The sequence below is a fragment of the Camelina sativa genome, chromosome 5, assembly GCF_030686135.1.
Source record: "Camelina sativa cultivar CO46 ecotype springtype chromosome 5, ASM3068613v1".
NCBI lineage: Eukaryota > Viridiplantae > Streptophyta > Magnoliopsida > Brassicales > Brassicaceae > Camelina > Camelina sativa.
This window is the reverse complement of record NC_141884.1, coordinates 25,718,080-25,831,298: the sequence shown is the minus strand read 5'-3', so window position 1 is coordinate 25,831,298 and position 113,219 is coordinate 25,718,080. Positions and strand designations below refer to the sequence as shown.

Genomic DNA, 113,219 nt, shown 5'->3' with positions numbered 1-113,219 from the left:
CTAACGAAAAATTGTTAGGGTATATTTTGGCCGTTTTCCCGTTTTCAAACTATTTAGTCTCCTATTTAACTCCCAATCAACTCAATTTCTTATATATGTTCTCTCCCTTTCCATCGTTTTGTGTTCTAAAATTTTCATCTTCCTCCCTTTTATAGTTACATCTCTATTATGTTGGTTGATCTCCCATGAAGATCCTTTAACAAAACAAAAAAAAATGTCAGTTGATCTCCCTCTACATCATTTTATTTGCATATTTGTCATATTCACATAAATGTATCAGAGAAGCTAAACCATGGCTACGCCTTACTCAATTTCATTTCTCATTATCTCATATTGTTTTTTTTTTTCTTCTGATTTTACATGGTTCTATTGTTTTTAGAAAGAAAGATTAAGAACAAAAGATGTTTAAGAATAACTCTCTTATTAGCTTAAAGAAAAATAACTCAAAACTTCAAGCTCTCACAATCTCTCAATATCTTTATCTCTAAAACTCTTAGCTCATAAGTTATGCTACATCTTAGCATCTCATTATATATATAACTTCCTAAGTATATTTTCTTAATCCTAAAAGGAAAACTTCTTATTATTTAGCTTCTTATTATATTTAGATATCTCCTAAATATAATCTCCAATTTCCATTTCTCTTTGCTTGACTTGATCTCCAAGTTTTACTTCAAGCTTACTCCAACATTCTCCCTTCTAAGCTTGAAGTCATGCTTACTCAAATCTCTCACACCAATGAGTTCTCTCATCTCCTTGAACTTGGTCCTCCCTAGAGCCTTAGTTAATATATCCGCCTTTTGTTCTTCACCGGGGACATGCTCAACTTCGACTTGCCCGTTCTCAACACACTCTCGAACAAAATGGTACCGTGTGTGTATATGTTTGCTCCGACCGTGAAACACTGGGTTCTTAGTAAGAGCAATAGCAGATTGGTTGTCTATCCGGACTAACACCTTCTTACATGGTAGCTCGGTGATTTCACTTAGAAGCTCTTGGAGCCAAATCGCCTGCCTAGCAGCCTCTGTTGCAGCCATGAATTCCGCTTCACAGGAGGATAACGCCACTGTGTCCTGTTTCTGCGAGCACCAGGTGATCAAACTCCCATTTAGATAAAACACATGTCCTGTTGTGCTTCTACCATCATCAGGGTCTACATTGTGACTACAGTCACTGTAACCAACAAGCTTCATGCTCAATGAGTCTGACTTCTTAAATACCAAACCAAGCGTAGTAGTTCCTTTCAGATACCTTAGGCATTGTTTCATAACTGCTCCGTGTGACTGTTTAGGAGATTGCATATAACGACTTAACACACCTACACAATATGATAGGTCAGGACGTGTGTGTAACAACTAACAGATAACGAAGTGATCCTATGATTCTCCTGTAACTCGTTCCATCAATATCCGGTTCTTCTGTCGCCTTTGACAGCTTTGTGCCTTCCTCCATTGGTGTATGTGTCGAGTTACAATCTTTCATTCCAGCCTCCTCCAAGATCTTCAAGGCATATCGTTCTTGATTCAGAGTTATTCCTTCTTGTGTTTGACACACTTCAATTCCTAGATAGTAAGTCAATTTCCCCAGATCACTAATTTCGAATTTTGACGCTATCTCCTTCTTGAAGTTCTCTATGACCTTCAGACTTGTTCCTGAGACAAATATATCATCAACAAACACGGCAACAAGAAGAACTTCACGATTCACCTTTCTTTGATAAACAGATGGTTCTTTCGAGCATTTCCTGAACTGCAGTTCCTTAAGAACTTGGTTAAGCTTTTCATTCCATGCTCTCGGGGCTTGTCGTAGGCCATATAATGCTTTGCGGAGTTTGTAAACTTTGTCTTCGCTCCCTTCTACTACAAAACCTTCTGGTTGTGAGACATACACCGTCTCCTTTAGCTCGCCATTAAGAAACGCTGTTTTAACATCAAGGTGATGTATTTCCCATCCTCTTGATGCAGCAAGACTAATGAGGAGACGAATTGTCTCAATTCGTGCAACAGGAGCAAACACATCCTCAAAATCAATTCCATACCTCTGCACATAACCCTTTGCGACCAGTCTTGCCTTATGCTTGTTTATGGTGCCATCCGAGTTTCTTTTCAGCTTGAAAACCCACTTCAATCCAATAGGCTTTGCTCCATACGGAAGTTCAACAAGATCCCAAGTCCGATTCTTAATGATTGATTGTATCTCGTCTTCACAAGCTTGCAGCCAGTTCTTGGAATCTTTTGCTTCAGTAAAGTCTCTAGGCTCATTGTTCAAACACAATAGTAACCTCTCTCCTTCTTCCTCAGCAAGCAATACATAATCATTGAGATATTTAGGCTTAGTAACCACTCTCTCAGATCTTCTCAATACATACTGTCCTTGTTCTCCACCATCCTCTACTTCCTCATTCTTCACTTCATCATCACTACTCGCTTCTGAATCCGATTCTGCAGGTTCTTGTTCTGCAACAACATTATCCTCTATTTCAGTTTCGACCTCTGCAGTTTCTGAATTTTCACCATTGGTTATGTGAGCGACACCAGTAGCATTCAAATCAAAACCTCTCAATCCATGATTTCCAAATTCACCTAGCAGGATTGTGAAGCTTCCAGCTCTACTTTTTTCTTGACTACCTTGGTTCCAGTTCCATCCTCTTGATTCATCGAAGACCACATCACGACTCACAACTACTTTATTTGTTTGAGGATCAAATAGTCGATAGGCTTTCGTTCCCGGCTCTGTTCCTAGGTATACCAGTCTTCGTGATCTATCATCTAGCTTTCTTAGGTGTGGTGTCTCCACTCTTGCGTATGCAATGCAACCAAATATGCGTAGATGATTGACATTTGGTTTCTTGGCTCGTAAAGCCTCATATGGAGTTCTTTCCTTAACTGCTCTTGTTGCTACTCTGTTTAGCAAGTATGTCGAGTGTCTGATTGCTTCTCCCCACAGTCTATTTGGAACGCCCATGTGCTTCATAATGCTTCTGGTCATCTCCAATAAGGTTCTGTTTCTTCTTTCCATAACACCATTCTGTTGTAGTGTATACGGAGCTGTGAGATGTCGCTTAATTCCTGAGAGAGCACAGTAAGAATCAAACTCATGCGACACAAATTCTCCTCCTCTGTCCGTCCTGAATGTCATTATTCTTCCCCCTGATTCTTGTTCTACCACAGCCTTGAACTTCTTGAATTTTTCGAATGCATCACTCTTCTCTTTCAAGAGTATCGTCCACATGTACCTCGAGTAATCATCTATAAGAACAAAGATGTACTTATTTCCAGCCGTAGTACATGGTGTGATGGGACCACATAAGTCACCATGAACGAGTTCAAGTGCCTTTGTTGCTCGATACAAGGAGGCTTTCGGGAACACTCTTCTCGTTTGTTTGCCTAAGAGGCAAGACCCGCAGATTTCTTTCTCAAACTTTATAAGAGGTGTTCCGACAACAAGCTCCCTTTCCACCATTGACCTCAATGTCTCATGATTTATGTGTCCTAGCCGTGCATGCCACTTACTAGAATCACTCATCGCTGTTAAGCTCAAGCATAACGTGTCATTTATCTTCATGCACACCTTGTATAAACGGTTTCTTGATCTAGAGGCCTTGACAAGTAGTCTTCCGTTGCGATCATACATTATCAGGTGGTCTCCTTTCATTCTAACATCACAACCTGCTTCAGTGGCTTGTCCTAGACTTATGATATCACTCTTCAAGCCAGGAATGTAGTATACCTCAATCATTGTTCTTGCTTCGCCATTCATATCAACAAGCTCGATGGATCCCTTTCCTTTGATGTCTATGCGAGAATCATCACCAAATCTCACTTTTCCGGTGATAGTACTGTCCAGAGAGGAGAAATACCTGCGATTTCCAGTCATGTGATTGCTAGCCCCATTATCAAGATACCAAGTATTGTCTTCTTCATTACTTGTTTCAAATTTGCTTGGCACCACCTTTTCTTCATTTAAGAATACTACCTCGTGTATCATGAGCTCATCTGCTTCTTCCATATCTTTGTTGTTGTTTTCTTGTGTTTCTTGCAACTTGAGCAAGAGATCAGGGCACTTTGAGGCATAGTGACCAAATTTGTCACATCGAAAACAAGAGATTTCGGACAGGTCTCTTGTTCCATTGAATCTTCCACGACCTCTTCCTCTGAACCTTCCTCCACGACCTCTACCTCGGTATCCTCCATAGTATCCTCCATTAAAGTCGCGGTTTTCTGGTGGTCCTTGAGACTCCGAATTTGAATACAATAGCTTGCTTTGATCTTCTTGTGTTTCTTCTTCTTCGGTGATCCGTTCTTCGTATGTCTTTAACCGTCCCACAATATCTTCAAAACTTGTTTTGTTGAGATCCAACACTTGTTCAAGCGATGCCACAATGTGGATATACTTTTTTCGAGGAAGACTTTTAAGAAATTTCTTAACAAGCTTGGATTCTTCAATGTCTTCTCCTAGAGCAGCTGATTTTGATGAGATCTCTGATAGCTTTCCAATGAAGTCATCGATGGTCTCTGTATCCTTCATCTTCAATCGGTCGAATTCTGCCATCAACATCTGTAGCCTAGCTTCTTTGACTCGATCTGCTCCGACATGTCTTGTCTTAAAAGCTTCCTAGACTTTCTTTGCATTATCTAACTCGCCAACTTGAAGGATGGGAGATTCGGGAATTGACTGGAACAACAAAGCCATAGCCATGTCGTTGAGATCAACATCATCGTCTTCTATTTCTATGACATCCCACGCCCTATTCACCCTGAGAAGGATCCTCATCCGCATAGCCCAAACGGTGTAATTGCTAGAGGTTAACATAGGGCACTTGATTGACGAAGGTCCACCCCCTTCTTTCTTCGAACTTGTGATAGCCTCAATATCTTCATTCTTTGCCATTGTTTCTTCTAGCTCTGATACCAAATATTGTTTTTAGAAAGAAAGATTAAGAACAAAAGATGTTTAAGAATAACTCTCTTATTAGCTTAAAGAAAAATAACTCAAAACTTCAAGCTCTCACAATCTCTCAATATCTTTCTCTCTAAAACTCTTAGCTCATAAGTTATGCTACATCTTAGCATCTCCTTATATATATAACTTCCTAAGTATATTTTCTTAATCCTAAAAGGAAAACTTCTTATTCTTTAGCTTCTTATTATATTTAGATATCTCCTAAATATAATCTCCAATTTCCATTTCTCTTTGCTTGACTTGATCTCCAAGTTTTACTTCAAGCTTACTCCAACAGGTTCAGGTTCAAGATCCAATGCAACTGGATTGTACTCCTTGAAAAAAAAAGCGTGAAAAAGAGTTCTATCTTCATAGACGTGGGGATTTTATTCCAAAGAAGTTACTCGACATCCGAGTTATTCTCATGGATGGATAAAAAAGGTACACTAACCTGATTTTAAAAGTGATGGGATGAGAAACCAATTAATTTTTAATCAATTGTTTAGTTTTGGTTTTGTTTCAGTTAGATTTATGTTCCCCATACGAGGATATGTACGACTATGGAGATAACATTGCCAATAGCCATCAAAATCCGAAAATACTTACATGGTTGTTCTCTACGAATTATAACTTCTAATTTGTAAAATTCTTAATTATGGTATTAGATGAAAACGATTTCTTTAGTTTAGATTTTGTTTAAAAAGACAAGACAAATCTAAGCATTGCTTGATTTATTTGTGACAGGGATTCAAGCTAACAAATAACCCAATATTTGCTTCCGCATAAATAGTTGAGGAAGGTAATGAGTAATACGTCCAATCTAAATATGTTGTGTCTCATTCAAATGCATACTTGAAATCTCTGGTCATGTAAGACATTTGACTAATTGAATGTGAGTATAGTTTTGAGTTTACTTGAGAAGGAAGTGGGATATGGAGCTTTTCGTAGTAACTAATTGATTAATGATCAATGCTTGCTATTACACAGTTTTTTCATTCAGTATTTATGTAATAATTAAAAACATTATAAATGAATTTTTTATATTTTCTCCCTATTTTAACAAAATAATGGTGTGAATGAGAAAGTACAAGGAAGATTAGAAGACGATTCTCCTGACGACGTGTAGCAAAACCGGGGGACAACAACATCAAAGAATGACGACTAAAACAAGAGAAATCAAAAATTCAGTAACTTAATTCAAGCAGGTTAAGCACTATAATGGATAACTGAGTCTCAATGAAAACGGTTTTATATATAACAAAGATGCTAAGACAACAAGTAACAAAGAAATTTAAAGAAATTGATTTATATGTTAGTTATATGGATAGAAGGAAGGACCGAGATAAATCATTTTTTTTTGTGAATATTCAGTCATTTTAATTTTTTGACACCTTAATCTTTAAAATTGTTTTCGTTTTCCCGTATGGAAAGTACGGGTCTGATGACACATGATGTTTCTGATTGCCCTTCTTGGAAACAACCCTCCTCCTCCTCCACCAGCAGATGAGGACAATGATGATACTGACTACAATCCAGAAAGCCCGGATGTTGAAATTCCTGAAGACCTGCAAGACCAACCACGCTCCACAGCCAACGCTACAAGGGAGAACGACATAAACCCTGCTGCATCTAAAAAGCAGAAGACAAAGACATCACCTACGCCGGACTACGCTGCTTTTTTTTCCTTTATTGTGCTGTGACATGCGTCACACCTTTGCAGTGGATGACACAGACCAATGCTATGCTAAACGCAATCGCAGACAATCCGAGGTACTTGAGACACGCAACTGGGTAATGGTCAAAACAGAACCAATGGAGCAAGTGCCAACATCGACAAAAGAAGAGTTTCCGATCAACCATGGTGACGGTACGGTGGGCCATAAGCCACCGGAAGCGCCATGAATACAGCCTTTTGGAACTGCCAGGGCTTGAAAGGGTCCCTGGTAGTTCGCCGCCTCAAAGGGATTAAGGCAACTTATTCCCCGGACGTACTCTTTCTGATCGAGACCAAGAATCCAGATGATGTCATTCACGATGTAGCAGTTCAGTTGGGTTATGATTGTGTTAAGTGTGTATCTCTTTTGGGTATTGGGGATGGTTTAGCTTTGTTATGGAAGAAGACTATTTCTGTTTGTTTCTATGATGTAGACAAAAGAATCATTGACTGCAAGATCAATAATGATGAAGTTTCTTTCTATTTCTCATGTGTATATGGACATCCTATTCGCAAACTGCGCCATAATCTCTGGGAATGTTTACAATGAATATCACTAAACAGAAATGGTCCATGTTTGACGTGCAGTGATTTAATGAGATTTTAAACAGCAATGAAAAACGGGGAGGACCGTTAAGAGAAAACTGGAGCGTCACAGATTTCAGGAATATGGTTAATATTTGCAAAGTCTTCGATCTCCCATTCAAGGGTAACAACATGACATGGGCTGGAAAACGAAGAACACATACGGTTGAATGTTGGTTAGATCGTGCAATGGCAAATGATCAATGGAAAGCCAGTTTTCCTGCTTCTGAGGTTGTCTATCTTGAAATGATAGATACAGATCATAGACCAGCCATTATTCAGATTAAGCGTACTACAAATAGAGGAATCAAACCATTTCAGTTTGATACACGTCTTTGTACTGTTCCAGAGTTTGAAGGAATTGTTGAGCAAAGCTGGAAAGAGGCAGAGTCTTTTGATTTGTCTTTTTACGAATGTATTCGTAAATGTAGGAAGGAAATATCTGCTTGGAAACGTATACACTCTACAAACTCCGCAGCCCGAATTAAAGAGCTCACCCAAGAGATTGATGCAGCACACACAAACCCGTCTATCTCACTAGCTCAGATTCATGACCTCCAAACAAGTCTGCTTAAGGCATACAAAGAGGAGGAACAGTACTGGCATCTGAAAAGCCGAAACTAGTGGCTCAACCACGAAGATCGCAATACCAGATATTTTCACGCTTCAACAAAGAACAGGATAGCAAGAAATAAGCTAACAACAATCCTTGATGAACATGGCACTCGGTTATACGGTACCAACGACATAGCAACAGAGGCGATCCATTATTTTTGGCAAGTTTTCTCAAGTGATGGTCAAGAAGACTTAGCAACTGTTCTCCAAAATGTACAACCTATGGTTTCTGATGAGATGAATGACCTCCTTGTTTCCGAAGTCACCAACATAGAAATCAGAGCAGCTCTATTTTCCATTGGTTCTACAAAATCCCCTGGCCCAGACGGGTTTAATGCTGCTTTCTACAAACATTACTGGGACTTGGTAGGTCCAGCCATTGAAGTTGCGGTTAAACAGTTCTTCCTCACTGGAGAAATGCAACAGGAATGGAACCACACTAACCTGTGTCTGATACCAAAGAATGGAAACCCCAAAACGATGAAAGACTTACGCCCCATCAGCCTGTGCAACATCACATACAAGATTATATCCAAAATCTTGAATAAGCGCCTGAAATCTGTGCTCCCAAAAGTTGTAGACATATTACGGATAACGTCCTCATTGCTCATGAAGTTCTTCATTCGCTCAAAGTTAGAAAACGATGTGCTAATTCGTATATGGCGGTGAAAACCGATATCAGTAAGACCTATGATCGAGTAGAATGGAGATTCTTGGAGGCGGTTCTGATGAAAAAGGGATTCCTTTCGAAATGGGTACAGTGGATAATGGAATGTGTGCGCTCAGTATCGTTCTCGGTTCTGATAAACGGCAGTCCATATGGTCATTTTCAGCCAAGTAGAGGCCTAAGACAAGGCGATCCCCTGTATCCATCTCTATTCATACTGTGTGCTGATGTACTAAGCTCTTTGCTATCACAAGCCACTCGAACAGGACACATACAAGCAATCTAAATAAGAAATGGTGGCCCAAGGATTTCACATCTTTTATTTGCTGATGATTCATTATTCTTTCTCAAAGCAAATCATCGTAACATCACCAATATCCTCCAGATATTCCAAGATTATGGCAAAGCGTCAGGTCAGATAATCAACTTTGAAATTTCTTCAATCACTTTTGGCAGCAGAGTCTACCAACATACAAGAGATCGAATCAAGAACACATTACAAATTCCAAACGTCGGTGGAGGAGGAAAATATCTAGGGCTCCCTGAACAGTTTGGCCGAAGGAAGAAGGAGATGCTCCAATATATTCATACTCAAGTTAAACAAAAGACCGATGGATGGCAAAACAGATTCTTATCTATTGCAGACAAGGAAATCCTAATCAAGTCTGTAGCGTACGCTATGCCGGTCTACTCAATGAATTGCTTTCAACTGCCAAAGGAACTCTGTTCTGAACTAGACAGTCTGGTTGCACGATTTTGGTGGAGATCAACACAAGACAAAAGAATGATGTCCTGGATTGCCTGTAAGAAGCTTGTAAAGTCAAAAAAAGAAGGAGGTCTCGGTTTCAGAGAATTCCATCTTTTCAACCAAGCATTATTAGCAAATAGTCTGGAAAATACTACAAAGACCCACTAGCCTTATCTACCGCCTGCTCAAAGCTCATTACTTTCGAGACACGACACTATTTGCTGCATCAAAGGGACACAAACCATCCTATGGTTGGAACTCTCTCCGCTTTGGGGCTGAGTTACTAAAGAGTGGAATACAATACACTATTGGTGATGGCAATACTACAAAAATGGGGGTTGATCCATGGCTACCAACAATTCCACCAAGACCACCTCGTGTGCTACAAGAATGTGACATCGAACTACCTGTTCGGCTCCTAATTGACCCGCAGACGCAACAATGGAATGAACTTCAGGTACAACGGTAGTCCTGGACATTCGGTTTAAACGGTTTGTTCGGATCGGGTTATCCGGTTTTGGGAAAATTTGGGTTTTCTAAAATCCCACCGAATAGACCCAAAATAGAATTTGGTTCGGGTCGGTTTGGAAGTCGGTTTGTTTGGGTCGGGTATAGGCTAAAATTTATGTTCCGAAATAAACCAAATTTTTTCCTACTTTGGTTAATTCTAGCCAAATTAGACGGAAAAAAATGGGACTCAAATCTAATTACAAACCCAATAACAATCCAATTTAACATATTTACAATTACAAAGCCCAAACCCATTAACAATTAGGGTTTTCAATATCCCGACAACAATGGGAGGCTGGGTGCGGTGTCATCGGCATCTGACAAAGTCGATCTCCCCTCCCCATCTCTGATGGTTCCAAATGGTTTGATCTTTCCCGTCTGATAACAAGAGTGGTGTGTTTCAAACACTAGGTCGTTCTGGATCAGTAGATCTGTAGACATTAGACATGACCACACGACATCAGACAAACCTCTCTAGATCTGTAGTGAGATCTCTAAGCCAAATAAATGCACAAATAAATAAAACTAACTAAGTAAAACATGAAGAAATTCAAAGAAATATAAGAGGTAAAACCAGAAGAAGAACAACGAAATCGATCTGAAAACAATTAGGTTTAGGCTTTGAATATTTGAAATCCTTAATTCCCGAGAAGGAAGAAGAGCTTAAAGCAAAATAACAAAATCTCATTATGTTAAAGAGAGTACAAAACAAAATAAGAGCTTACCATTCGGATTAGGTCGTCAGACAAAGGAGTTTCTTCTTCTAGGGGAAATTGAGAGCAATAGACGAGTTGTGGAAGACGATTATGGACAAGTGACGATGATGATTAGTGATTATGTGATTGAGTTATCTCAGATTCTAAGGGTTAGGCTTTCACGATTTGCGCAGAGAGAGAGCTAAAGAGAGGCAGCCTCATGAAGAAGCTAGAAAATGAAAGGGGATTAGGGTTAATGAAATTTTATCTCTCTATATACTTCGGTTTACGTGAACCCGATCGGTTATGCCTTGCCGAACCAAACCGAATTACTAACCGAATTCTAAAATTAATTTGGCCGATCATTTTGCTCTCTCTCACACATTCAGTGCCGATAACCGAATGTTTTGGTTTCCTTGGTTCAGGTTAACCTGGTTCTGCCGAATGCCCAAGACTATACAACGGTATATTGCTCCAGAGGATCACCACTTTATATACAAAATTTACCTCCCACAACACCAAACAGCAGACAGTTACATTTGGAGTGATACCAAAGACGGGAAGTATATTGTTAAATCAGGATACTGGAAAGCACTTAATATGGATAGAGAGGAAGATGCGCCAAAGGCACCATTAGCAACAAACCTTGACATTGCTAATCAAATTTGGCGCTTACATATCCCGCCAAAACTCAAACATTTTCTATGGAGGATTGCAGTGCCTTGGCTGTTGCAGAGAACCTACTGCGTCGAAACATTAATGTAAATCCTTACTGTTCACGCTGATCTATAGCCTTTGAAACGAGTGACCACACTCTGTTCTCATGCCCTTATGTGATACCAATACGGCGAATGCTTGGGATACCTATTCACATTCTTGGAGACCCACTAACAACCATTGAGAATAAACTACGTCACATCTTCACCATTCATAATGATCCCACCATCACTAATTTCCACAGGTATGCTCCTATCTCACTAATGTGACGACTCTGGAAAAGCAGGAATGACCTCGTTTTCAACCGGCGTTTGATCACTCCCAATGACATAGCAAATCAAGCTATTTCTGATACGGAAGAATGGCTGAACAATGTTACAACTCCAGAAGGACACCAAACTGCATAACAACAGAATGGCAACCGACAACCGCAACAAATACGAGATAACTGGCAAAGACCAACTCAAGACTGGGTCAAATGCAACTATGATACCTCCCACTATGCTGGTGACAGAGACTCGGGACTAGGATGGATAATCCGCAATTCTAATGGCCATTTCCTGGATGGTGGAATGGGTAAATATCAAGGTCGAGCCACAATAGAGGAAGCTGAATACACTGCTCTAATCTGGGCCATCCAATTGAGTTGGGCACTTGGATATCGTTCGATTATTTTTGAAGGGGATAATTCAACAGTGGTTAATCTCATAAATGGTCAAGCAACTTCTCCTAGATTACGACACTACATAGAGACCATAAGGCAATGGAGAACATGCTTCACTTCCATCCAGTTCACATGGCGTCCTCGAGAACAAAATGTCTATGCAGATTTACTTGCAAAACAAATAATAACTAGCTCTCAGATGTTTGCTTTGTATCAATATTGTCCACAATTTTTACTCCATGCTGTAAACAATGATTGTGATTCAGGTTTCTAATAAAGTTATTGGAAGGAAAAAAAAAAAAGGAAAGTACGGGTCTAATACTAGTATCATATAAAGCACAAGTCACATATCCAATAAGATTAAGCCACATCACAAATTTTTTATTTTTTTTTTAAATCAATTTTTTTTTACAAATGATCGTGTCACACTATCCGTGTAGAAAAAATAAAATAAAAATAAAATAAAAAAAATCTTATTGCCGTGTGAAATAGGTTTTATTGGTAAATTAAACTGTTCCATCCAAGATCTCCACTTCATTCTCATCATTTTTTCTTAATACACACATATATATCTATTGAAAAAAATATATATATACGATAGAAGAAAAAAACAATAGATAGTTTGAAACTGACCTTCTCCTTCCATGCAGTCGATAATTCTTCGCTTCCTAACAATGGAAATAATGAATTTCCAAAATTGAAGTGTATGTTGACATTCATGGACATGGGCTACAAAGGCCAAAGGTAAATATCACTCGGATCTCTCTTCTTCTATTTTACTTCTCTCGGCGTTTTGATTCTAAGTATTGCTGTCTAGATCGAGATTGATTGTTCTTTGTCTTTGTCTTTCTATTTACAATTTCTGTTTTCAGATGTCACAAGTTTGGCTCTCAGTTTGTTCATAGTGGTTTTATATACTCATCAAATTCTGAGTTTCACAATAGTACATGTGGATTTGTAGGTTCATATTAAAAAATCAAGTCTCAGATTATGCCACTTGAGATTTTACACAGATTTCTTTCTAGATAACTCTGGAAGCAGAACCATGTGAAATCAGCGTTGGATTGTCCTTACAATTCTCATTTTTTCCATCGGTATGTCTCTCTGTTTTCTTTGTATTTTATTTCATCCAAAACATTTCGTCAACTTCTCTTTGTCCTATAAGAACGAAGCATCGAACGTGAGACTGAAATTCTTCGCTACAGTTAGTATCAGATTGTGTGAAAATGATTTTTAAGTGAACTGACCATTTTCTTAATTCTGTATTAGTTTCGGAGATTCGTCGAATGAAGCAAACAATTTTATTTTACATGGGAACTTACATGGGAAAGTAACAATACAAAGATTGACAGGTTCCTAACGAACCACAACATCCCAACAAAACAACTAGGGTACAGAAAGCAAGTACAACTAAATAAGCTAATACAAAAATACAAAGGCATAAAAGCCAAAAAAATAATGTGAACCACAAGGAAGATAGTCCTTATGAGATGGCGAGGGGTTGTCCAAGAACGATTCGCCGGTCGCAATACGACAGATGACCACATTGGAATACAAAGATTCCTACGGGGTTTTATAAACCTAACTCGCACTAAACATGACAAATCATCCTTATCTCCCTGAAAAGGGAGGCAGCATGTAGGGTGGGAACAAGTTCCCAAGAGTCGAGTGCCCGAGAAAGGATCTAAGATAACCAAGTGGCACCAAAAAACCAGAGATCACAACGAGACCATGTAGACAAGAGAATGGAGATGGGGGAAGAACTTGAGCGCCAACACAACAAAACATAGTTTGTCGAACAGCTCCATAAGACCATCTCCAATGATTTTCCCTATTTTTTCCTCTAGTTTTGCTCCAATGGTTTTCTCTATTTTTTCCTCTAAAAATGATATTCCAAATAAATACTATTTTTATTTTACAATTAACACTTTTTATATATAAAAATTGCAAACTAACCCATTTTACTTTAATTTTAGTAACACTTTCATAAAATTATTATTTTTATTTAAATTAAGCATTTATTATTATAAAAAGCATCACATCATATAATCCTACCAATAATTCTCCTATGCAAGCATCTCCACGTTTATCTTCGTCTTCACCAAATGATGATGGTGAGACTGTTGGTGGATCTCCCTTGAAACGACCTGACCTGTTTTTTTTTTATAAATAATAGTAATAATCTAAACTAGTGTCTCATACCCACTAGTCACATAACCACCAACAAACCAAACAACGGAAATAACCAAACAATACCATTAAACCAATTATTCATAAATAATAAACCAATAATTCAATCCAACGGAGTCATAAAACATAAAACCAACAACCTAGCAATGTTCTAATAACCTAACTCTAACAACCTAACAGAAGTCAGACCACAATCAACGAACCACTAGAACATCCTCCTCTTCATTTCCTTGATTACACGATCACACTCTATCTTTACCTGCACCACAACACATATGAGATGCGTGAGTATTTTATAAACACTCAGTGAGGCAATACTTCCATCTACTGGCTATACACACAAGCAAATGAGATAACCCTAACCATCAAACAACAATCAACAATCAACAAACAAACAACAAACAAGGACATCTGCATTGACCGACACCAACCCATTCATCGACCGACACCAACAGGGGTTGCCTCGACCGACACTAACACTGCATTGACTGATGCATGCTCGACATTTCACAAAATCCCTAATTGCATCGACCGACGCCTCCACATGGCATCGACCGATGCTCCCAGGTCAAATTGCGCAGTCCTCGCATTGCATCGACCGATGCACAAAGTGCATCGATCGATGCAAATTCCGAACATCATCTTCCTCGAAGCTCTTCACCGGATCTCTGTCCCTAAACCACCAAAACACAAACCAATGCCACAAAGAAGCTCCCCAAAGCCTCTTGCAACTCAACAACATTCTAACAAGGCAAATAACACATAAAACAAGCAAATCAGAGAAATCTCAAGCTTAGATAGGCCATAATCATGCACTCACATTTACAAAGAAGATTCTGAACCTTAAACAAGCAGATCTAGACTCCTAACAAGCTCCTACAACGATCCCAACTACAGATCTCGCAAGTACAGCTACCAAACTCCCAAAAATCTCACCAAGAACGCTCAAAAACTCTTTCTCTCTTTTCTTTTTCCCCGAAACGGCCAAACTCGGCCAAACCCTCGAGTTCCACCTTTTATAACGATCTAAAGGTTTTCCCTAGACCCAAAACGCAACGTTTAACTTAAACTTGTTTGCGAAAACCGACCTTGCATCGACCGATGAGTATAATGATATAGTAATATATAATGAAGATTTAATATAATTAATTTGAGAAGCAAATGTCAAAAGGATTGTTGTCATGTATTAGCTTCTTAGAGCTTGCTTTTTAAAAAAAAATAAAGTAAATGATCATAAATTTATTTGGATGGTTACTGTAAATCTAGTGAAAAGAAAAGAAAGAAAAAATAAATAAAAATGATGATTATTATTATTATTATTTATTTTCTTTTAAATGATTAAAAAAAAATCAAATTGTCACACTCGCTTGTAAGAAAGACACATGTAAAAACACTGGACGTCACATGTCAGCTTCTTTTATTATAAGATAGAAAATACATAAAAACAAATATAAGTAATAAAATTAAATACGAAACAGAAAAAGTATAAAAATAAATAATAAATGAATGAAGTTAAATATATCTGTGGCAGTTATTTATGCATATCCTATACACATATACACATGTGTATATGAAAAGTGTATATATATACATATTTATAAGGAGAATAAAATAAAATAACAAAGATGTGAAAAATTCTAATATGTTCCCTCTTCATATTTTTAATCTCCATCAAGAAAATAAACTCTATTCTTATATTTATATATTTTAACATATCGTCTTACAGGTAAAAAAAAACTTATGGTCAATTGTAGAGAGAGCCGAGATAAAACGACCAAGTTAATTATCTTCCCTACAGTACCCAATGGATAATTAAATTCACTGTTTACCCAAATACTTTGATATGATGCAAATTATGGAAGGTAATTCATTTTAATGTCATTTTAATTTCACATTATTTTTTGTGTCTAATATTTCTACAATATTTTCTTGTTTTATATTTAAGTGGCTAATTTGAATTTTACATATCCTTTTTGTCATCATATTTTTCCAGGGACTTGCTTATGTCCAACATGCAAAATTTAACGTTTTTCTCGGAAAGGAAATTTGTATACATGATGTATGTGGGGGTAGGAAGCCTAACATATGTTTGTGGCAAGAGTAAGATGGAATATATGTAAGAAATAATACAGCGGGAACCTTTAAATTTATGTATAAATGGGATACAAAGAATTTGACAAATACACTACTTTGATTAAATCCTTGTTTATTAAGAAATGTAATAGTTTCCAATATCATATATATATATATATTATATAATAGATTTACATTGAAAAGATTAAATAAATTAAAATTCTTTTAAAGGAGATTTTTTTTTAAAAAAAACCAGGATAAAAATGGTAGTCTATCAATAATCATTTTGATTGGTAAATTGTGTCGTTGTTTGATATAGAATAAGTGTTTGCTCAGACGAGAGCTACTTTCTTAGCAGAAACTTTCACGATCTCTTAAGTCTTTACATAATTCAGCGTAAATGTCATTTATATAATTTTCTTTTATAATTTTTTTTTGCTAACTATTCCTTCCGGTTTTTTAGTAGTTGTTTTTGACTAAAAATGTTATTTTATAGTAGTTGTCGTTTTAGATTTTTAATGCATATGTTTGATAAAAATATCAATTTTATCCCAACTGTTTTAATGTTGACCAATTAAAAAAATTAGAAAATTTTGACCCAAAAAAATTAGAAAATATGTTAAAGAAGCTGTAAAATAGAAAATTTTAGTTGTTTTGTTAATCTGTATGATGACAAGTAATTTAGAACAGAAAGGAGTATGTAAATATCATTGAGAAATGTAGTTTATATAATTTCATTAATTAGATAAGATCATAAGAAACAAATCAAATAATTTTTTTTTTTTGTCAACATCAAATAATTTTTTTATATATTCGTATATATGAAACAAATTGATTGTGCTTGCTTATCGCTAGTGGCTCGTGGGTAGCATTCTGAGGTCTTAGCCTCGTAAGGTCGTAGTGCTTCACCTGTTTAGCTGTTTGCTGAGACAATGTGCTCTAAAACCAAATAAACGCTAATTGCTTGTCCATGTTTCAAGTGGAATTAAGATTGATGAAACATGTCAAAGATGTTTTGCATCACCTAAATCCTGGATCATGTCTCGCTGATGACAGGCCATAAGCGAATGTGAGCTACGTTAGGAAAGCCACTGAGAACGTTGATGAATGGTAGCAGAGTCGTCTGCGAAATCAGAATCCTGCAGCAACGATATAGTGAAGGAAAGAGCAAAGACTACAGAAGTAGGATAATATTGTGCGAAATTCACAAAATGCTTAGCCTTGAATAATCTAATACATAAGTTTTACAGAACCATATATCATCTTTCAGTCTATATAGTTGTACATATTATATAAACATTCAAGTCAATCCTCATCTTCATTCTCTTATCTACGGAGCTGTGAAACCCCTTTGCTTGTTAAGTCTCTCTTCCTTAGCCACTTTCCCTGCCGTCTCAACCATCTTTTTCTGCAGTTTCGCCATTTCACCAGAAACTTCTTGAAGACTCATTGCAAATTCAGAGGTCTCGGCCTCGCAAAACGTCACCTGTTTCTCTACATCTCGTAGCTCTTTCTTGAGACTATGTGCTCTATCACGAAGGGACTCTAATTGCTTGTACGAACCCGTAAAGGCAGTCAATGCATCAACATATTTCACAGAAACACTCTTGAAATGGAGCTTTTCTGAGTTATATTGCTCAATGAGGTCCATCAAGGAGAAGCTACCTGAAAACGAGGCTCCGGTTTCATAAGATATAGCAGATTGGTGCTCTGGTTGATGTTTATGGTTAGGATTGGTTTTGCCATTCGAAACTGAATCGCTAGTGTTCTGACATACACCAGTTATGTCCTCCGATGCATAACTCGATTTACCGTTAAATCCGAAAAGATCACTACACAAAGACTCTACGTGTGTAGGGGCAAGTGAAGGAAGTACTTGCTCGTCCGTCTCAAGGTGAACCGCATCTTCATATAATGTAATCAAATTAAATGAAGGGACAGTGCCTAGAAAAGAAAAGAAATACCATAAAAGACTATAAGCGCACAAATGAAAAGGCAATGCGTAACATCAAAGTTTCAATGTTGATCAGATATACGAACACCGAACTAACCAAAATATTGCGAAAGCTAACAACAATGCAAAAGAAGTAACAGGCAAAATGTACACACAAGTAAAGAAACAGAGAAAATACCTTGGTTTCTGCCATCTGCAGAGGCAAACACGCCATTGGAGACCGGTTTGCGATTGTTGAAACCTGCGAAAACCGGAATTGATTCTTTTCCCATAGTGACTGGAGGAGTATCTTTCACAGGCTGTGCAATTCTCTCAACAACTCTGTTTCCAAGAGTAGACTCATTAGATGAACTTGGATTCAAATCTGTTTCAACCACCACTCCAAGTCTACTCCTTTTTACATTACCATTAGAATCCAAACTAGTCTCGTGTAACAACAAACTAACATCATCCACAGAGTCAAAACCCGAATGTCCAATCAAATTAGGACAAGGAGAACCATCATTCCCTACTTGTTCAGGTCCAGGTTGAGTGTGAACATCATCCTCCCACTGAAAGAATCCACAAGCCCCAAAATTCTAAAAAAAACAAAACATCAGAAGAGACAACATCAAATCAGACTCCCAAATATGTAATGGATATGAGTTTCGTTGTTATTCTTTTTACCTTCTTAAGGCAGCAAACAAAGTAAGAACGTTGAGCGTTTGGTCCATCGATGAATGTTACTCTTCTACAAGGTCCAGCGCCACAAGGGCAAGTGGGGTGAACAGAGATTGACTCCGGTTTGATGATACTTACTTCATCACACCATTTGAAAAATCCACAGCTTGGGATCTACGTTGAGACAGAGATTAGAGAGAGAGATAGAGAGATAGAGAGATCAGACAGAGAGACTTACTGGGCATTTGTAGAATCTCCTGTTTGGGTTTTTCCCAGTTTTAGAAGTAAAAATGTTGCAAGGTCCGCCGTTGCAGGGGCAGTGGATGACCGGCGGGGAAGCGGAGGTGTCAGCGGAGGAGGCGGGCTCCGTAGTGGTTTTGAGAGGACAATTGTTGGCCCAGTGACCTGGCTGATGACAACGGAAGCAATCGCCAGTTGGCATGACTGATCGGAGGAAGCAATCGTCGTCGTGCTTCACCACTTGTCCTCCCTAAATTTCTTTTAGTCGCGTTTTTTTTTCTTTTGCCGAAAGCGTGTACACAAGACAGTGAATAGTGTTGGTCTCGATCTGTGGGCTATCCTTTTTTTTACTCACACAAGTCACAACGGTCATTAAAATAAATACGGGAAAAATGCCAAAAAAAAACCCCATCTTATTTTTATCCGGACGTTTAATATCCAATGGTTTTGGATTGGAATAAAAATATACCAAATAATAAAAACATGTCATTTAAAACCCAAAATAATAAGTTTTGTTATTCTCATACCCACGATTTTTCAATAAAACTAAAATTCCAATTTTACCCTGGTTATCTAATTAATTATTAATTATTTAATAAATTTTTTTGGTTTTCTGTTAACCATATCAAGCCTAACATATGTTTCTGGCAAGCACAAGAAAATGGAATATATATGTACGAAATAATGCAGCTGAAACTTTTAAGTTAATTTATAAATGGGATACAAAGAATTTGACAAATATTATTCTCTAATTAAATCTTAATAAATATTATTAATTTATAAATATCTCATATGTTATATCTAATAGTATTACAATACATTTAGAAAACCATAAATGAAGGAAATTTTTTTTAAAGGAGACAATTTTTGTATAAAACCAAGATAAAATAAATGGTAGTCCATCAATATTTACTTTGTCTGGTAAAATGTTTTGTTGTTTGATCTAGAATAATGCTTTCCATTTGAGCAGTATCCATGTTCAAAATTAACTGAATAATGTAGAAACAATTTTTTTTTTAAAATTTACCTTATCCCTTTCTTTCTTCTTTTATTTTTTTTGGCTGGCAAAGTAATTATTTATTTTTATTTTTGTGAATATCTACGACATATATTTAAGTTAGTTTTACTTTCTCACATTTGATGAGTGCCACGATGAGGGCTTCTAAACTAGTCATGGCCATGGGTCTTGTAACGGGCCGGTTCCTTGTGAAGGCTACACATCGGTCACTTGATTTGTGACCGGTCTTATAAAGTGGCTTGCGATCGATCACACGCATTATGACTGATATCAATAGTGCTTCCTTCAATCGGGTGTAGAAAATAATTGGCTGATCAAATTTTCTTATCTCCACTTCAATGTTAATCTTTACTCTTTTAGCTTTCTATAGAGTAAAATATATCTTATTGGTATACAAGAAGTTCTAAAAAGAAATCATACTTATCGTGTTTTAAAAATGTTCCGAAACATATTTTTCTCTTTTTTGATCTATTTTGTTTTAAAACCTGTAAAACTTTCTAAATCTTATAAGTACATATAAACCATAGCTAAAATAGATTTAAAAAAATATAGTGGTACAAATTTTATACATAAAAAATTCATGAGACGAATATGCTTTATCTGTTTTTTTTTTTTTCTTTTTGTCAACCACACATTAATTAAAAAATAAACTCCATGATTGATAATCCAAACTGGAGGAAAAGAGTTTACAAAGGAAGTTTCTACGAGTAAAATTCTAGATGACCAAGCGAGGTTATGTGCTTTTAGATTCGAAGAACGAGAGACCATCGACAGGGTAAAGAATGGAAAAGAGGACCGAAGCTGTTGCAAATCATCTAGTAGGTTAGAGAATGCCGGCCAGTCTTCTGGATCTTGGACCATCGCAAGTAATTATGCACAATCCATCTCGAAACTTTGGCAAGCAACCCCACTAACAAGAATACTCTGCATGGCCCAAATCAGTGCTTCTAAATCCGAGTGTAGGGGGATGGACTTCATCGGAGGCATTTTGCTCCCATCAATAAAGTTTGATCGTCATGTTACAACGCCGCCGACCCATTTTATATTTTTTTAACATTATTTTTTTGGTTCTAAATTGTTTATTGTCATTCAATAAAGCAATCCGTACATATAGGAGGATATAATAGTAAGGAAATGTGATTGTGTGGATAAATATATTACATATATTTATCTGCAATGCATGTGACGATAATACCATATTTAGGGGTTTGTGTTTGTGTCAATAGGACCTCAAATTTAGGCTTTAATTAGAAGCACCCTATGGGCGTATTTCAATACTCACAAAAAAAAGGGCTTGTCTAGCTTCAATCTTCTGCACATGTGCATCTCTGACATGTAAGAACGCTAGCTTGGTAGCCCTAACCCCTCTGCCCATTCCTCTGACTCTTCCACTCTTATCTTTCCCTAGAATTTGACTCACAACATCTTTCTTAAGACTAACATTGGAGTTTGAGCCTATCTCACTTTCAAGCGATTCAATTTGTTCCTGGTTTAAAATTTTGTTAACGCATCAATATACATTACCAAGTAAAACCAACATATGAGTTTAAGAACTTCTTACAATTGTTTGTTCAAACTCTGGTTTAACAGGTCTTCCATCTGCATGGGTATGCCCAGCTATCCAGATCTTGCTTCTAGTAATCTTACTCGGGTCAGATGCCTTTTTCTTCTACAAATATGAAATAAATTTAGATTTATTATCAAGCAGTAATCACAGTCACTATTTATAGGATATAACTCACGAATACAATTCATCATTACATAGACATACCATTTCATGAGCAAGGCGAACCCTTCCTTTGCGACTGGTTGTGTGTGGAATCTACTTTTTCCTTAAAGACCTGTACCGGTCACTTCGTTCCTATAAAAGTCATTCCAATATATTAGATATTACTAAACCGAACACAAATCAATCATGTATTTGAATGCAAACCTTGAAAGATTGGCTAGTCCTACTCTTCACCCACTTTAACCATGCTGATTCATTGGGAATGTTGCTTGGTTTCAAATTTCGTATAACTTCCTTGCTCTTTGTAGCATGCAGTTTTCGAACTAGCGTAGACTTATAAGCCCTCCATGAGCACCCCATTTGCATTAGATATTACTAAACCGAACACAAATCAATCATGTATTTGAATGCAAACCTTGAAAGATTGGCCAGTCCTACTCTTCACCCACTTTAACCATGCTGATTCATTGGGAATGTTGCTTGGTTTCAAATTTCGTATAACTTCCTTGCTCTTTGTAGCACGCAGTTTTCGAACTAGCGTAGACTTATAAGCCCTCCATGAGCACCCCATTTGCATTAGCACTGAATTCTTTTGTCATTCTTCTGTCAAACTGAACCTCCCCTACAACAATTTATCCAATGTTATCATAAAAACTTGTTAACAACATAAAGTAAAACACAAAATAAAAAAGAAATTGGTTATTTGTACCTGAATCTCCTCCCACATTGTATCCTTTATCTTTTCATCCAAGTGCCTCCAATCATCTATAAGTACTGGTACATGCTCCCTTAAAAGAGCTCCAAGAAAAGATGAAAGTGTAACTGATCCCTTCCCAACATGGTCACCGAGGCTGTTAAATTCAACATCTACTTTGTCCTCATGGCTTTTAACCACTTTACTCATCCTGGTGGGTCCTCTAGTTCTCCTCTTCTTCTTCTTTGATTGTTCTGTTAAACATTCTTCAGGTGAATTTCCTACAGTTTCATGTTGTTCAGCTTCTTGACCTTCTCCATTTTGTTCAGCGTCTTTCTCAGTCTCTTTCTCTACTCCTTCTACTTCAGGTTCTTCAGATGATGGTACAGCTTCTTGTTCTAATACTGGTTCAGTTTCTTCTTCTACTGGTGGTTCAGCTTCTGGTTCAGATCCTTGTTGTTGTTCGGATTGTTCATCTTCTACTGGTTTAGCTGCAGGTTTCCTTAATCTTTTGGCTGTTTTCACCTCAAGAGGTGTAACCTCAATGCCTTGCTGACGCTTGCTACGTCTTTTCTTCTTAGGAGTGGCTATTTTAGTCATGTTTTCTGTAAACAAAACAAAAAGGAAAATACTTAGCCACAATCTGTAGATCATTACTGATAAATACTAACTACTACGCCTATATCTACTACTATACTAACTACTAAGCCTATATCTACTAATCCTTCACTAATACTCCTTCGCAATCTTCCCTAACACAGTAACTCTCATCATCATCAGAAGACTGATTCAACAAATCTTATAACTGCTGACTGGATGATGGTGGTGCAAAAGTCTCTCCATCTGTCTCCAACTCATGATAACCCCTTGGTGGCGCTTTCATAACTACATACCAAGGGGATGAGTCATCTTCTCGGGAATAAAAACCTTGTTTTGCTTGAGATGGCATAATATATGGATCTTGTCGAAATGCAGATTGGTTTATATGCAAGTTGACAAGCGTAAAGCCGTCTTCTTCCTTCACACCATTCCCTTTGTTTGCCCATCTACACTTGAACAGTGGGATATGGAACATGTGGTAGTCCAGCAAGATGATATCTTCTATAACTCCATAGTACGTCACAATGTCCGCCTTATGATTTGTATCTATTGCACTAGATCGACACATGGTGCACGCTTCATAGGATAATCCGCTGTTCTAAGTTTTCCGTTTTAAATCATGGGTGTGAAATCGATGTCAATTCACTATGTATCCCTTAAATGTCTGAGCTTCTTGTCTTGGTCCAAAGGCTAACCACCTTAGCTGCTTAGAATGGTCTTTTGAGTTACTTGGGATCTAGTGCAGAAGAAAAACAAGTATTTAGAGATAATTTAGATAGTCAAAATTACAATAAGCTGTGTATCTTTATCTAACTGCATACCTTCTCTTTAATCCATTGCGTAAATTTTCCTCCATGCAATTTCCATAAGAGAGTTTCATTTCTTCGGCAGTGCACATTCTTAGCTTGTAATTCTTCCAAGTGCATCCTATATAAAAATGTCGAAATTGTTACATAGATATTTGTAAAAGTGAAACATGAAAACAATAATAGAAAATGATGGCAAACTTACTCAACATATGGAGTAAACATTGTTGTGTTCATCAGAACATATCTATGCGCTATCTCCTGCTCTTTCTCTGTAAGTACAATTGGTTTAGACTCGACCTAGTACAATTGGTTTAGACTCGACCTTCGAGGATGTGCTCATTTGGATCAAGATCTTCATTACAGACTGCAGCTCTCAGAACTGGTACAGAAGACTTTAGAAACTCCAAACAGAAGGCAATGCATTCTCCTGCCATGTATTCCTCAGCTATACAAGCTTCTGGCCTTGCATAATTATTAACATATGACTTGAGGGTTTTCATATACCTACACATCAAGCAAATAAGTATCAGTTTTCATAACATCAAATAATTGAAAGAGATTTTAAAAACATTAAACAGTACCTCTCGAAAGGATACATCCATCTAAAATGAACCGGCCCACCCAACCGTGTCTCCCTTGCTAGATGAACAGGAAGGTGGAACATGATATCAAACATGGAAGGAGGAAAGATTCTCTCCAGTTGGCACAATGACTTAATAACCTCAGCCTCCAATGTTATAAACTTCTCTGGGTCTATCACACGCTGACACAATCGATTGAAGAAGTTGCATATTCTAGTCACTGCAATCCTAGGTCCAGTTGGCAGCAGTCCTCTTAAAGCCACAGGTAACAAGTTTTGTAGTAACACATGGTGATCATGAGACTTCAAGCCACCAATTGTAGGAGGATCAACTGAAACACAGTTTGCGATATTCGCACAATACCCATCTGGTCCTCTGAACTCAGACAATCTCTTGCAGAACTTCTTTTTTTTCTGTCTTGGAAAGCCAATAAGCAGCAGGTGGTAAGCAGTTTTTCTTCCCACGTACTTATGCGTGTAATGGTTCATGAATATCCATATCTTCTAAATCTTGTCGTGCCTTTAAACCATCTTTAGATTTAGCCTTATGCATGAGAAGGGACAACAAGGCATCAGACACGTTTTTCTCAACGTGCATTACATCAATGTTGTGACGAATAGACATATCCTAAGACATGGAAACAAATATCTAAGTTAGACAATGGTGAAGAACTAAAGTTATATATAGTTTTATGTAAATTTTATAGAAAAATATGCTAACCTTCCAGTAAACAAGATCAAATCAGATAGACCGCTTCTTCCACCTCCATTGATGACTGTCTTCATCATATTCCTCTTCTGAAAGTTCATCATCTTCACACAAATCAAACCTCTTTCTTTTACTTTTCTTATCTAAAGCTCTACCAAAATCATTCCTAAAGTCTTTCAAATGCTTAAATATCTCAAACCCTGTTTGAATTCTACATGCAGTCCTTTCTTCTACCGTGTTGTCAAACCAACCCCGTTTGCGTCTGTAAGGATGCCCATGTCTGAGACTTATCCTATTGCTCAAGTATACATGTTTTCTACTAAACTTAAGCCACCTAAAAGGTGTATCCTTTCCACAAACATTACACACTTGTTTACCTTTAACTTTACAACCTGACAATGTCCCCAAACCAGGATAGTCGCTGATTGAAAATATCTCTAAGATTAAAAGTTTCCTTTGCGAAGGTGTCATAAACATCCACACCATCTTTCCAAAAATCTTGTAGATCTTCTATCAACGGTTGAAGATACACGTCGATGTTGTTGCTCGGTGCAGTTGGTCCAAGTATCAATAGAGTGAGCATTATATTCTCAGCCTTCATACACAATGTAGGTGCCATGTTATAGTTCACAATAAACACTGGCCATGTACTATACCTGGTGTTTTGAATCGCAAAAGGATTCATCCCATCAGTACACAAACCAAGTCGAAGATTTCTCGGGTCAGACGCAAACTGTGGCCATTTATCATTAACCTGAGCTCAGGTTATAGAATCCACCGGGAGCCGCATCATTCCATCTTCTGAAGCATTACTGAAATGCCAACGTAGATCCTTTGCCATCCTTCTTGATCTCTGCCATCCTTCTAAAATCTGTCCTTTATCGGGAAATATTTAAGAACCTTAGCTGGAATCCTGGTCTTTTCCTCGCTTGTGTGCTTATCCATCTCCCATCTTGAAGCACTACATCTAGGGCAGCTTGTCATATCCTTGTACTGCTTCCGGTAAAGAATGCAATCGTTCTTGCATGCGTGAATGTTCTCATAACCAAAACCAAATACCTTTGAGAACTTCTTCATCGCATTTGTTGATGTTGGAAGGACGTTATCTCCAGGTAGCATGTCGTGAAGCATCTTTAGAAGCTGATCGAAATTGTTTTCTGACATCTCACTCTTAACTTTAACATGGTACAACCCCATGATAGCAGACACTTTAGTGTACTTAGAACAGCTGGAGTAGAGTGGCGTCTCAGCATCTTTCAACTTTTGCATAAATTCTGAATCTTCTTCATGATGATCTGCATTGTCACTCTGATCTGCATTATCATTATGGGGCTGTCAATTGTCATCACCATCAAAGAAAGCAGCTCTAAACAACTCATAAGCTTCAAATTCCGAAGTTGGATCATCACCTCTTGTTAAATCCTTTGTCTCCCCATGATTAATCCAACATCTACTCCTCTTGTACATCATGTCCGTACCCCTAATCACCAGATGATCTACTACTGTGGCTATTGGTTGATGGCACAGATTCCGGCAATCAATACATGGACAAAACAAATTTTGAGGATCTCTCAATCTCCTAGCTGACGCATAAACAAAATCAGTTGCTCCTTTCTCATACTCGAGACTATTCCTATAAGGTAGAAAATACTTTCAAGTTCAATCAACAGTCATAAGAAACTCAGTTGTAAGTTAAGAAATTATTAGTAATAACAATATAAAACCATATCTTGGAAGCCAAACCCAAAACTTGTCCATTTTACACAGCTTCATAGTCAAACGAATACATACATTTGTGACAAGAGATTCTTATATCAGACAGATTCAAACTCAATAAACCAACAGAGATACAACTAAAACTGAAACAACATAGATACATATAAAACTGAAATTTCCTATAGATAACTAGGATTTTGTAAAGAAGAGACTGCAAAGGGAGAACCTGCAAAAGGAGAGTCTATTATAGTTAGACAAAACTAAATCTTGTAAAGAAGAATCGATTATAGTCAGAGAAAACAAATCGACACCTTAAAAACTGAAACCAATTGAAACCATAACATTCTTGTAAAGAAGAATTGATTATAGTCAGAGAAAAAAAATCGACACCTCAAAATTTGACATGAACTAAATCGATCGAATTCCAAACTGAAACGAAGAAAACCCTAAAAAATTGAAACAGAAACCCTAAAAAATTGTCTAAATTTGTCGAAAAGAAAACCGATATAAACATCTCGAAACCCAAAATCGATTACCCAAAATTGTACCAAATTCAAATATGTACCTTCGATTTCGATAAATTTGCAGACATAATATCTGAGAGAGATAAGAGAATTTTGGAGAGAGCTAAAGAATTTCTTAGAGATAGAGAATCGAAAAATCTAAGAATCAAAGGAAAGAAAATGAAAAACCCTAGCTCGTGAACAAAGAAGCAAAAGAAAAGAATGTGAGATATTTCGACAAAGGTAAGAAGAGGGAATAATGAAATATTGGGCGCTTGTTTTTTCAGCTAAGTACTTAGCCGGGAAATGAAAATAATTTTTCCGCCTTAACTAAAGACAGTGTTTTTAACTTTGTAAAGCTATGTAAGACACGCTTCAAAAAAACTGTAACTTCTAAAAACAAAATATAGCGTTTAAAATTACCCAAACACTATCTAAAATACACCAGTATGTTAACTATAGCATAAAGGAAAAAAAAACGCCTTATTTATGTGCTATCTTTACGACATTTTCTTGTAGTGCGTGCTAGAGCACGGGTTGAAATTACTTTTCTTTATATTGTATTTTTTATATAAAATATAATTTATGTGATTGTTTTTAAAAGTTATTGTGAATAAAACATTATGCAATAAAATCATATGCTAAATATGAAGACTTGATTTTTTTTTGAGATTTTGTTCCTAGTATAATCGAAAATCACTTTTAATGCGCAGAAGAGTGATTAATTTTTGAGATTTTGTTGCCTATATATGGTTAATTAAATATTATGTGGAGTTTTTATTTTATTTTTTTGGAATATCCTTTTTAACAAAATCTGAAATCGAGATTTAACTAATGGTTACAACCAATATAACCTATAACCTATCAAATAATCAAATAATTAATCTTATAACCCATATTATATAGTCTACCAAAAAAGATTGTATACTTCCGTTTTATTATATAGAGATTATTTAATGTTTATATTATAATGAAATCTATATGAAATTAAACTTTGTTAATTTTATGTTATTTAAACTTTTATTAAATTTAGTATAATTAAATTTCAATTATTGATTTATATTTACAATTAATTAGTAGAGAAATTTCATATGATATAGAAGCAATAATGAGGTAATGTATGGTTTAAAAAATTCTTACAAAAAAGAAATGAAATATTAAATGTCACAAGTTTGCCTGTCAACGCGGGGAGAGACCCCATTCATCTGTTATGTATAGGATTACTTAGATTAGGAAATCAGTTTCAATCTTTAAGTGGAAAGATATATATATATATATATATATATATATATATGTATATATATATATATGTGTCATTTTCTTATTCAGATTGCCAATTTTTACTTCTTTTACTACAAGTTATATATTGTATTTATATATGCTTCTATATATTACTTAATTTCTAATACTCAATTTAAATTATACATAATATCTGAAAATTTTCAATTATATGTTTTTGATATATTACTTAATTTGTAAAATAAATTTCTACATTTTTAATAACATACAGAATATAATATTTTTAAAAAATTACAGCATTTTTATTCTCTTACATTTGGGAGAATCTCATGCCGAAACCCGGACTAGTCTCTACGGATGACCCCAAGTTATGAAGTGCTTGAGTGATTTTTCATGAGACGCTTGAGTGGAGAAACAACCACAAGCACCACAACTTGTTAACCATTCACAACAGTTGAAAAATTATGTAAAACTCTATAGTAAGTTACTAATTAATTTTGATATTTGACAAAAAAAAAAGTTACTAATTAATTTTGATAATTTCACCTATCAATTGTGAAATTCAATAGAAATATAAAATAATGAAACGGCTATGATTTTGAATTGTAGCATGGATTGGTCAAATACATTCCCATTTCAAGATAAAATGTAAACATGCATTGATATGATATTTTTCTTTATAAAACATGTCCTTAAAAAACAAATTAATATATATTTCTCTTTTTCTGTTATTTTGCATTATTGTGAACCAAACTTTTATTACTGATTGGGATTTAACATAATCAAACCAACCATAAAAGAGAGAGACATATTGACTTTCCCACACCAACGTGCGTCCATGCAAATGAGCCATTGCAACACACATGAGTGTGCATATAAAGCTTTAAATCCTTGCAAATAAAAATGCGTGAACAAACTTATAGGTATAGGAGAGAGACGCAGGAGAATAATTATCAAAAAATGGGGACAAAAACCCATAATTCTAGAGGGAAAATATTCATGATCTATCTAATACTAATCTCATTGTCACTTTTTGGTTTGATCTTACCTTTTAAACCTCTTTTACGGATCACTTCATCATCTTCAACGTTACAGATTAATCTACCATCGCCTCAAGTCAATAAAAACCCGAAATGGCTCCGACTCATCCGTGATTATCTACCCGAGAAGAAGATCCGAGTTGGCTTCCTCAACATCGACGAGAAAGAGCGCGAGAGCTACGAGGCTCGTGGACCGTTAATACTAAAGAACGTGTACGTTTCACTTGATCCTATACCAGAGAATGTCACTTGGAAGAGTCTTTACCCCGAGTGGATCGATGAGAAAGTTTCTAACTGTCCCGAGATCCCTCTCCCTCAGCCACAAGGTTCTGATGCTGACGTGGACGTCATCGTTGCTAGAGTTCCTTGCGATGGGTGGTCGGAGAGTAAAGGGCTGAGAGATGTGTTTAGGCTTCAGGTTAACTTGGCCGTTGCGAATCTAGCCGTCCAGAGTGGTATGAGAAGGGTTGATTCGACGGTGTACGTTGTGTTCATCGGCTCATGTGGACCTATGCATGAGATCTTCAGGTGCGATGAGCGAGTTAGGCGTGTTGAGAATTATTGGGTGTATAAGCCTTATATCCCGAGTTTGAAGCAGAAGCTTCTCATGCCTGTTGGTTCATGTCGCGTTGCTCCTCCGTTTGCCCAACTTGGTAAATTATAATTTTTTCCCTCTTTAAATATTAGTTTTCATATTCGACCAAAAAAATATATATATTAGTTTTCATAAATCATAACCTTGTGTTCTGACATATTATCTCACAATTATTCTTTTATTTTATTTTAAGGTTGATAATAATCCTTCTAAGTAATTTCTAATAAACATTTTACTATTACTAAATCATTATGTGTTGTCAAAAAAAAAAAAATCATTATATGTAACTTATATGCATCTTTTTTTTCTTCTTGGTGAAGTTTCTATTGGAGAGGTGTTTTGGTAGAAACATTATTGCTAACACGTACTTGTTTTAAATGAAAAGTTGGTAATTAAAGTAATATGAGACTAATGGTTGGTGCGATTAGATCGTGCCTCACAGTATGCATATATAGTTTTGTTGACGTAATATTAAGTTTGATTGATTATTTTTTGCATATTTATATAGCATAAACATTGTGTCGTCCGACTCGTCCCACATACAACCATTAACATTTACTTCGAGAATTTTGGACGTGTGATGATCATAAACCAAAATTTCAATTACTTGACATTGAAACTCATGTTTGGATTAGGTTCTTGTATGACACGTCCATATTATTTTCTATAAACTTGTCTTTTTTTTTCTTGAAATCTTAGAAGATATTCATTACAACAAATTTAAGTGTATATATGTCAATGTGGAAACATATATATATAATATGTACATATTTTTAACCAGAGAAAGGTATATGTAGATATTATAAATATAATCATAATTAATTATAACCAATTCTAAATTAAAAACAATTAGGTGGGGATTGAAAAAGCTTATCCTCAACAACCTTATACCTGCTTACCACAAACCCTACCTGTTCACCAAATTTTCCTCGTCTCACTCTTTTTTCTCATTCCTTCATTGATCAAAATATATATTCCTTACTCGTTATCTCACTTGTAACTTTTAAACTATTATCATTTACAGGCCAAGAAGCATGGAGACCAAAAGCCGAAGGCAATCTTAAGTCCAAGGCAGCCATAGCCTTACCTCGTCGCTTACGAGTCGCCTATGTGACAGTACTACACTCTTCAGAATCCTATGTTTGTGGGGCAATAGCCTTAGCGCAAAGCATAAGACAATCAGGATCTCATAAGGACATGATTCTCCTCCATGATCAAACCATAACCAACAGGTCTCTTATCGGTCTCAGTGCTGCGGGATGGAATCTCCGGTTGATAGACAGAATCTGCAGTCCGTTTTCGAAAAAGGACTCTTATAATGAGTGGAACTATAGCAAATTACGTGTGTGGCAAGTAACTGACTACGATAAACTTGTGTTCATCGACGCAGATTTCATCATCCTCAAGAAACTTGATTATCTCTTCTACTATCCACAAATCTCAGCTTCAGGCAATGACAAAGTGCTATTCAACTCCGGAATCATGGTAATACAGCCAAATACTATTTTAAAATATCTAAAGTTTTTTTTGGTAAAACGTTTTGAATGATACAAATTAATATGACGTATTTGGCCTAGAAGCTAGATTTAATATTGAAAAAACTCATGGATCACATCCTTTGAATATAATTAGTTGAAAATGTTTTTTTTTTTTTCTTTTCGGTTTTCTGCCTAAAAAAACATATACTAATTTTGTTCTCTTGGCATCAGGTTCTCGAGCCATCGGCATGTATGTTTAAAGAATTAATGGAGAAATCGTTCAAGATCGAGTCATACAACGGGGGAGACCAAGGATTCCTCAATGAGATATTTGTATGGTGGCACAGGTTATCGAAACGCGTGAATACAATGAAGTACTTCGACGAAAAAAATCAGCGACCACATGATCTTCCGGAGAATCTAGAAGGTGTGCACTACTTGGGATTGAAGCCATGGGTATGTTATAGAGACTATGACTGCAATTGGGACATGAGCGCACGACGCGTGTTTGCAAGCGATTCGGTGCACAAGAAATGGTGGAAAGTATATGACAAGATGTCAGAGCAGTTGAAGGGTTATTGTAGTTTGAATAAGAATATGGAGAAGAGGATTGAGAAGTGGAGAGAAATTGCTAAGAACAATAGTTTACCTGATAGGCATTGGGAGATTGAAGTGAGAGATCCTAGGAAGACGAACCTTCTTGTTCAGTGAGAGGTTTTTAGTTTTTGGATTTTTTTGAGTCTGAACTCTTAAGGACACTTGGGAACAGATAAATGAAGAACCTTCTAAATTCAAGAAAGCTAATTTGCTTTAGTATTTTTTTTTTTTTTTTTAATTTTTGGCTCCAAAAGTCCATGTCAAGTCCGAGAAAATTGAGATGTGATAGATAGCAAATGAAATCTCTAAAATTTTAATTTTAATTTTCTTAAGAAGACATGTCACTATTGTGATTTAGTGATACCATGTAATTTTGTGCTAGAAATATGGTGGTGAACTAAGAAATGCATTTGAGTTTTTCGGCGGTACTAAGGGGAAGTTTTTCGGTGTTTGAAGATCCTCCATTTCTGCTAACTTGGACATTAATTCTCTCCATTCTCTCCTGATCATTAGTGTCTTTGGTGGTTTCACCATCAGCTTTGCTTCTACTAGGGGTAATAAAGATGGATTACAAAGTCAGAAAAAAATATAAAGTGTGGCTTTGGGCATTGATCAGCATAGAGAAAAGCAAAAGTAGAATATAGCAGAATGAAACAGCAGACCTTGTTTAACCCGTGTGATACCCTCTGAAACAATCCTCGTATCTTCTGACTCAACATCAACTTTCTAATTTAAAGAATAAGTTAACTTACCACCAAGGACTAAAGTCAAAAGGCCAAATTTTTACCAAAGATTCTGCCTTCCAATACAACAATAGCATGGCGATTAAGATCTTGCAAAAGGGATCTTGTAAACTGATTATTCTGGTGGTTCAACAACATCCATGGTCCCATCATGCTGGATCAGGATCCCATGGTTATGTGGTAAGGAAAATTAAAACCACGCACTCCATAAGGTGACAATACATAAAAACCAACACTAAAAAAATGATGAGACCTGAGTTGTGATTGTGTTGACTTGTGCGGACTGGAAAAGAAAATAAAAACAAAACATAAAACAAGGCGAGGTCGGCTCGTCCACCTTCGTGGGCTTCTGCCCGGTAGTTCACTTAACGGACCTTAAACCGAGATTTCCCAGTTTAATCCGATTAGAAGATTATTCGGTTTGTTTTTGGTTTAGGTTTGTATGTCGTGGGTGTCAAATCCTACACCAACAGTTATGTGTTTATAACCCTCTGGTTACCAAAATACATCCTAAGCAGCAATTACGAGAGAGAGAAAGAGAGATACATATATAAATCGAAGCAATGACAACAACCGAACGATTATTGCTTTCTAAACCCGTCAGATATCAGATCAGATCGGATAATAACCGATATCCGAAGATCATCGGAACACATCCGAACACTTGCCTTATCTCTCTCGATCCTCCTAGATAAACCGCCTTCCACTTCCCTTATCTTTCGCTATCCTCCTAGATTCACTGCCTTCCACTTCCCTTATCTCTCACGATTCTCTACATATAAAGGTAAAAACTTAAACTTTCAATCTGTAATCCCTAATACCATTCTCGTCGCCCCAGTTTCCTCCATCATAGGCTTAAAAAAATCGATCTCAGGTATGTCTATGATTCATCTTCTTCCTTAGTTATCATCTTCTTCTTCCTTAGTTATTCTATGATTCTTCTTCTTCCTTGAAACGAATTAAATTTATAGTGAAATCTGTATTTTATTTGCTTGATTTTGTGTTTTAATTTGCTTGATTCTTTACTCCTAATGGTTAGCTATGTGTTTGATCTTAACCAGAAGCTGATCCTGATTCTGAGAATTATAGTTCTGTAGATAGAAACAAAAAATTTAGGATGCGGATAAGGTGTATTTCAAGTTTAGATAGAAACAGAACTTTATTTTATTAACTTAGCATTATTTTTTTGTTTAGATGGACTCCTCACCATTTCCAGACAACATTGACAAGGAGAAAGATGACCAAATCTGATACCTGAGAGTGGAAACAAGAGGAAAGATGCTCCAGCAGATGTTCCGACAGATGGTGGAGTTGCTTCACAACCAGTCCAGCCAAAGAGAAAACCAAGTACAAGATCTATTGCTTGGGGATATTTCACAAGATTTGATGGTAATGATAGGAGATGTAAGTGCAATTTCTTTCAAAAATCTTACGGTTGTGATTCATAATCAGGGACTTCTCACTTGAAGGCTCATATGGGTAGCTGCAAGCATTTTCAAGCATGGAATTCAACCTCTACAAACCACATTACAGAAGAACAGCTACAAAGGACATTGTTAGAATGTATGTGGAAATGAAAGCATCTATGAAAACTTGGATTGTTGCTAGTAAGCCAAGATTCTCTTTGACAACTGACATATGGGTTGCTAAAGCTATATGTGCTAGTTACATGGTGATTACATCACACTTTATTGATGTTCCTTGGCGATATTGAGGAAGCTAATTATTGGGTTTAAGTACATTACATATCACAAAGGAGCAACAATATCACGAGTTCTTCTTGACTGTTTGGCTAAGTGGGGCATATAGACGATTTTAACGGTGACAGTTGACAATGCAACTGCAAATACTTCTACTTTGAAAAAAATTAGGAGGCATTCAGCTTAAGGAACAGTGAAGCATTTGTTTTAAATGGATAGTGTATGCATATGAGGTGTTGTGCTCACATAATCAATTTGATTGTTAAGGACGGTTTGCATGAATTGGGTGAAAATGTGAAAGCCATACGCAATGCAATACAATATGTTAGGTCTTCTACTTCAAGATGTGATTCATTTGAGCAGAAAGTTGTCTCAAGGAAGATGACTAGAGGGAGTTTACCGTTGGACATCAAAACAAGGTGGAATTCTACATACTTAATGTTGTCAAGAGCTATTGATTTTAGATTGGCATTTGATAGAATGGAGGCGGAAGACAAGATGTACAATGACTACTTTAAGGAGATAGAGAACGGGAAAAAAAGAGTGGACCGCCTACAAGGGCTGATTGGAATACCGTAGAAAGGTTAGTGAGATTTCTAATCATATTCTACAATTTTACTTTGGTTGTGTCTGCTTCAACCTCATTTGCTTCTTATAAGTTTTATGGAGAGATAATGACTATAGAGCGAAATTTGACTATTTTTTTTTCTTTTCAGAGTTAAATTAGAAGACTTATAAGCATACTTGTAAGGTAAATGTTTAAAATTTGATGTTTGCTCCCACTTGCATTCCTTTGACTTATTCAACATCTTTCCCTCTTATTCTTTCATGGGCTTTGATGGGCTTTCTATATTCTTCTATCTTCTTCTCCCTTAGTTTTACTAAGAGTAGAATCATCTTGGGCCTTCATTGGACACCAATTTGGCCCTTTATGATACTTGAAGCCTAGATGAAGCCTTGATATAATTCTTCTCCTTTGTTACTTCTTCCATCCAGTCTAATAATAAAGACAATAGTTAATTGGTATAAGTATGACGACTAATGAGATTGTTTTTATATATGTCAATTCATTCTTTAAGGGGGTTTTAACCCATCTTGTAAGTTGTAACGCTATATTATCATCATCAAATCTTCCCTTTAATTTTTGGTTATATGCAATTAGTTTTTGGTTTTACTGAATAACTATTTTACGTCAACTAGCATAGGAACTAAGAAGCATCATCATCACCATCCCGGAACCGTTGTTCTTTGCAAGATTCATAATTACCATAGCAGTACTAAGTTGTTGATCTGTAAACTTCCTTTCTGACGTCTCGTTCATGACCGTGGTAGGCATTAAAACTTCTCCATGAAACACTCATCTAATCTTTCACGTCATTCCTCAACCAACATATCGTTCGATCAGTCCTACAACCAGATTTTTCTCCACCAATGCGTGAGCCATGGATGTTACCATGAATCTAACAAGAAGCTGCTCGAGTTTAGAGTTGGTGGTTTCACTCAAAAAAGTATGAACTTTGGGGACAAAGTTCTTTTGGACGGTGGATTATTGATGAGAACATTACCGGTTAACCGGAGTAAACTGACATTATCTAGGTCGAAGATAGAGTTGAGATTATCTTGTCTTTGTTTATCCTAAATTAGTGGGATTGTATCTCCACTTAGTCACATATCTTAACTGTAGATTTAGTGGGTTAGTTTCTTTCTTCTTCTGTATTTAAACATCTTCGATTAGCAAATGAAGGATAGACTTGATTTGCCAAAAGAAACGTGTGTTTGTTGTGTGTGTTTACTCATCTCTTTAGCTTTGATGAGGGATCATTCTATTAGATAAGGCGTGAGATGAACTCGAAATCCTTAGGCCCCAAACTCTCTTAAAACATACCAACAAAGCAAGACAGTGGAACTTTAGATAGAAGTTTCGTGGAGACAGATGACAGGGGGTGAGACAAATCCCAAAAATCCTTTTGCCCTAGACTCTCTTATAACAACTCTTCAATCCTCAGCTAATGAATGACAACGTCAAATAAAAGAAAAAGTCTTGAATATCTTCTCAAATGAGATTACATGTGTTTATAAAGAGATAAGAAATTTGGTAACAAAGTCAAGTATTAATTATTCTTAAAACTAAAAGTTAATAAAGATAGTAAGTTGAATGAAAATTCAACTCTTGGTGTTACTCTTCTTTCAAAGTGACTCTTGATCTTCATTTTCGTCACTCTTCTTCGACCATAAAATAAAGTGATTATTTTGGGTTTTCTTAGACTTGTATTAGGCTCAAAGTAGACTAGATTTGATAGACCTCATCCCCAATAGACTTTTGCATGATCTCTTTGGCTATAAGCCCTTTAATTAACTCATTAAGTGTTTTCTTGATCTTTTCTCTCTTTGACTCCTAGGTCCAGTTTGCTGATGAGAAACAACATGGACTGTATCATTTCTTCACTTTTGGTTTAGTAGAAACAAACTCTTGGTTACCAAACATAATTTTGGAAGCTCCTAAACCAATTGGACCTAAAGCTTTTCAAGTGAAGAACTAGATTGACGTTCGTTGGAAGATGAAGCGTATCCTTGTATTTCGTGGGCCAAATCTTCTTTCATTGATTTTGTTGGAAACATAAGAGATCTATTAACATCCTCCAAGTGATTTCGTGTTGAAATTGTTGCTGAGTTGGTTTGTGTAACACGATCTTTGGTTCAGACATGAAACTGGGACTGTGATAGATCTATTGACTTGAAATATCCATATCTTTCATATATGAACTGATTTCAATGTGATTCCAATTCTTGGAGGTTCTGGAATGGATAAAGATTCCAGAACAGTTTGGTTGATAGCTTGAATCCTTTTGGCGTGGACGTAATCCTCTGTTGTTAATGATAACATATAGAACAAGAAGTTGTAGTAAAAAATGCGAGAGTCCGAAAATGTTTTAAAAGTGTTACAAAAATTGTGTTTGTAAGAGGTTTGATGATTATTTTTCTTGTTAAACTAATATTTGAGAGCAACAATGTCATTTGTTAATCTTAATTAGCCATGTATATAATAAACATGTTTGAGATTTGAGAATGTTTAGGGGGTTCGCATAAATACCATTAAAACTAGATTAAGACCCGTGCTAAAGCACGGGTTAAAATTTCTTTTATTTATATTATAATTTTAGGATAAAATATGATCCCGAAGATCACAATTAATTCTAGATTAGGACCTTAAAAACTTTTAAAATCAATCATATAAATTATATTTATTCTACAATTATAATATAAATAAAAGGAATTTTAATCCATGCTCTATTCTACAATTTGGAATAACCCATTTAAGATTTTGGTTTTATTTATTACAATTAATATATAGATTAATTTATAACCTATATATAACCTATTTGTAACCATTGATTAAAATTATAAAGTCTACAAAAACAATGTTGTGTACTTCCCTTTTATTATAAACCGAGATAGTTTTTTTTTTTTTTTTCCAAACACAATTTCAGAAATTTTATATTGTTAACGTTCCCTTGGAAATACTTTGAAAATTAATAAAATTTTGAAAATGGAATCTTCTTCTCCCCCTTTTTCCCCCAACGCTCTCATCGGCATAGAAATCTGAATTCTCTCCCATAGCCATCCATATCGAAACCAGATGAGACAACAACATCACTGAGAAGAAGAGTCCTCAGCAAACCATTTCAAATGCAAGATCTCTTCGGATCGGTTCGCCGCTCACTAGTCTTCCGTACTACCACCACCGACGATGACAACCAAGAGAACCATCCTCCGTTACCTACTCTTCTCGCCGATAAAATCACTTCCTGTATCCGCAAATCGAGAGTTTTCGCCAAACCTCAGTCACCACCTCCGCCTAACTCCGCCGTACTAATGAAACCTCCGATTCGGTGGCGGAAAGGTCAGTTAATTGGCCGTGGTGCTTTCGGTACTGTGTATATGGGTATGAATCTTGATTCCGGTGAGCTTCTCGCCGTTAAACAGGTTAGTCTTAGTTCGGAAATTGTAAATCTCCTTGGTCAATTTTGCTTTTTCTCCTCGATTTTGAAATTAGGGTAACTTTAATGGTTCTTAATATTGGTAATTTAATGGAATCTGCAAGCTTAATCACAGATTTGTACTTCGTTTTTGGTGGTAACTCTAACGGATTAAGATTGATTTTGGTCAGATTTTGGTACTTTAGGGTTTTTAGGTCCCCAGATGTGAGAGAGAGAGTTTGTACTTAGATTTTGTGTGGCTTTGACTTGATTATGAGCTGATTCTTTCACAGGTCCTGATTGCATCCAATTGTGCATCCAAGGAAAAAACTCAGGTTCACTAAACGAGCCTACCTGTTTCTTGTTTATATTGTGCTACATTTTTCTCTTTACATTAGATGACTTTCCTATTTTTGTGAACAAAAGGCTCATATTCAGGAGCTTGAAGAGGAAGTTAAGCTACTCAAGAATCTTTCTCATCCAAATATAGTTGTAAGCATTAACGTTATTGTTTTCTTGCTATTACAACATGCCTTTGTTTGTTTGTTTGTTTTTTCTAAACTTTGGTCTTCTTTTTTGGCCTTAGAGATATTTGGGTACGGTGAGGGAAGATGAAACTTTGAACATCTTGCTTGAATTTGTTCCTGGTGGATCTATATCTTCACTCTTGGAGAAATTTGGACCCTTTCCTGAATCTGTAAGTCACTATATAAACCTCTATTGGGGTTTTCTGAAATGTTTTAATGATTGTAACGTCTTTAAACTGATTGACTAAGGTTGTTCGGACATACACGAACCAACTGCTTCTTGGCTTGGAGTATCTTCACAGTCATGCGATTATGCACCGTGACATTAAGGTATCTATTTTTGCACTTACTATGAAAGTGTTTAAAACATCTCGTATCTTGGCCCTTCTTATTTTGAGCTTCTTCTGTTCTCAGGGTGCTAATATCCTTGTGGATAATCAAGGATGCATTAAACTTGCTGATTTTGGTGCATCCAAACAGGTAGCTGAGTTGGTAAGTCAATATTCGGTCTTCAACTTCTATTTCAGTAAAACCATTCTGTTTGTGAGTCTTGACAACAACAAAAAAACCATCTGCTTCTGAGTTTTTTTAACACTTTTTCAACTCGTTCCTCAAACATATTCTTCATCATGATTTCGAACTTAATAGACATGGATTTTTCTCTAGGCTACTATATCGGGTGCCAAATCTATGAAAGGGACTCCCTATTGGATGGCTCCAGAAGTTATTCTTCAAACTGGGCATAGCTTGTAAGTATTACTTCAAACATTTTTGTAATTGCGAGATTACATGCTTTGTAGTCAACTGTATCTTATCTTTGGCTATTATGTGCAGTTCTGCTGATATTTGGAGTGTAGGGTGCACAGTGATTGAAATGGTAACTGGGAAAGCTCCTTGGAGCCAGCAGTATAAAGAGGTACTTAGTTTAGTGTGCTTTGTTATTCAGTTCTATGAATAATTCGTTTCTTGAACTTATGTGGACATATTTTCTTTTCAGATTGCTGCTATCTTCCACATTGGAACGACGAAGTCACATCCTCCAATCCCTGAAAATCTTTCCTCTGACGCTAAAGATTTTCTGCTCAAGTGTCTGCAGCAGTACGATAGTTTTGACACAAAAATTTTAAAATTAACTTCTGTCACTTCTCTTCCTTCTTGTCTTGTGGATTGCTGAAACATTGTGTCCTTTCTTTTGCAGGGAACCAAATCTGCGGCCAACCGCTTCTGAGCTGCTAAAGGTGAAATATTTAACATGAGTAAATGAAATCCAATCAGGTCACATATTTTAATTCTTTTGAGACACAATGTTCTTGCTTTTCGTTCATTGGCAGCATCTATTTGTTACGGGCAAACAGAAGGAATCTGATATACTTCTTGCTTCAGTCATGGTGAGTTCAGATTATGCAATGTATAGCATATCATCTTAGGTTTTTTGTGAAGGCATTTTGATAGGATGTCTCTTTTTCTATATATTTTCAGGACAATTCAAGCAGTCCTCTATCATCAGAGTTAACTGACATGAAAAGCTAGTAAGTGCTGCGCTGAAGCCAAAACTTTTAAGCTGAATTCTGACTGCTAATCATTTGTTTCTTTTTCTTATAGTCAAATGTCTACAAGTGATGATGTAGGAGACATTTGTAACTTGGGTAGTCTGACTTGTACACTTTCTTTCCCTGAGAATTCAATCCAAAATAACAGTTTGTGTCTGAAAAGTAATAACGGGTATGATGAGGATGAAGATGATGATGATATGTGTTTGATTGGCGATGAGAATTTCTCGACATATAATGGGGATACTGGCCTTACTCTTGACAATAATACTGATGTCAAGAAGGTAAGCCTGTGTGTAACTATCTTTTCTCATCTATATTTCAGATTCTTTTCTGAATAATCGAATCACTGTGTAACATATTATTTCTGAAAGCACAATTTATAAATTATCTTTGCGCAGAGCTGTGATACCATGAGTGAGATCTCTGATGTTTTGAAGTGCAAATTTGACGAAAAGTCTGGAAATGGAGAAACAGAGACAAAAATTTGTATGGAAGTTGACAACCCATCGTACTCAGAAGATGAAAATGAGCTGACCGAGTCAAAAATTAAATCTTTCTTAGATGAGAAGGTGACTCATGTACAATATTCTGTTTCCTCAGTGCATTTAGATCCAACTTTGAGTTTGCAAACATTAACTCGTTCATAAAATGTCCTAATCCGTAGGCTGCAGATCTAAAGAAGTTACAGACGCCTCTGTATGAAGAATTCTACAACGGTTTGATCACATGCACTGCCAGCTACATGGAGAGTAACACTAGTAACAATAAACGAGAGGAGACACATCGTGGTTTCTTGAAATTACCTCCGAAAAGCAAGTCTCCGAGTCAGGGCCGTGTTGGTCGTTCACCTTCTAGAGCAACAGATGCAGCCTGTTGCTCCAAGAGCCCAGACAGCGGTAGCAGCTCTGGTGTGCTGAATAATAGCAATGCAAGTGCTGATGCTGAACATGAATCAAACAGCCAGAGGTAAATCTAACAGCAACTGTTGTTCTGCTTAGATTTTAAGGTTAAACATGAATGGTTTAGATTCGTTTTCTTCATTTACTCGCCGTTAAGTAGGTAGGAACCAATATCCCAGAAGGTAGTCGCATGAATGCATGTCTTAGGTCTATTATGGCCCTCCATTTGATAAATTGGGTGTCCATGGAAGGTGTTGCCAGAATGTTAATCACAAATATTTCAAAAGATTTTTGAATTTTCGTAATGAATATTTTTTGGAAATCCACTTTGCCAAGACTTGTTTGTTCATTATCTGGAAATGGGTTGTTTTGGCTTGGCAGTGTTGCATTGTCAGAGATTGAGAGGAAATGGAAGGAAGAGCTTGATCAAGAACTTGAAAGAAAGCGAAGAGGTAACTGCAATGCGCATTGCATTCGTCTTTTTCAGCATTTCAGATCTGTCATGACCACGTTGTTTCTAGTGGTGTATCATATCTTGACCACAATATATGTATATAAAATCAAATTTTACTGCAGAGATTACACGGCAAGCAGGGATGGGATCATCATCCCCGAGAGACAGAAGCTTGAGTCGACATAGAGAGAAGTCGAGATTTGCATCTCCAGGCAAATGATCTGTACAAAAAGTCCAGCCAATTTTGCACTTTTGTCTCTACAGCTCTTACAGTTTCTAGAGCTTGCTTTTTATTATTCGATTGCTCAACTAGTATATATGATATACCTATATATAAATGTTCCTCGTATACAATAACTTGCAGTTTGAATATATATATAGCTAAAAGCCTAAAATATTTGCTGAAGTACAGTGTGATGTGAGAGTGTTGGAGTTGAATTGCATATTAAGGGTTGAGCCAACCACAGAGCATATAGGTTATATAAGTTGAACTGCCAGACATGTTTATGTTTTGTGTTTATCTGAATCATTTAGCTATTGGTTTACAACATATATTCGACTTTTTAACAACTTCTACAATATATATAGGCGAACTTGACCAATTTACAATCATTGGATCTGTAAAAACAATAAAGTGTTGTAAAAACTTCCTTAACAAAATACAAAGTCGCCGTACGTCATTTCAAAGAAATAGCAAGACTTCTACAATAACAGACACATCAACTGCACTAGACTAAACATAGAATTGTGGCCTACAGTATACCGATGCAAATAAACATATGGAATTTGACATATACTAAAACAGAATTGAAATCTATATCACAATATATAGATGCACATTGTGAACTTGAGGAAGTTGCATTCTTAAATAGACTGATAAAATTGTTGCATAGAAACATAATTCATATCACATTACTTAACTCAAACATCATTTGTGAAGAAACTATACTTACATAAGTGAAATATATAGATAGTCGAAACCTAGATGATTTTACGATTATTAGTCAAAAATGATCCACTTCCTGATGAAGATAAATTGGATCGAATGGTAACAATGAAGTCGTCGGTGACTTTATTTTTCGGATCTCTCTATTTTTCTAAGGGTTTGGATGACAAAACAAAATATTAGGAAATCGATTTAGAAAAAATTAAGAAGAGGGTATATATATTATTTATCAATTAGGAGGACATATTCATCTAACATTAGATGAAAATATATTTATAAACAAATCTAAACTGGCTAATGTTAAAAAAAAAAAAAAAAAAAAAAGACATTGGCTATATAAACGAAATATGCTTTATAGAGCTCCGTACCTTTGGTCGGCGGCGCTGAGTGCATGCATATGTATATATGGTTGTAAACTTGTAAATGGCAAAGATGTTTTTAATCGTGCATCACACTATTAGAACCCCCCAAACATGACTATCCAATTAGTCACCTTTCAAGATAATGTATTTTAAGTTCTCTTGAAATTTTGAATACCTTAACATTTTCTTATATAAACTCCATTTGATGAAACTGTTTCAACCAACTTCAAACACCAAGAACACAAAATACGAACTAGCTAAAAGGCTAAAAGGAACTCTGCAATGGCGATCACAAGCACCTCCTTCGCGATTTGCCTTCTCCTCTCTTTGGCCACCATTGCCACTGCTGATTACTATGCACCCTCATCACCTCCGGTTTACGCTAAACCGATTCATAAACCCACACTCTCACTTCCAGTTTACACTCCATCGGTTCACAAACCCACCCTCCCACTTCCTGTTTACACACCACCTCCCCAAAAGCCAACTCTCACACCTCCGGTTTACACTAAGCCAACTATCCCACCTCCGGCTTACACTCCACCGGTATACACTAAACCAACTCTCCCACCTCCGGTTTACACCACGCCGGTCTACAAATCGACACTCTCACCTCCGGTCTACAGTACTAAGCCAACTCTCCCATCTCCGGTCTACTCTCCACCATTCTACAAAAAGTCTCCAAACTATTCTCCTCCACGTTCATATGTACCAAAACCAACCTACACTCCACCCACCAAGCAATATGTCCCAGAGATCATTAAAGCCGTTGATGGCATCATCTTATGCAAAAACAGCTACAAAACCTACCCTATTCAAGGTATAAAAATACTTTAAAATATCCTTCCTAAAAAGGTGTGAACCTAAGGCATAAAAGTTACTAATTAGAAACTTTGGTTGATTAAATTTCATTTAGGAGCAAAGGCAAAGATTGTGTGTTCCGAGATGGGATCATACGGGAAAAGCAAGAACGAAGTTGTGATCTACAGTAATCCAACTGATTCTAAGGGATACTTCCACGTGGCGTTAACCCACATCAAGAACCTATCTCACTGCCGTGTCAAGCTCTACACATCTCCAATCGAGACTTGCAAGAACCCAACCAATGTCAACAAGGGCCTCATCGGAGTTCCTTTATCGATGAACTCCGACAAGAACTTAAAACTCTTTAACGTTGGTCCTTTCTACTTCACCGGTTCCAAGACTGCTCCCACCACTCCCAAATACTGATCATCATCACATTACTATGAAGTTGAACTTGCATGGCATATGAGGTCGCTTTCATCAATTTATTATTTTAAAATCTTTTTTCTCTTGAAAAATGTTCTTATTTGTTTGTTCCAATATCATTTGATTCATTGCACAACCAATGCATTATATATTTCTATTTCATATAATAAAATTGTAAGAACAACAATCTCTGATTATGTATAAAATATCAATATTAATATGTATTTTATTTTTGTTAAGCTATATTGGTGCAATTTATTATTTTTGATGGTCATTGGGGTGAACCTTTGTATTCACCCCTTTCCTTCTCAACCAATCAAAATGTTCTATCTAATTTTTTATTTAAAAATAAATCAAAACTAAATTGAAAAACAAAACAAATAAAGGAAACATATTATGTATACTTTTATTTAAAGAAATTTAAATATTGGCTTGGTTTAGATTTTACAATTAAACAAGTTTATATATCAGTTTAGGTTTATAAATGAGAATTAGGGTTTAAATTTTATAATTAAAGCGAAATTATATGTCGGTTTAGGTTTATAAATAAGGTGGTTAGGGTTTAGATTTCATAATTAGAATAAAATTATATGTCGGTTGCGTCAACGTTTTGTTTATCTTTAAAACCAAACAAACAATATTTTAGTAGCTCTGTCAAGTTTTATGTATATCATGAACCGAGCAGCAAGTAACGCTTGAAACAAAAACCCATCAAACATAAATTAAGTAGGAATATATTCTACATAAAGCCAATACATAAATTGAAAGATCGATCAATAAGCAATGATCCTTCTCAAATAACACCAACTAAACCTAGAGCTACACGAAGAAGAAGTAGTCAGTAGACAAAAGATTATTCAAAAATCATATATATTCCTATTTAATCCCCTATTTAATAAAACGGAAGTACACAACTTCAAATTTGTAGACTATATAATTTTAATAGTAGGTTATAAAAAAAAATTGTATTAATTTGTTACAATATGTTAGGTGTGCACGGAAGATTTTAGGAGATAATCTTATTTCTCTTTTACACCAAAATATATTCTCCAAAGATTTAATTGCTACATCACGTTGATTACAAAAACAATAAACAGAATATTCCGAATTAATTCTCCACAGAAAAAATACTGATAAGCGTAAAAAAGAAAAAAATCTAAGCAAATAATAACAATTAATATCTGTGCTAGAGCACGGATTGAAATTCCTTTTATTTATATTACATGATATAACATGTAATGTTAAAATTAATATTATAGCATGTTTGTTATATATAATGTTAATATTACATATATATTAAATGTAATATGCAAATATTAAATGCTATATCAAATGCGGTGTTTGAAGACTATTATTCCCGATGAAAATGATTATCGTGTGTATAGCATGATCCAACAATGACTAAAAAGCTTGATTTTTTCATAATATTTTATCCAAAACAAATATTAAAAAATTATATAAATTATATTTTATTACAGTAATTATAAAATAAACAAAATGAATTACAACCCGTGCTCTAGCACGGGTCATAATCTAGTTTATGAGGATTATGAAAAGCAGAGTCACGAAACATATAGCTTGCTTACCCGCTGATAATTTCGTTTTTTTTCAAAATAATATCGTTTTCTTTTCCAAATGGGGATCAAAAAGTATTCTTGAAAACTTAAAGTTCTGAAAATCAGAGAGCCGAGAACTAAACAAATAAAGTTTTCTTGACTCACATCTGAATTAATGACTGAAAACTGCAATTTGCTGGTAGGCTTATCCACAAGACCACAACCAATTCTAATCCATTCTTCATGTAACCGTAAAAATCAGATATTTAAATTTGATTTTTGATAAGATGATGATGCAACTGAAATTTAAAAGAAAAAAGTCTTATGAACAAAAACCTAAATTTGCTTATAACACTTGAATATGCCGTGAAGAAGTAGTCAACACTTAGCTTGGGCGCTTCATCACGTCCTCTCTTTGAAGACACATGCCCAACCATCTCTTACAAAATTCAAAGATCACATTGACTTTTGTATTCAAACGTACGGTTTTTCTCTTCAAGCGTTACTAAAGATGCGAATATACGATGGTTGCAATCTCTTATTTAGGGGGTGTTATTGGATTGAGGATTTTAATAGATTTTAATTAACCCAGGACATTAGTGGATTTAAAAGTCTAATGCATTTGTGTGGACTTTATAATGCATATAAGGTGGATTTGAAAGTCATTGATAATGTATTTTTGGTGATTGTTATGGATTTTTTAAAAAGTTATTGTTAGAAAAAAAATATATATATATATATATATCCATAAACTGTGTTATACACCAAAATTATATTAAATTAATAACACCCAGACTTTTACACATGTCATAGAAAACTTGAATTAAACTGTATTTGTTTTCAATCCAGATTTTTGGTGTAATTAAAGAACCCAGATGTCATGAACCCAGAAAAAAAAAATTAAAGAATAAAAAAGACACAGATCTGATGAATAAGTGTGATTATATACAAAGGGTTTGAGGAGGAAGAAACAGAGATTGAACCCAGAAAAAAAAAGTGTGATTATATCATTAACCAAAAAAAAAGTTATAGATCATGAACCCAGAAAAAAAAAGTTAAAGAACACAAAAAAAAATTCTCAAAAATAATACATATCTGATGAATAAGTGTGATTATATAAAAGGATTGAGAAAAAAAATCAAACAATAATATGTCAAAGGCTAGAGATCCATCTGAAGAGAGGAGAAGAAAATGAAATGATTGAGAAAAGTGTGGTATTGTGTTCGTTCATATTTTAGAAGCATAGTACGTTGAAATCCAAAATCACACAAAATCCAGTAGATATTGAATAACACTAGATTTTAATGGATTTTTAAAAATACCCAATTGAATAACACCTGATTCTTAAATACATCAAACTCCTTTAAAAACCACAATCCAATAACACCCCCTTAATTTAGGCCTGAGCGTTTGGATATCGGATTGGATTTTTCGGATTTTGGATTTTTTGGATATTGACTCTAACATCCATTTTTATAAAATTTGGATCGGTTTCGGTTCGGATAATTCGGATTTCGGATCGGTTCGGATATGATTGTCGATAACCAAAATTAAACCAAAAGTTATTGGACAATGTTTTATTCGAATACTTTTTAATCTTATTGTACCCAAATAACCATACTAATGGAGTATTAAAACAAAAAAAAGGATAGAAATTAAGTAAATGACAAGGTTCTCATAGAACCATACAAATACATAAAAGATATGAAGCATATCTATCGGAATATCAAGCTATTTTTCATATGTTCGATTATATTCGAATATCTATTGATTATCGGTTTGGATCAGATAATATCCGATATCCAAAATAATAAAAGGCAAGAACCGATCGGTTATTTCCTTAATATCGATTTGATTTTAATCCGCTTATTTTGGTTCGGATACGGTTTGGATTTTTTGATTGAGATTTTATGCCAGACCTAGTTTAATTAGTCCCATAACTCTTTGGCGATTGTTGTTCTTTAGCGTTTAGTCAAAATTTTCTAGGTTTTTTTATCAGCTTTCTTTACAACATTTAGCTGCACTAGTTGTAAAAACATTTATTTTTTTTCTAAATATATTAACAATAAATTCAAAAAAAATGCTAAAAAGGTGGTGAGTAATTGCTGAAACTTTGTTGTTTCTAACGGAGGTGGACTTACGAAAATGGAGCGTTATTATTACAGAAAGGTGGTGAGTAATTGTATAAAACTGATGTTTCACAATTTGAACAAATAGGTAGGATGCATGTTTGTGCAATTTGAGAGATAGTTAAAAGAAAAACCTTACTTTATTATAAAAAAATATATTTTTCAATCATATATATATATATATATATATATTGAGATAAGGCTTTGTCTTTGATATATTCCATTTGGCATAATTTATCAATGTCTTTTGTTGAGTTCAAGGCCGAAGCTGAAACTAAAATAGAAAAACTGCGACTGAAACGACGAAAAAACAATGAGATGAAGAAACCATTCCCTATAGCGCTGTAGTAGTCAAATTGTGAATTTGATGTTTTGCATTTACTTTAAGATAGATAGATAGAAACTATCACTGAGATGAAATCAAGGATAGATAGATTCTTCTGTTTTTTCACCCGTAAGTGCAAAACAGCATAAGGATAAAAATAAAGAATCAGTTAAACTCTCTTTTAACAAAAAAAAAAAAGAAAGAATCAGTTAAACTCTACCATTTGCAAAACGGGTAAGAGAAAAAGAAATCTGACCTTTTTATTTTATTTGGACATATTAAAAAACATAGTTTTACTATAATTTTTTTCAGCTTTTAATACACTCTTGTTTATAGGTTAAAAAAAAAAATGAAATGAATTCCAATACAGTATTATCTTTTTAAGACCCAAAATAACTTACTTAGCTTGTGTTCAGATCTCCTGATAAGGCTGTTTGGGCAGCTTGCCAGGCTCTTGCATCGAAACTAACCTTGGGTAGGATCTCGACTGGCTAGAAATGGCTATCATCAAAGATTAGTTCTTTCCTCGCGGTCACAATCTTTTTTCCTATTGATTTGTGTATTACATGGTTATGTTAGTAATAATACCCCTGATCAATAACTAAATTTAAAACAAATTTGGGCAAGAACAACTGTAACCCCACAATTGCAAAGACTAGGAACAAGATTTAAGCTTAAGGCACAAGAGAAGGAATCAAAAAGTTGTTCCTCTTGTTTGTGTCACGTCATCTTATTAAACACGCTCCTTGAATGATGTTTCTCTTTATCACTTTTGCAGTAAAGTCTGCTCTTTTATTATAATCATCTTTCTCTCTCACACTCCCCACACAGCTTCAGAAAGGCTTTCTCCTTTTTTTTTTTTTTTTTTTTTTTTTTTTTCTAATGGCGATTATCACAGAAGAAGAAGAAGAAGAAGATACAAAAACCCTAATTCCACCGAAAGACTCTGACATTTCGAAATCGGAATCGACTATGAAGAAGAACCCTAAACCCCAATCTCAAAACCCTTTCCCATTTTGGTTCTACTTTACACTCATCTTCTCACTCGCCACTATCATCTTCACATCTCTCTCTCTCTTCTCATCTCACAACGATCCAAGATCTTGGTTTCTCTCACTCCCACCAGCTCTTCGCCAACATTACTCAGATGGACGAACAATCAAAGTCCAAGTAAACCCAGACGAGTCACCAATCCAAGTCTTTGTAGCTGAATCAGGTTCGGTTCATACAGAGAACGTTGTAATCGTTCATGGGTTAGGTCTTAGTTCGTTTGCTTTTAAGCAAGTGATTCAGTCTCTTGGATCAAAAGGGATTCATGGTGTTGCTATTGATCTGCCTGGGAATGGGTTCTCAGATAAGTCAATGGTAGTGATAGGTGGAGATAGAGAGATTGGGTTTGTGGCTAGAGTTAAGGAAGTTTATGGTTTGATCCAAGAGAAAGGTGTGTTTTGGGCGTTTGATCAGATGGTTGAAACTGGAGATTTGCCTTATGAGGAGATCATAAAGCTTCAGAACTCGAAAAGGAGAAGCTTGAAAGCTATTGAATTAGGGAGTGAAGAAACAGCTAGAGTTTTAGGCCAAGTGATTGATACTTTGGGTTTAGCTCCTGTGCATTTGGTTCTTCATGATTCAGCTTTAGGGTTGGCTTCCAATTGGGTTTCTGAGAATTACCCGAGTGTTCGAAGTATAACTCTGATTGACTCTAGTATCAGTCCAGCTTTGCCGTTGTGGGTTCTGAATATACCGGGGGTTCGAGAGCTTTTGTTAGGGTTTTCGTTTGGTTTTCAGAAGCTAGTGAGTTTCCGGTGCTCAAAGGAGATGACTTTACCGCAAATTGAAGCTCATAGGATTCTTTTGGAGGGAAGAAGTGGGAGGGAAGCTGTTGTTGCTTCATTAAAGAAGTTGAACCATAGCTTTGACATTGGACAATGGGGAAATTCAGATGGGATCAGTGGTATCCCGATGCAAGTGATTTGTTCTAGAGAATGGAGCGACGAGGGCCAATCTGTAGCTAAGGCTCTTCCAAAAGCAAAGTTTGTCACACACTCAGGCAGCCGGTGGCCTCAGGTTAGAGATTCTTTGGACTTTTAAGGTTACTTCAGCTTTTTTGAATTTGTCAAAGCACAAGGTTTTGTGTTTATACTAAAATACAGCAAGTTCTACCGAATCAATCTCTAGTATGTAATGCAGTAAGGTTATAACCATATCCAATTTCAAAATTTAGAGTGCCGTAATCAACTATAGTTGAGGTTGTTCAAATTTGATTGTTCTCTTGGTCTTGTACATACTTCTTTTTACCAGTAGTTTGGATCTTTACCATCCTGCTCTCTAGTCCGATAGGACCAGAGCATCTTTAGCTCTATAGCCTGTCTTTTAGTGTTGCTTGACTTGTTTGAAGAACACAAACTTGTGAGCTTTACGTTCATCCAATACTGCAATACACTCGTTGAATTTTTTAGTTTTAAAATAAAAATGGCACATTAATCTGAAATGTGTTCGATTAGATGTAGAGTTCTTACTGGCACTTGTATCACTGAAGGGTACATATCTGAGAGTATTCACACAAACTCAATATTGGTTTCCGTAGTGATTTTTTCGAGTTTGAGTCCTTAAAACTTGTGGTCATTTTGATGATGCAGGAAAGCAAATCCGGCGAGCTTGCAGATTACATTTCTGAATTTGTCTCTCAGCTCCCAAGATTCACCAGAAGGGTTACTCAAGAACCTATCCCGGAGAAAGTACAGAAACTGTTAGAAGAAGCAAAGGCTGGTGGTGACCATGACCATCATCATGGCCACGGGCATGCCCATGCTGGTTACACGGATGCTTACGGTCTTGGTGAAGAAATGACTACTTGATAAGTTGATATGCCTTTTTGAGTTCTTGTTGCTAGTTATATTATTATACCATGTGAGTTTTAAGACTATTTTGAGACGTTTTTTTTTTTTTGTTTTTTTGGTTTAAATACTACAAAATATGAATCTGTGTGTTTTTTTGTAAGTCAACAAATTTCAATAGAAAATTCCTCTTACATTTTTTTATTTATAGAGTTCTTATGTCTATGGGTCGTTCCGATTAGTGATAAGCTTACGGTCACGGCTCACTAAATGTATCTTTTGAAAGTGTCTAGTCTCACGCACACATATACAGTAACTTGCTTTACATAATAAATGTAAACATATAAAACACAAACAAACCAAATTAGGAACGATCGCCCGCAACGTGTATATGTTATTTGGTATGGTGCACAAATTAGTTGTCGATGTTTTGGCCTATTTCTACCTCATCGGCCATATTAATTTACTGTACATCTTATTATTAAATGCCTATGTACGTTTTCATTTCATGTTGATGCTTTGACGTTACAATCAACTAATAGATAATCTTACTAACTCTGAATGAAATTATGGAAATCATCAACTAGTTAATCTTAATTCTGAATGAAATTATGAAAATCATCATCTAACCCTGTGTTTTCGAGGCTTGTGTCGGAATATTTTGGCCTTCGATAGTGGTGGATTCAATCTAATTTTTTGATTTTATAGATTAAAAATGATTTTGTTTTAAACATCTGTAAACGACGTAGAAGATTAGATTTAAAGTTACCTTAATATTTTACCAAATTAATTAAAGGTTATAATTTGTGAGAAGCGATGTGAGCACAACACGTAAGCACAATTCACTAATATTGTTTATCAAATCATTTATACTAGGTAATAACCCGTGCTATTGCACGGGATGATTTTTTTTGTTTGAGGTATTACATTTGTAAATATATTTATTTAGTATAACATTTATATTAGTTTGAATTCATCCAATTTATAAAAGTTTAAATTATTAATCGTTTCACTATAATTATTGAACAAGGATTTGAAAAGATTTGGTGGATTCTAGTTTTTATAAGACTTTGAAGGATTTTCGATGATTTGATGGAGTTTTAGAAGATATTTTGTGATTTATTAATAAATTTCTAATAATTATTTTAGGAGATTTGTCTTTAGTTTTAAGGTTTTGATGCTCAGACTCATCTTTATAACAATTTTCTATTCACTTTTTGATTTTTTGATGCTCAGCGTCACACGATGATTGCATTCACTCTTCTGTTAACATATCAAGGGAAACCGAATCAATTTATGAAATGGAATCCTCAAAGCTCATATGCAGTTTCAGAGGATCAATTGATATTTAAGTAAGATAATTTTCACTGGAGATACAAATAAATACCACAATTTGAGGATTTGAAGAAGAAGGCCTTGATTGGAACAACTGTTAGTGAAGCATTAGCATTATGCAGCATGAGCAGTATGCTTCATAAGCTGTATGCTATTATTTATTAACAATGATATGTGATTGGTACAGCTGTTAGCATTTAGATATAAAATTACAAAATTAGACATTTTAAATATACAACTCTAGGTGATTAATGAGGGTAAAATTGTATTTTAATAACTTTAAAACTATTATGCTTGGGAAATGCTTCGTTTAGAAGCATTGAGCTGTAGAACATTTAAAAGCCTTTTATGCTCCCTTTATGCTTTCTAAACAAAACGTGATTGGCTTTCTAAAATCTATATGCTCACTTATATACACTACCAATCAAGGCCGAAGTATGGAAGATATGAAATTGGTTGGAGAATTGAAATTTGGGTTCAATCTGAAATTGAAAAGAGAATCCCTCCATTGAAGCCCTGTTTCAGGATAGTGGAGGAGAACTGTGTAGAAGAAGAAGTGTGGAAGATTATTCTATATTTTTGTTCATTTTGTGATAAGAGTGATGATGACGACATTGACGAGAGTGATGATGAGAATATATCTTCTGTCTTTACGAACTCTTTTTAAAATCCTTCAAAATAACACTTTTAGAGGTGAGATTTGTTTATTCATATTTTTCAAGTAAAAATGTATCCAAAATCTTTAAAAATCAGTTTTTATTAGTTTTTAAAAAAATACTTGTCAAGTTTGAATAACAGTAGACTTGATATGATTTTTATAAATCTTTAATTCAATAACAAGAGATTGCGAATTATTTTGCATGATTTTGTGTAAATACTAAATTCAATAACATGGTATTTGAGGAGAGATTCTAAAATCACAAATTGAATAACACCATATTTTTAAAAAACTCCAAAATCTTTTAAAATCCTTGTTTCAATACCCCCTCTAATATTTATAGTACGTACTAATATTTTGTTGCCTCAATTTTTAAACTTTAATATTTTGTTGCCTTAACTACTTAGTACGTACTATAAATACAATTTTTTCTATATCAAAATTTTTTCAAATAATTTTCCAAGGATAAGTTACCTTTTGTACGTGGCACATGTATTATATATTGGTTCATGAGAGGCTATAAATTGGAGATCAATATCACCATCATAAAACATCTTTTCTTGGTCGAAGCCCCTTAGCAAATTTTTATACATTTTGATTATTCCTCCAAATATTCAAACCCGATTATAGACTTATAGTATCTACAAGGATGAAGTTGGTGGTTTTTTTCTCGCTCGTGCTCATGTTTTCATTGTGTTCTTCGGGTAAATCACAAGTTAAATTAATAAAATCGCTAATGAATTATATAACACAATGGTTAAGTTTAAAGAATAACAGTTTAGAAATGTCAAAAGTTGTTATTTGATTTTCAAAAAATATTTGTTTACATAGTGGTAAGGATTAATAGCCAATACATAGTCTTATTCTTACGAATTTCATACCTAATGACCTGAATTTTAATATTCCTTATGATAAGATGTTTTAGCCAAAAGAAAAGTATTTTATTTTAGTGATCTTCTACATTTTTAATGTAAAAGTAATGAATTATTTATATTTTATAAATTGTATATTTCAGTTTATTTTTCATTGGTTAAAAAATGTTTACGTAGATAATAAATTATGTTTTTTTTTAAAATGAATTCTTTACATACGTGTATATATGAAAATCTTATACATTAGATATAAAATGATATAAAGGGGAGCAATATGTTTCTTTTTTGTCATTGCGGATCTACGTTAGGAGGTAGGGCACGGGCCCGACCCTCAATTTAAGAATTTTTCAATTATTTACTAATTAGTAATTTCACCTGGCTCATTTGGAAAAAGTGCCCCATATAATATCATAGTGTGTGTGTCTACATGTTTTTCATTTTATTATTTTTCCTAAGTGCTTCTATTGCTAAAAAAAAATTACCCTTAGTTAGTTGTGCCCCATATAATTTTCTTTCCTAGTTCCGCCAGTAACACACCTCATATTAATAAAACCAATGTTTAAGAATACGTCTTGTATATTTTGTTTCTTAGGGTTTAAAACAGATAATGGTGTTACTGTCACTTCTAGTTCTATCTATCAACATTCCTCGGACAAGGTAAGCAATACAATAAAACACGTTTTTACTTTCCATATATATCGGCTAATCATAATTATTGTCATCATTTATTATTATTATCATTATTATTTTTAATAAACTACAGGTTGAAGAGAGTAGTGAGAGCCTGATGGACTATCCAAAAACAGGCCCCAACACACCGGGAGGAAGCCGTTTTCGTCCACCACATCCTATGATGAAGAAAAAGATTTCCTCATAAAGAAATAATGTTTAAGACGGGATCAATTGATCATTATAATTGTAATGCGAAAAATTCTTGGGTTTAGGGGGTGGGGGAACCTTTCTCATTCACTCTTTTTTAATAGTCAATCAAAATTTGCCATATAATATTATATTTAAAAACAAATTAAAATTTTTAAAAAAAATTAACTAAAGTAACAAGATTCAGTAGACTTTTTATTAATGAGTTTAATATTAGTTTGAATAAAGGGAGATTCTCAAAACTAGCACCGAAATAAGTTTTTTTTCCAAACTTAGCACAATATCTATAAAATTCCAAAAATAGCAATATATTTCAAAATTAATTTTTCTAAATTCAAAATACTAAACCTTACCCCTCAAAACTATATCCTAAATGTAAAATTGAGAACTCAAAGCTAAAAAAAAGTTATAAAATAAAAATTAATTTTAAATATTTTTTTTTTGAATTTAATGTTAAATTATATTGAAAAGAAAATAAACATTGTTACATTACAAATGCAAATTGTTTATGACCTGTTTTAAGAAAAACATGTTCAGAAGAATCTTATTTTTACTAAAATTAGTCTGAGTAGAACCTTCCTGCAAACCAAGCTTGGATGCTTCTGCCACCTTCATCCTTCATTGTGCTACATCGGTTACGGACGTTTTTGTCTATCAGTGTCACCAGTTTCTCCGGCGATGATGCTGGTTCCCCGTGTCGTCTATCGTTCTGCTCTTTCCAAATTGAGTGTATCGTGTTTTGAAAGGTGTAACCCAACAAAAATCTTGTTGTTTTTTCCAACTCTGTACCGAGAATCAAAGTCATGACCTCTGACCATTCAAAGGCGAACTTGTTTGTGAGTAGCTCTTTGACCAAAGCCTCCCACACCTGTTTGGAAAAGGGACAAAGAAAAAAATAAGTGTTCTCTTGTCTCCAGTGGATGATTGCAAAGCACACAGCCTGTATTGGTATTTAAGTTCCATCTCGCCATTCTATCCCCTGTAGCTACTCTGTTCTTTGCTACCAACCATGTGATAAAAGCAAATTTAGGAGTCGCGTAAGGAAACCATATCGCACGGTGGTCCACCATAATCGGGTGAGCCGTACGTAATTGTTCCCAGGTGTCCTTAGTTTTAAACTGCTTGTGATAGCCACCATGTTTCCCTTTCCATAATGCAACATCGGGTTCGTTTGGTGAGCGGACAAGTTTTTGTTTCCTTATTTCCTCCTCCACCGCTGCAAGCAGAGTTTGTCTTGGACTGCGTCGTCTATCCATGTTCATAACGTCAGCCACAGAGCTTGACATAGGTATACCTAATGCGATACAACCATGGTCACCGATCTTATCATACAGACAACCCAGAGGAGACCAGTGATCAAACCAGAATGAAGTGGACTCCCCATTCTTCACTTCAATTTTAAATATTATAATGTGTTAAATAGTGTTATTTTTGGGAATTTATGGAATGTGTGCTATAAGTGTCCATAAAATTTGTTTTAGTGCTATTTTAGGTTATTTTTCTTTATATTTTATTATTAAATAAAATTATATTTCGGTTTATAAAAGAATGTTTAAGGTTTAGATTTTATTATGAAAACAGTATTAATAATGTTAGGGCTTATGAATTTATAATTAATATTTTGGTTTTTATTTATTTATTAAACTATAGTATGTTGATTTAATTCAATTACTTTAATTATTTAGATAGTACTAGTTATTTTTTCTTATTTACATAGATTACATTGCAAATTTTGATTGACTAATAAATAAAGGGAGAATGAAAGAAGTTCACCCTTAGTGATGAATCCAAGAATTGACAATTTTTTGCAAAACATCACTAAACATAAAATTATTATGATTTGTTGAAATCTTTAAATTCTTATCTTAAATTAAAAATGAATAATACAAATGATATTCACTGAGTCTCGGTCTAAATCCTTAAGCTAAGATTAACATCACTCGACCACCAAATTTTCTAAAACTTACCTGCATGGAATCAGAACTTATGTGAGCGAAAAATCGCTCAGCAAGACTACAAACCCGACGAACAAGTATCAACACAGTCTGATCCCGCACAGAAACATGTTCATGTCTTGGTACTAACCGCCATAAATTCCAAATTAATTACTTATAATAAATTAGATCACATCAGAAGCTATACTATCAGAACTATACTATTAAAACAGAACGACCAGGTATCCAGCAAGGCATCATCGATATGGTAATGAATTGATTCACATTTAACCACCTCTTTTATACAACATGAACCTTCTTAGCTTTCTAAGTTGATGGACATCCGGTGCAAACTAGGAATGATCACATATAGCTAAGGTATTATAATCAATGAAAATAAAAAAGACAAGTTTACAGTTCGCCCTAGCCGCTTCTCTCTCTGGCACGACAATCGAGACTCCTCTTCCCGGCGGCGTCGACTCAGTTCGGTGCCACTGGGCTGTTTTCCGTTAACCGCTGTTCTCTCCTCTCTTATCAAATCTGCCTTTGGACCGCTTTCGAATCCACAGGAGATTCTTCGGTTTGCCATGCTACTCCGGCCATGCTCCAGCTTCAACTCCTAATCGCCCTCTCTGCTTATCCGGTGGCTCGTCTCAACGAGGTGATTCTCTCGAGACTCCAGCCAGCCGATGACAGATCTGAGGTCTCTGGGCTCCATGTGTGTAATGCTCTTCGCCTCTCTTACCAGTTCCCCTTGATGTCAATCCCATCACCTCCTTCTTCCTTGGGTTCTTACCCCATCGCTAGGTGTTCTACTTGGTTGATGCTAGAAGTGAGTTCTGTCTTAACGCCGGAACTGCGCGAGATCTGGTCGTTAAAAGCTTCAACTATGGTGACCTTGTTTCCCCCTCCTGCATCCTTGGTCTCGTTAGTTTGGGTTTTGGCTATTTTCCCTTCTGATCTGCCGCTTTATCCATTGAAGATTTGCCTCACAAACCAGACCACTCTGCTTTATGTCGACCCTGTTTTTGGACTGAGTTTAGATGACTCACGCCCTCAATGCAGCTACCAGCCAAAGTTTCCGCTGTCCCCTCGATCCAGGTTTGAGCCCAAATCTCATATGCGAACCCTGGTAGATAGAGTATTTCGGCTAGTCTTGGTTACATGTTTAATTCTGAAGCCTATTAGTCCCTCTAGAAGTTTATCGAATCCACCTTGGTTAGGTCATTCTGCCTCTATTTTGGTTGGCCGCAAACAATCATATAGTTGTGTAATTGCCTTCCTAGAATGGTTAGGTAAATCCCTTTGTCAAGATCAGCTAGAAAGTGTATACCAAAAGCACACTGAACCCCTTAGTCTGTACCATCACCACTTGCCTCTTGTTTCTAACCTAGTGTCTATCTTAGTGCATCACAACAAAGCCGACAACAAGCTTTGTGTGGGAACCTTTAACCTCCATGGCTTTGAGGTTCATGTGAGGGAGGACCCACCTGCTCTGTTACGCCTTTGCTTTCCTCGCCCTAGGTTCAACCTTAAAACAATCCTATCTTTCAATCTCCTTCAATTTCCACTAGGGTGTAAGCTCGGGTATGTATTATTATCACAATGCAATATCGGCTACAAGCTTTGTGTGGGACTCCTTAACCTCCATGGCCTTTGGCTTCATGCGAGGGAAGACCCACCTGCTTTGTTACGATATTGCACTTATCACATTCGAGTCCCGGTTGTAGCTTTCATCCATGTTATGAGAATTGAGCCAGAAACTGCTTTAAATTTCGCTCAATATGTTTTGAACATTCTCTTATTGGCGAGAGCACCCTCCCTCAATCCACCTATGTTCCACCTTTGTCAACGCTCCGCTGCATCTTTTGCAAGAGTTATTGTTGATCACTTGGTGATCGAGGAAGTCGCGGAGCATGTCTTCAAATGCGTTTCCACCATGGTCCCAACAGATCTTTCAAGCTTTTCTAGCCTCCCAAAGTCTTGCACCTTCTTGGAAAACCAATATATTTATATGCTTTGTAACCTTGTTAAGCTTTGTAACCTTCTATGTTTTTCTATGTATGAACTCTCCTTTTTGAGGATCTAAGTTTAATGGAAACTTGTTTGACAAAAAAAAAAAGCTAAGGTATTACAATCATAGTTAATGAGAGAACATACTACTAAACATATATAAATCCATGATTGTAGTAATTGGAGATATGATGATTGAAGTGATTGGAGATATGATTACATTCTGATATGCCCTCTCAAGATGGAGGGGCTCTTGTCACTCTCCAGTATTGTTTGAGAAGTTCTGAAATGTGGCACGAGGAAGTGGTTTCGTTAGTATATCCGCCAGTTGATCCTTAGCCGAAACATGTGCTACTCTCAACGCACCAGACTGGACTTGGTTATGAATGAAATGATAATCCAGAGCTACATGCTTCATTGGTGAATGAAAAACCGGATTGGCACACAATTATGTGGTACCAACGTTGTCACAATACACGACCGGAGTTGTTGGTAGTTGGATGCCTAGTTCCCGAAGTAAAGAACATATCCAAGTGAGTTCAAAAGAAGTATTGGCGACAGACCTGTACTCGACTTCGGTGGAGGAGCGTGCAATACTCTTTTGTTTCTTCAAAGACCATGATATCAGATGCATCCCCAAATAAATAATATATCTGTTGGTTGAAAGATATGTATCATGATCACCTGTGCAATCTGCATCGGAGTAAGCATGTAAGGACATAGTATTGTCACGGCGAAGTAGAGTCCCATGATCAATGGTTCCAGCCAAATAACAAAGCACTCGCTTGACTGCCGTCCAGTGTTCAACAGTAGGAGCGTGCATAAATTGAGACAAACGATTAACAGCATAGGTCGTATCTAGTCGTGTTAAAGCCAAGTATTGAAGGCTTCCTACGACAGCTCTAGATTCAGTTGGATTAGAGAGTTTGTCACCAGAATGAAGAGTAAGTCGTGGTTTTTTAGCCATCGGTGTCGTGACAGACTTTGCCGCCAACATGTTTATCTTGGCCAATAAATGAAATATGTACTTGCATTGACTCATATGTAGTCCATCAACTCCTCGCTTGACCTCTATCCCCAAAAAATAATGAAGATCTTCATGATCCTTGACTGAAAACCGACTCCCAATAGCATGAAGGGTATGATTGAGTAACGCCGGATCATTACCAGTGATCAATATCATCGACATATACAAGCATATAAACAATGGATTTGCCCCGTCGAAGTATGAACAAGGAGGTATCTACCAAATAGTTTACAAAGCCATTTTGAAGAAGAAAGTTTTTCAATTCAATGTACCAGGCGCATGGTGCTTGCTTTAGAATGTAGAGAGCTTTCCGGAGATTACACACATGGTCTCGATGATCAGCATCAACGAACCCCGGTGGTTGCGTCATATATACGTCTTCCATGAGCGTGTCTTGGAGAAAGGCGTTGTTGACATCTAACTGCCGAATTGGCCAAGATCAATCCATGGCAACGCCAAGAGCAGTTCTTATGGTGGTAATCTTGATTACTGGACTGAAAGTTTCTGTGTAATCCAGACCTTGGCATTGATTATACCCTTTAGCAATGATTCTTTCTTTGCAGCGATTGATTGTGCCATCGGGATTGTATTTGGTCGTAAAAATCCATCGACAACCAACAATTGTAGTTGATGGTGGCAGTGGCAGAACAATATCACACGTATGATTGCGAATTTGGGCGTTAATCTTCAATGTCACTGCCGGCCTCCATCGGTCGTCTTGAAAGGCCTGATGAGCAGTACGCGGTTCATGTGTGGAGGTGGCAACGAGATACTTTTTATTTGGTTTGGATGCACCCGTTTTTGCACGAGTAGATATAGGATGTCGATTATTGGGATTGACATTGACGACAGGAGCAGCGGAGGCAGCATTCGACGAAGATGAGGACGAGGATTGTTAATTTTGGGACTGTGTTTGAGTCTGAGGCTCGGTAGTGGACTGTGTTTGGGCTTCAGTGGAAGATGAGTTTCAGTGGGCCTATGTGTGTGATGGACTATCAAAAGTGTTTATGGATGTTGTAGGAGTTGGACTTGTGTTTGAAAGAAGGCTTGGTTGCGGCCCATTATTATTTGGAGCAGTGGGCTCAGAGGAGGGAGAAACAGCAGATGAATCAGAGGAAGAGGACGATACCTCAGATGACGGAGAGGCAGGCAACGACGGCGAGGTGGATGATAGGTTGTCACGGTGAAGAGTTGAGCACGAGGGGTGTTGCACCGGAAGAGCCGCTGACACAGGGTTAACAAGATGAGGTAACCATAAATCAGGGGATGGAGATTTGATGGTAGAGAAAGCTGAAACATCAGATCCAGATGCAGCTGTAACATCCGCGAACCAAACTATGCGTTTTGGGGATGAGTGTCGACCAATGTTTTTAAACCCGACCCAGAAAGCAAACCGGAAAGCCTTACGGATCATCAGGTCCGACTGCGGATCAAATGTTTACTGAATTTCAATACATATTATTCTTATATATATATGTATATTTTGGTTTTATTAATTTTTTTTTTGACATTGGTTTTATTTTAAAACATAATTATAAATTTCCATACATAATTATGTAAAACCCAAACGAAAATAGAGATTGGTGTTTACAGGAAAACAAAAAAAACCAAGATTGGAAGGTGAAAAGAAAATCACAATAGAAATAAAAAAATAAACCATCTTCAGTTTAAAAATATATGTTGTCCCACATCGAAAGATGGAGGAAAAAGTACATAATTGCTATACTATATTAGTTGGTACCTGCATCACTATCTTTAAATTCGTCTAAGTTAAAATTTTAGTGCTTGGAATTAACCCAAACCGCTGGTTCAACCGCCCGTTAGCCGGTTTTAGCTGAGTTTTTACGGTTATATGCAGGGTTTTAAATGCTTGAGTTTTTAGCATAACCCTGACCGGGATACCTTCTGGTTCACGGTTAAATCGGTTCAACCGGCCGGTTCGATCCGGGTTTCAAAACATTGGTGTCGATCGACACCATTAATTTCTGGTTCGACTAGTTCGATTTAATTATCGATTTGGGTCGGTTTGGTTTAAGGAAAACCATTGAACCGAGATATTTAAAGGATTTGTCGAGAGAAGGGTTTTGGCAAGTTTTGTTTGTCGCCGTTTCATCGTTTTGAGAGAAAAAGAGAGAAAAGAAGCGTTCTTGAGTTTTTGGGAGAGTTTGGTGAGATTTCTTGGCTGTTCTTGGGAGATCAGAAGTTAGGAAGGTGCTACAAGCTTGCTAGGAGGGTTGGATTTGTTGTTGTTGGTTATAATCTTCCTATAGAGGGTGAGTGCATGACCATGGTTGATCTAAGCCTCAAATTTCCTTTGTCTTGCTTGTTTGGTGTTGTTTGTGGTGTTTTCTTGCTTGTTATGGTTGATATAGGGTTCTTACGGATTCATATGGCTTTGGGATTGAGTATTGGACGGATTGGAGGAGATGGGAAACGAGATTCGACTCTCGGCTTCGAGTGGTTCGTGATTGCAGAGTCAGTGTCGATCGAAACCAGTGAGCAGCATCGATTGACACTGTGGGGTAGTGTCGGTCGACACCAAGAGCTAGTGTCGGTCGACACTTGGCTGGTATCGGTCGACATCTCCCTTCCAGCGAGACGATACTTGCTTCTTGGTTTGTATGTTTTGTTTGTTGATTGTTTTGGACATTGTTATCTCCGTTGCTTGTGTGTATAGCCCAGTAGATGGGAAGATTGCCTCACTAAGTGTTTATCAAATACTCATGCATCTCAATTTGTGTTTGTGGTGCAGGTAAAGGCAAAGTGTGATAGTGGAATCAAGGCAATGAAGAGGAGGATGTTCTTGAGACTCGATAGGTTGTTGTTTGGCATTGCTAGGTTGCTAGAGTTGGGTCAATAGAACATTGATAGGTTGATGGTTCTATATTTTATGTTGTTTGGTTAATAGATATTTGTTATGCTATATTATTGGTTATTTGATTATTGGATATTTATTGGATATTGGTATTGTTTATTTTTCGCTGATTGGTTTAGTTGTGGTTAGGTGGCTAGTGGGTATGAGACCATTAGTTTAGAGTATTTATTATTATTACTATTGTTATATTTATTATTTATTAAAAAAAGAAAACGGGTCGGGTCGTTTCAGTTTGGTATCATATCCCTTACGGTTCTAGGTTTGGGTTCATTAGGTTTTGTGCTGTAGATGTTTGGGATTGCATGTCTTGATTGATTATGTGAGTTAGTCAATTGTGTGTGGCATGGAGTCCTAGTAAATCCTCTTCGAGCCTACAGTGTGATTCCACGGTGATTTTATGTTTCTGTGTTCTGTTTAAATTACTTGCTTAGCCTTCTGTTCATGGTAGTGTAGATGGTTAGAGAGGATGCTGTTGCTGGTTGTGGTCGTGGACGTGGACGTGGTCGTGGATGCAGACGTGGTCGTGGTAGGGGCAGAGGCCCAGCAGTTAGTGATACTGTGGACCAGAGAGTGACAGTTGAGGGTGTTGGCGAGTCGCAGGATATCCAGGAGGATTCCATGAGTGTGACCGGAGGGGGCAGTGTTGGCGCTCGAGTGGCCGGTGATGCTAGGATTCCGGTGTGGGAGTTCCAGCACGTGGAGTCCCTGGAGTTGACTTTGCTGACTTGTTAGCACGGGGATTGGAGCGGTTATCGGTAGTGGCACCGGCTCAGGCTCAGGTAGTGCCACCAGTGGTGGCGGAGGAGCGGTAGCCTGTGGCTGCAGATGAGGGAACTCATTCCCGTTATGTGTCTATGCTAAGGGAGATGTGTAACATTGATACTACGCGGTTTTCGGGTGGTATGGATCCTACTGCTGCAGATGCGTGGAGGATGAGTGTGGAACGTAACATCCAGACTCTTTAATGTCTTGAGAAGTTTTGGATGGACATGATGCTGAGCCTTCCTAGGCTGAACTGTTGGTGATCCTCATGGGTCCACAATCTGATTGGTGATCCTCAGGTGTGGTGGAGATCAGTGGCTGCTAGGAGAGTAAAGAGGGAGATGACTTGGACTGACTTTGTGGAGGAGTTCAACCGCAAGTACTTTCCGAGAGAGGCATTAGACGGGTTGAAGGTGCAGTTCCTTCAGTTATCTCAGGGGACACGGTCAGTGCGGGAGCTGGACTTGGAGTTCAGTAGACTTCAGTCTTATGGGGGTCGGGCTATGGAGTCTAAGGAGGCCCAAATCAGGAGGTTTATGAGGGATCTTCGTGATGACTTGAGGGTCCATTGCAGAGGGCGGAGTTATGCTACGCACACAGAGCTGATTGAGACTACAGTAGAGATTGAGGAGGATATCCGAGCACAGACAATGGCGGTTAGTCCAACAGTTCAGCCTAGGAAGGCTCAGCATCATGGAGGTTCTAGCAAGGGTGGCAAGCCTGTGCAGGGAACCAAGAGGAAGTGGGAGGCTACGTAGAGGCCGAGTGGTGCAGGGTGCTTTGGGTGCAGAAGCATGGATCACAAGGTAGCTAGCTTTCCCTAGAAGAGTGCTCTGACGGCAGCGGTTCGTGTATGCTATCATTGTAGGGAGCCTAGACACATCAAGCCCAAGTGTCCCAAGTTGCAGTAGATGGCAGTGGCAGCGGTACAACATGTGGTGCATCCTGGAGTGCAGCAGGTAGCACGGATTGAGCAGGCACCACGGGTGTACACGACGGTCGAGACTGGTGGAACCAGTGCCGAGGCGATCACATGTATAATTTTTGGTACTTCATCTTTGTGAATTTCAGTAGGTTCACAATTTATGTTTTGCCTGTGATAAAGTGTTAGGTTCTCAACACATGAGGTTTGTGTAGGGACCTTGTTGGTGGGCGGGTTTAAGTCCCATGTTATGTATGATTCTGGAGCTACTCATAGCTTCATTACTCCGGAATGTGCAGAATGTGCAGAGAGTGCTGATGTTAGAGGAGATCTCGGGGAGCGTACAAGAGTAGTCAGAGTTGCGGGAGGCAAGTTTCCGAGAGTCATTGGACGAGCTAGGGGAGTTGATATTCAGATCGCAGGTGAGTCGTGGCCAACAGATTTGCTTATCAGTCCAGTGGAGTTGTATGATGTCATTCTCGGGATGGACTGGTTACATCAGCATATGGTTCATTTGGATTGCCATCGGGGTAGAGTGGAGTTTGAAAGTCCAGGAGGGAAGTTGGTTTTTCAGGGAATTAGACCGACTTCGGGGAGTCTCGTGATCTCGGCCATGCAGGCTGGGAAGATGAACGAGAAGGGTCAAGAGGCTTATTTGGTTACTATATCAATGCCAGAGTCAGTGGGGCAGTCTACGGTTAACCGTATTCAGGTTGTTGAGGAGTTTGAGGATGTGTTCCATTCATCGCAGGGGTTACCACCATCTCGGTCTGATCCTTTCATGATTGAACTGGAACTGGGGATGACACCGTTCTCCAAGGCTCCTTACAGAATGGCTGCAACAACGATGGCAGAGCTAAAGAAGCAGTTTGAGGATTTGTTGAGCAAGGGATTCATCTGTCCTAGTGTATCACCGTGGGGAGCGCCGGTGTTATTTGTTAAGGAGAAAGATGGGAGTTTTCGCTTGTGTATTGATTATTGGGGTTTGAACCGGGTCACTGTATAGAACAAGTACCCTCTTCCCAAGATGGATGAGTTGTTGGATCAGTTGAGGGGTGCTACTTGGTTCTCCAAGATAGATCTGGCGTCGGGTTATCATCAGATACCGATAGATAAGTCAGATGTGAGGAAGACTGCATTCAGGACGAGGTATGGACATTATGAGTTCGTGGTGATGCCTTTTGGTTTGACTAACACGCCAGCAGCATTTATGAGATTGATGAACATCGTGTTTCAGGAGTTTCTAGACGTGTCTGTCATCATTTTCATCGACGACATCCTGGTATATTCTAAGAGCCCTAAGGAGCATGCAGTGCATTTGAGAGCAGTTCTGGAGAAGTTTCGGGAACAGAAGTTGTTTGCTAAGTTGAGCAAGTGCAGTTTTTGGCAGCGTGAGATAGGTTTTCTGGGTCATATTGTTTCTGTAGAGGGAATTTCTGTAGATCTAGAGAAATTCAGGCTATCAGGGATTGGCCTAGACCGCAGAATGCAACAGAGATCAGGAGTTTCCTTGGTTAGGCAGGTTACTACAGGAGGTTTGTGCAGGGCTTTGCGAGATGGCTGTTGTAGTTTTTGCCCTGAAGATTTGGAGATCTTATCTTTATGGTGCAAAAGTACAGGTGTTTACAGATCATAAGAGCCTGAAGTATATATTCACTCAGTCCGAGCTGAACTTGAGGCAGAGGTGGTTGATGGAGCTGGTGGCGGATTATGATTTGGAGATAGCCTACCACCCTGGTAAGGCTAACTTGGTTGCAGATGCTCTGAGTCGGAAGAGAACAGCTTCGACTCAGGAGAAGGACATGGAGTCTCTGATAGGAGAGATTAGTGCATTGAGGTTGTGTGTTGTTTCTTAGGAGCCATTGGGTTTGGAGGCGGCGGATAGAGCAGATCTTCTGAGCAGGGTGCGGTTGGGTCAGCAGAAGGATTTGGGGCTTGTGAATGCCTCAAAGGATGTTGATTCATAGTATCAAGTCTCAACTAATGGTACTATTCTGGTGCACGGGCGGAATTGTGTGCCCAAGGATGAGGAGTTGAGGCAGGAGATCCTGAAGGAGGCTCACGCGAGCAGGTTTTCTATTCATCCAGGAGCAACTAAGATGTACTGTGATCTCAAGAGGTACTATCACTGGGTCGGGATGAAGAAGGATGTAGGTAGTTGGGTCGCGAGGTGCGATGTGTGTCAGCTAGTGAAGGCTGAGCATCAAGTTCCAGGCGGGTTGCTGAAGAGTCTTTTCATTCTAGAGTGGAAGTGGGATATGATCACGTTGTACTTCATGGTAGGATTGCCAGTGTCTCGGACTTTTGATGCTATTTGGGTCATTGTGGACCGGTTGACTAAGTCGGCATATTTTCTGGCCATTAAGAAGACTGATGGAGCAGCGGTCTTGGCTAAGAAATATGTGAAGGAGATAGTCAGGTTGCATGGGGTGCTAGCGAGTATTGTGTCTGATGGGGATTCTAAGTTCACTTCGGTGTTCTAGAGGGCATTTCAGGCAGAGATGGGCACTAAGGTGCATATGAGTATAACTTATCATCCCCAGACCGATAGACAGTCAGAGAGGGCGATCCAGACTCTGAAGGATTTGCTGAGGATGTGTGTGTTGGATTGGGGTGGTCATTGGGCAGATCACCTAAACCTGGTAGAGTTTGCTTACATCAACAGTTATCTGGCGAGTATTGGGATGGCTCCTTATGTGGCTTTGTATGGGAAGCCATGTCGTACACCATTATGCTGGACTCAGGTAGGGGAGAGGGGCATATATGGTGCTAGTTTTGTTCAGGAGACCTCAGATAAGATTCGGCTTCTTAAGCTAAATATGAAGGCAGCTCAGGATCGACAGAGGAGTTATGCCGACAAGAGGAGGAGAGATCTTGAGTTTCAGGTGGGAGATAGAGTTCTCGGGAGGAGGATCAAGGAACTTCGGAAGAAGAAGATTTCTTTGATGAGAGTCCTTTGGGAATGTGATGGTGTTGAGGAGAAGACTTGGGAGCCAAAGGCGAGGATGAAGGCAAGGTTTAACAAGTGGTATGAGAAGCAAACCGGGACTTGAGCTTGTCTAGCCTGGTCCCATCTATTGTCCGTGGCTGGAGCGGAAATGGAGTATTCCAGCCCATCTCTCTTGTTTACTTGGTCGCTTAGGGGTGGTTGGTTGTGCGACTAAGTAACAAGATGAGATGGTGTTCGAGGTACGAAAATTCCGTGAGGCGGTGGTCTTGAGGGAATGTTTCCTGAAATAGAAGTTTCTAAAAGTGGAAAGTTTCCAAAAGTGAAAATTTCTAAAAATGGAAAGTATTATGGGAGCTAGAATTTGTCCATTTTTAGTGGTTGTGAGCCTTAGAGGGGCTGGTGTGGCCTTCGTGGCGGACTTTTGAGTTAGTGTGCCCGTGTGTGGTGGTCTTTTGAGACATTGTATAGCCAATTGTGTGGCCTTTGTGGCAGGCCGTTTCGCCAATGTGATGTTTAGGCTGTCCTTCGACATGTGTGGTCTTCGTGATGGTCCTTCGGGACATGTGGCCTGTTTAGGCAATCCTTCGGGATGAGTGGTCTTTGTGACGGTCCTTCGGGATGTATGGTTTTCGTGACGGTCCTTCGGGACAAGTGGTCTTAGTGACGGTCTTTCGGGACAAGTGGTCTTCGTGACGGTCCTTCGGGACAAGTGGTCTTCGTGATGGTCTTTCGGGACAAGTGGTCTTCGTGACGGTCCTTCAGGACAAGTGGTCTTTGTGACGGTCCTGTTGAGGAAATTTGTTTGGCCTTTGTGGCGGTCCTGTTTAGGACATTTGTTTGGCCTTGGTGGCGGTCCTGTGTAAGACATTTTTTAGCTTTTGTGGCGGCCCTTGTGGCATGAATATGATCCTTGTCTGGTCAGGTATTCCAGTGAGGGGATATGTGGTTGGTAGGACATTGTGTTGTCTTACGCGAGCCACGGGAAGGAAACCTGGTTAGGGATAGAACTCAGCCGTGTTCAGAATTGTCTGCTCGCAGCTCTTGGGGAACTTTAGTTCTCCTAGTACCGCCATATTCAGAGACTTTGTGGCTGGAGAGTATGATTGGTATATCGACTTCGGATGAAGATCCGGTGGTTCGCTGTAGGGTGGCTACCCGGGAGACGAATATTAGAATTCCTTATATATTATGGCATGTCGGCTTAGGCCCGATGAGGAGCCAACATTATGGCATGCAGGCTTAGGCCTGATGAGGAGCCAATAAAAACTCAAGGTTAAGACCTATGAGTAAAGAAAAGTCCATAAGTCGAGAGTAAATAATGCCTGGAACGTGAGTCTATCACCTAGAGGTGACCTTCTTAGATCGGTCGGAGGAGTGCGGACAGTGGAGACAGTTTCACGTGAGTCCTTGTCTGATGGTTGTTCGAGATTCGAGGAAGAATCTATGTTGGTGGTGGAGAATTGTAACATCCGCGAACCAAAACAATGCGTTTTGGGGATGGGTGTCGATCAACACCAAGGGTAGTGTCGATCGACACCATTAATTTCTGGTTCGACCAGTTCAATTTAATTATCGATTGGGGTCGGTTTGGTTTAAGGAAAACCATTGAACCGAGAGATTTAAAGGATTTCTCGCAGAAGGGTTTTGGCAAGTTTTGTTTGTCGCGGTTTCATCGTTTTGAGAGAAAAAGAGAGAAAAGAAGCGTTCTTGAGTTTTTGGGAGAGTTTGGTGAGATTTCTTGGCTGTTCTTTGGAGATCAGAAGCTAGGAAGGTGCTAGAAGCTTGCTAGGAGGGTTGGATTCGTTGCTGTTGGTCAGAATCTTCCTGCAGAGAGGTGAATGCATGACCATGACTGATCTAAGCCTGAGATTTCCTTTGTCTTGCTTGTTTGGTGTTGTTTGTGGTGTTTTCTTGCTTGTTATGGTTGCTATAGGGTTCCTACGGATTCATATGGCTATGGAATTGAGTATTGGTCAGATTGGAGGAGATGGGAAGCGAGATTCGACTTTCGGCTTTGAGTGGTTCGCGATTGCAGAGTCAGTGTCGATTGACACTAGTGAGCAGCATCGATCGACACTGTGGGGTAGTGACGGTCGACACCAAGAGCCAGTGTCGGTCGACACCTCCCTTCAATCGAGACGATACTTGCTTCCTGGTTTCTATGTTTTGTTTGTTGATTGTTTTGTACATTGGTATCTCAGTTGCTTGTGTGTATAGTCTAGTAGATGGGAGGATTGCCTCACTGAGTGGTTATCAAATACTTATGCATCTCAATTTGTGTTTGTGGTGCAGGTAAAGGCAAAGTGTGATCGTGAAATCAAGGCAATGAAGAGGTGGATGTTCTAGGGACTCGATTGGTTGTTGTCTGGCATTGCAAGATTGCTAGAGTTGGGTCAATAGAACAGTGCTAGGTTGCTGGTTCTATGTTTTATGTTGTTTGGTTAATGGATATTTGTTATGCTATATTATTGGTTATTTTATTTTTAGATATTTATTGGATATTGGTATTGTTTATTTTCCGCTGATTGGTTTGGTTGTGGTTAGGTGGCTAGTGGATATGGAATCACTAGTTTAGAGTATTTATTATTATTATTATTATTATTATGATTATTATTATTATTATTATTATTATTATTATTTTATTTATTATATATTAAAAAAACGTGTTGGGTCGTTTCAGCAGCAAAGGAATATGAATGTTCATTAAATATCACATGTCGGGAGGCATAAATTCGACCAGTGGGTATATGAAGACACAAATAAGCACTTTGTGTAAGAGAGTATCCAACAAACACACAATGACTGGAACGGCCAGCTTGCTTGTGAGGATTGTATTGTCGCAACCATGGAAAACAAGATCAGCCGAAGACTCGGAGTTTGGCATAATTTGGAGACGTCCCAAACAACATCTGATATGGAGACTGTAGCGACAACACCGGTGTAGGAAGACGGTTAATTAGGTAGACCGTCGCTGCAAAAGCATAAGGCTAATACTCATTTAGAACAGATGCCCGAGAGAGTAGAGTAAGTCCAGTCTCGACAATGTGTCGATGTTTCCGTTCGGACATTCCATTGTGTTCTAGTGTATGAGGAGGAGAGGTGAGATAGAAGATTCCATGAGTGGAAAAGTAACCTCGCAGGACAATAAACTCCACTCCATTATCAGAGTAGAATGTTCTGATCTTTGTGTTAAAACCAAATTCTTAAAGGCTATGCATGTTTCTTTGACTTGGGATTTTTGCTTAAGTGGATAAAGCCATGTATATCGGGTATAGTGATCGATGATAAGGAGATAGTATTTGAAAATTTCAGTGGACAAAATGGGAGAACTCCAAACATTAGAAAATAAGTATTGAAGGGGCAGAGAGGAGCGAATTGTGGATTGAGAAAATGGAAGTTTGTGGCTTTTATTTATTAAGCAATCATGGCAAGACAAGAGCTTTTGTGATGGAGAAAGAATAGGAAGAGAAATGAGAGAGATAACATTATTCAAAATAGTAGAAGAGGGGTGACCCAAGCGAGAGTGCCAAGAGGAGAGAGTAGCCTTAGAATTTGGTGAAGCAAACATGGCGTTTATTCGGTGAACCGGCTTCGGCCATTCATACAGTCATCCTTAGTTCGGCCGCAGAGTAACGGACCCCCGTACTCAGATAGTTCACCTAAAAGAACCAATGAAAGAATTCAACCGAGACTCGGTTAGCATTACAGAGTCTATATACCGAGATCAAATTTTTATGGATAGTCGGAACATAGAGAACATTATGTAGATTTATAAAACGAGTAGGTGTGCGGAGAGAGGTATAACCGGTGTGTGTTATGGGTACAGTGGAGCCATCAGCAACAAAAACCTCATCACCACCATGATAAGGCTGATGGAGAGAGAGATTATTAAGATCTGACGTGATATGGTGTGTCGCACCACTGTCCAGAACCCATGGAGAAGCAACAGCTAGATTGGCTCTTGGGTTCCACGGTGTAAACGAGAGTGACTTATGATAGCGGTGCAGCAGACAGAGGGTGTTGAAGCTGAAGACAACGTCTGGCACTATGCCCTTGGACACCGTAAATTTGACACTTCCCATATACAGCTTGAAACCCCGAGGTTCATAGTGGTGGGACGGTCCTTGAGAAGATGCCGTACCACTATTGTTGGTTTGCTTGAACCTTTGTTGAGTACGATAGTTGTTGGAGTTGTGGCGTGATTGAACAACATTAGCAGTGATAGGGGTAGCTAATGAAGCTACGGCAGCAGTGGAGAGGAGCTTCGCTTCATTATTCCAAAGACGCTCAGGAACATCAACAATTGTAGGAGGAGTATCTTTACCTTCAATATGATCAATCACCGGCTTGTATTCCTCCGGCAGACCCTCAAGAATGACTTCGATCTGATCTTCAAGGTCAAAGGGCTTGCCAAGAATCTCAAGCTGATCCATACGTCTGCTAAGGCCTTGAACATATTCATCAATGGATCTGGCTCCTTTGACCCATTGCTTAAGTTGAGTCTTGAGCTGTTTAATATGACCACGGCTAGGTTTAGCAATTGTGGCGGCAAGTGTTTGCCAGAGCTCCGAAGCAATAGTCGCACGCGACACCTGAGGTTGGAATGGAGAGGAGATAGCGCCAATTAAGGCACTGTAAAGAAGTTTATCTTGTCTGTTCCAGAACGTGAAGGCAGGGTTGACCGTGATGATGGTGTCAACGGTGACGGTTGCAGGTAGTAGAACGACAAATCCATCGAGGTAACCACAGAGCTCATAGCCATCAAACAGGGCATTTATCTGGAGACTCCACATCAAGTAGTTGGTGGAGTTCAGTTTCATAACACTGGAGGTTTTCATGTTGAAGAGGGTTGGTGTGGTTGTGACAACCGGATCAGCAGTGGTGACAGGACCATTAGAAGCATGTGTGGTAGCCATTGACGACAAGCAAGAAGAAATAAAGAAGCAAAAGAAGGAATTTTTTTTTTTTTTGTAGTAGGTGTAGGAGCGTGAGTGCTCTGATACCATATAGAATATTATTGAACTGATGATTATATTATTACACAAAGATGAGCTTATATACACACACATATAGCTAGGGTATTACAATCATAGTTAATGAGAGAATATACTACTATACATATATAGATCCATGATTGTAGTAATTGGAGATATGATGGTTGAAGTGATTGGAGATATGATTATATTCTAATAAATAGTTGGTACAATACATACACTTCATATGGTTAACCTAAAAGGTCTAACAACCTTTTTCCTTTCCCCTTTACCAGACTAAGCCCTTATATTTTATTCCAGTAATTAAAAAACTTAAAACCCTCCTCACCTCCATAGATTGGTATCTAAAAGAAGCCACGCAGTTGGCTTGGTAACCGCTTTTACTAGTACTTCATCCTGCAACGCAAAAATCAATTTCTCTACTCTATGACTCCTCATGTCCTCTATTGCCCAGATCAACCCTTTAAACTGAGCTTCCTGTTTGTCTTTTAATCCAGCGCAAGCTCTTATACTATGGAGCAGAACCTTTCTTTCATGGTTCCTCAGTACCCAAGCAAAACCTGCCAGTATATTTCTGATAGACCAGGACACACCAATATTGCACTTAACCCAGTTTAAGGCCGGGGCTCTCCAACCTTTCTTCCTTTTTCCCTCATATTTTCTTACCAGAGGCACTTCATCTCTAACCCCCCTTTCTCCTACTTCCTCCTCTTATTCTTCCACAATCTGAGCATCCCTCTACTCAATCCAATCTTCTCTGATTTTCTGAGTAGTTTCCAATGGTGAGAAACCTTTTCCTTCAAAAGAAATTAGATTCCTGTTTTTCCAAATCCTCCAAAGAGTCCAAGGGAAAGACTTTCTTAGTTCATCCGGCAATACCTTGTTCTTTATATTCTGCAGTAGGTACTGAATATTTGAAAACACTGATCCATTCTGGAATCCATTTTCAGGGGAAGGGATACCCGTGAGTGCCCAAATTTGTCTCGCTAGTGGAGATGTAAACAGAACATGATTCACCGATTCATCATCTTCTCCACATGTTTGGCATCTCTCATCAATTCTCATCCCTCTCCCTCTTAAAGCTTTTGCGACCGATAAAGCTCCACAAAAACCTTCCATAGGAACACCTTTAACTTTGGATTCGTATGGATATACCATACTTTTTCTTATAGATCATTAGTAGACGGTAACTGTGTGGCATCCATTCTCACCTATACATTGCGAGTTTGAGAAGCTAGCCAATACGCCGATTTAACAGTGAAGTCCCTACTTTTGTTGTGTTTCCAAGAGTAGAAATCCTCTTGCTCAGTAACTGGTTTAATATTTAAAATTCTCTGAATGTCAGCCGGGAAAAAGTTCTCCCTAAGCTTTTGCCCATCCCATTCCCTTTGAGTGAAGTCCAACAGTTCTGAGACTCTAAGATCTGAATTAATGAAGTTATTTCTTCTCCACGGGTATCTCCACCCCTCTTCATCCTCAATCCACTCATCAATTCACACCTTATAAGAGGCTCCATTTCCCACATTCTTCTTCAGACCTTTACTCAGTAACTCCCTCCCAAATAAATACTTTTCCAGGCATATGGCGGCCTAAATCCCAAAGGAGAATCAAGAAAAGTAGTATGTGGGAAATACTTGCTTTTCATAATCTGAGCAAATAAGCAGTCTGGAAATTGTAGAATTCTCCAAGCCTGTTTTGCTAAAAGAGTTTGGTTGAAAGTTTGGATATCTCTAAAGCTAATACCTCCCTGTGCCTTTGGTAAGAAAAACTTTTCCCAACTTTGCTAATTGATCTTTTTAGCATGTTCCTCACTACTCCACCAAAAATCCGCCATCGCACTAGACAGATTACTACACGTGGTCTTTGGTAGTTTGAAACACGACATCCAGAACATAGGCATAGCTAGAGCAACTGATTTAAGAAGAATTTCCTTACCTCCTTGAGACAAAAACTTTGTGAACCAACTCGCCAGTTTACTCTTAAGTTTCTCCTTGAGATAACTCAAGAGTTCTACCTTCGATCCACTAAAACACTCACGTAATCCTAGATACACCTCCGTTCCTCCTTCTTTGAGTATGCCTGTCTTCTTTTGAATATTGAGGTTTACAGTAGGACCCATTTGATCCAAAAGTGATAGCTGACTTACTTAGTTTCATAAGTTGACCCGTCACATTCCCATACTTAGCTAACGTATCTTGGAGAAAAGATACTTGATTCATTGATGCTTTGCACATAAACAAGCTATCATCTGCGAACAGTAAGTAATTCACCTCAGGGCCATCTTCCAAGAACTTAGCCCCTTAGATTTTTCCTTCTAATTTTCCTTTATTAAGCAAATGGGATAACCTTTCTGTACACAACACAAACAAAAAGGGCGATATTGGGTCTCCTTGCCTTAATCCTCTCTCCGGTTTAATTATGCCAAACGGTTGATCATTTATCAGAACTAAGAACGTGACTATAGATACACCGGATATTTCCTTGTGAGTTGGGAGGCTATGCACAATATCATGAGCCACAAATATATTATCCGATATTAATCGTTTTGCTACGAAAGTTGATTGATTGGTTTATACTATAAGGGGCAGAAAAGGCTGCATTCTCTTGTCTAGAATCTTTGAGATGGTCTTGTACATGACAGAACATAGGCTTGTAGATCTGAGATCCACCATCTCCGTAGGTGCTGCATTTTTGGCAACAAACACAGATGTATGTAGTTCCACTCCACAGGGAATACTCCTGATTCAAAGAAAGCCAGGATCTCTGTAGTGACTTCTTTCCCACTATTTCCCAATACTGTTAAACAAACAGGGCTGGCATTCCATCTGGTCCCAATACTGGAGTCATTTAGGATTTTGATTTTTTTTTTTTTTGCTTTATTTCCTTTATCTGAACCATGAAAATATTTAGAGTTCCTATTTCCAGACCTCAACCAACTCATTCTACTTCTCTGACTCCAGTAAACTTCTTCATCTTTGTAGGCATTCCCAACTTCTCTCTTCAGGACATGGACTTTATTTAGGTTTTGGCCATCTTTCCGATTGCACTTTTTCCAGGGCAGCTTCACACTGATGGATTTTGATTTTTGAATTCATCATATTCTTTTTTTTTTCCAAGAACTCAGTGCCTTCCTACAGTCTATGAGAGACCAAAAAACCAGCATTAACATTTCCTGGCTTCCACGCCTTATCAATAGCTTTATTAACCTCCGCCTTATGTAGGAAACGCTTATCAAACCTAAATTGACCTTTATAGACTCCATCAAACTGAGTAATACAAGACGGTGATCAGACCCTCTCATCTTCAAAAAACCTTGATTAGAAGCTGAGAAGCAGACTAACCACTCCTTGTTACAAAAAGCTCTATCTAATCTGCTCTGGATCCAATGATCTCCACTTCTTACTGCCCAAGTGAAACTATTACCCAAATTCGATAATTCCACCATTCGAGTGAGCTCTAACATTTCCGCAAATGGTCTGACAAAAATATCATTTTTCCTAGGGCCTCCTATTTTTTCTCTATTATGCAGAATAGCGTTAAAATCGCCTATCATACACCAACAATCTCTTCTACCTACTCCCACCCGAGTTATTCTTTGGGACAATTGTATTTTTTGTACCTTTATTTGTATTTGAATGAAATCATAGACCTCATATTCGATATTCGAGAAACATAACCACTAAGAGTGCTAAAATTACAGTTGACTCCCTTACGACCAAACAAAAAATAGAAGCCGAAATGACTGATTTAACCCGAGGAAGTCTGCAATAGATTTCTTTATGGTGGATTTCAAATTGACGTCTAATGGAAGACATAAAAATATGTCTACTCCTTAATTATAGTTTAAATTTTAATTAAAAAAATTATAAAAAATAATTTGGTAAACTTGTTGACCAAATAATAACAACATAGACTTCCTACATTGAAATAAAATAAATTTACATATAAACTAGTCAAATTAAGGGAGGAAAGGCTGATTAGGTTAAAGTTATTTGATTTAGGGGTTGATTAAGTAGACTTCTCTTTAGACTATTGGTGGTTGACTTTGTAATGCCATCAACTATTAATATTATGTTATTTTAATTTCACTGACAATTTAACCAAACCGATAGCTGAACCTAACCGAATGTGTACCGATTTCTTGATTTTAACCTAACCGGATTCAGTAACCATATAAATACTTCTTTCTGTAAGTCAACCCTAGTTTGTATGTGTTTTCTCTCTCTCTCTCCACAATTTCTCTCTCTAAAATTCTGATATTGTTGCTCTCAAAAATTCAGATTCTATCCTCATCATTTATCGTCTTCGAAACTCAAGGACATCTCAGATAAGTATTCTCATCATTTATCGTCGGCTATTTGCTTTTGTAACGCTTTAGCTAATTTTGTTCGAAAATATATATGTTCTCATAGTTTTTTGTTCATTTTGCACACAGATATGGGGTTACACAGCTACACTCAGCCATCTTCTAGTTCTTTGCAAATATGGAGTGAAGGTCCACCCGAAGTAAACTTTGTTGGCATGACAGTTGGAATTCCTGACAAATGTTTCTGCGGAAGGGATACCGTTATGAAATGTTCCACCATAGCCGATAATCCTGGAAGGATTTTCTTTGGATGCAATAACCATGAGGTTGTTAGATTGTATGATGGTTTATTGGTTTGGTATAATTATTATTTGAGTATAGATAATATTCTTATGGTATATTTATTTCTATGGTACGGTATAGGATAGAGAGGACCATATTCTGAAATGGTGGGATGAGGCTATTATGCAAGAACTTCAAGCAATGAGAGGTGGACTTGCTGACCAAAGGGATTCTATTACAGCCATCCAGGAAAATGATGAAATGCTATGGGTTCGGCAGGAGCTAGACAAGGTGAAAGATCAGATGAAGGAATTACGTCTGTCAGTTCGTCGTGTACACGGGGTGGTCGAGAATGTCTTAATCGTCGGTATAATCTTAATTGTTGTATTAATCTCTTTTGCTTCGTAGATCTTTCAATTAAAATCTGTGAACCTCTCTTTATCGTGGACATTTGTTTGAATGGCATATTTATGTCTGTAATCTGTGAACTTGCTTCAGTTTCTGTAATATTTGGACGATATCGTTGAGTTCATTAGTATTTAGTAGATTTCTCCAGTTTACATTAAGAAGTCAGTCGACAAAGTCTACTCGTTAATGATTTATGACGCGATGGTTTGTGTTATTAATTATGTAACTGTTCATTGTAACCGTTTCGTCTCGTATATATAAACCAGCCCAGGGCCTTTTGATTATTTTAAAACTGCAACCAAAAAAGTTATCAGTAAATCATTTATTTTCTCTTTAAAAAAAATAGTACGTAGTTCATCTTCACGACGGAGAATTGGTGATTGAAAGTCTTTCAGTACTTGTATCGGTCAATATAAATCATCCACGCTTAATTGGAGACTGTTCACGGTTGGGCAATTGAAACTGTTCACACTTCACTTCATCATATAAGTGTATAATTTCTATGATTCACGGTTGTGTAATTCTTAAAAAGTCTCTATATCATATCACTTTATACTTATAAGTGTAGATATTCTATATTCACACGCAACTTTTGTCCCTGTACCATAGAAACTCGTTCATCGTCGTTAACGATGTATTAATGTTGTTGATTAGATAGATTTGCAGTTTAAAATACGTTTTAGTTTCCCAGAACGAAGTCTACTTGATAAGTCTTTAGCATAATAGTACAAAAATTAATTTGATTTGATGGATTTGCAGTTTAAAGTACGTTTTAGTTTCCCGAGAAAGAAGTCTACTTGATAAGTCTTCAGCATAATAGTACAAAAATTAATTAGATTTGATGGATTTGCAGTTTAAAGTACGTATTACTTTCCTCAGAAAGAAGTCTACTTGATAAGTCTTTAGCATAATAGTACAAAAATTAATTTGATTTGATGGATTTGCAGTTTAAAGTATGTTTTAGTTTCCCCAGAAAGAAGTCTACTTGATAAGTCTTCAGCATAATAGTACAAAAATTAATTTTATTTGATGGATTTGCAGACGGTTCAGTTTCCCGTGGAGAAGTCTGCCAGAGAAGTCGTCAACATAATCACTACAAGGTATAAATTGATTTGACGTTAGTTGGCGGTAATATTTATATGTTTAATTTACGGATAAGCGGAATCCGATTTTAATCGGTTTCTTTATAATTTTCTGGTACTGTTTCTAATAAAACGGTTTTGGTTTTATAAAACCGGGATTATTATAATTATTGTAATTTTATACAACTTAAAAACCGACATAACATAGGATAGTTATCTCTAATTCTTCCTCATAAGAAACTAGAAAACACTTCTCTTCCGCTTATCTCTATCCCTTATCACTAACGGTTGATTTTCCCATTTTTTTGTTCATGTTAAACCTAAATCTCTATCTTTCGGATTGTCAGTTTACTTACTTTATTTAACTTATTTATACCAGATCTCGACGAACTCTGTATTCTTCAACCCAGCCGCTTCATCTTCATCTTTGCCGCATCGTCTTCGCCGCCATTGTCCCCTTCGATTAAACTGAAGGTTGACTTCTTTTGCAATTACCCAGGCTCGTGATTAGCCCAAGCCAAGAACTGGAATACTGGCTTCGATAGTAGCCTTCTTTTTCAATTTGACGCATAGGCTTACTGGATTAGTCTTCCTCTTTCTCAATCTCTCGTTTTTTAATTTCCCCACCAAACCTAATCTTATCTTGCATAATGGAGGAGGCGAGAAAACCAGAATTTCCTCGGAGGTTTTACACGAAAGGTGATGAGCCGCTTCCTCAAAAAAGCATCAGCTATTAAGCAACGATACAAAGTTGTTTGACGAACTGTACAAATCTCTCGAGCCGGATGAATGGGACGAGATTTAGCAATCTCGACTGGGTGTCTTGTTACAGTTCAACAGTCTCCAATTCAAATGGGCTTCCAGACTGGTTCACCATATGCTCACTTTACAGATAGTCTGCAACAAAAAGTACGAGATCTGGAGTCTGGTTGGATTTAACCCTTTACGATTTTCTTTGAATGAGTTTGAAGCCATCACTGGACTTAACTGTGAAGATGTCGAGTCATTGGAGCAGCCACATGTTGAGGTTTCAGACGAGATGGAAGAGTTTTTGGGAGAATCTTGGAGTCAATTTAGACAGCGGTCCGAGTATTGAGCAACTGGTCGCAACATGTAAGAACTCAAACGATTGGGATAGAATAGATCGTGTTAGGTTGGGTTATTTAGCCATCTACGCTGGGTTTATAGAAGCTAGGAAACCATCAACGCCCACCCGTCTAAATATGGCTAGGCTAGTCATGGATTTAGATGCATTTCTTGATTATCCCTGGGGAAGAGTTGCTTTCAAGAACCTGATTCAGTCTGTTAAGGAGAAGGACTTAAACAAGCAGAGTTACACCATAGACGGATTTGTCGAACCTCTGCAGATATGGGTGTACGAATCTATGCCTGATTTTTCCAAATTAATTGGGGAACCGTTGCTGAACAATCCAAGTCCACCGTTGCTTGCTTACCGCGGTTCTCACGGTAGAAAATATGTCAAAGAGGGCATTCTAAAACAGGTACGCATCTCTGTGATTTGTCTATAGTTTATCTACGATCTTAGATGAGTCCGTAACCATTATTGTGATAGTTTTGAACTAGTATACTGTTTTATATAAATTGTAGACTTCCTTTAGACACTTCAAAACCATTGGTGGCATGATTAGTCCTGTTTGGGAAGAGGATGAAGCATATGACAAGATTGATAACATTTTGAGAGCATTCAATGGGGATTTTGGTCCATGGAAGTGGGGGGAGAGGTTTGTGGCAGACGGTTGGTATTTATGAATCCAATAATCCGAAGGTTAAGATTGAAGAAAAGGGATCGAATAAGAGAGCCGGTGAATTTGTTGAACCAAGTGAGAAGAGGCATTGTCTAGGTCCTTCGACTGACTTGGAAATCAACATTTTAGATTCTATTAAAGATGAACTCGGCATGTGGGGAGCAGCTCTGCTTGATCAGATGAAGGAAGGTTTCAACAGTTGCGATTTGCGGTTTGACATGTTGAATGAGAATATTGAAAGCCTGGCTTCGGATCTTACCAAAATGAAGGGAGATGTAACTGGTACGAAAGAGGCTGATCCTTTATCAAAGAAACATAAGGAATCTCAAGCAGCTACTGGTACGAAGAGGCCGTATCAAAGGAACAGAAGGACTCTCAGGCGGATATGGTTAGTTCTGAACACTTGCAATTTTCTACTACGATCCCTCACAATCACAATACCAGGTACAAGGCGAAGAAAAAATAAACTTCCTGAAGTTGTCACTTCAAAGACATAAAAACAAGTGTTGTCTTCCTTATGTGAAGTAGACTTCCTTATGTGAAGTAGACTTCCTTATGTGAAGTAGACTTCCTTATGTGAAGTAGACTTCTATATCCGTGTTGTCTTTGTTTGTTTTATTCGAGACTTTTAAACATATGCTGCGACTTTAATATTATTTGTTTTCATAAATGATTATGTAACTTTTAAATCGGAATTTGCAGAACAAGCCAGGTCAATCTCAGACCCTGAAACCATCTCCATCTGTTACTCGTACGGATACGAAGGTGCCAAAGATAGTCTGCTCTGAATCATGTAACACTGAGTCAGACCCACCTGTGTTTCTTCGCACAGAAATCCCAACAGCTGTCGACTTGTTTGCTAGAGCCAAGAAACAAGAACCAAGGAAAGAAGCGGCTAGGATTGCAGCACATGGCAAGGCTGAAAGGGTTAAGAGGTTGGCGTTAAGTCAACGTTCTCCGTTCATTGGTGATAACACAGCCAAGACCAGCATGGGTGATAAATCAGCCACGTCAGCGTACAATCCTTTTGATAAAGCAGACAAGCAGTTGAAGAAGGTTTTGCTTGATTTCTTAAAGAAATATCCATAAGTCTACTAACTTTATGGTATGTTTCAAAAATTTTATTTTTCGAAACTCTAGTAACTTATATGTATCCAAACCATTCATCACCCAGAGGACGTACAAGAACAAGGTCCCAGAGAAATCTCGATGTTGTCTTTAATGGTACGAACTGCAGACAGAAACAGTCTGGCTACGAGATTCGGTAAGTCTACTAGAAAACTTCTTCTTCAAGTATACTAGAAAACTTTGGGTCAGTCTTCAATATTATATAACTTCGTTTTAAATCCATGTGGTTATCCAGCACATGGATGCGGGGTTGAATCTATTGAGACATCAACACACACAACATCCTGAGAGGTTTAAAACGAGTAGAGTGGCTTTCCTAGACGCTATGTTCACTCATCTGTGGACAACAAAGTACCTTGACTTTGTCAATTCTGAGGCAAATGATAATGGATCTGGGAAACTGTTGTCGGTCGGTGCCTTCAGCTACCACGCAGGGGAGTATCCACCGTATGCTCAGACTAACAAGCAATGGGGTCTGGAAGTTGACGACTTATATGTGCCTTTAAACGTGAAGTCGACGCACTGGATAGCTTTGTGGATCTCAATTCCCATGAGACACATCGTCATCTGGGATAGCATCCCGAGTGTCACCAACGACGAAGAGCTTGCATCTGCCATCGAGCCTATTGCCGTGTTGGTTCCCTACGTGCTGCGGGAGTTAGCCAGCCCTGACCACAAGCAAATGTGGTCGTACGAGAAGTTCACTCATGAGCTGGTTATAAAGAGAGTGCCTCCAAACAGGAAGCCAGGTGACTGTGGTGGGTATACTTTGAAGTACATAGAATGTCATGCTCTTGGGATAACCTTCCCTACTACTTTGTGCGACGCAAACATCACATGGATAAGGGAGAAGATGGCTTGTGACTTATTTCACGAGATTGAATGTCGTGGACCAAATGAGGAGAACTACATGGACGACTTTGGGCTCTACGACGTTTTGTTTCTGTTGGGGGATCTTATATTTTGTGGGTGAGATCCTACTGATTAAACTCTGATGATGGGCGGGACCTTGATATTTTTTTTGTGGGATCCTCCTTTTAAAACTCTAATGTGTAAGGATGATTGTTCTTGTTGTCTACTAGTTATATGTGGGATATTGGTATTTTTTGGTCAGTTTTTTGTTACATATATATAACTTCAAACATTAAGCTTAAAACAAGGTGAAAGAGTGTAGATGGCCAAAAAAAAAATACTTAAAAAAAAGACAAGTAGCGTACAGCGAAAGCTTAGTAAACATAAGTAGCGTACAGCGAAAGCTTAGTAGACATATGATTGAAGTTAACCAAGAGACTTCTTCTGCAACCTACTTCATACACATCCCAAGACACATGGCCATGACAACAATGAACCCTATCCAAGACAAAACCAAGAATCATCGAAGCATTTTTTCCCTTTCATTGGCTGCCAGTAAATCACATTCAAACTTCTTCTTGTCTTCCTCATATGTGTTAACCACCCCAGAGTTCACCAAACCGTTAACAACTTGTTATTTCATTTCTCTTATAGATTCTTTAAGTACCTTGATTTCTTCTCTCTGCCGACGGATCTTATCCCTCGCATCCAATAAGCTCCGCCTTCGCCAACCACATGATAGTTCTCCGTATGACCAATGGGAAAACCCATGAACAGTGTGCATCTGAAGAAATTTCTTCTCGGATTTGCATCTGTCCATGATTTCACAAGTATCGTCGATCTACCACAGTAGTTGCAAATTGGACCAGTAATTTGTATTTGCGAATTTGTATCAGAAACTGACCCAAAAATTTGACTCATCATTCTCTAGCTGATGGTGCTTGGTTAAGAAGAGGAGTATCATAAAATGGTCATACGAGTAAATGATAGTTAAGTACTAGTCTTTAATAATGTCGACTTGAACACGTGGGATAATCCCTAAAAATATTACAGAGACAAATTATTGCTACGAAAATTCTAGATGACTTCACGATGAAGGTAACTTCTACTCGCCGTCTTCAGCAACCTGAACAAATAATTGTTAGTGTAACCGACGATCATGTACAAAACGTTAAAAATGTATCAAGTGGGATTGTTACTTACACAATGAGGTCGAGTATGTCCAGGCTGTCTGCATTTTGAACAAGCATATTGCTTATGAGACTTCCTCGGCTTGCTCCCCTTTTTACGTGACAGTTCTAGCCATGTTAGCCAACGAGACTTCTTTTGCCTACCAGGCTTCCGCTTTGGTATGGGAGGTATACATCGGATATCTGGCTCAATTGGATCGTGCTCGACATTGGGCATGATGTTAGCCGCGTACGACACATAGACATAATCTTTTCTATAGTAAGCTTTGACTACGGTAAACATATGCCATCCGCTTGACTTGGCAGCCTTAATTGCATGTGAACATGGTATTTTCTCAACATTAAACACCCCGCATGAACAAGATTTTGCTTCTAAGTCAACCAAGCAGCCACGTTGCCCACCCCTAACGTAGAAACGCCAACCATCAATGCGTTTTACCGTCATCATATCTGCGTAATGCTCCCTTACGACCAATAAGAACTCAACACCCCAGCTAAAAGTGGTTGTCAGACTAAGTGCATCCTCTCGTCTTTTCCAATACCACCTACCTAACTTTTTTGTAATAAACTCAATGAGATATGTGATGGGATAACCTTTGGCTTTCTTTAGCATGGAGTTGATAGATTCCGCAATGTAGCTATTCTTGATGTTGTATCAATCTCCTGGACAGTAAACCCGAGACCATAAAGCTGGATCTGCCTCATTCAAGTACGCTATAAGGGCCGGATTATGTTAGTAAGGGAAGCCATGTAGCGGTTGTAATCATCATGCGTATGCGCATATGCTGCCCCTTTCACCAAGTACATCAGTTGCTTCCCATGGAAATTAGAAATTATATTTTGTTGGAGATGGTAGTAACATATCCCTCGTGTTGCCCATGGCATAACATTGCGACATGCTTTAGCTATTGAACTGTACCTATCCAAAACTACTACCAATGGATATTCATCCGAGATACACTCACTTAATTTGGTGAAAAACCAATTCCAAGAAGCATCACACTCCGAGTTGACAATTCTAAAAGCCAACAGAAATATCTGAAAGTTACCATCCTGTACGCAAGCGACTAGCAATACACCTTCATACTTTCCGGTGAAATGGATCAACCACAATAACCCGCGTCACGTAATTGAAACCACGGATTGAAGCATCGAAAGATAGGAAAAGGTACTTAAACCTATGCTTGTCATCAACAACAAGGTCAACGACACTTCCCGGGTTTGACTGCTCTATTTTTCTAAGAAAATAAGGCAACTTCACATATCCAGATTCGGCGTTTCCTCTCACATATTCCTAGGCATATTGTAAAGCCCTGTACAAAGTTGTGTAATCCAATTTCATGCTGAACATTGTCTTCATTGAATCTTCGATATGGTGTGGGACAACACCATCTACTATTCCTACCCGGTCTACAAAAAGCATCCCAATATATTTGGAGGTGCAACGCTTACGGTGAGCTACACGGTCCACAAAAGAACATGTATGCACGTTCAGATATTTGGTGACCCAAAAAGTGGTTGGATCATTCTTCACAGTGGCCACAACCCTCCACGTGCATCCTAGCACATAGCATATTGCCACCAACCAAGACTTTGTGGACTTCTTAATTTTGAAAGAGAATTTTAATATAATAGCGGTCAAACACACCTCTGTTATGACATCATGTTTGCATGGAAAGCATTGACCTACATTCAGTTGGTCTATACAAAGATTATTTAACTGTCCATGAATACCACCAACAAACAGTTTCCCTTTTTCAGCATCTACATCCAGGTGATATCTGATGTTCATATATTTTACCTTGTTTTCGCTTAGTTTATTCACATCTTTTGCATCTTTTGTTATCCATTTTGACTATTATTGCATAGCTTTAGGACTAATCTTGTATTAGAGCATAGTTGCATTGCATTTGCATCTTTTCATGCATAAACAGGTGATTTTGGAGCTCAAAGAGCATGGAAGCAATGATGAGGAGAAGTGAAGCAATCATGAAGGAAAAGCAAGAGAGTTAAGGCTGAAACAACAAGGTCCGGAGTCCCACTTGACAGCCAACTCGACCAGACACTCGACCGAGTGGAGGATGCACGGGAGAAGCCAACTCGACCAGCCACTCGACCAAGCACTTGGTCGAGTTGACCGAGCCATTGACTATTTTGTCTTTTAGTATTTTTAGGGCTTCCACCTCCTCTCCTATAAAAAGTCTTGTACCTGCAGCCACCAAAAGAGTCCAGCTTTTATAATAGTCAGAAACCTAGTTTTTACCCTTTTGGGAATTATTCCTTTTGCACTTTTATTTTTTTAGATCTTGTACTTCCCTTTGAGAGAAAAACTCTAGATTCTTCAATATTGTTGGTTTCATAACTTTCAGAATATTAAGAATTCGAGTTTCATTTCTTCCTCAATATTGTAGATCTCTGTTTTATCTTTCTAGTGATGCAAGTTTCAGTATTTTTTGGGTTTATGATTTTGATGTTCATCATGTGTTCTTGTGAGTAGTGCTTAGGATCTTGAGGATGGATTAGGCTGGATTGTGTTCGAGGTTTGTTTGCTTTGGTCAAGCTTGATTGTTGTAGATCTCTTCTAGGCTAGATGTTCTTAATGCTGATCCTATATCTGAGAAGGTAGGGTTTGATTTCAAGCATCTTAGCATCACACCAATGTTTAAGAAGCATAGATAAGGCTAGATCTAGAGCTTACCATTAGGCTTGCTAAGAGATTAGAGGTCTTGTTTGGTATGAGACATATTGCTTAATGCCTGCTTGTGTAGATTCTTTACTATGTGAGAACAAGTCTAGAAATGCATAGGTTTGATTGTTTCTTGCCATGAGAGTGGATTAAACATGTCTTAGAAATATATGTCTAGAGATTAGCTCAAAGTTTGCTTGAGATTTGTTGACCAAGTTAGATAACCTCAATCATTACTCCAGCCCATGAATCCCTCCTCAAGGCCTTCCTTGTTTATTGATTTCTTAGCTTAAATCCTGTTGTTTGATCGTTGTTTGATTCGTTTTGGTATTGCTCTGTTTTTCTTGTGTTTCTCTGTTTTCCGTAATTGTCCAGCTCGACCCTGCACTCAATCTACACTCGATTGAGTGCTTGCTCGAGTTCATCCCCAGAACTTTGGTTTATGATTTGTGTTTGTCCTGTTTCATTTGAGCTGTATTTCTGTTGCATTCACTTAGCTTTCTCTTCATTATTTGCCTTGCATTGATTCAATACTTGCATTACCATAGTTTCTATTTCTGTTTTAGCTTCATAACTGCTATAATCATTCTGTTCCATTTACATTTAGCATCTAGTTCTTGTAGTTTTACTTTCTGCACTTGCATTTTCATCATAGGATTGTTAGTGACAAACATCCTTTACATTTGGCTTGACTTAGTCTCATATGCACATCTTGATTGTTCACAAACACTCAGATTGGATTGACACCTCTTATACTGTAACTGCATAAGGGGAATTGAAACACCTTACCATCCATTCATTCATATCTCACCATTGCATACATTCATCATCCATACCCACAAAACAAGGCTAGTTTCAATTTGGCGCCGTTGCCCATTTGAGTATGTTTTTGTGACATTTAGGATTCATATTAGTCTAAGATTAAGTACGTTTATACACTTGTGAAGTTGCTGCACTCGAATCTTCTGTTGCTGGGTTGTCTTGAGTTTCAGGTACCCACTCGACCATCCACTCGACCGAGCAGTGATCGAGCACCTGATCGAGTCAGAAGCCGTATCTATTTAGACACCACTTCCCAGTCGACTCGACCACTCATTCGAGCCTGCGCTCGACCGTGTATCTGTTCGAGTCAGTACTCGTGTCTGTTGATGCACACAAGGTCCAAGGGGAAAGATAATCTTCAAAGGCCTCTTGACAACATCCACATGCTACAAAAGGGTTTGGGAAATCAGAGAGGAAGAGTAGTTCCACAACAGCAAGCAGTTCCAATCATAATGGAGCAACAAGATCCAGTTCCAAGACCAAGGAACATTGGTGCTGGAGATGCACCCAACACACACAACCAGAGAGCTGGTATTGTGCCTCCCACAGTAGCAAACAACAATTTTGAGATCAAGAGTGGATTGATCTCCATGATTCAAGCCAACAAGTTCCATGGGTTGCCAATGGAGGATCCCCTAGACCACCTTGATGAATTTGATAGAATCTGTGGGCTTACAAAGATTAATGGAGTGAGTGAAGATGGATTCAAGTTGAGGCTCTTCCCATTCTCACTTGGAGACAATGCTCACCTTTGGGAGAAGACTCTTCCTACTGGAGCAATAACCACATGGGATGCTTGCAAGAAGGCTTTCTTGGCAAAATTCTTCTCAAATGCAAGGACTGCTAGATTGAGGAATAAAATTTTTGGGTTTTCTTAAAGGAACAATGAGAGCTTTTGTGAAGCTTGGGAGAGGTTCAAAAGATTTCAGACTCAGTGCCCTCACCATGGCTTCAGCAATGAGTCCCTACTTAGCACATTGTATAGAGGAGTGCTTCCCAAGATCAGGATGCTTCTTGACACAGCTTCTAATGGTAACTTCCTCAACAAGAATGTGGAAGAAAGATGGAAACTAGTTGAGAATCTTGCTCAGTCTGATGGGAATTATAATGAGGACTATGACAGAACCATAAGGTCATCATCCACTGATCAAGAGGAGAAGTACAAGAAGGATTTGAAGATGGTCAATGAGAAGCTTGACAAGATCCTTCTTAGCCAACAAAAGTCTATTCACTTCATTGGTGAAGAAGAGGTTCCAGTTGAAGAGGGGGAGACTGAATTTGCTGAGCTCTGTTATATGCAAAACCAGGGTGGATTCAAAGGCTACAACCAAGGAGGGTTCAAGAACAACAACCTCTCCTATAGAAGCACCAATGTAGCTAATCCACAAGACCAAGTGTATCCACCTCAACAGCCTCAACAGCAACAAAACTATGTCCCCAAACAACAACATCAAATGTTCCAGCCTCAGTTGTGTCCCCCACCAGGGTTTCAGACTAACCAAGGCCAAGAACAAGACTTAAGAGCTATGATGCAACAGTTTTTGATTGGGAAAACACAAGGAAAGATTGAGGAAGCCAAACAGTTTGCTGAGTTGAATCAAAGGCTCACATCCCAGTATAATGACCTGAACATGAAGTTTGAAGGTCTCAACTCTAGAGTGAAGTTTATGGAGAGCAATATTGCCTCTACTTCTGCTCCTAAACTTAACCAACTCCCTGGAAAAGCTGTTCAAAATCCAAGGGAGTTCACTGCAAAAGCCATCCATATATCTGATGAGGAAGTCACTGGGGACAGTGATGTTCAAGATGGGGAGGATTGGTCAGTTATTGAGGCTTTGAGTGAAGTTTGTGCAAAGAAATCTGAACCCGCCATTGCACTCGACCAGGTACTCGAGCCGCCACTTAACCGAGTGCCTGATCGAGTGGTCGATCGAGCTGACGGTTCAGGAGCTGTTAAACCTGCTAAGTACATTCCTCCTGCTTACAAGCCACCTCTACCATTCCCAGGACGTTTCAAAGCACAGAGGATTAAGGAATTGAGGGAAATAATTGAGAAAAAAGAGATGTTGGCTAAGCAACAAGAGGATGAGAAAGCTTTGAAGGAAGAGGTTGTGGTTGAGAAACAAGAAGAAGTGAGGGCCATTCAAGAGATCGTCATTTCTTATCAAGAAGAGGAGAGAGGACCTGACTTGGAACAGTATGAACCATACCCTCTCTATAGAGATTTTTTGCTTGATTTGTCAAAGAAGAAGGCTCAAGCTCAAGATGAGAAGGATCTTGAGGACCTTGGAGGAGTGATCATCCCAATTAAGCTTAAGGATCCAGGTCCATTCTATCTGCCTTGCACACTTAGCTATCTCCACTACAACCAGTGCCTATGTGACTTGGGAGCATCAATCAGTGTGATGCCATATTCTATAGCACAAAAGCTTGGACACACTGACTTCAAGTCCACCAACCTCCATGTATGCCTAGCTGATGGGTCAAATAGAGATGTGGTTGGCAAGTTGGAGAACATTCCAGTGAAGATAGGCAGAGCAAGGGTTCATACAGATTTTGTGGTATTGGAAATGGACAAGGAACCTGAAGATCCTATCATTCTTGGGAGGCCATTCTTAGCCACTGTTGGAGCAGTCATTGATGTCAAGGAAGGTCTTGTGACCTTGAACATTGCTGAGGGTATAGCTATGAAGTTCAACATCTATAACCCAACCAACCTTCCTACCATTGATGATCAGCCTTTTACTATCAAGGACAAGGGTGGTCAAGAGGTCTTAAGTGATAAGGAAACTCCAAAGGCTGAGCTCTCTCTTCAAGAAGATTCTGTGGAAAAGCTTAAGAGGTCAGTTCAAGAGTTGACTGGTATGGTTGAGGAGCTCCAAGTTAAGCTAAACAAGAGGTCTTTAAGGAAAGCAAGACCAAGGCTCAAAATCAAGAAGAAGTATGGTTTGTGTGTTAAGGGTGAGGTGATCAAGGATCAACTTCACAGTGATCAAGAGGTTCCAGGGAGGATTTCATCACCTCCTTGGTATCTAGAACAAGTCTAAGAAGGAAACCAAAGTCAAGCTTAGTGACTTTAAACAAGCTCACTAGGGAGGAAGTCCCTAAGGTATCCTTTGTAAATATGGTTTAATTTCCTTGTAGTTTTGATGTGTTTTCTTTTATATTTGTGTTGGACAGGCCTTTTAATAAAAGTGTAGATGGGTAAGGAGAGATTTGGACTTGGAGAAGGAGAAACGCAAGCCCACTCGACCAGCCCACGAGAGGTACTCGACCGAGTTGGCAAAGAAGTAAGGCCCATTTGATCATCATTTCTCTAGCATGATCGAGTGGAGGGAAGAACAAGAAGAAAATTTTGAATTTTCAAAATTTGGTCAATGAGCTCGACCGTGTACAGTCGAGTGTGGGGTCGAGTGGCAGCAAAAAGCAGGTCAAAGATTCCCAATTCAAATTTGAATGGTATGGACGCTTCACCCTTGTCTCCTTGTCCCCTTAGCTTCTTTAAATAGAGCTTGCACGAGATTATACCTCTCACACTCTCTCATTTGCTCAAAATAACTAAATTCAAGTTTTAAAATCTCTCTCTAAGTTCATCTTTTGCTCAAGCTTAGTTCTTTCAAGTTTTTGGGTCACTAACCTATTAACTTTGAGCTTTGAGTCTATTCCCTTCAGTTCTGTTTGAAAATGTCTTCAAGGATCACCAGGAAGTCTCAACAAACCGCTGCAAGCTCCATGGAACGTCGTGATGCTAGCCTTGTATTAAGAGGAGGAGCTGGAAGAACCACTTGACGCCCCACTCGATCAAGCACTCGACCGAGTGGTGGTTCGAGCAGTCAGTCGAGCTAGATGCCGTTTCCAAGGAGTGAGTCAGTTGAGGAAGATCCTGAGAGGACTGAAAGTGAGGAAGAAAGGGAGCCAACTCTCAATGAGTTCATGAGGAGACACAAGACCAAAGGGAAGAGGCCAGCAGTTGAGGTTGAACAAGAGGAGAGTGAAAATGAGAGTGAGGAAGAAAGTGAAGAAGAAGAGTTAGAGGATGATGGAGAAGCAGAATCTTGTGGGTTGACAAAGAGACAATTTTATGATGCTTTCATGAGAATGGAGTTCTTGGGGACTAGATATCCACACAAGGAAACCATGGAGAAACTTGCCATTGATGAAGATGTGGAGTATCTCTTTGAGAAGAGTAACTTAACCAAGTTCATGGGGCTTTTCATGGAGGGCTTCAAAGAAGAAAGTTGTGAGTTTCTAGCGACTGTCAAGCTGCATACATATGCAAGGAAAGATGCTGAGGTTGGAGCTGGTCACATCTCCTTCACAATCAAGGGGAAGAAGCATGAGCTTTCAATGAAGAAGATAGCCAATGTGTTTGGTTTTGAAGTTGGGAGCACTAGGAGCTTGAGGATTCCAAGAGAAGAACTCTATGCTGTTTGGGAAACCATTGGGGACAACAAACTCTACTCATCCTCCAATTCCAAGAGTTCAAGGATAAGGAGCCCAGTCCTAAGGTACTTCCACAAAGCTCTTGCCAACACCTTCTTTGCTAGGAAGGAAACTGGGAATATCAATGAGGGTGAGCTTAAGATGATTGACATGGCTCTCAATGGGATCATTCTCAAGGCAAGAGATGGAACCATCATTCTTGGGAGCACTGTGGAGACTGATCTTGCAATGGTGCTCATAGACCACATGGTTTACTTGAGAAGTTAGGTAGGCAAGTTGGAGAACAAAGGATCAAGAGGAGCACTAACCATTGGAGGTATCATTACTCCAATTCTACAAGCTGCCAAGGTTCCACTTAGAGGAGAAAGGGTCTCACCAAGATGGATTGACTCAAGCTACCTCACCTCTACTCTCATCCTAGCAAAGGAGATGCATCAAGAGAATCACATCTTCAACTTTGAGCTTCCAACACTTGGGAAAAAGCAATTCATCTTGCCTAACCAAGAGCTCACCACCATTCAAGAAGGAGCCAACATTGACTTTTGGCCAGCTGAGGAGCACTTGTTTGATGGGATAGTTCAACCTAGAGTTGAGGAACCTGGGAATGCACAAATGGCTGATGGGGAGAGGCAATTTTACTTTGAGGATTATTAGCCCAACCCAAGGGATAGTAGAGGAGTGAGAGAGACTACGAAGAGGTTAACTCTTTTGCAAAAATGGAACAAGTGGCATGGGAAGAGGTTTGACAAGCTGAAGAAGAAGGTGACCAACATGGCTAAGTCCATCAAGGGACTAAAGAAGGAGATTGCTGAGCTGAAGAGTGGAAACTCATCTCCAAGCCATTCAAGCCCTTTGAGGAGGAGTAGCTCAACTAGAGCACTTTCAAGGGTTGCAAATCCTGTGGAACCAGCTAGAGCTTCAATGTATGAGCCAAATCAGAGGAAGGGGAGCTCAAGTACCCGAGAACAACAATTTTCGAGGCACTCGAGCACCCACTCGACCGAGCACACCAAATGCACTCGGCCGAGTTCCAGCCCAGATCACCATATGGCTTCCCACCTCCAGCTGCTTATCCAGGCTATCCAGGTTACCCTCCCATCCCACCTCAATACTTCATGGATCCAGCTCTCTACCAGCAGTTTTACCAGCAGCAAGGTCCACATTTTGACACACGCGGTCCAGCTCGACCCCCCCACTCGAGCATGTACTCGACCGAGTCACGGTCGATCGCCGTCGTCGAGCTGCCCCAAACTCCACCTCCAAGTGATCAACAAGACCCCAACTACACATTTGAGAGCATGCAAATGGATGTGGACAACTTCTTCCATAACCCTTGAGGTACCACTATCATCTTCACTTGTAAATACCATTGCATATGAAATTGTGTTTTGTTTTTAGTCTTGAATCCTCTTACAAATTTCTTTCACACAGGGGACTGTGTAATTTAAGTTTGGGGGAGGGTTTGAGATAGCATTTGACATTGTGTTTTGTGTTCTTATTTCAAATTTTTAGCATCCTCATATTAGTATTTGCATAGCATCTAAGGCATAGAAAAACCCTAAAAATTTGAAAATTTTTGAAAAAATCTTTATAAAAAAAGAGTGTTCATGTAGTTTGCATTGCATATTAGGATCTTGTTTAGCATGTTTCATGTAGGATTATATAATATTTGCATTAGGGATCTATGATGAGTTTGCCTTGTTAGCTTGCTTATTCACTAGACTAGGATCAATGCCCAAGTTAATAGTACTTTGATGCTAGTTGAGTGGTTAGAAGCATAAGATTGAATCAAGCCTTGAATTCCTGCATTGTATTTGGTCTAAATTGAAGCATGTTGTGATTTGAAGCCATTTCCTACTTATAAGAACCTAATATTGACTTTCAATTATCAATGTATGCATTGCTTTAAACTCATGGATACCATATACATACTTGGATCATCTTTCTCCTTTTTACCACTCTTGTTGATCCAAGTAACTGATTTCCTCATTAAGAATCAGTTTCCCTACCCTTAACCAACCCTTTCTTTCAAGCCATGTTTACTCTTGAGTGTGTAAGGCCTATTTTGGGATTGAGCTTGGTAGAATGTGTTAGGTTTGAACTGACAAGAGTAAGACCTTGTGTAGTTCTAATTTGCATTTTTCAAACTAGATAGGACTAGGTGGTTTACTTGTTGGGTTTGGGACTTGGCTGTTATGAAAAGAAAAGAGGAAAAAGAGAAAGAAAAAGGGTAGAGTCTTTAAGAGGAGAATGTGTTTAAGCAAAGTCTAGTGAAAGGATGGGAAGTAAAAAATTGATAATGTTGGTTTTAGTTGAAGAAAAGAAAAGAAAGAAAAGAAAAGTCTAGCAAAAAGCTTGTATGTCTTAAGAATAAGAAGGAAAGAGAACCATAGCAATAAGTAAGAATCCCCCATCCCACTAGAAAAATCAAATAAAAAACATCTCCTTAGACTTGAAAACCAAAAGAGAAAAGGGTGAAAGAGAAAAGAAGAAGTTAAAGGGCAGCACTAGGATCATTTGGGTTTAGATTGATAGAATGAAGTCTTTGGGTGCCTTGGGTAGACAAGGTTTTGTTCTTGTATGTGTTTAAGTGATCTTCCTTTAGCATTCTTCTAAAGCTCAATCCATTTTTAATGAGAGAACCTTGATATTGACAAGCCCCACTCTAAAAAGAGATCATCATTGTCTCAAAACCCTTACCTCCAAGCCAAATGAGTTTAAGCATTGCATAGAATTGATTCATGTTTTTGATCAATGAATGTTAAAAGAAATGGTTGATTTGAATGCATGTGGATTTCTAAGGCTCAAATCAGTAAATGTTGTGATATGCTTGTCTAAAGTCCTTAAGTACAGCTCATTCAACTTGCATCATAGTATTAGTAACTTGGACATTAATTCTAGATGGTCTATTTGCAAGCATTAGGAGCTGAGATCCCACTTTCAAACCTCACCTACCTTCTTATGTCTTGTTTATTTGCTTGAGGGCAAGCAAAGACTAAGTTTGGGGGTGTTGATGTTCATATATTTTACCTTGTTTTCCCTTAGTTTATTCACATTTTTTGCATCTTTTGCTATCCATTTTGACCATTATTGCATAGCTTTAGGACCAATCATGCATTAGAGTTTAGTTGCATTGCATTTGCATCTTTTCATGCATAAACAGGTGATTTTGGAGCTTAAGGAGCATGGAAGCAATGCTGAGGAGAAGTGAAGCAATCATGAAGGAAAAGCAAGAGAGTTAAGGCTGAAACAACAAGGTCCAGAGACCCACTCAACCGCCCACTCGACCAGACACTCGACCGTGTGCAGAGAGGGACTCGACCGAGTGGAGAATGCACGAGAGAAGCCAACTCGACCAGCCACTCGACCGAGCACAGGGTCGAGTTGACCGAGCCGTTGACTATTTTGTCTTTTAGTATTTTTAGGGCTTCCACCTTCTCTCCTATATAAATCCTTGTACCTGCAGCCACCAAAAAGAGTCCACCTTTTTAGAATAGTCAGAAACCTAGTTTTTACCCTTTTGGGAATTATTCCTTTTGCACTTTTATTTTTCTTAGATCTTGTACTCTTTTAAGAGAGAAAACATAAGATTCTTGGATTTTGTTGGTTTCATAACTTTCAAGATATTAAGAATTCGTGTTTGATTCCTTCTTGAGTATTATAGATCTTTTTTTATCTTTCATTTGATACAAGTTTCAGTATTTTCTGGGTTTATGACTTTGATGTTCATCATGTGTTCTTGTGAGTAGTGCTTAGGATCTTGAGGATGGGTTAGGCTGGGCTGTGTTTGAGGTTTGTTTGCTTTGGTCAAGCTTGATTGTGGTAGAATCTCTTCTAGGCTAGATGTTCTTAATGATAATCCTGAACTGAGAGGTTAGGGTTTGATTTCAAGCATCTTAGCATCACACCAATGTTTAAGGAGCATAGATAAGGCTAGATCTAGAGCTTACCATTAGGCTTGCTAAGAGATTAGAGGTCTTGTTTGGTATGAGATGTATTGCTTAATGCCTGCTTGTGTAGATTCTTTACTTTGTGAGAACAAGTCTAGAGATGCATAGGTTTGATTGTTTCTTGCCATGAGAGTGGATTAAACTTGTCTTAGATTTATATGTCTAGAGATTAGCTCAAAGTTTGCTTGAGATTTGTTGACCAAGTTAGATAACCTCATTCATGAGTCCAGCCCATGAATCCCTCCTCAAGGCCTTCCTTGTTTATTGATTTTTAAGTCTAAATCATGTTGTTTGATCGTGGTTTGATTCGTTTTGGTATTGCTCTGTTTTTCTTGTGTTGCTCTGTTTTTGCGTATTTGTCCAGCTCGACCCTGCACTCGATCTACACTCGATCGAGTGCTTGTTCGAGTTCATCCTCAGAACTTTGGTTTATGATTTGTGTTTGTCCTGTTTCATCTGAGCTGCATTTCTGTTGCATTCATTTAGCTTTCTGTTCATTATCTACCTTGCATTAGTTCAATACTTGCATTACCATAGTTTCTATTTCTGTTTTAGCTTCATAACTGCTATAATCATTCTGTTCCATTTACACTTAGCATCTAGTTCTTGTAGTTTTACTTTCTGTACTTGCATTTTCATCATAGGATTGTTAGTGACAAACATCATTTACATTTGGCTTGACTTAGTCTCATATGCACATCTTGATAGTTCACAAACACTCAGATAGGATTGACACCTCTTATACTGCAACTGCATTAGGGGAATTGAAACACCTTACCATCCATTCATTCATATCTCACCATTGCATACATTCATCATCCATACCCACAAAACAAAGCTAGTTTCATCTGGGTTTATGATTTTGTTGTTCATCATGTGTTCTTGTGAGTAGTGCTTAGGATCTTGAGGATGGGTTAGGCTGGATTGTGTTTTAGGTTTGTTTGCTTTGGTCAAGCTTGATGAACAATTCATTTGTGCTTTGCCAATGCTGCTCAAAATGAAAGACAAAGACAAAAGTCAAAAAGCTTTTGTTCTGTAGCACACTCCCGGCTCGATATTAGCTGATGCAGATGAACTAAAAGGGCTTACGACGAGTAGGCTCTTTGATGGAATAGTAGATGTCGGCATTTCCGCTCCTAAAGGAATGAAGCTCGCCGCAAAAAATAAATTTTGGCGCATTCATCAAGCTTAGGAAAGCCGTCCTTCAAAGATCCAAGCAGGGGCCAATTGCTTTGACAAAAATATATGAAGAATCAGTGCTATTGAGGAACATTTTATAGAAAGAAAAGAACTTATGACTTCGCGGATGGAGAGGGATTCGAACCCCCGGTATTCCTAGAAATACTTTGATTGTTGTAGATCTCTTCTAGGCTAGATGTTCTTAATGCTGATCCTATATCTGAGAAGGTAGGGTTTGATTTCAAGCATCTTAGCATCACACCAATGTTTAAGAAGCATAGATAAGGCTAGATCTAGAGCTTACCATTAGGCTTGCTAAGAGATTAGAGGTCTTGTTTGGTATGAGACATATTGCTTAATGCCTGCTTGTGTAGATTCTTTACTATGTGAGAACAAGTATAGAAATGCATAGGTTTGATTGTTTCTTGCCATGAGAGTGGATTAAACATGTCTTAGAAATATATGTCTAGAGATTAGCTCAAAGTTTGCTTGAGATTTGTTGACCAAGTTAGATAACCTCAATCATTAGTCCAATCCATTAATCCCTCCTCAAGACCTTCCTTGTTTATTGATTTCTTAGCTTAAATCCTGTTGTTTGATTCGTTTTGGTATTGCTCTGTTTTTCTTGTGTTGCTCTATTTTCCGTAATTGTCCAGCTCGACCCTGCACTCGATCTACACTCGATCGAGTGCTTGCTCGAGTTCATCCCCTGAATTTTGGTTTATGATTTGTGTTTGTCCTGTTTCATTTGAGCTGCATTTCTGTTGCATTCACTTAGCTTTCTGTTCATTATTTGTCTTGCATTGGTTCAATACTTGCATTACCATAGTTTCTATTTATGTTTTAGCTTCATAACTGCTATAATCATTCTGTTCCATTTACATTTAGCATCTAGTTCTTGTAGTTTTACTTTCTGCACTTTACATTTTCATCATAGGATTGTTAGTGACAAACATCTTTTATATTTGGATTGACTTAGACTCATATGCACATCTTGATTGTTCACAAACACTCAGATAGGATTGACACCTCTTATACTGCAACTGCATAAGGGGAATTGAAACACCTTACCATCCATTCATTCATATCTCACCATTGCATACATTCATCATCCATACCACCAAATAATCCAGTTTCAATATCCATCTTCATCGTCATCTTCATCTTCAAATTTCCAGTACTCACTGTAATTGAAATCCATGTCATCAACATCTTTCGGCTTCTCATCTGTAGTATCATGGAGAGCTTCTTGACATTCTTCTACACATTCGTCGGCACCTGGATCTACATCGTCACCAAATTCATCTGTTGGCTCCCCATCGTCAATAGAATGAGAGTTGTATATATCATTAACACATTCCTTAACAGGCTGTCCATCCATGCAACGCGTAGAGACGCAAAGGCGAACAACATTCCTACTTCTAAAATCTATCAAGTTTTGAACTGATCTATCATTTTTGACAAGAGGGGTATCTTGGGGCAATTGATGAAGCATCATCTCTGTTAAGGGATACGATAACTGAGCCATCTCTGTTTCTTTGTCAATCAGATAATCTTCTACAGTCATTTCAAGAAGCTCAACGTATATACAACCGTGTCGCAAAAAAAACATTATCCCACCTTTGCGTCCATCCATATCAAAATGCCTAGACCCGTTTCTCATCACCCATACTCCGAAAACAACAGGTATTTGCGCCATTTACCTGAAAGAGTAAGCAGCAAGTCAAATACTTATTACATAGCTGACTATCCGTAGAAGTCTTAAATCAATAACCTAGATGCCTAACAAAACCAAAAACATGATTAATCCAAAAGTATAATATATTATCATGAAAAAAATAGGCTGAGACAAGTACATAACCGATACAAAACAAATGAACTACAAAATCAAAAAGAAAAATTTATAAATTTCAATTAAACACTATTTCAATTATATAGACTTCACAGATAACTCCAACATTTTGACTTCCTAAATTAGTTTACTTTAATGACCTAAATGCCTATGAAAACCAAAAAACTTGATTTCTCCATATGTATAATATGGATTCATGTCAAAAACATACAGAGGCAAGTAAATAACAAATATCAAAGAATACAACAAGAAAATCTTAAAAATTATTCACCAATTTGCAATAATTTGGTTTTCAAATTCTGCTGACTTCATGTTGACGTCAACGGGTAGATATAAACTAGAATATATGAAGATAACTTAAAATGAAGTCTATTTTTTTGTGGTCTATTTTTGCAATTACAATTTAACAAAGCAGACAGCGGACAAAGCCTACCAGAACCGGTTGACTTCCTTTGTGGTCTTCCTTTGTTAATGTTTTGGTCAGGTTTGCAATTAAATAGATAAAAATAGGTAAACTTCAATGGAAAGTTCAACCTGTTAACTTCAATTATAGTCTACTCTGGTTATTTCTGCAATTGACCAACCTATTGACTTTACAGTAGACTTCTGTCTAACAAGTAGACTTCATCTATCCGTCAACAAGAAAATGTAAACTTCGTCGTGGTTAGATTTGCAATTGACCAAGTTTGACTTTCGCCAAGTAGACTACGTACAAAGTCTACAGGAATGATGACTTCGTTTGCAGTCTACCATGGTCATTTTTGGGGTTGACCAACATTTTAATTTTTTAATTAGTAGAGTTCTTTTGCAGTCAACTAATTATTTTAATATAATAATAATACGGTCAATGCTTAAATATTTTGGTCAACTCCAAAAATAGTCACTATAGAAGTCTACTCGTTTATTATCGTAAGAAGACTTAGTCCAGCAGTCATCACTAAAAAGTCAAGAATTTGGTTAATTGCAAAAATACACTTTAATAGACTGCAAATGAGGTATCAGTTAGAAATATTATAATGCAGTCTAAACTATATTTTTTTTGTTTTCAAATGAAATTAAGGAGACTGAAATTTTAGTCTACGGGCTCGAAAGTCGATAAATTTTAAATTGCAAAACTGACCACATAGTAGACTTTACATGATATTATGACGGTTGGATAACAAATGAAGTCTAATTTCAACAAAAAAACAAAGAAAATCATGAAATCTACCGGAAAATAACCTTATCGGTGGTGGTTTCGCAATGTCAAGCATCAAGGACGTCCTCTTTAGTCACCACTGAAGAAGCACAGAGCCAATTTTCCTTGTTCACAAGAGATAACAAGATTAACGAACTTTCAATTTTTTCGATTAAAATGGAGAGAAGATGGAAGAAAATGAATTCTCATAGCATTGGGTGTTATTTAAGCTCACAAATCGGATTGTTGAAGCATTAAGAGCTTCAAATTTAGTTGTTCATGGTTGTTGAAAAATTGTTGGCGGTGGTACAACCGTAAATAAGACAAGAAGATGAGGATATGGATGTAATAAACAGTTTCGCAAGAAATTCAAAAAAATCAGAAATAATGGCATTTCTGTGAATACAATGAATGGCAGAGGATTTAGTAGGGAGAAAGTGGCAAATGTTGGAGAGAGAAAAAGAGGGGTCTAGTCTTGCAATTGACTCAAGTTAGGGGTCCAATTTTGCAACCGTCCCTTATTCTTTCCCACACTTCACTTCTCTTAGTTACATCAGGTCCCCATATACACAAGAGAGGAAAGAATTTAATGACCCAAAATGCACCTGCACATCAATCAAATTTTTATCCTCCGATAGGAAATTCAACTGAACACTACTCTTCCACATTATAGCCAGAACCCCACACTTACCAACTGGCTCCACTGTAGATAATCTATCATTGAAACGACCTGATAGTCAATGTACAAGGGAAAACTCCCATCCTTCTTCTTAACGAACAACACTGGCGCTCCCCACGGTGACACACTAGGATGGATAAATCCCTTGCCCAACAGATCCTCCAGCTGCTTCTTCAGCTCTTCCATCTCGGCTGGAGCCATCCTATAAGGCGCCTTGGATAACGGCGTCGTCCCCGGTTCCAGCTCAATCATGAAATGATCAGACCGAGAAGGTGGTAACCCCTGCAACGACTGAAACACATTCTCGAACTCCTCAACAACTTGAATACCGCTAACCGTAGACTGCCCCAATGACTCTAGCATCGATATAGTAACCAAATAAGCCTCACATCCCTTTTCGATCATTTTTCCGGTGATAACAGGATTTTCACCCAGGGTATCAATTCCCTATGCAGTTGTAGTACAAAGGGTTATCAATCCAAATGTTTGTTATGCTAACAGATGAGATATGATCAGAACTATGCAAGTCAAGCCAGGCAATAATGGGTTTTGATCTAACAATCCTAAAGTAATTAAAAGAAATTAAATGAACAAGAACCACACGACATAAGTACTCGATGCAAGCATTCGAGTACAGGATCGGGTGGAGTGATCGGGTAAAGAAGAAGAATATGAACAGTTCGAAGGTGTACACAAAGTTGTTGATCGAGTACCAGTTCGGGTATAGGGTCGACTTATGAATAAAACCGTAAACAATCAAGATGCGAAAGCTCCTAAGGATGGGGTAATCGACTCCTAAGTGTTCCTGACCAGTATGGATGTCCTACATGCCTCAAACAAATATTCCCTAGATAATGAATCTCTAAAATCTTGTTAAAACACTCTCGTGATAGAAACAATCAACCTTGATCATTCCCCTACCCAACTCTCGTTGGAGAAACATGACCAAGCAGGCAATACAAACCGATTCATTATTTTCAATAAACTCCTTACACATCTAATCTCTTAGGCTAAGTGAGTAAATCTCTAGCATTGATTGATTCAAGCATTTCAACAACATCTCTCGATGGCTAAACACCCTAGATCTATTCTCAACCTCTCGGTCTGAAAATAGCATTAAGAACACCAATCTAGAAGAGAATTTATATAACATAAACAATCAAGCTAAGACATCCTAACCGATCAAGAACACATATTTGTCTATCCCATCCCCAGAAACTTTGTTTCACTACTCAGATCTCATTGCAGAAAACATAAAAACACAGATAAACGAAAATTGCATTGTATTGAAAACAAGATAAAAGCAAAAGAGTACAGAGTCGAAATCTAAGAGAATAGCAAAAGAAAATGAAAATAAATCCTAACAAAGTGGAAAAAGAGTTTATATCGCTCAGTCTCTCGTTCAGAAGCTCTCGCTCTTTGTTCTGAGTGTCTGCGGCGTGCTAGGGCGAGAGGAAGAAGAGGAGGTTTATATATGGAAACCCTTTTAACCTAGCTTCCCAGTCCTGCCCGAGGCTCTGCTCGATGAGGTGCACGAGGATGAGGTCGGGTTACTCCTCTGATAGGTCTTTGGGTTGTTCTTCCTGCTCTTAGATCCTCCTCGATCGGGTTGATGTTCGAATTGTTCTTCCTGCTCAATAGCTCCGTCGGGTACATGCTCGGATTTGACCTTGTTTCTCCTCATTTTAGGCTCTAAAGCACCTGTTTTCATCCAAAATGTGCAAATGCAAGAATGAAACACCCCAAATGGCCTAAATGTGAATTCCTACAGTTAATGACCTAAAAATACTAAGGTTATGATATATATAATGCAAAATATGGACAAAAAAAGGATGCTTAAAACATGTAAATTAGAGAGTTATCACCCAGCCTGCATTGCCGAGATCACAAGACTCCCCAAAGTCGGTCTCACTCCCTCAAAAACAAACTTCCCTTCTGGACGCTCAAACTCCGCTCTACCCCGATGACAATCAAGGTGAACTATATGACGTTGCAGCCAATCCATCCCCAGGATAAAATCATACAGCTCCATTGGGCTGATAAGCAAATCCGCTGGCCACGACTCTCCCACGATCTGAATATCAACTCTCCTTGCCTGTCCAAGAACTCTCTGAAACTTGCCTCCCGTAACTCTGACAACTCCCGCTCGCTCTCCGGGATCTCCTCTGATATTAGCGCTCTCTGCGCATACCAAACTAATGAAGCTTTGGGTTGCTCTAGAATCGAACGTAACGTAGGACCTAAACCCGCCCACCAACAAGATCCCTGTGATCGCCCCGACACTGATTTCACTAGTCTCCACCGTCGTGTACACCCGCGGCGCCTGCTCAATCCGTGCCACCTGCTGCACTCACGGTTGCACTCCAAGCTGCACCGCCGCTACCATCATCTGCTGTAACTTGGTACACTTAAGCTTGATATGCCCAGACTCCCTACAGTGATAGCAAACACGAGCTGCCGTATGAGCTGCCGGCGTGGCACACCTCTAGGGACAGCTAGCTATCCTGTTCTCCATGCTACCGCACCCGTGGCACCCTGCACCACTCGGCCTCTGCATAGACTTCAACTACATTTTGGTTCCCTACGCAGGCATGCCACCCTTGCCGGAACCTCCAGGATGCTGAGCCTTCCTAGGCTGAACTGCTGGACTAACCATCACTGACTGTGTCCGGATTTCCTCTTCAATATCTACCGCAGTCTCAACCAGCTCCACCCGCGTAGCATAGCTCCGTCCTCTACAGTTGACCCTCAAATCATCACGAAAGACCCTCACAAACCTCCTAACCTAAGCCTCCTCGGGATCCATCGCCCGACCCCATACATCAAAAGTCGACATAACTCCACATCCAGCTTCCGCACCGACCGAGTCCCCCGAGATAACTGTAGGAACTGCACCTCCAACCGGTCTAGTGCCTCATCGGGAAAGTACTTGCAGTTGAACTCCTCTACAAAGTCAATCCAAGTCATCTCCCTCTTTATCCTCCTGGCAGCCACTGATTCTCCACCACAAGTGAGCATCAGCAATCAGGTTATGGACCCCTCTGTCCACCCAAAACTCCTGAGAGACTGGAAGTTACTTTCCACTCTCGCTCTCCATGCATCAGCAACGGTAGGGTCATAACCACCTGACAACCGCTCTGTACCGATGTTACCCTTCTCCCTCAGCATGGTCACATATAGGGAATGAGTTCCCGCACCCGCAGCCACTGGCTGCTGTACCTCCGCCACCACAGGCGGCACCACCAGAGCCTGCACCGGTACCACTGACAGCAACCGCTCTAGCACCCGTGCCAATAAGTCCGCAAGGTCAACACCTCCCTTAGGAGCTCCACCTGCTAGGACTCCCGCACCTGGAATCCTAGCATCACCAGCCAACTCGGCACCGACACCGCCCACACCGACTCTGTCAACGTCACAGTCCTATCGGTACCCCTACCGGAAACACTCATGGACTCCTCCTGGAAGCCCTGTGACTCGTAGACGCCCTCAGCATTCACACTCTGATCAACGGTATCACTAACCGCTGGGGCTCTGCCCCAACCACAATCATGCCTGCGTCCACGACCACGACCAACAACACCCTCTCTAGCCATCTGCACTACCATGAACAGAGGGCTAAGCAAGAAAGTCCAAATCATAGACAAAACATAACTCACCATGGAATCACACTGCAGGCTCGAAGAGGATGTTCTAGGACTCCATGCCACACACAATTGACTAACTCACATAATCAATCAAAGGCATGCAAACCCTAAACACCGACAACAAAAACTTAGTGAACCCAAACCTAGAACCGTAAGGACTCTCATACCAAAATGAAATGACCCGAACCATTTTTTAAAAAATAATAATACTAATTCAACTAGTGGTCTCATACCCACCAGCTGCCTAACCACAATCAAACCAACAGCAGAAAATAACCAACAAATACCATTAAACCATTAACCAATAAATAATAAACCAATAATTCAACCAAGTCATAAAACATAACACTAGCAACCTAGCAATGTTTTTTTGACTCAACTCTAGCAACGTAATAGAAACCAGACAACACATCAACGAGCACCTAGAACATCCTCCTCTTCATTGCCTTGATTCCACTATCACACTTTGCTTTTACCTGCACTACAACACATATGAGATGCATGAATATTTTACAAACACTTAGTGAGGTGATCCTCCCATCTACTAGTCTATACACACAAGCAATTGAGATATCTCTAATTATCAAACGACAATCAACAAATAAACCAGCATCGACCGACACCAACTAATGCATCGACCGACACCAACTGGGGTTGCATTGACCGACACAAGCTTGCATCGACCGATGCAAGGTTCACCTGCATCAACCGACACTAACACTGCATTGACCGATGCATGCTCGACATTTCATGAAATCCCTAATTGCATCTATCGACGCCTCCACATGGCATCGACTGATGCTCTGACGTCAAATCGCGCCGTCCTCTTGGATCGACCGACGCTCATGCCGAGTATCGTTCTTCCCTAAAGCTTTTTTGCCAGATCTTCGTCCCTAAACCACCAAAACAAAATCCAATGCCGCAAAGAAGCTTTCTCAAAGCCTAAAGTGAAACATAAACTCTCTAACAAGCTAAGGAATCAACCACATAACACATAAACACAAAAATCAAAGAAATCTCAAGCTTAGATAAGCCATGGTCCTGCACTCATCTTTGCCAAAGAAGATTCTGACTCTACGCAGACGGACTACACTCCTAGCAAGCTTCCTGCACGATACTAGCTTTAGATCTCTCAAGAACAGCTATGAATCTCCCAAAACCTCACCAAACGCTTAAGAACTTCTTTTCTCTCAAAAGCGGCTAAACGCCACTAATGACGACACAAACTCGACTAAAGGGTTTTCCTAACCCCAAAATGCGGCCAAACACGCGTTTAACTTAAGTTGCTTCGTGACAAACCGGCCATGCATAGACCGATGCAACACCTGCATCGATCGATGCACATCCCAAATCGAGATTCTGGTTCGCGGATGTTACAATCATATCCGAAAAGACATTGAATATCACACAAGTTATCTCTACTCTGCATGGTTTACATCAGAAACATGATCTCAGGGAAGTGATTTTTACGCAATTAATTGAGTTGAGGAATCACCAAGTCTTGGAACCGTCCCACTCTTTGGAAATTCCAGCTGATGATACTCATTACGCATTGGGCGATCCCTCCTGTGGGATCACCTTAGTAGGATTAAGCTTTGCGAATTTAGCAGTGCTTTGACCTTAGTCTTCTGCTTTCCTTTTATATTTCCTTCCCTTATTTTGTACCCCCTGAACCCCCTGTTCTACTTCAACCATCACTTGATCTTTTGGTTTGAATTTTTTGACTTTTCGTGGAGGCCTCTTCCTAGCCTTTATCTTTTTTTGGGATAGAGCCAGAAGGCGCAGTTTCAAAGAATCCATATCTATACCCCGTTGCCCTATCCTGAAAAGGTTGAGACATAGCAAGATAGGAACCCAGTTCTATCCTTTGAGTACACTGCAATTCTCCTAACCAATTCCTATCCATACTTTGTACCTAACCCATTGCCACAGGTTGTGCTGCACCATCCAACCTATCATTTTTTGTCTGATTTGAATCCCGTACTTCAAACCCAAACACCCTCCCCTTGTCCTTATTAACATCATGATGCACCACTGGCATAGCTTCCAATCTGAGAATCGTCTTTTTTGCTATCGGGTTATTCTCTACCTCCCCTACTGATTTTTTGATTCTATCAGCCTTTACTTGCCAGTCCTCTTTATTATCTACCATTAGATATTGTCTCATTGCTTCCAAAATATCAAAAGCTATCCTTTGAAGCCCAGTTAACGGGTCTACTCCCCCTTGATCTTCTCTGAGCACTCAAAACAAAGGATCCGACTCCTTAAGAAAGGCCGGTTTAGCAGCTCTCGGAATAGGATTCCCTGCTCTTCTAGCTGCAGCCATCTCTTCATTCCTCTTAGCTAAGATTGGGCAAACCTCTCTTTCATGAGTCAGCCTCTGACATTCAAAACACCGTTTCTGAACTCTCCCATCTGGTAGAGTTACTTCTTTTGACCTACGCAAAGGCCTAGCTAAGTCAAACAATACTTTTACCCTTACATACTCTTGCGTCTGCGGCTTATCTGGATCAAAAGCCACTTCTTTTACTTCCCCAATCAACTCTCCCAAAGTCGTAATAGCATTGACTGTGTAAAAATTCACCGGGATGTTCCATATCTGAACCCATATAGGAACGAATTGCAAATAATTAGCATAAGGATTTTCGTACCATCTATTTACTGCCAGCGACCAATCATTATACATATGCGCTCCCTTAGCTAATACTTCTTGCAGATCATGCTCCGAGTTTAAGATGAACTGGAACTTTTCATTTGATTAAACCACACCCCTCATTCTTCCCGGCTTCTGCCATTTCTTTGGCATATCTCTGATAAGATTCTTCATGGGCTGACAATCTGGGTTTAGAGTCCGACCAATTAGGCTGATAGCATTCCTTTCCGGCATAACGAACCGAATCTTCTCCTCCTCTTCTAGCAACATCACCATAAGAGCCTTATCCATAGCCAAAGACATGATTAAAACCAACTCCTCCACTCCTCCCTGTTTACCTAGATCGATAAAACTCCTTCCCACAACCAAGAAATTAACAATACAATAATTGAGCACCCACAACTCAGAACTTCTTCCACCCCGTGAACTGACGGATCAATACGAAAAATTAGAAGAACTTAAGAACAAACCCTAAACACCCTTAAAAAGATTTGATCTATAAAGGTATGAAAGAGTAGTAAACAGGAAATTTCAGCTAAAGAGAAAGTGTTTTTTCATCTAAATGTTATCTTCTTACCCTAATGAAAGACACTAGTTAAGAAAGAAGGTCTTAAACCCAAAAGACGGTGGTCGTTGTTTAACCTTTTAACTAAATACAATGATATAGTAAAAGTATGTTTCAGAAAAATATCTTTATATTTACTTAATTACAAGAATATAATATGAAAAATTATTAAAGTACTAAAGTAATAAATGATACAATTGTCGTTAAAATAATTTATAATTTTTCTTAGTTTTTTCCATTTTTGTCTTGTTTATTTTTTAATTAGATCTCCCAACAAAATCAAATATTCTTATCATTTAATATTGTTTTAATTTTATTAACAGGTTTGTTTTTTTTTCTTTTTTAAGGTCTTTTTAAAAACATTACATTTATGACTAGTAAATTTTATTTATTTTATCTTATAAATAATAGATGAAATATGCAATAACTATATGACCAACTATTTTCTCCTGATAATATGTATCAAGCTAGATAGTATCCAAACTTTTTTTCCAGAAACATATAGATCAAAGTTAAAGTTTGAGTTCTATTTATCTACAATTTATGTAATTAAATTTGTTACAATTTATTTAATTATGCGCTTTTATATTCATGTAATATCACAATTTAAATCATATACTGTAGAAGAACGTATCTCGTGGACATCATTTGTTGACAACAAAAAAAAAAAAAAAAAAAAAAAAAAAAAAAAAAACAAACAAAAGAAAACAAAAGGATATCATCTAGTTTTCTTTATTAAAAGGCTGTGGATGAGCTGCTTCTGCGGATCAAAAACGCCGCCGACGATAATCTCACCGGCGCCACAAACCAACACTGCCGATCAATCAATCAAACACAATCTCGCCCTCACTTCTGATGGCGCTTTCATGCCGTGACACACTAATCCTTATATTCCAGAGGCTAACCGTCGCCGATCTAGCGCGTGCGAGCTGCGTCTGTAAGGTTTGGAATTCTGTAGCCACAGAGGACGATCTGGTGGTATCGGCTTTCACATCTCCGTGGCGGATCAAAGAACTCGTTGGAAGACCAGCTTCTGGTACGTTCTGGAGAGACAACGGAATCTGGAAATTTGCAATTTCTCATCGGATTTGTCGTGGTGATAGTGTGACTAGCCTCGCCGTCAAATACTCCGTTCAGGTAACGAATTCAGTTACCTCTTTCGATTTCTTCGATTCATTTGGATATGTAATCTCAATTCTGTGTTCCTTTGGAAATGTTGTTCTTGAATCCAGATATATAAATTTGGAATTGTCCTATGTTGAATCTTATCTAAAGAGTCTGAAACTTAAAGAATCTAAGTTTGTGTAAGCTAAAATTGAATCCACATCCATGAGCTTGACTAGTTTTTGAATATTACATATTTTTTTTAAGGTTATGGACATAAAGCGGCTAAACAATATGATGAGCGACCATGGTATTTACTCAAGAGACAGACTGCTTATCCCGATAAGCAATCCCGAGATTCTTGCAAACACAACGTGCTACATAGAGCTAGACAAACATGCCAAACGCGAAGTAGCTGTGCTTTACCTCGAAGGTGCACCAAAGAGAGAACAAGATGTATCTGGTATGAATCAACTGTCCAACTTATCAGCTGATGGAAAGCGAAGGCTGATTGAGTCTCTAAGGAGAAGCATGCAAGTCGACGATGGAACTGCTCTGTACTACTTGGCTATCGCTGAAGGGGATCCCAGATCCGCATTGTCCGAGTTCTCGGCTGATCTCAGGTGGGAGAGGCAAGCGGGTCTCAACTAAGCTTTGGCAACGTAAGCTCCTGGATGTCTGATCCAAAAGGTAAATGAGTGTTTATAATGTATATGACGTATAGCGTGCCATCTTGTTTAATGTTGTATACATAAACTAATATACTTAGTTACTTACAATAGATTATTAGTGTGGGATTTGTTCTCTTGCAGGGTGAGAAAGTATCTTATCAGGAGTATGATTCATGAATTAGAATGTAATTAGCTCCAGTATATAAGAGTTATGGGGTGTGGCTACCCTGGCAAAGTCTTAGCTTCCTTGCTTGTTGTTGTTCATTTGGTGGTTCGGTGACCGAGATATCTCCGATTATTTCACAATTTTTAATTATCATCACATTAGTTTCAAACTAGAAGCACTATGTTATGGCATGGACGGATGGACCACTATCTTCCAAATTGTAAGAGAGACATATGATGATGTTATTATGGACCAAATTAGCATGTGTTTCCAGTCGTTAAAATGTAAGAGCAGTAGAATTTGAAAGAAATACGATTTATCAAAACTAAAAGCAGTAATATAATTCGGAACCAATGAACATTGTAGTACACTAGCTCGAGCCAAACCAGTCTCCCTAGTGAACGTTGTAGTACTAGCTCAAGCCAAACCAGTCTCCCTAGTGAACATTATTATACTAGCTCAAGCCAAACCAGTCTCCCTAGTGAACATTGTTGTACTAGCTCAAGCCAAACCAGTCGCTTAGGTTTGATTAGGCAACATCAAGAGGTATGCAGATACGTATCAACTATTTTTAACTACTTGCCTAATTGACACCTCACCATCATCTATATTTATAAAGTTGGCTTTTCTTTCTTCTTCCTCCATCTCATCAATTCTTATTTTCAATTTTAATAAATTAATTCACATCATCGAAAAAACATAAAATCTAAAATGAATGCATCAATTAATTGACTTATTTGTGTAATATTTTATTATTATTAAAAACAATTCTTTTAAATAATTTAAACTAAAATATAAACAAAAAAACAAAATGAGAAAAAATACAACAACAAAAAATTATCAAAGTAAATTAGAGATTACATAAACAAAGATATATATAAAAAGGGATTTTTGCCATTTCTACCATATTTTTTTAATTCTTTTCAAATCTACTATATTGGTAAAACCTTTTCAAATCTGCCATATTCATTAAAAATGGCAGTTTCAATTTTACCACATTACCCTTGCAATTAAGATTTGTTTCGAGGTTGGAAAGACGGACGCGTGATAAAAAAACAATATATCGAGTAGTGGACAATATATTCATATTGTAATATGTCCACCAAAACAAGGTGGACAACATATTCATATTGGAACTTGTCTACCAAAACAAAGTGGACAACAAATTAATACTAGTTGTCCATGATTTGGGTAAATTCATTAAACAATTAAACAATTAAGTAATAGACAGCATATTAAAAGTGATTTGAACTAGTTTATCACAATAAATGTATAGACCAAATAACAAAACATGCGGATAGAAAATAAAATGTATACACGCGCAAACATAATGATAGACAATTTTCATACTCATAATAGGTTGTCCTACTAAGTTTGTAGGTTGTCCACCACCTGATTATATTTTTTCACAATAAACAATTTTACATCTAGTCCATAACAATCGATTTTCCAGATCTAATCCATAACAAACGATTACAGACGACAACAAGGGCTGGTCTACGAAAGAATGCCACAGGCAACAATGCGACACACACCAGAAAAGACATACACCAGAAAAGATAGGCCTGCGACACACATTGGAAAAGACAGACACCAGAAAAGACAGACCCCCGACACATACTGGAAAAGACAGACTTGCGACACACACCGGAAAAACAGACACGCGTGAGAAGGTAAGAAGGTTAATTTTTTTTTTCTTTTTTTTACTAATGTTTGGCCGAAGGATATTTGTGTAATTCGTTTCATACCCAATGTCATTGCTATGGCAGATTTTGAAAGGTGTAACTGGTTATGGCACATTTGGAAAGATTTTTCACTGTTCATGGCATATTAGTTAATTTTCTCTATAAAAAAAGAGAAAATATTAATCAAGTGCTCAAAAATTAAAATAATATATATATATATATATATATATATATATATATTAAGAAAAATATAAAAGGTTATTTGAAATAAAATATATTAAAATAATTATTCTGAACATCACACACACCAAAAAACAAAATAGTGAAAATTACAAAGAACGAATTTAAAAAATATATATATTTGTAAGAAAAACAATTACAATAGTAGTGGTAGATTACAGAATTTTAATTAAAATTTAAAAAGAGTTCTATTTTTGGATAAATACACATATTTAAAAGTTAGACTAATCTTATGAGTTTGTTGATTTAGGAAAATCAAAAAAAAAAAAAAACACTATATTGACCATAGTAGACTATACATATTTTAAAGTAAAAAAAATTATATATGTGAACATAATTTTTCTTTTGTCAAACAATTAAGATAAAATGTAATATTTGATATTATAATATGATGTTTATGGATAAAACGAGTCCAATTATGAGTTTTATTACTAGGAAGCAAAACTTCTGTGTACTATATAACACTGTTAAATAAACTTTGAGACAAAAAGTATATATTTTCTATAAAAAAATTTATGTCTACGTTAGTAAGTAATGATCACTCAGCCGATAAAAAAAGTATTAGAAGATGACAAATAGTTATGATATGTCTTCATAATTAATATATTATAAGTGAGATAATAAAATGTGAAAAGAGAGTAGATGCAAAAGATGATGAATGTATACCAGAAAATAAAGAAATAATTAATTGTAAAAAATGTTAAAAGAAATAGATAAGTTATACATCACTTAATAAAATAAGTTTGACATCCATATAGATTTATATTTTCATATTGAATAATAGTAATTATATTCAACGGTTTATATTAATAATAACAAAATTATAGTCCCACGTAACGCGCGGTTATAAATCTAGTTTTATTATAAATCGAGGTCGGTATTATGCGAATTACATCAAAGTATAGTCTTAGTCATGGCTAAATTTTTTACCACCATTATCCTTATCTTTGTTTCTCTTGTTCTATTTGCTGATTTTGGTGAGTGTCTTATCATATGCCTTGAAAATGTGTTCAAGATTTGTTTCTTTCATTTATATAATTAACCTTTCACACATTTATACGCAGAAGCACCGACAATTGTGAAGGGGGCGCTTTGCAATAGAGAAAGTGAGACATGGTCAAGACGTTGTGTAAAAGATGGTCAGTGCAGGGATCATTGCATTAACAATGATAGAGGAGTAGATGGAAACTGCGCTGGTGGCTACCCGTGGTACAGAGGATGTTTCTGCTTCTTTGCTTGCTAATATATACCAAAGCTATTCGTTGCTTGTGTGTTTATTTTACATAAAATAAGTCTGCGATGGATCTCCAGCCGGTGGATCTCTATATCATAACCAGTGGCTTTGACCCAAAAATGTATACAAGAAATATTTAGTTTTAATTAATATTAAAAACAAAATTAATAAGTTATATATGTGCATTATAACTTGAAGATGTTCTGAGGCCATAAAGCATGATAAATAAGTTTTCTCAGTATTCTACTTTGTCAAAAAAAAAAAAAAAAAAAAAAAAATCCTTTACATCGGATAATAACATATTTCATGTTATGAATATTTAAGAAATGGTACTCTTAACACGATAGTAAGAGAAATGATGTTGTTAAAAAAAACCATAGGTATCATCGTGTTCTCTATCTCTTATCTCTAACTGGTTCAGTAACTAGCTGCTCTCATTAGGGGTAGGCATTTAAACCGAACCGAACTAAACAAAATCAAACCAACCAACCGAAATCCAACCAACCCAAACCAAACTCAATCCTACACTCCAACCATTTAGTTATATTTCTTCTCAATCCAAACAGTTCAGTTCGGTACGGTTTTAAACCAAATCGAACCGATAACCCAATATGTATATTAAATTAATCAATTAATAATATTAGTAAAATTGTAAATATATGATCTTACTTAGAAAAACTTACATTTGGTTTATATTTTACTTTATTTTCACTTTT

At 37.9% G+C, this 113,219-nt stretch overlaps 13 protein-coding genes, 2 long non-coding RNA genes, 2 other non-coding genes and 4 pseudogenes across 21 annotated transcripts; 11 read left to right on the top strand and 10 right to left on the bottom strand.

The window, feature by feature from the left end:
• Nucleotides 1–8,558: 8,558 nt before the first annotated feature.
• LOC147944364 (uncharacterized) lies at nt 8,559–12,828 on the top strand. The gene is made up of 9 exons (XM_087512556.1): nt 8,559–8,640; nt 8,876–9,325; nt 9,411–9,727; nt 10,499–10,645; nt 10,954–11,038; nt 11,268–11,436; nt 11,707–12,122; nt 12,507–12,600; nt 12,729–12,828. The coding sequence occupies exons 1-9, from the start codon at nt 8,559–8,561 to the stop codon at nt 12,826–12,828; spliced, it is 1,860 nt and encodes a 619-aa protein (XP_087368682.1).
• Nucleotides 12,829–13,763: 935 nt separating this feature from the next.
• Nucleotides 13,764–15,221, bottom strand: LOC147944363 (uncharacterized). Its single transcript, XR_015598090.1, has 2 exons — nt 14,867–15,221; nt 13,764–14,305 (listed from the first exon to the last, which is right to left on the bottom strand). It is a non-coding gene; the product is annotated as an uncharacterized LOC147944363 (long non-coding RNA).
• A 450-nt stretch (nt 15,222–15,671) lies between these two features.
• Nucleotides 15,672–16,240, top strand: LOC109132890 (uncharacterized; annotated as a pseudogene).
• A 1,072-nt stretch (nt 16,241–17,312) lies between these two features.
• Nucleotides 17,313–19,326, bottom strand: LOC104787354 (uncharacterized). The gene is made up of 4 exons (XM_010512926.2): nt 18,972–19,326; nt 18,740–18,907; nt 18,252–18,651; nt 17,313–18,063 (listed from the first exon to the last, which is right to left on the bottom strand). Exons 1-4 carry the CDS (start codon nt 19,173–19,175, stop codon nt 17,450–17,452), a joined length of 1,386 nt encoding a protein of 461 aa, XP_010511228.1. The 5' UTR covers nt 19,176–19,326; the 3' UTR covers nt 17,313–17,449.
• A 2,613-nt stretch (nt 19,327–21,939) lies between these two features.
• LOC147944362 (uncharacterized) lies at nt 21,940–25,276 on the bottom strand (annotated as a pseudogene). Its single transcript, XR_015558579.1, has 6 exons — nt 25,121–25,276; nt 24,405–25,031; nt 24,026–24,327; nt 23,836–23,941; nt 22,430–23,750; nt 21,940–22,342 (listed from the first exon to the last, which is right to left on the bottom strand). The product of XR_015558579.1 is annotated as an uncharacterized LOC147944362 (transcript).
• A 4,058-nt stretch (nt 25,277–29,334) lies between these two features.
• LOC104787355 (putative UDP-glucuronate:xylan alpha-glucuronosyltransferase 4) lies at nt 29,335–32,482 on the top strand. The gene is made up of 3 exons (XM_087450768.1): nt 29,335–30,263; nt 31,230–31,690; nt 31,915–32,482. Exons 1-3 carry the CDS (start codon nt 29,474–29,476, stop codon nt 32,392–32,394), a joined length of 1,731 nt encoding a protein of 576 aa, XP_087306894.1. The 5' UTR covers nt 29,335–29,473; the 3' UTR covers nt 32,395–32,482.
• A 1,120-nt stretch (nt 32,483–33,602) lies between these two features.
• LOC147944361 (uncharacterized) lies at nt 33,603–34,914 on the top strand. Its single transcript, XR_015557512.1, has 2 exons — nt 33,603–33,897; nt 34,218–34,914. It is a non-coding gene; the product is annotated as an uncharacterized LOC147944361 (long non-coding RNA).
• Nucleotides 34,915–38,162: 3,248 nt separating this feature from the next.
• Nucleotides 38,163–42,539, top strand: LOC104787356 (mitogen-activated protein kinase kinase kinase 2). 2 transcript variants are annotated; one of them, XM_010512929.3, is made up of 17 exons: nt 38,163–38,707; nt 38,994–39,035; nt 39,127–39,192; nt 39,287–39,397; nt 39,477–39,557; nt 39,642–39,719; nt 39,894–39,976; nt 40,062–40,143; nt 40,225–40,325; nt 40,426–40,465; nt 40,559–40,615; nt 40,707–40,756; nt 40,830–41,061; nt 41,179–41,349; nt 41,445–41,746; nt 42,061–42,131; nt 42,256–42,539. In XM_010512929.3, exons 1-17 carry the CDS (start codon nt 38,411–38,413, stop codon nt 42,351–42,353), a joined length of 1,962 nt encoding a protein of 653 aa, XP_010511231.1. In that variant the 5' UTR covers nt 38,163–38,410; the 3' UTR covers nt 42,354–42,539. The 2 variants fall into 2 exon arrangements, with proteins under 2 accessions (XP_010511231.1, XP_087306893.1); XM_087450767.1 differs by having other exon boundaries at nt 38,204–38,707; nt 40,845–41,061.
• Nucleotides 42,540–43,654: 1,115 nt separating this feature from the next.
• On the top strand, nt 43,655–44,914 carry LOC104787358 (proline-rich protein 1-like). Its single transcript, XM_010512930.2, has 2 exons — nt 43,655–44,261; nt 44,358–44,914. Exons 1-2 carry the CDS (start codon nt 43,724–43,726, stop codon nt 44,669–44,671), a joined length of 852 nt encoding a protein of 283 aa, XP_010511232.1. The 5' UTR covers nt 43,655–43,723; the 3' UTR covers nt 44,672–44,914.
• A 4,403-nt stretch (nt 44,915–49,317) lies between these two features.
• LOC104787359 (protein AUXIN RESPONSE 4-like) lies at nt 49,318–51,722 on the top strand. Its single transcript, XM_010512931.3, has 2 exons — nt 49,318–50,748; nt 51,321–51,722. Exons 1-2 carry the CDS (start codon nt 49,564–49,566, stop codon nt 51,537–51,539), a joined length of 1,404 nt encoding a protein of 467 aa, XP_010511233.2. The 5' UTR covers nt 49,318–49,563; the 3' UTR covers nt 51,540–51,722.
• Nucleotides 51,723–54,037: 2,315 nt separating this feature from the next.
• On the top strand, nt 54,038–55,385 carry LOC109133037 (uncharacterized). Its single transcript, XR_015598189.1, has 3 exons — nt 54,038–54,215; nt 54,976–55,040; nt 55,147–55,385. It is a non-coding gene; the product is annotated as an uncharacterized LOC109133037 (transcript).
• A 436-nt stretch (nt 55,386–55,821) lies between these two features.
• Nucleotides 55,822–57,785, bottom strand: LOC147944360 (uncharacterized). The gene is made up of 4 exons (XM_087512555.1): nt 57,612–57,785; nt 57,230–57,307; nt 56,231–56,584; nt 55,822–56,130 (listed from the first exon to the last, which is right to left on the bottom strand). The coding sequence occupies exons 1-4, from the start codon at nt 57,783–57,785 to the stop codon at nt 55,822–55,824; spliced, it is 915 nt and encodes a 304-aa protein (XP_087368681.1).
• Nucleotides 57,786–73,063: 15,278 nt separating this feature from the next.
• LOC147944359 (uncharacterized) lies at nt 73,064–73,897 on the bottom strand. The gene is made up of 2 exons (XM_087512554.1): nt 73,531–73,897; nt 73,064–73,299 (listed from the first exon to the last, which is right to left on the bottom strand). Exons 1-2 carry the CDS (start codon nt 73,895–73,897, stop codon nt 73,064–73,066), a joined length of 603 nt encoding a protein of 200 aa, XP_087368680.1.
• Nucleotides 73,898–74,522: 625 nt separating this feature from the next.
• LOC147944358 (uncharacterized) lies at nt 74,523–74,858 on the bottom strand. The gene has a single exon (XM_087512553.1). The coding sequence runs from the start codon at nt 74,856–74,858 to the stop codon at nt 74,523–74,525; it is 336 nt and encodes a 111-aa protein (XP_087368679.1).
• A 4,609-nt stretch (nt 74,859–79,467) lies between these two features.
• Nucleotides 79,468–82,684, top strand: LOC147944357 (uncharacterized; annotated as a pseudogene).
• Nucleotides 82,685–83,258: 574 nt separating this feature from the next.
• LOC104789464 (uncharacterized) lies at nt 83,259–84,366 on the bottom strand. The gene is made up of 2 exons (XM_087512552.1): nt 83,767–84,366; nt 83,259–83,375 (listed from the first exon to the last, which is right to left on the bottom strand). Exons 1-2 carry the CDS (start codon nt 84,364–84,366, stop codon nt 83,259–83,261), a joined length of 717 nt encoding a protein of 238 aa, XP_087368678.1.
• A 101-nt stretch (nt 84,367–84,467) lies between these two features.
• On the bottom strand, nt 84,468–85,545 carry LOC147944356 (uncharacterized). Its single transcript, XM_087512551.1, has 3 exons — nt 85,159–85,545; nt 84,841–85,047; nt 84,468–84,791 (listed from the first exon to the last, which is right to left on the bottom strand). Exons 1-3 carry the CDS (start codon nt 85,543–85,545, stop codon nt 84,468–84,470), a joined length of 918 nt encoding a protein of 305 aa, XP_087368677.1.
• Nucleotides 85,546–88,106: 2,561 nt separating this feature from the next.
• On the bottom strand, nt 88,107–88,213 carry LOC147944355 (small nucleolar RNA R71). Its single transcript, XR_015558748.1, has one exon. It is a non-coding gene; the product is annotated as a small nucleolar RNA R71 (small nucleolar RNA).
• A 17,517-nt stretch (nt 88,214–105,730) lies between these two features.
• LOC147944354 (uncharacterized) lies at nt 105,731–107,141 on the bottom strand (annotated as a pseudogene).
• Nucleotides 107,142–107,862: 721 nt separating this feature from the next.
• Nucleotides 107,863–109,669, top strand: LOC104787360 (F-box protein At1g55000). 3 transcript variants are annotated; one of them, XM_087450765.1, is made up of 3 exons: nt 107,863–108,540; nt 108,775–109,197; nt 109,320–109,669. In XM_087450765.1, exons 1-2 carry the CDS (start codon nt 108,259–108,261, stop codon nt 109,156–109,158), a joined length of 666 nt encoding a protein of 221 aa, XP_087306891.1. In that variant the 5' UTR covers nt 107,863–108,258; the 3' UTR covers nt 109,159–109,197; nt 109,320–109,669. The 3 variants fall into 3 exon arrangements, with proteins under 3 accessions (XP_087306891.1, XP_087306892.1, XP_010511235.1); XM_087450766.1 differs by having other exon boundaries at nt 108,019–108,540; nt 109,298–109,669; XM_010512933.3 differs by having other exon boundaries at nt 108,025–108,540; nt 108,775–109,669.
• Nucleotides 109,670–112,182: 2,513 nt separating this feature from the next.
• LOC109133033 (defensin-like protein 18) lies at nt 112,183–112,545 on the top strand. Its single transcript, XM_019245565.2, has 2 exons — nt 112,183–112,246; nt 112,334–112,545. The coding sequence occupies exons 1-2, from the start codon at nt 112,183–112,185 to the stop codon at nt 112,510–112,512; spliced, it is 243 nt and encodes an 80-aa protein (XP_019101110.1). The 3' UTR covers nt 112,513–112,545.
• The last annotated feature ends 674 nt before the right edge of the window (nt 112,546–113,219 follow it).

Excerpts from the sequence above, each read along its gene's own strand:
- LOC147944364 (XM_087512556.1), top strand. The coding sequence starts at position 8,559 with ATGGAGATTCTTGGAGGCGGTTCTGATGAAAAAGGGATTCCTTTCGAA. Across the intron at positions 10,646-10,953 it reads AGTTATCTCAGATTCTAAGG|AGGATCACCACTTTATATAC; the intron begins GTTAGGCTTTCA and ends ATATTGCTCCAG. Across the intron at positions 11,437-11,706 it reads ACCATCACTAATTTCCACAG|AGACTCGGGACTAGGATGGA; the intron begins GTATGCTCCTAT and ends TGCTGGTGACAG.
- LOC104787354 (XM_010512926.2), bottom strand. The coding sequence starts at position 19,175 with ATGCCAACTGGCGATTGCTTCCGTTGTCATCAGCCAGGTCACTGGGCC. Across the intron at positions 18,652-18,739 it reads TTGTTTGCTGCCTTAAGAAG|AATTTTGGGGCTTGTGGATT; the intron begins GTAAAAAGAATA and ends TGTTTTTTTTAG. Across the intron at positions 18,064-18,251 it reads TGCAGATGGCAGAAACCAAG|GCACTGTCCCTTCATTTAAT; the intron begins GTATTTTCTCTG and ends TTTCTTTTCTAG.
- LOC104787355 (XM_087450768.1), top strand. The coding sequence starts at position 29,474 with ATGCGTGAACAAACTTATAGGTATAGGAGAGAGACGCAGGAGAATAAT. Across the intron at positions 30,264-31,229 it reads TCCTCCGTTTGCCCAACTTG|GCCAAGAAGCATGGAGACCA; the intron begins GTAAATTATAAT and ends TATCATTTACAG. Across the intron at positions 31,691-31,914 it reads TATTCAACTCCGGAATCATG|GTTCTCGAGCCATCGGCATG; the intron begins GTAATACAGCCA and ends TCTTGGCATCAG.
- LOC104787356 (XM_010512929.3), top strand. The coding sequence starts at position 38,411 with ATGCAAGATCTCTTCGGATCGGTTCGCCGCTCACTAGTCTTCCGTACT. Across the intron at positions 39,398-39,476 it reads TTGGACCCTTTCCTGAATCT|GTTGTTCGGACATACACGAA; the intron begins GTAAGTCACTAT and ends TGATTGACTAAG. Across the intron at positions 40,466-40,558 it reads CCGCTTCTGAGCTGCTAAAG|CATCTATTTGTTACGGGCAA; the intron begins GTGAAATATTTA and ends GTTCATTGGCAG.
- LOC104787358 (XM_010512930.2), top strand. The coding sequence starts at position 43,724 with ATGGCGATCACAAGCACCTCCTTCGCGATTTGCCTTCTCCTCTCTTTG. Across the intron at positions 44,262-44,357 it reads CAAAACCTACCCTATTCAAG|GAGCAAAGGCAAAGATTGTG; the intron begins GTATAAAAATAC and ends AATTTCATTTAG.
- LOC104787359 (XM_010512931.3), top strand. The coding sequence starts at position 49,564 with ATGGCGATTATCACAGAAGAAGAAGAAGAAGAAGATACAAAAACCCTA. Across the intron at positions 50,749-51,320 it reads CAGGCAGCCGGTGGCCTCAG|GAAAGCAAATCCGGCGAGCT; the intron begins GTTAGAGATTCT and ends TTGATGATGCAG.
- LOC147944360 (XM_087512555.1), bottom strand. The coding sequence starts at position 57,785 with ATGGCAAACCGAAGAATCTCCTGTGGATTCGAAAGCGGTCCAAAGGCA. Across the intron at positions 57,308-57,611 it reads AGAAGCGGCTAGGGCGAACT|ACTGTGTTGATACTTGTTCG; the intron begins GTAAACTTGTCT and ends GTGCGGGATCAG. Across the intron at positions 56,585-57,229 it reads TAAGTTCTGATTCCATGCAG|ATCGGTGACCATGGTTGTAT; the intron begins GTAAGTTTTAGA and ends CTGTATGATAAG.
- LOC147944359 (XM_087512554.1), bottom strand. The coding sequence starts at position 73,897 with ATGGTATATCCATACGAATCCAAAGTTAAAGGTGTTCCTATGGAAGGT. Across the intron at positions 73,300-73,530 it reads AATTTCTTTTGAAGGAAAAG|GTTTTGCTTGGGTACTGAGG; the intron begins GTTTCTCACCAT and ends ATATACTGGCAG.
- LOC147944358 (XM_087512553.1), bottom strand. The coding sequence starts at position 74,858 with ATGGGTCCTACTGTAAACCTCAATATTCAAAAGAAGACAGGCATACTC.
- LOC104789464 (XM_087512552.1), bottom strand. The coding sequence starts at position 84,366 with ATGCTAAAGAAAGCCAAAGGTTATCCCATCACATATCTCATTGAGTTT. Across the intron at positions 83,376-83,766 it reads GACATACTCGACCTCATTGT|ATGCAAATCCGAGAAGAAAT; the intron begins GTAAGTAACAAT and ends AATCATGGACAG.
- LOC147944356 (XM_087512551.1), bottom strand. The coding sequence starts at position 85,545 with ATGAACATCAGATATCACCTGGATGTAGATGCTGAAAAAGGGAAACTG. Across the intron at positions 85,048-85,158 it reads GGATGCTTTTTGTAGACCGG|GAATATGTGAGAGGAAACGC; the intron begins GTAGGAATAGTA and ends CAATATGCCTAG. Across the intron at positions 84,792-84,840 it reads TTGATCCATTTCACCGGAAA|ATATTTCTGTTGGCTTTTAG; the intron begins GTATGAAGGTGT and ends GGTAACTTTCAG.
- LOC104787360 (XM_087450765.1), top strand. The coding sequence starts at position 108,259 with ATGGCGCTTTCATGCCGTGACACACTAATCCTTATATTCCAGAGGCTA. Across the intron at positions 108,541-108,774 it reads CCGTCAAATACTCCGTTCAG|GTTATGGACATAAAGCGGCT; the intron begins GTAACGAATTCA and ends ATTTTTTTTAAG.
- LOC109133033 (XM_019245565.2), top strand. The coding sequence starts at position 112,183 with ATGGCTAAATTTTTTACCACCATTATCCTTATCTTTGTTTCTCTTGTT. Across the intron at positions 112,247-112,333 it reads TGTTCTATTTGCTGATTTTG|AAGCACCGACAATTGTGAAG; the intron begins GTGAGTGTCTTA and ends ATTTATACGCAG.